The sequence below is a fragment of the Oncorhynchus gorbuscha genome, linkage group LG04 (genome assembly GCF_021184085.1).
Source record: "Oncorhynchus gorbuscha isolate QuinsamMale2020 ecotype Even-year linkage group LG04, OgorEven_v1.0, whole genome shotgun sequence".
NCBI lineage: Eukaryota > Metazoa > Chordata > Actinopteri > Salmoniformes > Salmonidae > Oncorhynchus > Oncorhynchus gorbuscha.
Genome location: NC_060176.1, coordinates 15,013,269 through 15,128,142, shown reverse-complemented (window position 1 = coordinate 15,128,142; position 114,874 = coordinate 15,013,269). Strand labels below are relative to the sequence as shown.

At 42.6% G+C, this 114,874-nt stretch overlaps 6 protein-coding genes across 7 annotated transcripts; 5 read left to right on the top strand and 1 right to left on the bottom strand.

The window, feature by feature from the left end:
• The first annotated feature begins 3,719 nt into the window (after positions 1–3,719).
• Positions 3,720–17,447, top strand: LOC124033113 (calretinin-like). Its single transcript, XM_046345051.1, has 11 exons — positions 3,720–3,916; positions 8,412–8,488; positions 8,896–8,985; positions 9,626–9,706; positions 10,483–10,539; positions 10,702–10,779; positions 10,878–10,933; positions 11,041–11,080; positions 12,279–12,332; positions 14,360–14,431; positions 16,763–17,447. The coding sequence occupies exons 1-11, from the start codon at positions 3,823–3,825 to the stop codon at positions 16,877–16,879; spliced, it is 816 nt and encodes a 271-aa protein (XP_046201007.1). The 5' UTR covers positions 3,720–3,822; the 3' UTR covers positions 16,880–17,447.
• Positions 17,448–39,088: 21,641 nt separating this feature from the next.
• Positions 39,089–47,477, top strand: LOC124033711 (aspartate aminotransferase, mitochondrial-like). The gene is made up of 10 exons (XM_046345904.1): positions 39,089–39,281; positions 42,221–42,377; positions 43,760–43,888; positions 43,984–44,043; positions 44,283–44,444; positions 44,631–44,735; positions 44,960–45,110; positions 45,226–45,391; positions 45,572–45,722; positions 45,885–47,477. The coding sequence occupies exons 1-10, from the start codon at positions 39,199–39,201 to the stop codon at positions 46,005–46,007; spliced, it is 1,287 nt and encodes a 428-aa protein (XP_046201860.1). The 5' UTR covers positions 39,089–39,198; the 3' UTR covers positions 46,008–47,477.
• A 1,988-nt stretch (positions 47,478–49,465) lies between these two features.
• Positions 49,466–57,573, top strand: LOC124033112 (putative sodium-coupled neutral amino acid transporter 7). The gene is made up of 12 exons (XM_046345050.1): positions 49,466–49,575; positions 51,294–51,792; positions 51,922–51,975; positions 52,067–52,211; positions 53,436–53,580; positions 53,748–53,846; positions 55,338–55,395; positions 55,521–55,635; positions 55,758–55,905; positions 55,996–56,195; positions 56,297–56,348; positions 56,431–57,573. The coding sequence occupies exons 2-12, from the start codon at positions 51,538–51,540 to the stop codon at positions 56,546–56,548; spliced, it is 1,389 nt and encodes a 462-aa protein (XP_046201006.1). The 5' UTR covers positions 49,466–49,575; positions 51,294–51,537; the 3' UTR covers positions 56,549–57,573.
• Positions 57,574–60,248: 2,675 nt separating this feature from the next.
• LOC124033111 (lysosomal protective protein-like) lies at positions 60,249–64,459 on the bottom strand. Its single transcript, XM_046345049.1, has 11 exons — positions 64,163–64,459; positions 63,374–63,485; positions 63,103–63,240; positions 62,736–62,894; positions 62,430–62,521; positions 62,162–62,246; positions 61,875–62,024; positions 61,557–61,711; positions 61,270–61,432; positions 61,051–61,140; positions 60,249–60,915 (listed from the first exon to the last, which is right to left on the bottom strand). Exons 1-11 carry the CDS (start codon positions 64,336–64,338, stop codon positions 60,832–60,834), a joined length of 1,404 nt encoding a protein of 467 aa, XP_046201005.1. The 5' UTR covers positions 64,339–64,459; the 3' UTR covers positions 60,249–60,831.
• Positions 64,460–76,095: 11,636 nt separating this feature from the next.
• LOC124033709 (transcription factor E2F4-like) lies at positions 76,096–88,131 on the top strand. 2 transcript variants are annotated; one of them, XM_046345903.1, is made up of 10 exons: positions 76,096–76,353; positions 77,155–77,342; positions 80,241–80,350; positions 80,432–80,593; positions 80,819–80,927; positions 81,024–81,273; positions 81,379–81,504; positions 86,326–86,373; positions 86,537–86,581; positions 86,667–88,131. In XM_046345903.1, the coding sequence occupies exons 2-10, from the start codon at positions 77,313–77,315 to the stop codon at positions 86,780–86,782; spliced, it is 996 nt and encodes a 331-aa protein (XP_046201859.1). In that variant the 5' UTR covers positions 76,096–76,353; positions 77,155–77,312; the 3' UTR covers positions 86,783–88,131. The 2 variants fall into 2 exon arrangements, with proteins under 2 accessions (XP_046201859.1, XP_046201858.1); XM_046345902.1 differs by having other exon boundaries at positions 76,097–76,353; positions 76,895–77,305.
• Positions 88,132–91,442: 3,311 nt separating this feature from the next.
• On the top strand, positions 91,443–101,224 carry LOC124033708 (vitamin D(3) 25-hydroxylase-like). The gene is made up of 9 exons (XM_046345901.1): positions 91,443–91,714; positions 92,499–92,661; positions 95,097–95,249; positions 96,933–97,093; positions 98,758–98,931; positions 99,091–99,229; positions 99,305–99,492; positions 100,452–100,593; positions 100,965–101,224. The coding sequence occupies exons 1-9, from the start codon at positions 91,556–91,558 to the stop codon at positions 101,150–101,152; spliced, it is 1,467 nt and encodes a 488-aa protein (XP_046201857.1). The 5' UTR covers positions 91,443–91,555; the 3' UTR covers positions 101,153–101,224.
• The last annotated feature ends 13,650 nt before the right edge of the window (positions 101,225–114,874 follow it).

Below are 114,874 nucleotides of genomic sequence, written 5' to 3'. Positions count from 1 at the left end.
GAGAGGGAGGGAGTTAGAAGGATAGTAAGGGATTAGAGAGAAATGATGAAGGGAGAAAAGGAGAGTTTTTCAGCTGCATAGAGGGGATGACTGGGGCAGGATCTACAGTAAGCAAAATTAACCTCTTGGTTTAGAATGAACTCCCTGAACACCCACCCTAAACACACACATGCCTAATGGACACACACACGTTATGCATACTCTCATCCCACAGGGCTCTACCTCAACTACAGTGTTTTTTGTTTGTTTATCCATTTCAGAAATGAAATTAAAATGGACTGAAAAGCCTCTTAAACACATGCCAACATATTTTATGACCCCTCCCTCCCCCATGTCCCCTATTGTGTTAAAATGTGCACATGATCTTTTATTAATATCTATCACAATCTAGCCATTTCATCCTCACTCTAATTTGCATTTAAATGCTAAATATACAGATTAAGTTTTTTTTAATGACATTGAGAAATTGAGAAATTCAAATGATCCATGGGGGGTGCAGTGAGAGTGGCATGCTAAAATACTACCCTCACATTCTTATCAGCAGATGTCCTCTTTTCAATATAATGGCCTTTCTGAAGACCGGATGGTTAAATAAAGGGAGTAGTTCTGAGGGTCACTGTACAGTATGTGTGTTTGGGTCACTGTGTCTGTTTTCCTACTCACAAAGCATGTAGAGGTCTGTAATTTTTTATCATAGGTACACTTCAACTGTGAGAGACGGAATCTAAAACAAAAATCCAGAAAATCATATTGTATGATTTTTAAGTAATTCGTTTTCATTTTATTGCATGACATAAGTGTCAGGATTTGGCCAGGGTTGTTCCGGTTTTTGGTCACTAGATGCCCCCATTGTGCCTTTTGACCTTTTGTTTTCCCTTGATCCCCATTATATGTGCCTCGTTTCCCCTGATTGTATTTAAACCCTTTGTTTTCCTCAGTCCTTTGCTCTGTGTTTGTATGTTAGCACCCAGCCCTAGTACTCTGTGAAACTCTTGTTGATCCCAGTGGACTCTCTTGTGGAATTCTGTTTTTTGTTCTTGTTTGTTTGTTTTTGAGTATTTTTTTGAGGCTTTTTGTGCTATACCTTCCACCTTGTGGATTTACCTTTTTTGTCTTGGAGGATTACCTTTGTTCTTGTGGAATTCCTTTTGAGGTTGTGGAGTTACATGTTTTCCTGAAGAACTTCACTTTTTACTTCATTAAATACACCATCTCAAGTACTGCTGTGTCTGCCTCATCTTCTGGGTTCTGCCAACTATTCGTGGCTCAGTTGGTTAAGTGACTGTTTCTCACTCCGGAGACCCGGGTTCGTAACCGGTCCTGACAATAAGTATTTGATCACCTACCAATCAGTACGAATTCTGTCTCTCACAGACCTGTTAGTTTTTCTTTAAGAAGCCCTCCTGTTCTCCACTCATTACCTGTATTAACTGCACCTGTTTGAACTTGTTACCTGTATAAAGGACACCTGTCCACACACTCAATCAGACTCCAACCTCTCCAAAATGGCCAGAGCTTTTTGGTCTAAACTCCACTCGCAGTGTTTGGAGGAAGAAGAAGGATGAGTACAACCCCAAGAACACCATCCCAACCGTGAAGCATGGAGGTGGAAACATCATTCTTTGGGGATGCTTTTCTGCAAAGGGGACAGGACAACTGCACCGTATTGAGGGGAGGATGGATAGGGCCATGTATCGCGAGATCTTGGCCAACAACCTCCTTCCCTCAGTAAGAGCATTGAAGATGGGTCGTGGCTGGGTCTTCCTGCATGACAACGACCCGAAACACACAGCCAGGGCAACTAAGGAGTGGCTCCGTAAGAAGCATCTCAAGGTCCTGGAGTGGCGTTGCCAGTCTCCAGACCTGAACCCAATAGAAAATCTTTGGAGGGAGCTGAAAGTCCGTATTGCCCAGTGACAGCCCCGAAACCTGAAGGATCTGGAGAAGATCTGTATGGAGGAGTGGGCCAAAATCCCTGCTGCAGTGTGTGCAAACCTGGTCAAGAACTACAGGAAACGTATGATCTCTGTAATTGCAAACAAAGGTTTCTGTACCAAATATTAAGTTCTGCTTTTCTGATGTATCAAATACTTATGTCATGCAATAAAATGCAAATTAGTTACTTAAAAATCATACAATGTGATTTTCTGTATTTTTGTTTTAGATTCCGTCTCTCACAGTTGAAGTGTACCTATGATAAAAATGACAGACCTCTACATGCTTTGTAAGTAGGAAAACCTGCAAAATCGGCAGTGTATCAAATACTTGTTCTCCCCACTGTACATGTGTGTGGGGACTTTTTATGTTCAGATGTATATTCATGTGAGAGCTGATCAGTGGTCCATCTACTCTAATTACTACACCCTACTCTCTCTTCTAATCTCTCTCTATCTCCTCTCCCCCTTTCTCTCCTCTCCCCCCTCTCTGTCCTTTCCCCAGAGAGATCAGAGGGAAACACTCCTATATACACTGTCTGTAATTATTATTCATACAGTATAGATTTCACAACAGGGGTCACACACACACACACACACACACACACACACACACACACACACACACTCTCTGTCTGTCTCTCTCTCTTTCATCCCCCTAGCTTGGAAAAACTCTCTTTCTACATTAGGGAGAGCACTGCCTAACCCAATCGTTCTTAAACACACACACACACACACACACACACACACACACACACACACACACACACACACACACACACACACACACACACACACACACACACACACACACACACACACACACACACACACACACACACACACCTTCAAGCTTTATCAAAGCTGCTGGAGCCGAGAAAAGTGAGAAGAAAATAGATAAAGGAGGAGTGGGGATATCCCCCATACCAGAGCCTAAAGAGGCTTTATCATACTTTAGTGGCAGTACAATATAGTTGTCCTACTGGGTGATATGATTTATGCCAGCTATGGGATTGAATGGCCAAGGAGTCTAAGGAGAAACTTAAATCTAAACAGACCCTATAGAAGTGCTGGGCTTACTGCGAGGGAGAGGAAGCAGTGAAAGAGGGATGCATGGATGGATGGGGGGAGAAAATAGGAGTAAATTAAGAAGGTGAGAGTGGGGATAGTACAGTCTTTTTTCAAAGTTATACTTTATACTTACAGTAAGATCAATAGTGAGGCAGGCATTTGGTAGAGCAGAGAGATAGATGCTGGATTGACTCTGATGCCCAAAATACTCCTTACTGGAGCATGCACACACACGCACACACACACACACACACACACACACACACACACACACACACACACACACACACACACACACACACACACACACACACACACACACACACACACACACACACACACACACACACACACACACACACACACACACTTAGTTGGATTCCTACTGTCTTCCTGAGGTGTTGGCCTGTTTGATGGAACAGACTATGTGATGGAATGCTTTGATGTAATTTTCGTCTCATGAGTGCAAGAATATGGGGCCTTTCTCTATATGATTAGATTTCCATAATTCCAATCAACACAGATAACTGCCTCCAGAGCGAGGAGCATGCATGGACAGTGCCATTGAGCATCTCTCATCCCTCTGAGAGGAGTGAATGAGAACCGATCAGCCTGTCTCATACTCCATGCAGGCTCAGAGCCGCTGCGCCCCCGTTCGGTCAGCGTGAGAAGTGCATGCGCCGCGGGTGGGTTTAAAAGCCCTGGTTGAGCGCGAGCTGCTGACAGTTTAGAGAGACTTTAGATCCGACTGGGACAAAATTAACTCGGGATTTCCACGTGCTCCAGGAAGAAGGGAAAAAGCAGTAGCGACTGAACGATGGCGACTCAAGCACAGCAGCCACCTCATCTACACCTGGCAGAGCTCACTGCAACGCAGTTTCTTGACATCTGGAAACATTTCGATGCAGACGGTCAGTACTGCGGCCAGGGGGTTAAACTTGGGCAGGACTGTACTATGGGCATATCATAGGAGTAGGCTGGTTGTAAATTCAGAATGGTTGGATAGTTGTTAAATTGATAGACTAGTGCTTGGTGGGTCATGTGTGTTGTACTGCGGAACAGAGGAAGTGAGAAGATGTGATAGATGAGGGCAGGAAGTTCTGTGTGTTGTGCTGTGGGACTCATATGGGTTGTTATTTGGACAGAGTCTTGGGACTCTTGGCAGTGATTGTCAGTCAGTGTGTCCTGTTCCGTGATCATGCACTTCTGGAAAGATTTGTAACTTTACACTTGTTTATTAACTTTAATTACACAATTAGCATATTGAAGTTGTATAAAGGGGCATTTGTGGGGTTTGCAGATATTTGTTTCAGAACTGTTGGATAAGGAAACATATTTTAAAGTAGCAAAGTAGAAAATCATTTTCAAATAGTTCAGTTTGTTCTCATTATATGAGATTTCAGTCGACACGTAGGCTACATATAATCCCCTATAACCATGTTTGTTAATCATCTTCTTTTTTTTTTTGTTTGTTCCTCAATTACGCCTCAGTAAGAACCGCGCAAAGCTATGGAACAGAAGAGCGCTGCTTTGGACCACATTTGTGCGTAAAACACAAAAGTCTAATAAAACATTTACATTCTTTGAGATTGAACATGCGTTCTTGCGTGATCATATTATGTGGTTACGTGGGTGTATTACGGAGTGGCTGTTTTTAACGCTGTTTGTTCGGTGTGAAGGCCCAGGCTCGAAGGCCCAGTCGCGGGTATGGTGTGCGTCACAGCACTCAAAGGTTATCATGAAAGGTTATTAACAGTGATTATAACAGCTATACGAATTGCTAAATCCCATGACACCCAGTACCTCTTATTTACGTCTTTGGATTTATATATATTGCATGGTATATATAGCACTGCGTTCTCTTTCTTTAATCTACCCATGCATTCATTACTGCACTGCGCAAAGCATGTTGAATCCTTCTCCCCCATCCCATGGTGGTCCCTTAGGGCCGTTGGAGACGTTCTGCTTGGCAGCAAAACGCTTAGACTTACTGAGGGCTCTACTAAACACGCCCTGTTGAAGTGTGTAAAGATGTGCCAAAAAGTCTGTGACATTGTGCAGACTTGACATGTTTCCGCCCCATAGCGCTCACTCTGAGCTCTGCAGCCTCTCACCTAGAGCGTGTAAACAGTCACACCTGAGCAAGCGCAGGGATTCTCCGAGCCGCTCAAGCACTCCACTGCCCCAGCCGAGGGTTAAATCCGCCCACCGGGTCAACTAAGCCATACGCATCCCTGGCGTGCACTGGGCTGGAATGGACCTAGAAGTAGTAGAGCCAGGGATGAGGCTGGGGTGCAATTACACACACACACACACACACACACACACACACACACACACACACACACACACACACACACACACACACACACACACACACACACACACACACACACGCACACGCACGCACACTCACACTCATCACGAATGTAAAAATAGGTCTCACTGTTCGCTGTGAATACATGAATGCATTTAAGGCTTTTCAGAGATGTCGTGCCAGTGATCCATCTGTGAGAGGCAGAGGTGGTTAACAGAAACATATTGGGCACCAAGTGGGTTTGTGTCGGTCTGTCAAGTCGAATCCGTGTGCCAATCTGTGTCCATAGTCTCATACATGATAAAGTGGGACTAGAGCTGGGGTAGTGGAGCATGCTTTTCAAGAATCATAGATTTTAATTTTGGTTCAATGTCAATGATGCGTTTCAGACTTAAAACCTTAGATTTTCCACTCTTAAGACAGGATTTGTATGGTGTGTGTGTTATGGTTTGTGCATAATGTGTCTGTATGTGGACTGGACAATAGGCCTATGATATTTGGGAAGCGCATGCATTATTCCACTCTTCACACCAAATATTATTCCATGCAAGGAAACAAGATCTATGTCTAACATAACTGGAAAATGTATGAACAGGGCCATGTCACTCCCTGACCGTAGAGATCCTTTTAATTATCTATTTGATTAGGTCAGGGTGTGACTAGGGTGGGCAATCTATGTTTTCTATTTCTTTGTTGGCCGTGTATGGTTCCCAATCAGAGGCAGCTGTCTATCGTTGTCTCTGATTCGGGATCATACTTAGGCAGCCTTTTTCCACCTGTAGTTTGTGGGATCTTGTTTTTTGGTACTGTGCTGTTTAGCCCTACTAGACGTTACGTTTAGTTTTGTATTTGTTATTTTTTCGGTGTTCATTTAATAAATTAAAATGTACACCTACCACGTTGCACCTTGGTCCAATCCTTTCTTAGATGAGCGTAACAGGCCAAGCCTTTTGGGGCCCTATACGAGATTTGGTTGGGGGGCCTGCCACCTATCTAGCAACATATTTGAGTGTCTCCCCACTTGACCACGGAGATATTTATTTATTTTTTAAAGTTAATTTCCTGTAATTCTACACATTTTACCATGGGGCAGAGAGAAAATGTTGCCGTTTTAAAGCAAGTTTTCTGCAATTCTACACATTTTTCCATAGGGCGAAAAAAAACCTATCGCAAATGTCTAACTAATTTCATGCAATTCTATTTGTACGTGAGATTGGCAAACAAAATCAATGTGGGCCCCCTAGAGGGCAGGGCCACTGCGCACGTGCCCTTCGTTCCCGTTCGGTAATTTGGTCATTATTACTACAAATTTATATAGCAGGGAAGACCAATTTACCATTCTAAAAATGCAACAACAAGAGGAAAACTGCTGATGCACAACCACATTTCGAAATTGCACTTTGTGTATTCTATTGTTCTAACTCTCAACTGAGAGTTAGAGGGAGATTAAACTAGTGACTCTCTCTACTATAGTCCCATTGATGTAGATCGGGGCATGTTCCCTCTGCTTCCTGAAATCAACAGTCAACTCATTTGTTTTGCTGACATTGAGGGAGAGGTTGTTGTCATGATGTCACCACAATGCCAGTTCACTTACCGCCTCCCTATAAGTGGACTGGTCGTTGTTGGTTATCAGGCCTAGAACCGTGGGGTCATCAGCAAACTTGCTGTACACCATGCGTAGTCAGTCACATGCCTGTCATGTTTGTGAATGTTGCTACAGAAGATCTAGTGCCCCAATAAACATTTACCTGACCCCCCACTGACCCCCAGGCACAAAGCAATTCCACTGTGAATATGTTGCTAATGCTCTCTGAGCTGCTGTTTTTAAATATCCTTCTGCAGCAGCATTACCAGAGAATTTCCACACTTCCCATTCGTAAATGCCATCCTGATCCGCCGAAAGGCTTCAGATGCGGGCAGTGCTTTGGTCATGTGACTAATGCAGAACCCCCACCTTCTCCCAACACTAAACTTAGAGCTGGTCCTTTCTTCTACTTCTACAGACCTGGGGGAAGTCACAGAGCACAGACCGTTAGAGATCTGATCAGCCAAGATAATTAGGAACTTGTTATATTCTCAATCAGCCTTAAATATCTACAGCATGTGGATTGCCCCCAGAGTGTACACACACACACACACACACACACACACACACACACACACACACACACACACACACACACACACACACACACACACACACACACACACACACACACACACACACACACACACACACACACACACACACACACACACACACACACACACACACACACACACACACACACACACTTATCAAGTTCTCTCTTTCCCCTTTCAATGATTTTCTTCCCCGTGTGGGTCAGCTATCATTTTATTCCTATGGTGCTATGACACAATAAGTCACATTAAGCCCCTGCCCTTTCAAATCCCTCCTTCCGACCTACCCTCCCTTTCTCTCCTCCTTCCTCTATCTCATCCCCATCAGATACTGGGCCTGATGGTTTTGCTGGGATATCAGACTAATCCTAGTAAGGGCCAGGGAGCTCAGCAGTGTGCATGTGTGTTAGATATACTGTATATATGTGACTCAATGTTATGTTACTGTACTCCTGTGGGAGTCGTGTTGGCCAGATGGACAATATCCTGTGACTGTAGCATTGTCAGCAGGTTTCCATATGGTTTAGAGTATGCAAACAGTCATACTCTCTGGATTCCTTGTGGACTCGTTGTTCTGGACTTTCAATGAGCTACTTGTTGAGCAAAGGGCTTTAAAAAAATGCCTCTATATTGAACCCTGTTTTTTTTACAGTAATGGAACTACATACCAGGGTTCTATTTCAATTTACATTTGGTGATATACTGAGCATCTTATCCCCTCACCTCCTTCTCAACAGTATTGGAGAAGAAGGTCCAAGGTCCCTCCCCTGACTTTTTTCTTCAATGGGATTTGCAAAGGAGGTGAGGAGAGAAGATGCGAGGAATCAAGGAAAGATTAATTAAGACATAATTAACTATTATGTTTTCCACAGGTTCAAAGGTCAATGTAATCCCAATCTCACTGATCCCAGGAATTCTCTTTAACCCTTGGGTATGTTCTACAGGAAATGGCTACATCGAGGGAAAGGAGCTGGAGAACTTCTTCCGGCAGCTAGAGACCGCGCGGAGAGGAACAGGCGTGGTGAGTGGGTTTGAATACTTTGAAAATGCACCCTTCCTTCCTGCATTAAAGTGAGTGACTGACTCCATCCTAGTCGAGGCAACCTTAAACATTGTATTGAAATGATAAAATTGTCCACTTTACTTGACTGTCATCCTCCACAGGGTATTCAGACTTCTAGATAGGCTGGATAATGACAATTTCATATAATATGCTGTAACAACTCATCATCATAGAGAGTTGTTAGGTAGGAAGTCTCTGTTTTATCTGTTTTTGATTTATTCTGTGTGTGTGTGTGTGTGTGTGTGTGTGTGTGTGTGTGTGTGTGTGTGTGTGTGTGTGTGTGTGTGTGTGTGTGTGTGTGTGTGTGTGTGTGTGTGTGTGTGTGTGTGTGTGTGTGTGTGTGTGTGTGTATTTGTCTATTCAAGGATCCCACACATGCTGCGTTTAGAGAGAAAATGAAGGAGTTTATGATGAAATTTGACAAGAATGCAGACGGAAGAATCGAGATGGCAGAAGTAAGACTCATACTGTACACAAGCACATTCAAACTCCTCTGTTGAAATGTCTGATTACTTTTTAAGTTTTCCTCTGATGCTACAGTTGAAGTCGGAAGATTGCATACACCTTAGCCAACTACATTTAAACTCAGTTTTTCACAATTCCGGACATTTAATCAGAGTAAAGATTCCCTGTCTTAGGTCAGTTAGGATCACCACTTTATTTTAAGAATGTGAAATGTCAGAATAATAGTAGAGAGAATTATTTATTTCAGCTTTTATTTCTTTCATCGCATTCCCAGTGGGTCAGAAGTTTACATACACTCAATAATTGTGATACAGTGAATTATAAGTGAAATAATCTGTCTGTAAACAATTGTTAAAAAAATTACTTGTGTCATGCACAAAGTAGATGTCCTAACCAACTTGCCAAAACTATAGTTTGTTAACAAGAAATTTGTGGAATGGTTGAAAAACAAGTTTTAATGACTCCATCCTAAGTGTATGTAAACTTCCAACTTCAACTATATATCTGCATATATGTTCTTTATTTTGTACACAGTGTTGTTGTTGAAATCCGCTTTAATATTGAGTTAGTAGCCAAGTGTACTAATCCTCTCTCTATATATTTTCTCTGTCTCTCCCTTTTTCTCTCCAGTTAGCTCAGATTCTGCCCACAGAGGAGAATTTCCTGCTTTGTTTCAGAACATTTGTGGGATCCAGTGCAGAATTCATGGTGGTAAGTTGTGTCTGTCTGTGTCTGTGTGTGTGTGTCTGTCTGTCTGTGTAAACCCACTGCACTGTACAGTATATCAATCACTAAAGATGGCTCCTACTATCATTGCTCTCTGATACAGATAACGTTTCGGTGTTTTGCTAAGTCTGATCACTTCATCCCATACACAAAAGCCAACACAAAAACACATCCATCCACTTACACAGAGAGCTTAGAAATTTCAGGGAAACAGGCATCTCCTTGTCTAAAGCATTTTATATCTAGAAATAACTAGAGAGAGAAAGAGAGATAGGGAGGGGGTTCCTTTTAACTGTTCTCTGCTGGTGGAGACATACAAAGTAAGGAGAAGGGAGGCTAGACAGAAGGAAGGAGTTTTGCAGTGGTCCAGTGTGCTGGCTGCCCCGTGTTAAAAGTGGAGGGGTGGGGGGGGGGGGGACACAGGAGCTATTCTCAGACTGCCATACATTATGGATGGATTGCAGGCTTACTGCAGGAGAGTGGGGGGAGGGGTGATGTGGTTTGGGCATACATCTTTGATAAGGTTCCGCTCTAGACATGGGACAGCTGGTAGATTAAAACACAAATTATATACTTTTCTGTCTCACTCTCATCCTCTTCTATCTCTGTCTGGCTACATTCTCTCTACCGATTATAGCATTATGACTTTTCCACTTGTTGTTAAAGTAAAGCGGGTTTTAAGGCTTTAGAGTTCTTAATCTCTGTGTTTAAATGCATGTGTACTGTGTTGTAATGAAATGTTAAAAATGCTCTGTCTACAGGCATGGAGGAGGTATGACACTGATCGCAGTGGATACATCGAAGCCAATGAACTGAAGGTAAACAAATGTGTCAAGCTTTTAAACATTCATAACCTTCATTAGTTAATTTCCAAGGACTTGTGCTTGTTGTCAGAGGAGGACCCCTGAGCACTCATCCTTAAACTTTAATGTTGGGTCATTGAGCCAGTTAGTGGGGTAACGAGGATCTGTCTTCCTCAGGGTTTCCTGTCAGATCTTCTGAAGAAGGCCAACAGACACTACGATGACAAGAAACTCAACGAATACACACAGACAATCGTGAGTGTGACACACATACTGTACATGTGTACACAAACACACAGGTTTAACACCGTGTAGTAATGTTACGCCACTCACTGTTGCATTTCATTCTCCAGCTGAGGATGTTTGATCTGAATGGTGATGGGAAACTGGGCCTGTCTGAAATGGCCAGGTGAGTGTATGTGTGTCTTGTTCACTGAGAGACTCTCTGTGTTATACTTGAATCCATTTTGAAGTAAAGAATCTGAATGTGAACGATTTAATTTAATCTCATTTAAGGCTGCTGCCCGTTCAGGAGAATTTCTTGCTCAAGTTCGAGGTGAGACCTGACCCACACACCCCACCCCACCCCCACACCCCACCCCACCCCACCTCACACACAAAATCCTTTAGGAATTGGGGCAATTTATTCATTTGTGAAAGAGTCGGTCACTATGTGAATTAAAGCAGTCTTGACAATAACCGTAAGGTAAAGGTCATACAATACGTATGTCGGGAGATCTATGGTACAATTCAGCTTTATTGTATTCACTTTAAGAGGAATGTTTATCACAGGAGAAGTTTACTGAGTCTGCACCTGTCTAGACTATCACATCGACACCCTTAAAAGTCCTTGCAACATTCTTGCACACGCACTCAAGCACGCATGTTCACACACACACACACACACACACACACACACACACACACACACACACACACACACACACACACACACACACACACACACACACACACACACACACACACACACACACACACACACACACACACACACACACACACACACACACACACACACACACACACACACACACACCTGTCTGTCTGTCTGTCTGCCTGTCCTGCAGGCTCGTTAATGAAACCAGTTAGACTCCAGTTTGTGAGGAACAGATGCAGGCATTCCCATGGTGCTGCAAGTCAATATTGGAAAGATGTTCCTAATGTTTGGTATACTCAGTGTATACAGTTGAAGTCGGAAGTTTACATACACCTTAGCCAAATACATTTTAAACTCAGTTTTTCACAATTCCTGACATTTAATCGTAGTCAAAATTCCCTGTCTTAGGTCAGTTAGGATCACCACTTTATTTTAAGAATGTGAAATGTCAGGATAATAGTAGAGAGAATGATTTATTTCAGCTTTTATTTCTTTCATCACATTCCCAGTGGGTCAGAAGTTTACATACGATCAATTAGTATTTGGTAGCATTGCCTTTAAATTGTTTAACTTGGATCCAACGTTTCGGGTAGCCTTCCACAAGCTTCCACAATAAATTGGGTGAATTTTGGCCCATTCCTCCTGACAGAGCTGGTGTAACTGAGTCAGGTTTGTAGGCCTCCTTACTCGCACACGCTTTTTCAGTTCTGCCCACGAATGTTCGTCAGGAATTGTGAAAAACTGTGTTTAAATGTATTTGGCTAGGTGCATGTTAACTTCCAACTTTGACTGTATATCATATACAATATATATTAAGATTTTTCCTTTCCCTTCCCTGTCTTTTCCATCTCTCCAGGGATGCAAGCTTTCAGCAGAGCAGTTCAATGTAATCTTCACCTTCTATGACAAGGTAAATGAGCACAGTATACATATTTGTAGGGAGGGTGTATAGCTGGAAGAGTGTGTGAGAGAGATTGCGTGTATCCCTGTCACTCAAGCTACTAGCTCCATGCAAATGGTCTCTTGCACAGGTAAGTACTCCAGAGACACACCTGCGTCTGTATCAATTATTTTGTTAGTGTTACCTTGGTAACCTTCCCAGTAGCGGTGCGTGGGTAAAATCAGGGGGGAAGCCAATCCAGAAAAAAGCCATATTACAACCTCTGTTTGCTCTATAACCTGTTTGTTCATATGCCTTGACACCGTGATATATGGGCCTAATGCCGAGACAATAAGAAGACACAGTGGCAGAATAAATTCAACCACGCATTTGTTTCATTACAAAACCGGAGAGCAACATCTGTCCAGTGAAGTCCAGAAACATATTGCATGTAACAGTTACATGACCTACAGCACGGTCAAGCAAGGTAATGTTTCCGACATTTTCGTACTACTAAACAACTATTGATTTAGAACCACAGAGAGTTACTGCAAGTCACAAAGAAAACAGGAGCTGCCTCCACTATTCCAGCACCATTTCAACTTATACGTCATCTGATAACCTATTCTTAGTCTAATACAGTGACAATTAAAAGATACTAAAAACGATTTAGTCCAATCAATGTAAGCTAAATATGTGGCTACTGATTTATGTGTGCGTGTGTGTGTGTGTTTGTGTGTGTGTGTGTGTGTGTGTGCAAGTAGAAAAAACACGTTGACTCAACCTACTTGTAGAGAAACGCCAATGCCATCCTCCTCTTTCATGTTGCCTAAACGGTCTATGACTCTGTCATACAGTACACACTTTTATTTTTTGGTGTCCTAGGCTATCTTGGTAAAATACTTGCTCGCTAGCTTTCTTTCATATGCAACGATACACCAGGCCAGCTAGTTAACATTAGCATACTACACTCTTTGAGAAAAAGGTGCTATCTAGAACCTAAAAGGGTTATTTGGCTATCCCCATAGGAGAACCCTTTGAAGAATCATTTTTGGTTCCATGTAGAACTTATTCGGTTCAAGGTAGAACCCTTTTGGGTTTCATGTAGAACCCTTTCCACAGAGGATACTACATAGAACGCAAAAGGGTTCTACCTGGAACCAAAAAGGGTTCTCCTGTGGGGACAGCCGAAGAACCCTTCTGGAACCCTTTTTTCTAAGAGCGCACATCTAGCTGTGTGTTGAAATTCCATCCTATCAGGCCAGGGGCACAATGTATGAATTTATGGTTGGATCAGAATCGCTGTTATAGTCATTGGCCAGTACAGAGAATTAAGTAAAACCACGAGTCCAAATCCCTAATTTATGAAAGGGAAGAACACAACAAGTTTCTTTCTGTCAATAATGACATTTGGCTTGTGATGTGATTGGTCTGAAGCCAAATTCAAACTGGCTTCAACTGACACTTGTATTTTTGGTGCGCCAGGACCATTCGCTGCTGAGCTCACTCAGGTTAGCTCAAAGCTGATTGACTTTTATTTTATAAATGTTTTATTAAGGGAGGTCAAATGCTCGCTGGCTTCCCTTGAATTAAATGCTATGGGTGGCAATAATGTCATACTCTTTCTGACCAGAGAGCATCAGATAGATACGCTACACATATTGAGACAGACGGGAGCTGTTTTGTTTGGTCAGATGCTTTCTCCGTTGAGATATATATTTTTCAGCCTCTTGCGAATTGAAGGAAATTTCTGAAACATAGAATGACAAAATATAATTTTTGGGGGAAGCCTGGCTTCCCTTGGCATCCATGAATACACGCCACTGAACCTTCCACAAAGAAAACAGTACAGTATGTAGACAGGTGTACAGTACAGGAGTCTCATACTAATGCCTTAGTAATGACTGAATTGGCAGTTGGTATGTGAATGATTGATCTTGCCTGTGTATCCTCTGAGTGGGAGGATATCTGAGTGTTTGATTGTTCTTTTAATGAGAATATGATATGAGATGCCCTGCCCCTGTCTGCTGTTTCACTGTTTTTCACTGTTTCACTAGGATGGAAACGGTTACATCGATGAGCAGGAGCTGGACGCACTGCTGAAGGACCTACATGACAAGAACAAAATAGTAAAGAACAAAAGACTTCACTTATTTACTGACACATCTTTTGATTAGTTGATTATGTCGTACTGCACCTGGAGTGTTTACAAGATGAGAATGATTGGCAGAACATTTTGGTCTTGTACAGGTTATCGTCTTTTGAGTTTTTGTTGGATCAGGATGTGGTGTTGCATTGACTGTTAGGGCCATACCCAGCAAACGGGACGTCCTGAGGATATTTGGCGACTTTCCCATTAGGCCCCTTAAAGGTTTCTGCGTGATGTTATCCCACTGACGTTCTGAGAATGTTTCCTGAATGTCACTGAGGACCATGTCAGGACCCTTTTAGTACATTTTCAGGACTTTCATTTTACTAGTCCTTAGGATGTTCTTGGCACGTTGTGTCTTGGTCCCCTGAAGGTCACCTGAACGTTCTTGGGACGTCGTGTCATGGTCCCCTGGAAGTTTTGTCTAGTTCCAGGTTTGTTCTGGGGATGTCCCCAAGGACGTTTTTAACATGTTCTTGGGACATTGTGTCAGGAAATAAGTAAATCCCTAGCATTGCCAAAATATAAACAGCTGTGCCTGGATCAGTGGTTCACCAATCAGGGCCTTGTGTCACGTTTGTCATATTGATGAGACCAAGGCGCAGCGTGATATGAATACATACTTCTTTTAATAAAGCAAGAACACTAAACAAACTAACAAAATGACCGTGACGCTATATCAACTGAGTACTGACAGGCAACTACACATAGACAATAACCCACGAAACCAAAATGGAAAATGGCAACCTAAATAGGGTCCCCAATCAGAGACAACGATAAACAGCTGCCTCTGATTGGGAACCAATTCAGGCCACCATAGACCTACATTTAAAACCCTAGACAAGGAAAAACACACATACCACCCTCGTCACACCCTGAACTAACCAAAATAATAAAGAAAACCAAGATAACTAAGGTCAGGGCGTGACAGTACCCCCCCCAAAGGTGCGGACTCCCGGCCGCAAACCTAAACCTATATGGGAGGGTCTGGGTGGGCATCTAACCTCTGTGGCGGCTCTGGTTCTGGACGCCGCCCCCCTTCTTTACACTGAGTCTGCTCTTGTAGCATTGACCCGTGGATCATCGTCGGAGGCTCTGGACTGCGGATCCTCGCCGTAGGCCCCGGGCTGGGGACCCTCGCTGCGTGGATCATCGCTGGGGAGGAGGAACAGGGCGTACTGGACTGCCGAGGTGCACTGTAGGCCTGGTGTGTGGTGCCGGCACTGGTGGTACCGGGCTGGGGACACGCACCTCAGGGCAAGTGCAAGGAGCAGGATCAGGGCGTACTGGACCCTGGAGGCGCACTGGAGGACTGGTGTGTGGTGCCGGCACTGGTGGTACTGGGCTGGTGACACGTGACTCAGGGCGAGTGCGGGGAGGAGGAACAGGGCGTACTGGACCCTGGAGGAAGAGTGCGAGGAGTAGGAACAGGACCGGGTTGTGAAGGTACACTGGAGACCTGGTGTGTATAGCCGGCATCAATTGTTCCGGAACTTTAACATGTTTCAGGATGAGTACGAGGAACTGACACAGGTGGCATCGGACAGCTAACACGCTCCTCAGGGCGAATGCCAGCGTGATATGAATACATACTTCTTTTAATAAAGAAAGAACACTAAACAAACTAACAAAATAACAAAACGAACGTGACGCTATATAAACCGAGTGCTGACAGGCACTAGACAACAACCCACAAAAACAAAATGGAAAATGGAAACCTAAATAGGATCCCCAATCAGAGACAATGATAAACAGCTGCCTCTGATTGGGAACCAGTTCAGGCCACCATAGACCTACATTTACCTAGACTTACCAAAAACCCCATAGATATACAAAAACCCTAGAAAAGACAAAAACACACATACCACCCTCGTCACACCCTGACCTAACCAAAATAATAAAGAAAGCAAAGATAACTAAGGTCAGGGCGTGACACCTTGATAGTCTTGGCAACAGTAATAAGAGGTGATGTGTAATGAAACTAGGGTGTGTGTGCCCAAGGTAGATTTTTTGGGGGGGAAATGTTTCTTTGCGACTGGGAACTAGGCAAAAACCTTCATGGGACCATGACCCAACATCCCAAGAAAGTCCTAAAAAAAAGTCCTTCAGAAGTCCCCAAGACCAACCGGGAACTAGACAAAACCTCCAGGGTACCATGACACAAAGTCCTGACGACTTCAGGCGACCATTTCGTGAAGTCCTGGGGACGTCCTAATGACTCATGATTGTTTACAGGGTATACACCATAGTTAATGACATCATTGGCTGAGGCACTAGCACTCACGTCTGTTTCGCCCCCGATTTGCTGTAGGAGTTGGACTCGACCGGTCTGGTGGGCTATAAAAAGAGCATCATGGCTCTGTCCGACGCGGGGAAGCTCTACCGCACCGAGCTGGAGATCGTCCTCTGCCGCGACTCCACACTGTGATCTTTCACCTATGACCCCTGACAACCCCCACTGTCCCCCTCCTGGCATAACCAGGTGCATGTATGACCCCCTCCTCCACTCCAATATCTGTAGAGTGGAAGTGAATGTCCACTTGAAGGCATAAGCAAGACCCTCAGCCCAACTGCCCGACTCTGTTTAACTACCTGTCCATTACTTTGCCCTACCCCACCTCCCCTCCACCGTGGCGCTACCTGATGATGTCATCAGTGTTTGCAGATTTTTTGTTACTTTTTTTTACATGCAATTCTATAGTGAGTTAACCATTACGTATGGAAATAATAGAAGGAATATATGATATGACTATTTATTTGAATGCATATACATTTTGCCTGAATGTCCTTTATACTGTACTCCCTAAGCCTACTCTTTGTTTTTTTTACAGTTTTCCTGTAAATCTCTCTTTCTCTGTTTCTATTTACCTCCAATCTCAATGCCCCCTCCCTCACTATTTGTTTCAGTATGTTGCCTTGTTTTTGAATTGGGTTTAGGCTCATACTGTTTTAATGGATAAATTATTGAGAGCATCAGTAAATATAGTTGATGATCACTTGTGTCTTTGCCTTACTCACAACCACAGGGCCAAACTGTCTCTATCCAAACCATGGGATCTCAGTCTATATTCTATATTAGCCTATAGATCTCTATAAAAGCCTAGTTAAATATGTTTCTATGAAGACTTTATCTTGGCCAAGCAAGGGAGGGCTATTTTTATTTGCCAGCATAATGTGTTTCCTATGAAGATAACAGTTTCAATACAGATGTTGTGAGCAGGCGCGTTATCTCCCTGAGCACTCCACTCTCGCTATTCTAATCTCCCGTTGAAAGGCAGCTTGATGGAGCCTGCACACTCTATTTTTCATAGATGAGAACTTTCAGAGGTACTCATCTGTCTCTATGGCACACTAGGAACACTGAGTGGGTCAATGAGTGAGATGAGTGACCGAGGGGAGGGATATGAGTGGAGTTAAACAGCCATTCTCCAGCACCTCCTGCCAGTAGACTAGTCCTACCATAACAGCCTAACACACCTTTGAGATCACAAATTAATTGAAAGTTTACTTACTGTATCACTACAAGAAAAACCCTTGATGTTTTTTTGCCTCAGTAGCTCCATCTGAGCCTTTGCAGACAGAGCAATTTAGGGCATATATATATATTTGGGAATGTCCAGAGTCCTAAAAGACAATGACAAATATGCACCAGGCTTGTTTTTAGTCTTTAAAGGTTTAAAAGGACAACACCACACAACACAGTAATCATTACATTGTTACACATTTATTTTAAATATATATTTTTGTGAAAACCTTCAGTTTCTTGGGTAATACATCTCATTTTATGTATAATGTTTTGGAGCTGTCCACATTTTTCACTGTATGGAGAAGTCTGGACGCCCCTGGTTTAGTACCAAATGGAATAGTCTGACTTCCATCAATTAATCATCCGCACTTTCATCTTTAATTAAACTCACTCTAGTTTTCTTTAAGCACAAAAAAACACCAAACCCCCACACACACACACACACACACACACGCACGCACGCACGCACGCACGCACGCACGCACGCACGCACGCACGCACACACACACACACACACACACACACACACACACACACACACACACACACACACACACACACACACACACACTACTTTGATCCCAAAGCAGCCAACTGCTGACAACAGTACAGGAGAAATAGAGTCCACAATGGTTCATCACTCAGAAAGAAAAAGGGAAGAGAGGGAAGCGAGAGACGGGGGAAAGACAAGCTGCTAAGATTGGGGTCCATATTTAGCTATCCTCCCCTGAGTAGATTTTCTATAGCTTCAAACAAAAAGGACAGGTACACACACACACACACACACACACACACACACACACACACACACACACACACACACACACACACACACACACACACACACACACACACACACACACACACACACACACACACACACACACACACACACACACACACACACACACACGGTGAGGTGCATGCAGCTAGAAACAATATGAGGCACAAACAAACAGATGTTAATAACAGAAAATGTTCGATGCTCCTCTGTCTCAAACACACCAAAACAGCTTCAGCTGAGTCAGAGGATGAGGCAAGGTTGCAGCCTCGGTGCACAAACACATTTAAGAGTTATCGGCACACCGAGTAGAAAAGTTGGGTCTTTTTAGAAATTAGTTTGGGTTTATAAAGTCTGCTGTCTTTTTGGTCCAGTACAGACACAGACACAGCCACGCATGCATATACACACACACACACACACACACACACACACACACACACACACACACACACACACACACACACACACACACACACACACACACACACACACACACACACACACACACACACACACACACACACACACACACACACACACACACACACACACACACACACACACACACACACACACACACACACACATCACTGAGTGTTGTTGTACGGCTCTGCGCTGGCTGGATAAGGCAAACAGTTGTAAAGCTTTTCAGGAATCTTCTCGGTGAGTCATGGACATGGCCGGAGCAGAGAGGGGAACAGATGCTGTCAAATCCCTGATGGGTTTTGGAACACCGGCCTCTCCTGCTCAGCACAGTCCCAATGTGCCACTAATCCCTGATTTCTGAAATGGTGGCAAAAGAAAAAACACTCGTTGGATTTTCCCTCCGTTGTTTCTGTCTCTAATCCATTTATTCGGCAGAAAAATTCATCTCCATCATTTCTGAAAATGAGTGAGACTAAGAGAGACAAAGATACTAACACACACACACACACGGATGCATGAATTATCACAACTGTCAGTACCAGTAGTAGTAATACGTTGTCTTCTTTTGTTGCTTTGCTAATCAATTCTTCTTTGGAGTCTTAAATGCTTGTCATTGGCTGTGCTTCCTCCGTGAATATACATGTATGTGTTTGAATCCCCCACTAGCAAGGATACACTGACAGAAACACACCCATAAAAATGTATATACTGTAGCCACAGTCTCTCAATCAACGCTCTTTGTCACACACAAGACGTCCTGCAAAAGAGTGTCCCACTCTCCCTGGCCCATTTCTGTGTTTGTGTGCTTATATATGGCTGTCCTTTGAGCGTTAATTGCGATGCAACAACTTCTTATTTCCCGCGATAACGTATTTCCACAGCAACTTATTACAGTGTTATTAAACTGGCCTGAATCTCTCCCTGGGAAACAACCTGTGGCTGTGGAGGAACATTGGGGAACTGTTTGTCTGTGTGTGGGTGTGTGTGTGTCGGATGGGGGCAAAACATGATCTGTTATTGTTCCCTATAATTACCTTTCCCCTTTTTGACAGCTGCATTCCCTGAAAAAAATTGGCTTTACATGGTTGTTTACTCAGTCATCAATGACTGACATTCAACGATGTTATAAAATATGTTGAACTCCCCATAAGTGAGTGTCACAATCTATTATAGAGCTCTAGAATTTATTCTGCACCATGATATCTGACTACTATTCTACAAAACAATGCAAGGGTCATCATCACAGAGAAAGAGAGAGGAATGAAGACATGCAGATAGAGGGTGAGACAGTGACATACACAATCTCTCCATCTTCATCTTTCAATTTTTTTAACCTTTATTTAACCAGGCAAGTCAGTTAAGAACAAATTCTTATTTTCAATGATGGCCTAGGAACAGTGGGTTAAATTCCTGTTCAAGGGGCAGAATGACAGATTTGTACCTTGTCAGCTCGGGGGTTTGAACTTGCAACCTTCCGGTTACTAATCCAACGCTCTAACCACTAGGCTACCCTGCCGCCCCGTCTCTCCTTCTCTTTATCCCCCCCAAATGTACATGCACAGCTACATACACATAGAGAGTTACACGCACGCACACACACACACACAGAGAGACACACACACACATACTGTGGGTTTTATGAATGCCTGTCTGACATGGTGCTCAAGGAAAGGGGAGGATTTCAAATGTCACTCAGCATTACAGTCAGTAACACCTCTCTCTAAACATTTCCTCCCGCTTCTATCCCCTCTCTCTGTCTCTGTCACTCCTCCTCCACTGTCTCTTCATTTATTGTTTCTTCCTCTATTCCTCTCATTTCCTCTTTCTATTTCTGTCACTCTCTGTCCCTCCCTCTTCAATCCTTATTTCTTCTCCCTCTCTCCACCCTGTCCTGTCATCAGCTTCTCCCCTGAGGAACTGCTACAGAAGACCTCCATTCCTGTAAAGACTGTGTCTTTCATCCCATAGCAAATACACACAGCCACAACATGCTTCTAAGCAGTGGTGTAGAGTACTTAAGTAAAAATTATTTAAAGTACTACTTAAGTCGTTTTTTTTGGGTTATCTGTATTTTACTTTACTATTTATATTTTTGACTACTTTTACTTTTACTTCACTACATTCCTAAAGAAAATAATGTACTTTTTACTCCATACATTTTCCCAGACACCCAAAAGTACTCGTTACAATTTGAATGCTAAGCAGGACTGGAAAATGGTCCAATTCCCACAATTATCAACAGAACATCCCTGGTCATTCCTACTGCCTCTGATCTGGTCGGACTCACATGCTTAGTTTGTAAATAATGCCTGAGTGTTGGAGCATGCCCCTGGCTATCCGTACATTTAAAAATACAAGAAAATGGTGCCGTCTGGTTTGCTTAATATAAGGAATTTGAAAATATGTATACTTTTACTTTTGATACTTAAGTATATTTACAACCAAATACTTTTGGACTTTTACTCAAGTAGAATTTTACAGGGTGTCACGACTTCCGCCGAAGTCGGTCCCTCTCCTTGTTCGGGCGGCGTTCGGCGGTCGACGTCACCGGCCTTCTAGCCATCCACTTTTCATTTTCCATTTGTTTTGTCTTTGTCTTACACACCTGGTTTCAATTCCCCAATTACTTGTTCATTATTTAACCCTCTGCTCCCCCATGTTTGTTTGTGAGTGATTGTTTTTATGTAATACGGTCCGTTTATGTGGCCTCTCTTATTTTGTATCGTATTTGTCTATTTTGAGTAAAATGTGTTTATTTACTCATATCTGCTGTCATGCGCCTGACTCCTCTACACCAGCTACACACAGACTACATTACACAGGGTGACTTTCACTTTTACGTGAGTCATTTTCTATTAAAGTATCTTTACTTTTACTCAAGTATGACAATTGGGTACTTTCCACCACTGCTTCTAAGTCTTTGATGTTACATGCATAAATACACTATGCAAAAATGAGCTTAAATCAAATCAAATTGTATTGGTTGTGTAAACATAGTAAGTAGATGTTATTGGGGGTGTAGCGAAATGCTTATGTTCCTAGTTCCAACAGTACAGTAATACCTAACAATACAAAACAATATATGCAAATCAAAATGTTTTAAATAAATTAGAATGAGCAATGCCAGAGTCCGGAATATAAATACTGTATATATGTATATGATGGTATGTATACAGTATACATTATGGAAAGTATATCAATAGAAAATCTGTTTACAGCAGTAGTTAAATAGGATGAGGCTTGACTAGAATACAATATGTACTGTACATATGAAGTGGGTAAAACAGTATGTAAACATTATTAAAATGACCAGTGTTCCATGACTAAATACATAAGGCAGCAGTCTGTAAGGTGCAGGGATGAGTACCGGGTGGTAGCCGGCTAGTAACAGTGACTAAAGTTCAAGGCAGGGTACTGGGCGGATGCCGGCTAGTTTAGCAGTCTGATGGCCTGGATATACAGTGGCTTGCAAAAGTATTCACCTCCCTTCACATTTTTACTATTTTGTTGCCTTACAACCTAGAATTCAAATTGATTTTTTTTGGGGGGGGTGTTTGTATCATTTGATTTACACAACATGCCTACCACTTTGAAGATACAAAATATATTTTTTAACCTTTATTTTACTAGGCAAGTCAGTTAAGAACAAATTCTGATTTACAATGACGGCTGAGGAACAGTGGGTTAACTGCCTGTTCAGGGGCAGAACGACAGATTTGTACCTAGTCAGCTCGGGGGTTTGAACTTGCAACCTTCCGGTTACTAGCCCAATGCTCTAACCACTAGGCTACCCTGCCACCCCATCATTTTGGGGGTGAAACAAACAAGAAATAAGAAAAAAATAACGGAAAACTTGAGCAGGCATAATTATTCACCCCCCAAAGCCAAAACTTTGTAGAGCCACCTTTTGCAATAATTGCAGCTGCAAGTTTCTTGGGGTATGTCTCTATAAGCTTGGCACATCTAGCCACTGGGATTTTTGCCCATTCTTCAAGTTAAAACTGCTCCAGCTCCTTCAAGTTTGATGGGTTCCGCTGGTTTACAGCAATCTTTAAGTCATACCACAGATTCTCAATTAGATCGAGGTCTGGGCTTTGAGTCGGCCATTCCAAGACATTTAAATGTCTCCCCGTAAACCACTCAAGTGTTGCTTTAGCAGTATACTTAGGGTCATTGTCCTGGTGGAAGGTGAACCTCCGTCCCAGTCTCAAATCTCTGGAAGACTGAAACAGGTTTCCCTCAAGAATGTCCTTGTATTTAGCACCATCCATCATTCCTTCAATTCTTGATTATTTTTTTCTTCAAGTAATGGCTTTTTTTCTGGCCACTCTTCCGTAAAGCCCAGCTCTGTGGAGTGTATAGCTTAGTGGTCCTATGGACAGACACTCCAATCTCCTCTGTGGAGCTTTGCAGCTCCTTCAGGGTTATCGTAAGTCTCTTTGTTGCCTCTCTGATTAATGCCCTGCTTGCCTGGTACGTGAGTTCACAGTCCTTGTGTCGTCCTCAAAGCGGGCGAAGAAGGTGTTTAGCTTGTCTGGGAGCAAGGCGTTGGCGACGTGGCAGGTTTTCTCTTTATAATCTGTGATTGTCTGGAGTCCCTGACACATACTTCTCATGTCTGAGCCGAGACATATGTAATGTAAACAGGACAGTAAAATTGTGCATAAATAGGAATCATGCACGTACACATGACCACATGCATGTACAAATGTAACCGATGTGAAATGTCTAGCTAGTTAGCGGTGGTGTGCGCTAATAGTGTTTCAATCGGTGACGTCACTCACTCTGAGACCTGAAGTAGTTGTTCCCCTTGCTCTGCAAGGGTCGTGGCTTTTGTGGAGCGATGGGTAACGATGCTTCGTGGGTGACTGTTGTTGATGTGTGCAGAGGAGCCCGGGTCGGGGTGAGGGATGGACGAAAGCTATACTGTTACACACACTACACACCCAACAAAACACACACACACACACACTCTATTCTTGTGCCGGTGGAAGCTGTTGTCATCTGCCAGAAGGAGGATGTTTCATGGACTTCCAAGTTCTGTCTGTGGAGGTTCCTCAGCTGGTCCTTGGGGAATAGGATGAAAGTAGAATCAGAACATGCAGAAAAGAAATGCAGAATGCGTCAATGTGTACAGAGACTTACAGAAAACACATTGAGTAAATAGGCTACAGTTTATCTACTAATATATCAATGACATGAATTAAATTTATGTCGGATTGTGAATGGATCAGAGGTTACTCATTGTGAGGGCTGCTCCAGTTAGGCCTACTCTCTTTCAGGAATTGATACAGAACCATTCTCTCCACAACCTACAAAACAACACAACAACAAGATCCAATTTCTGCTACTTTAGGGTAAAGAAGCAACTGGGACTAAGCAAATAATTCAATGGAGGAATATCCATCTACACCCTCTATCCCTTTGTAGTTTACAAGCATGGAAGAGGAAAGGGGAATAGGGCTAAATAGCTAGATTAAATAAATGCCAAAGAAGAAGAAAGAGGAATAAGGACTATATGGAGAACGCGTGCCTCTGCCATTGGCTGGAAGCCAACGCTAAGAGAACATAATAAACGCATGTACATTTTGTATACTCGTCCTATATCTTTTTACCTGGAATTTTGTCAAAGATGCAAAAAAGTGACTTGAAGTTGGAGGTTTAGCCAATATGTTTAGTCTACTCTAGCCAAAGAGAATATACATTTGAAAACTCTCACAGTTACGCCAACGAGGGAGTCTGCGCTTCTCGAGATAGCTAATGCGCAGATCAAATACACTGCAGGAACGGCAGAGTTACCAACTTTGGATGTCCCTACCCCTTTGAGATTGAACATGTAAAATGGTTTGGGTAAGGGTAGGTGTTAAGATTAGGGTTTAAAGTAGGGATGTCCCAAGGAACCCAGATTGCACAGACCCTGCAGGATCATGCGAGCAACTGTTTAACACTTGTAGGACAATTGCACCCCCTCGTGGTTATATATATATTACTGCACACACTCAAAGCACGAGATCTCGTTTGACATGAGCGCTTTCCCATGGTAATGAATACCTGTAGGCCTACACTGCAGCCTGAAATCAACAGTCTCTTTTATAAACAATGGTGATAAACGGCACTTCTCAAGTTGAAAATTAGTCACAAAATAAACATTATTGTTTCTGCAGCTGAACGATATCTGGGATTAAAATATTTCACATCTGAAGAGCTACATGTAGTACGCCTACAATCTGGAGCGGTCCCTGCCTCTCAGGCCCCAGAGCCTGCAAATTACTGAAGGTGTGGGAACATTTCTGTTGATAATTACAGTTGAAGTCGGAAGTTTACATACACCTTAGCCAAATACATTTAAACCCAGTTTTTCACAATTCCTGACATTTGATCCTCGTACAAAATCCCTGTTTTCGGTCAGTTAGGATCACCACTTTATTTTAAGAATGTGAAATGTCAGAAAAATAGTAGAGAGAATGATTAATTTCAGCTTTTATTTCTTTCATCACATTCCCAGTGGATCAGAAGTTTACATATACTCAATTAGTATTTGGTAGCATTGCCTATAATAAATTGTTTAACTTGGGTCAAACGTTTCGGGTATCCTTCCACAAGCTTCCCACAATAAGTTGGGTGAATTTTGGCCCATTCCTCCTGACAGAGCTGGTGTAACTGAATCAGATTTGTAGGCCTTCTTGCTCGCACACGCTTTTCCAGTTCTGCCCACACATTTTCCATAGTATTGAGGTCAGGGCTTTGTGATGGCCACTCCAATACCAATACGTCCTTAAGCCATTTTGCCACAACCGTGGAAGTATGCTTGGGGTCATTGTCCATTTGGAAGACCCATTTGCGACCAAGCTTTAACTTCCTGACTGATGTCTTGAGATGTTGGTTCAATATATCCACATAATTTTCCTTCCTCATGAAACCATCTATTTTGTGAAGTGCACCAGTCCCTCCTGCAGCAAAGCACCCCCACAACATGATGCTGCCACCCCGGTGCTTCACGATTGGGATGGTGTTCTTCGACTTGCAAGCCTCCCCTTTTTTCCTCCAAACATAACAATGGACATTATGGCCAAACAGTTTTGTTTTTGTTTCATCAGACCATAGAACATTTCTCCAAAATGTATGATCTTTGTCCCCATGTGCAGTTGCAAAACGTAGTCTGGATTTTTTATGGCAGTTTTGGAGCAGGGACTTGTTTTTACTGTGGATATAGATACTTTTGTACCTGTTTCCTCCAGCATCTTCACAAGGTCCTTTGCTGTTGTTCTGGGATTGATTTGCAGTTTTTGCACCAAAGTACGTTCACCTCTAGGACACAGAACGCATCTCCTGTGGTCCCATGGTGTTTATACTTGCATACTTTTGTTTGTACAGATGAACGTGGTACCTTCAGACGTTTGGAAATTGCTCCCAAGGATGAACCAGACTTGTGGACAATTGGTTTTCTGATGTCTTGGCTGATTTCCTTTGATTTTCCTATGATGTCAAGCAAAGAGGCACTGAGTTTGAAGGTAGGCCTTGAAATACATCCACAGGTACTCCTCCAATTGGCTCAAATTATGTCAATTAGTCAATGAGAAGCTTCTAAAGCAATCACGTCATTTTCTGGAATTTTCCAAGCTGTTTAAAGGCACAGTCAACTTTGTGTACAGTATGTAAACTTCTGACCCACTGGAATTGTAATTACAGTGAATTACAAGTGAAATAATCTGTCTGTAAACAATTGTTGGAAAAATTCCTTGTGTCATGCACAAAGTAGATGTCCTAACTGACTTGCCAAAACTATATTGTTAACAACAAATTTGCGGAGTGGTTGAAAAACAATTTTTAATGACTCTGACAAGTGTATGTAAACTTCCGACTTCAACTGTATATTTTTTGTAGTTTTTGTGGATTTATGTTACTTTTTCCCTTCCAGTAATGGAATTTACTTTTCTTTTGTGAATTCTTATTCAGTGAGGTTTAACAGCGGTTGGCATCCAATATGTTCCATTGTCGCCCCAAACTGAACTATAATATAGATCCATTATACTTTGTGATCCAAAGTGGGAAAGGGGAACCGGAAAAAATCAAATGTAAAAATATCATATACACTGCTCAAAAAAATAAAGGGAACACTAAAATAACACATCCTAGATCTGAATGAATGAAATATTCTTATTAAATACTTTTTCTTTACATAGTTGAATGTGCGGACAACAAAATCACACAAAAATTATCAATGGAAATCAAATTTATCAACCCATGGAGGTCTGGATTTGGAGTCACACTCAAAATTAAAGTGGAAAACCACACTACAGGCTGATCCAACTTTGATGTAATGTCCTTAAAACAAGTCTAAATGAGGCTCAGTAGTGTGTTTGGCCTCCACGTGCCTGTATGACCTCCCTACAACGCCTGGGCATGCTCCTGATGAGGTGGCGGATGGTCTCGTGAGGGATCTCCTCCCAGACCTGGAGTAAAGCATCCGCCAACTCCTGGACAGTCTGTGGTGAAACGTGGCGTTGGTGGATGGAGTGAGACATGATGTCCCAGATGTGCTCAATTGGATTCAGGTCTGGGGAACGGGCGGGCCAGTCCATAGCATCAATGCCTTCCTCTTGCAGGAACTGCAGACACACTCCAGCCACATGAGGTCTAGCATTGTCTTGCATTAGGAGGAACCCAGGGCCAACTGCACCAGCATATGGTCTCACAAGGGGCCTGAGGATCTCATCTCGGTACCTAATGGCAGTCAGGCTACCTCTGGCGAGCACATGGAGGGCTGTGCGGCCCCCCAAAGAAATGCCACCCCACACCATGACTGACGCACCGCCAAACCGGTCATGCTGGAGGATGTTGCAGGCAGCAGAACGTTCTCCACTGCGTCTCCAGACTGTCACGTCTGTCACGTGCTCAGTGTGAACCTGCTTTCATCTGTGAAGAGCCAGTGGTGAATTTGCCAATCTTGGTGTTCTCTGGCAAATGCCAAATGTCCTGCACGGTGTTGGGCTTTAAGCACAACCCCCACCTGTGGACGTCGGGCCCTCATACCACCCTCATAGAGTCTGTTTCTGACCGTTTGAGCAGACACATGCACATTTGTGGCCTTTGTGGCCTGGAGGTCATAACTGCAGAACCACTCCTTTATTGGGGGTGTCTTGCTAATTGCCTATAATTTCCACCTGTTGTCTATTCCATTTGCACAACAGCATGTGAAACGAAAACAGAGTCTTTAATCCAGTAAAGTAAATACAAACAAAAAACACAACTTTCACTCGAAATGACGAGGACAAACTGGAGACTCGATCTTGAACAGCAGGTGAACAGCAGGTTGCCTCGGGAAGGCACTTGAACCAAACAGACTCAGACACCTGCTCACCACGCAGCATCTGAGGAAAACACGACACGACAGGGCGATACACAAACACAGCACGGTGAATTCTAGACAAGGAACCGACAGGACAGAAACGGAATAAAAGGAAGAAATAGGGACTCTAATCAGGGAAAAGGATCGGGAACAGGTGTGGGAAGACTAAATGATTGATTAGGGGAATAGGAACAGCTGGGAGCAGGAACGGAACGATAGAGAGAGAGAGAGCGAGCGGGAGAGTGAGAGAGGGAGGGGAGAGAGAGGGATAGAAAGAGGGAAAGAACCTAATAAGACCAGCAGAGGAAACGAATAGAATGGGAAGCACAGGGACAAGACATGATAATAAATGACAAAACATGACAGTACCCCCCACTCACCGAGCGCCTCCTGGCGCACTCGAGGAGGAATCCTGGCGGCAACGGAGGAAATCATCAATGAGTGAACGGTCCAGCACGTCCCGAGACGGAACCCAACTCCTCTCCTCAGGACCGTAACCCTCCCAATCCACTAAGTATTGGTGACCCCGTCCCGAACGCATGTCCATGATCTTATGTACCTTGTAAATAGGTGCGCTCTCGACAAGGACGGGAGGGGGGGGGAAGACGAAGACGAACGGGAGTGCGAAGAAAGGGCTTGACACAGGAGACATGGAAGACAGGATGGACGCGACGAAGATGTCGCGGAAGAAGCAGTCGCACAGCGACAGGATTGACGACCTGGGAGACACGGAACGGACCAATGAACCGCGGAGTCAACTTACGAGAAGCTGTCGTAAGAGGAAGGTTGAGTGGAAAGCCACACTCTCTGGCCGCAACAATACCTTGGACTCTTAATCCTGCGTTTATTGGCGGCTCTCACAGTCTGTGCCCTGTAACGGCAAAGTGCAGACCTCACCCTCCTCCAGGTGCGCTCACAACGTTGGACAAACGCTTGAGCGGAGGAACGCTGGACTCGGCAAGCTGGGATGAGAACAGAGGAGGCTGGTAACCCAGACTACTCTGAAACGGAGATAACCCGGTAGCAGACGAAGGAAGCGAATTGTGAGCGTATTCTGCCCAGGGGAGCTGTTCTGCCCAAGACGCAGGGTTTCTGAAAGAAAGGCTGCGTAGTATGCGACCAATCGTCTGATTGGCCCTCTCTCTTGACCGTTAGACTGGGGATGAAACCCGGAAGAGAGACTGACGGACGCACCAATCAAACGACAGAACTCCCTCCAAAACTGTGACGTGAATTGCGGGCCTCTGTCTGAAACGGCGTCTAACGGGAGGCCATGAATTCTGAATACATTCTCGATAATGATTTGTGCCGTCTCCTTAGCGGAAGGAAGTTTAGCGAGGGGAATGAAATGTGCCGCCTTAGAGAACCTATCGACAACCGTAAGAATCACAGTCTTCCCCGCAGACAAAGGCAGACCGGTAATGAAGTCTAGGGCGATGTGAGACCATGGTCGAGAAGGAATGGGAGCGGTCTGAGACGACCGGCAGGAGGAGAGTTACCCGACTTAGTCTGCGCGCAGTCCGAACAAGCAGCCACGAAGCGGCGCGTGTCACGCTCCTGAGTCGGCCACCAAAAGCGCTGGCGAATAGACGCAAGAGTGCCTCGAACACCGGGATGACCAGCTAACTTGGCAGAGTGAGCCCACTGAAGAACAGCCAGACGAGTGGAAACAGGAACGAAAAGGAGGTTACTAGGACAAGCGCGCGGCGCAGTGTGCGTGAGTGCTTGCTTAACCTGTCTTTCAATTCCCCAGACTGTTAACCCGACAACACGCCCATAAGGAAGAATCCCCTCGGGATCAGTAGAAGCCACAGAAGAACTAAACAGACGGGATAAGGCATCAGGCTTGGTGTTCTTGCTACCCGGACGGTAAGAAATCACAAACTCGAAACGAGCGAAAAACAACGCCCAACGAGCTTGACGGGCATTAAGTCGTTTGGCAGAACGGATGTACTCAAGGTTCTTATGGTCTGTCCAAACGACAAAAGGAACGGTCGCCCCCTCCAACCACTGTCGCCATTCGCCTAGGGCTAAGCGGATGGCGAGCAGTTCACGGTTACCCACATCATAGTTGCGCTCAGATGGCGACAGGCGATGAGAAAAATAAGCGCAAGGATGAACCTTATCGTCAGACTGGAAGCGCTGGGATAGAATGGCTCCCACGCCTACCTCTGAAGCGTCAACCTCGACAATGAATTGTCTAGTGACGTCAGGAGTAACGAGGATAGGAGCGGACGTAAAACGTTCTTTTAGAAGATCAAAAGCTCCCTGGGCGGAACCGGACCACTTAAAACACGTCTTGACAGAAGTAAGAGCTGTGAGAGGGGCAGCAACTTGACCGAAATTACGAATGAAACGCCGATAGAAATTAGCGAAACCTAAAAAGCGCTGCAACTCGACACGTGACCTTGGAGCGGGCCAATCACTGACAGCTTGGACCTTAGCGGAATCCATCTGAATGCCTTCAGCGGAAATAACGGAACCGAGAAAAGTAACGGAGGAGACATGAAAAGAGCACTTCTCAGCCTTTACGTAGAGACAATTCTCTAAAAGGCGCTGTAGAACACGTCGAACGTGCTGAACATGAATCTCGAGTGACGGAGAAAAAATCAGGATATCGTCAAGATAGACAAAAACAAAGATGTTCAGCATGTCTCTCAGAACATCATTAACTAATGCCTGAAAAACAGCTGGCGCATTGGCGAGACCAAACGGCAGAACCCGGTACTCAAAATGCCCTAACGGGTGTTAAACGCCGTTTTCCACTCGTCCCCCTCTCTGATGCGCACGAGATGGTAAGCGTTACGAAGGTCCAACTTAGTAAAGCACCTGGCTCCCTGCAGAATCTCGAAGGGTGATGACATAAGGGGAAGCGGATAACGATTCTTAACCGTTATGTCATTCAGCCCTCGATAATCCACGCAGGGGCGCAGAGTACCGTCCTTCTTCTTAACAAAAAAGAACCCCGCCCCGGCCGGAGAGGAAGAAGGCACTATGGTACCGGCGTCAAGAGACACAGACAAATAATCCTCGAGAGCCTTACGTTCGGGAGCCGACAGAGAGTATAGTCTACCCCGAGGAGGAGTGGTCCCCGGAAGGAGATCAATACTACAATCATACGACCGGTGAGGAGGAAGGGAGTTGGCTCGGGACCGACTGAAGACCGTGCGCAGATCATGATATTCCTCCGGCACTCCTGTCAAATCGCCAGGTTCCTCCTGAGAAGTAGGGACAGAAGAAACGGGAGGGATGGCAGACATTAAACACTTCACATGACAAGAAACGTTCCAGGATAGGATAGAATTACTAGACCAATTAATAGAAGGATTATGACATACTAGCCAGGGATGACCCAAAACAACAGGTGTAAACGGTGAACGAAAAATCAAAAAAGAAATAGTCTCACTGTGGTTACCAGATACTGTGAGGGTTAAAGGTAGTGTCTCAAATCTGATACTGGGAAGATGACTACCATCTAAGGCGAACATGGGCGTAGGCTTCTCTAACTCTCTGAAAGGAATGTCATGTTTCCGAACCCATGCTTCGTCCATGAAACAACCCTCAGCCCCAGAGTCTATCAAGGCACTACATGTAGCACCCGAACCGGTCCAGCGTAGATGGACCGACAAAGTAGTACAGGATTTTGATGGAGAGACTTGAGTAGTTGCGCTCACCTGTAGCCCTCCGCTTACAGATGAGCTCTGGCTTTACTGGACATGAATTAACAAAATGTCCAGCAACTCCGCAATAGAGGCACAGGCGGTTGGTGATCCTCCGTTCCCTCTCCTTAGTCGAGATGCGAATCCCTCCCAGCTGCATGGGCTCAGTCTCTGAGCCAGAGGAGGAGATGGTTGCGATGCGGAGCAGGGAAACACCGTTGATGCGAGCTCTCTTCCACGAGCCCGGTGACGAAGATCTACCCGTCGTTCTATGCGGATGGCGAGAGCAATCAAAGAGTCCACATCTGAAGGAACCTCCCGGGAGAGAATCTCATCCTTAACCACTGCGTGGAGTCCCTCCAGAAAACGAGCGAGCAGCGCCGGCTCGTTCCACTCACTAGAGGCAGCAAGAGTGCGAAACTCAATAGAATAATCCGTTATGGACCGTTCACCTTGGCATAAGGAAGCCAGGGCCCTAGAAGCCTCCCTACCAAAAACTGAACGGTCAAAACCCGAATCATCTCCTCTTTAAAGTTCTGGAACTTGTTAGAGCAATCAGCCCTTGCCTCCCAGATAGCTGTGCCCCATTCTCGAGCCCGGCCAGTAAGGAGTGAAATGACGTAAGCAACCCGAGCTCTCTCTCTAGAGTATGTGTTGGGTTGGAGAGAGAACACAATCTCACACTGCGTGAGAAAGGAGCGGCACTCAGTGGGCTGCCCGGAGTAGCAAGGTGGGTTATTAACCCTAGGTTCTGGAGGCTCGGCAGGCCAGGAAGTAACAGGTGGCACGAGACGTAGACTCTGGAACTGTCCAGAGAGGTCGGAAACCTGAGCGGCCAGGTTCTCCACGGCATGGCGAGCAGCAGACAATTCCTGCTCGTGTCTGCCGAGCATGGCTCCTTGGATCTCGACGGCAGTGTAACGAGCGTCTGAAGTCGCTGGGTCCATTCCTTGGTCGGTTCCTTCTGTCATGCAGGTGAAAGAGGACCCAAAAGCGACTTGGCGAAAACAGAGTCTTTAATCCAGTAAAGTAAATACAATCAAAAAACACAACTTTCACTCGAAATGACGAGGACAAACTGGAGACTCGATCTTGAACAGCAGGTGAACAGCAGGTTGCCTCGGGAAGGCACTTGAACCAAACAGACTCAGACACCTGCTCACCACGCAGCATCTGAGGAAAACACGACACGACAGGGCGATACACAAACACAGCACGGTGAATTCTAGACAAGGAACCGACAGGGACAGGAACGAATAACAAAGGAAGAAATAGGGACTCTAATCAGGGAAAAGGATCGGGAACAGGTGTGGGAAGACTAAATGATTGATTAGGGGAATAGGAACAGCTGGGAGCAGGAACGGAACGATAGAGAGAAGAGAGAGCGGGAGAGTGAGAGAGGGAGGGGAGAGAGAGGGATAGAAAGAGGAAAGAACCTAATAAGACCAGCAGAGAAATAAATTCATTAAAAATCCTACAATGTGATTTTCTGGATTTTTTTTCTCATTTTGTCTGTCATAGTTGATGTGTACCTATGATGAAAATTACAGGCCTCTCTCATCTTTTTAAGTGGGAGAATTTGCACAATTGGTGGCTGACTAAATACTTTTTTGCCCCACTGTTCATATTTTTCCTCATCAATCTACACACAATGACAATTGAAAACAGTTTTTTTAGAAATGTTTTCAAATGTATTACAAATAAAAAACTAAAAAACCTTATTTACATAAGTTTTCTGACCCTTTGCTATGAGACTTGAAATTGAAAGTGCATCCCTTTTCCATTGATCATCCTTGAGATGTTTCTACAACTTGATTAGATTCCACCTGTGGTAAATTCAATTGATTGGACATGATTTGGAAAGGCACACAGCTGTCTATATAAGATTCCACAGTTAACAGTGCATGTCAGAGCAAAAACCAAGCCATGAGGTCGAAGGAATTGTCCGTAGAGCTCCGAGACAGGATTGTGTTGAGGCACAGATCGGAGGAAGGGTACCAAAAAATGTCTGCAGCATTGAAGGTCCCCAAGAACAAAGTGGCCTCCTTCATTCTTAAATGGAAGAAGTTTGGAATCACCAAGACTCTTCTGGCTGGTAAAAGTAAGAAATCGGTGTAGAAGGGCCTTAGTCAGAGAGGTGACCAAGAACTCGATGGTCAGTCTGCTAGAGCTCCAGAGTTCCTCTGCGATGAATGGAGAACCTTCCAGAAGACAACCATCTCTGCAGCACTCCACCAATCAGGCCTTTATGGTAGATCGGCCAGACGGAAGCCACTCCTCAGTAAAAGACACATGACACCCTGCTTGGAGTTTGCCAAAGGCACCGAAAGGACTCTCGAACCATGACAAACAAGATTATCTGGTCTGATGAAACCAAGATTGAACTTTTTGGCCTGAATGTCAAGCGTCACCTCTGGAGGAAATCTGGCACCATCCCTACAGTGAAGCATGGTGGTGGCAGAATCATGCTTGGGAATGTTTTTCAGTGACGGGGACTGAGAGTCTATTCAGGAAAGAGAGAAAGATGAACGAAGCAAAGTACAGAGGGATTCTTGATGAAAACCTGCTACAGAGCGCTCAGGACCTCAGACTGGGGCGAAGGTTCACCTTCCAACAGGACAACGACCCTAAGCACACAGCCAAGACAATGCAGGAATGGCTTCGGGACAGGTCTCAATGTCCTTGAGTGGCCCAGCCAGAGCCCACACTTGAACCCGATCGAACATCTCTGGAGAGACCTGAATATAGCTGTGCAGCGACACTCCCCATCCAACCTGACAGAGCTTGAGAAGATCTGCATAGAAGAATGGGAGAAATTTCCCAAATACAGGTGTGCCAAGCTTATAGCGTCATACTCAAGAAGACTCGAGGCTATAATTACTGCTAAAGGTGCTTCAACAATGTTCTGAAAACTTCTTGGAACTTCCAGTGAAATTGGACGGCGCGCAATTCAAATAAATAATTCTAAACATTATGGATATTAAACATCTAGGTACATACAAGTGCCTTATATCGGTTAAAAGCTTAAATTATTGTTAATCTAACTGCATTGTCCAATTTGCAATAGTATTCACAACATTAGCATGTCATGCGATTGTTTGAGGACGGCGCCCCACATCAAAATATTTTTCAACCAGCACAGGCTTCATAAAATCACAATTAGCAATTAAATATTGACTTACTTTTTGAAAATATTGCTCTGATTTGCAATCCCAAGGGTCCCAGCTACAACATGCATGGTCGTTTTGTTAGATAAAATCCTTCTTTATATTCCAAAAAGTCAGTTTAGTTGGCGTGATCGATTTGAGTAATCCACTCGTTCAACATGCCGAGAAAGGAATCCAAAAAGCTACAGCTAAACTTTGTTAAAACAAGTCAAATTACATTTCTATTTAATCCTCAGGTACCCTAAAATGTAATTAAACTATAATATTTCATACGGAAAGAAGTATGTTCAATAGAAAAGTACAAGTAGCAAGTGCGCATTGTCTTCGTCACACGAGCACAGACTGATTTCCAACACTGACTCCCAGTACCAAAACTCAACATTCTTCCTCGTTTGGGAAGAAACAAGCCCGAAACCTTTAAAAAGACTGTTGACATCTAGTGGAAGTCATGGGAATTGCAATCTGGGAGCTGGAATTGCATAGGACCTATAGCTTTCCATTGAAAGAGCATGTGCTCTCAAAAAAAAAAAATTCCCGGATGGTTTTTCTTTGGATTTTCTACTACCATATCAATTGTGTTAAAGTCTCATACATTATTTTAACATTTCCACAAACTTCAAAGTGTTTTCTGTCCAATGGTACAAATTATATGCATATCCTGGCTTCTGGGCCTGAGTAACAGGCAGTTTACTTTGGGCACATCAGTCAGACAGGAAGTGGAGAAAAATAGACCCTAGCCTACAGGTCTGAATACTTATGTAAATGTGATATTTCAGTTTTTTTTATTTGTAATACATTTGCCAAAAATAACTCTACAAACCTGTTTTTTTCTCTGTCATGATGGGGTATTGTGTGTAGATTGGTGATGGAAAAATACAAAGTAATCCATTTTAGAGTAAGGCTGTAACGTGACAAAGTGTGGAAAAAGACAAGGGGTCTGAATACTTTCCAAAGGCACTGTATCACTCATTGGTCTATTCCTCTATACTTGCACAGATCTACAATTCACAGGAATCCTCTCAGAATCCCTCAGTCTTGACCCATCGTCCTCTACTTTCTTCACTGCCTCAGCATAAGACACCTTCTGCACTACTCTGTCTCTAGCCACCTCATCCTGCCTCTCTCGAACCGCACACTTCTGATCCCCAGCAACATGTACACCCCTACAGTTGACCCACACAACTTTATCCACCGAAACTACACACTCCTACTTTCCATGCCCACCTGCACATTTCCCACATCTTGGACTCTCCCTTCTACACACTACTGTGACATGACCATAAACGTTGCCCCTGAAACAGCGTAGTGGTTTCTGCACAAACGCTTTAACAGGATAACTGATATTTCCTGACCTTTTTGCATAAACTTCTCTATTTTGCCACGCTTACCACTGGGTCTGCATCGCACCAAAAGGCGGGCATCACAAATACCAGGAATCTTCAACTTCAATTGCTCCACCTCCACACTTAACGCTACCCCAGAAATCACTCCTGTCAATGATGCCCTGTTTCTAAGAGCAAAGCAAAAAACAGGTATTTACCCAAGTTGCCTCGCACGGAGCGCTTACTCCCTCTGATGAAACACAAACAAACATCACAAGTCAACTTTGGGTTACCTTCACCGGCTCACCAGCACCCATCACCTTTTCCACCCAACCTGAAACCACCCATGTATCAGCCAAAAGGCCTGGTTCCACCCTCTTCAAATATCTCACTCCCACTGGACGAAATGTATCTTTAGCATAACCATTAATGCAGGCGCCGAGCTTCTCACAAGACCTTCTACCCCTACCATTTCACCTCCAGAGCTAGAACTGGAATCCGGCTCACTCTGTTTGAACTTTACACCAATCTTCCTCTACATACCATCCCTTGTTATTGCTAGCCTCAACAGATTCAAGCCCATCCTCTGCTCCACCCTCAGTCTTTTATACCTCCTCTCTCTTTACCTCCAATCCTCCTCCCTTAACCAATTACCCAACTCCTTCTGAAAATATTAAACTTTTTCAAGCCACAATCTATTTTTAGCCTCCTCGAGAGACATACTAAGCCATGTACTCCATCCACTTCAAACACACTAACTACTCTTCTACAGTGGTGATTTATATTTTTCACCCCCGCATAGTTGGTGGGGGCATACAACTCTAACGATTGTTTGCGGACCACCATAATACCATAGAAGAAGAAGACCTGAGCGCTTGCCCCTCACCCGGCTTTACGAATGGGATGCACCGTTGAGTGCTACATCCTGAGGAGTACGTGCTGATTGTATGGAGATTGTGACAGACGGTTAAATGGCATCACTTGACAAGGCAGTAACAAGATGAATGTCAGGAGAAGTGCAGTATTATCATAAGGGGAGTCATACCTGGAATACAGAGGAGGAAGGGCGGACAAAAGGGAGATGGTTTGTCAAATAAGAATGGTAGAAAGTGTAAGCAGGGTGGGTTGAAGACAGGAGGAGAAATGGAAGTGAATGAAGGTGAAGTATTGGAGGTGGTAGGTGTGGTGAAGTTCTTGGAGCCCGGGGGTCAGGACAAAGATGAGTCTGTGACAGCAGGAGTGAAGTTTTGGGAAAAGGTGGACCCTTGCTTTAAGGCTGATCCATTTGAGGTTTCAGGGTAGTTGAATACAGAGTTGGGTGCTGTGGAATCGGTGAGGGTAACCAGAAGTAGTATTTTAATAATTGTATGTGTTTCTGCTGGTCAGAGGGAGCAGGCGCTCCGTGTTAAACGAATTGGGGGAAGATATGTGAATTGTTTTGCTCTCAAGAAAAGGGTGCCATTGAAAGGAGTGCACTACTTCACCTTGGTAAATGTGAAAGCTGACCAACTGAAGGGGAAGATTCCCAGTGTATGTAATGCTCGTCGTTTGGTGTGACACAGACAGGGTGGCGTGAGTGAGTCATTGTCTGTACTTTTGAGTATTGATATTGAGTCTTTGCCCAACAAAGTGATGTTAGGATATATAAGTTATCCTGTACAAGCTTTTGTGCCGACTACATTACGTTGTTACAGGTGTCAAGCTTATGGGCATGTGGCAGCAGTTTGTAGGAGGGAGGTTCTAGGTGTGAGAATAGTACAGGAGGGCATGAGACAAAGGAATGTGTAACATTGGGGAAAGTAGTGGTATGTGTTAGTTGGTAGGGTGCCCATGGGGCTGTGGATCAAAATTGTCCCATGTGAGAGAGGCAGGTTGAGGTTTCCAGGGTTAGAGTAGTGCAGAAGTTGTCATATGCTGAGGCAGTAAAGAAAGTAAATGAAGATGGGTCAAGGGGGAGGGATCCTGAGGGGAGTGGTGTGAGTAGTAGATGTGTACCAGTACAGGGGGATAAACCATCAATGATATATGTTTCAGTAAGATTGGATTTTTGGCATTTATAGTAATGGTTCTCAACTGTACTGCAGGGATAGAACGTAAGTTGCAAAAAATAGAGGGTGTGGTGGCACCTGTAGAGAGGTATTTGACATCAGAAGAATATGACATCAGAAGAATTACAGGGTGTGTTAAGTGGTGGTGTCCCATCCTTTCAGGCTGTTGGCCTGAAGTAGGACTAAATATATTTAAATAGTGGAGTGTGGTATTTATTTATACTTTTTGTGAGTGTAGTGTTAGATGGTAAGGTATTTGTTGAATATTTGTATTTATTTTTAAGCAAGTATACGGGAGTTATACTCCAGTCTAGTAGGTGGCGGTAATTCAACATTTATTAGATGCCAACCACCGTTAAACCTCATCGAAGAAGAAAGAAGCTTGAGCGCATCTGTTGTCCCTCCGATTTATATCCTCACTCTTTGCTTTTTATTGTCATTCTGCGCCCCGGCCACCTGCTCGACCATGGCTCTGTTGAAGTCCAGCAAGGTCATCTCCAGTATTGGGACTTTCTCCCCATCCCTGGGAGTTTTGTCTACCCGTAACAGGTAATACAAGACATGCAATCTCTGCACGGTCATATTTGACTTTGAATGAATAGCTAGCTAGCCATGTCCGCAATGACTCAAGTTGCCTAACTTCAAGTTTACTGAGTGGGGGTCCGAAGTGGTCATGCATTTACGTCTCTCATTGTGGTTTAGCTAGCTATCTACCTACCTAATATTTAAATTACATTAGATTTGCTAGCTGATTGAAACTCGAAATCATCCATCTGCCGCCCGTCGTGACTGAAATTTCCCGTTCGTATCTTTGGCTTTAGTCAAGTCATACTTGTAGACTTCAAGGCTCAACCAGTTCACTTACAATCTGACTTGGCAAGGTTATTTTCCAGCTATGGATACTGATACTGTTATTTGGTGGCTCTGTGAAAATATTATTCAGATGTCAGTGGCATGTGGTATGTTGTCATAGTGATCATTCAGTTCATCCTGTGAAAGGTCAATTATTCAAAAAATATATATATTTTAGGGTCGCAGAGGCATTTAGCCTTTTGAGATTCGACGTATTTTCTCGGTTTGATCTCCCTCGCATACCGTAGCTCCCTAATTCTAGCGTGATCATTGGTTATCGTGTGCAGGCCCCTGGTCGCTGATTGGCCAAGGGATGTCCCGGTTTCTGTGACGACAGTAACCGGTGTCCTTTCTCTTTTCTTTTGGAGGACAAACTCTGCTCGCTTATAAGATACCGCTCCACATTTGTATGTGTGAGAGCATATGTTTGCAGTGCCTGACTTTTCCATGAGCTGTGAATCTGTGCGTGTGTGGCTGTGGAAAGGGAAGTATTGGATGGATAATCAGCTTGGTGGGGTCAGTGTGGAAAAAAGACCAGGCTGTAATGACCAGATCCAAAGATATGATGAATGAATTTGTTCTGAATTTCAAAGAACCAATCGTTGCCTTTGTTTCAACCATTCTCTCCCTGCCCCTTAGATCCGTCATTCTGGTAGTGTAGTTGCGATGGAGAGAGATTTATTTAGTGCAGTACATCTCCTTCCTTTTAGTGACTCCCCCTAATGCCATCCAACCTGGGCCCTTCACCTCGACAGACTTTAAATGTGTGTAGTGGTGATTCTGTAGTGTGTGTGTGTGTGTGTGTGTGTGTGTGTCTTTTTGCTGTGCAGGAACTGGGGGATGACCAGGCATTCACCAGGTCATAGTCCAGAGTGTTGGTCTACTGTGCGTGGTTGGTGCTACTCTCCTCTGGTTGTGTGAGGGAAACCGTTTCTTGAGTAGAGCATAGTACTGTTTACCGTTGAGTTTTTAAAATTTTAAATCCGTTTCCTGGAGAAATATGAGCCTACACTGAGTGATTTTTAAGAATAGGGACCCATCCATTGGTGTCCACTGTGAAACAAATCAAATTTTATTTGTCACATACACATGGTTAGCAGATGTTAATGCGAGTGTGCTTCTAATTCCAACAATGCAGTAATAACCAACGAGTAATCTAACCTAACAATTCCACAACTACTACCTTATACACACAAGTACAAAGGGATAAAGAATATGTACATAAAGATATATGAATGAGTGATGGTACAGAACGGCATAGGCAAGATTCAGTAGATGGTATAGAATAGAGTATATACATATGAGATGAGTAATGTAGGGTATATAAACATAAAGTGGCATAGTTTAAAGTGGCTAGTGATACATGTATTACATAAAGATGGCAAGATGCAGTAAATGCATCGGTTTAAATGAGTACAGTATATACATGAGATGAGTAATGTATGTAAACATTATATTAAGTGGCATTGTTTAAAGTGGCAAGTGATACATTTTTACATCAATTTCCATTATTAAAGTGGCTGGAGTTGAGTCAGTGTGTTGGCAGCAGCCACTCAATGTTAGTGGTGGCTGTTTTTCAGTCTCTCGGTCCCTGCTTTGATGCACCTGTACTGACCTCGCCTTCTGGATGATAGCGGGGTGAACAGCCAGTAGCTCGGTGGCTGTTGTCCTTGATGATCTTTATGGCCTTCCTGTGACATCGGGTGGTGTAGGTGTCCTGGAGGGCAGGTAGTTTGCCCCTGGTGATGCGTTGTGCAGACCTCACTACCCTCTGGAGAGCCTTGCGGTTGTGGGCGGAGCAGTTGCCGTACCAGGCGGTGATACAACCCGACCGGATGCTCGCGATTGTGCATCTGTAGAAGTTTGTGAGTGCTTTTGGTGACAAGCCAAATTTCTTCAGCCTCCTGAGGTTGAAGAGGCGCTGCTGCACCTTCTTCACAATGCTGTCTGTGTGGGTGGACCAATTCCGTTTGTCTGTCATGTGTATGCCGAGGAACTTAAAACTTACTACCTTCTCCACTACTGTCCCGTCGATGTGGATAGGAGGGTGTTCCCTCTGCTGTTTCCTTAAGTCCACAATCATCTCCTTTGTTTTGTTGACGTTGAGTGTGAGGTTATTGTCCTGACACCACACTCCGAGGGACCTCACCTCCCTGTAGGCCGTCTCGTCGTTGTTGGTAATCAAGCCTACCACTGTAGTGTCGTCCGCAAACATGATGATTTGAGTTGGAGGCGTGCATGGCCACGCAGTCATGGGTGAACAGGGAGTACAGGAGAGGGCTCAGAGCACACCCTTGTGGGGCCCCAGTGTTGAGGATTGCGTCGTCTGTGGACCTATTGGGGCGGTAAGCAAATTGGAGTGGGTCTAGGGTGTCAGGGAGGGTGGAAGTGATATGGTCATTGACTAGTCTCTCAAAGCCCTTCATGATGACGGAAGTGAGTGCTACGGGGCAGTAGTCGTTTAGCTCAGTTACCTTACTTTCTTGGGAACAGGAACAATGGTGGCCCTCTTGAAGCATGTGGGAACAGCAGACTGAGATAAGGATTGATTGAATATGTCCGTAAACACACAAGTCTGCAAAATGATGTTAAATTAAGCTGCTTCTGTTTGTTTCTCCCTCTCCCCTGTGTTGCAGCTCATGGTGGGGTGGAGTGCAGATGGGTCCCCCTGACCCCATCCTGGGGGTGTCTGAGGCCTTCAAGAGGGATACCAGCCCGAAGAAGATGAACCTGGGGGTGGGAGCCTACAGGGACGACCATGGCAAACCCTTTGTGCTCGATTGTGTCCGCAAGGTAGGAATACCATGACAACCAGTGTAACACACACACACAGACACGGACTAGATAACTATCCCCAGTTTCACCCTGCCATTCATATTTTGAGGTTCACTCCACACAGGAAAGGTGAGTAGCTACACAGGCTCTTATTGTTTTGTAATCCCGAGTTTAGCATTGGTGAAAGGCCAATCCCGTCACACTGCTATTAGCCTTTCAGCTCATACAAGGAGAAGACTGATCAGAGATGCAGCCAAGAGGCCCATGATCACTCTTGATGAACTGCAGAGATCTACAGCTGAGGTGGGAGACTCTGTCCATAGGACAACAATCAGTCATATATTGCACAAATCTGGCCTTTATGGAAGAGTGGCAAGAAGAAAGCCATTTCTTAAAGATATCCATAAAAAGTGTTTTTTAAAGTTTGCCACAAGCCACCTGGGAGACACACCAAACATGTGGAAGATGATGCTCTGGTCAGATGAAACCAAAATTGAACTTTTTAGCAAAAATGCAAAACGTTATGTTTGGTGTAAAAGCAACACAGCTCATCACCCTGAACACACCATCCCCACTGTCAAACATGGTGGTGGCAGCATCATGGTTTGGGCCTGCTTTTCTTCAGCAGGGACAGGGAAGATGGTTAAAATTGATGGGAAGATGGATGGAGCCAAATACAGGACCATTCAGGAATAAAACCTGATGGAGTCTGCAAAAGACCTGAGACTTGTCTTCCAACAAGACAATGATCCAAAAAACAATGCAAAATCCACAATGGAATGGTTCAAAAATAAACATATCCAGGTGTTAGAATGGCCAAGTCAAAGTCCAGACCTGAATCCAATCGAGAATCTGTGGAAAGAACTGAAAATTGCTGTTCACAAATGCTCTCCATCCAATCTCACTGAGCTCGAGCTGTTTTGCAAGGAGGAATGGGAAAAAATTTCAGTCTCTCGATGTTTAAAACTGATAGAGATATACCCCAAGCGACTTACAGCTGTAATCGCAGCATAAGGTGGCGCTACAAAGTATTAACTTAAGGGAGCTGAATAATTTTGCACGCCCAATTTTTCAGTTTTTGATTTGTTAAAAAAGTTTGAAATATCCAATAAATTTCATTCCACTTCATGATTGTGTCCCACTTGTTGTTGATCCTTCACAAAAAAATACAGTTTTATATCTTTGTTTGAAGCCTGAAATGTGGCAAAAGGTTTCAAAGTTCAAGGGGGCCGAATACTTTCGCAAGGCACTGTATATATACAGTGTTTTAACAATGTACAAATAGTAAAGGACACAATAGAAAATAAATATGGGTTGTATTTACAATGGTGTGTGTTCTTCACTGGTTGCCCTTTTCTCGTGGCAACAGGTCACAAATCTTGCTGTCTCTCTCTCTCTAGGCAGAGGCTCTGATTGCTTCCAAGCAGTTGGATAAAGAGTATCTGGCCATCGGTGGTCTGGCGGACTTCACAAAGTCCTGCGCTCAGCTAGCCTTGGGGGCTGACAGTGAGGTCCTCAAGAGTGGCAGGGTGAGTGGATGCGTGGGTGGTAGCTTGGAAGCACATTTGCTCTCGGTGTGTTAAGTGAATGATAGAAATGCTATTAACATCTCTCTCCTCTCCAGAACATCACTGTCCAGACCATCTCAGGAACCGGCTCTCTGTGCATTGGAGCCAACTTCCTGGTAAAGACCTGCCTCTTAACAGCTAAACAGGAAGAGAATGAATGCACCTACACAACCACGGTTCCATTTGGGCCCATGGCCCCCTAGAACAGTGCACCAGCCTATACATGCCTGAAATGACTGCCTTCTCTATAATATATATGCATTACAAATGATTGTGTTCTATAAAACAATATCTTCATACCGGTAGTACTGCGGATTGTGTATGGTGTCAGTTAATTCATTATATTTTTCTCTAGTCTCGTTTCCACAGTGCGTCCCGTGACGTGTACCTGCCCAAGCCCTCCTGGGGGAACCACACACCCATCTTCAGAGATGCTGGCATGCAGCTGAAAGCCTACCGCTACTACGACCCCTCCACCTGCGGCTTCGACTTCAACGGGGCGCTCGACGACATCTCTGTGAGAGAGGGATGGGAAAGGGGGGGTTGTATGATTCCACACTGACATGGAGGACCATTACCACATCTTGTGATCTGTTTTTATATTGTTATGTTTACTTTTTATAAGGTTAAGGTGTGGGGGTCTATTTCCATCATGAGAATCTGATTTGATTGTTAGTGTAACACTATTTTCCCTCTGATACAGAAAATGCCAGAGAAGAGTGTGATCATGCTGCATGCCTGTGCCCATAACCCCACCGGTGTGGACCCCAAGCCTGAGCAGTGGAAAGAGATCGCTAACCTGGTGAAGGTGAGTGTGCTTACCATAGATATGAAATACCTCAATGGTGATTTCTCTGTAAATGCCCTAACTAGCTAAAGTCTCTGTCACTATTGGGACTCTATTGCTGAAGAGCTTTACTGCCCAGTGCCTACAGGTGTTTTGTGTGAAGACTGACATCTTTACTGTGCCAGACAACTATTTACACACACGGTCCTAATAATAACTCCTCCCCTGTTCTGCTGTTCCTTCAGAAAAGGGACCTGTTGGTGTTCTTTGACATGGCCTACCAGGGTTTTGCCAGTGGAGATATTGATCGTGATGCCTGGGCTGTTCGTCACTTCATCGAGCAGGGCCACAAAATTGTCCTGTCTCAGTCCTTCGCTAAGAACATGGGCCTCTATGGTCGGTCTCATTATACACACACGCACAAAATCTCACTCACAAACTATGGTATTGACATAGGAGAATGGTAGAAACTCCCACCGGTGTGGTATCTTACCTGTCTGTGTGTTGACAGGTGAGCGAGTGGGAGGGTTCACTGTGGTGTGTAACGATGCAGAGGAAGCTAAGAGGGTAGAGTCTCAGCTGAAGATTCTGATCCGGCCAATGTACTCCAACCCTCCAATGAATGGAGCCAGAATCGCTGCCACTATTCTCAACACACCAGACCTTTATAAAATCTGGTAAGTGTACATACACACACACCTAAAAATGTTGTTTGCCCATTTCCCTGATCCTGTGATTTCATAATCTAGCTGACTGCCTAGGAAGGTATCGGAGTTCTCTTTGGAGTGGTCTCCTGTCTCTACACACGACTTCCATTCTGTTTCCTCATCACCCCCCCGATTAACCTCTCTACACAGGTTGGAGGAGGTCCACGGCATGGCCAACCGCATCATCAAGATGAGGGAGCAGCTGGCGGCCAACCTCAAAAACGAGGGCTCCACTCTCGACTGGCAGCATGTCATCGACCAAATCGGCATGTTCTGCTTCACAGGCCTCAAGCCTGAACAGGTACAGACAAATGACCACACCCACTCTTTATATTCACACCTGTACCTTACAACCTTATAAGACATTATTATATTCATATTGGTCATATTCATCAGTTGGAATTAAGTTCTAGTATAATGATAAATTGCGTTGACTCCAGGTGTTTGTGTGTGTCTACCCCAGGTTGAGCGTCTGACTAAGGAGTTTTCAGTGTACATGACCAAGGATGGTAGAATCTCCATGGCAGGCGTCACTTCCAGCAACGTGGGATACCTAGCGCATGGAATCCACGCCGTCACTAAGTAAAAAGGAGAATGCTGGGAGAAACGGCGGGGCACGATGGTGCTGGACACAATCCAAATTAAAATAACTGAAAAATAGCATTTTGTGTCATTTTACTCTCCCTGCCCTCTCCACCCAGACTGTCAATTGTTCAACTTTGACCTCAACCCTCCTCACGGCAGGGATGTTGTTTAAATGGTTAGTTCCCTGTGACCTCCCCAATGAGGCCACCATGTCAAAGGTTGTTTAGTGATAGTCCAATGATCTGCCCTACATTTGACTAATGAGCTGATGTCTCTCTTCTACGCTTATTTATTGTATGTCAAAGGTTAATATGAATTAACTTAATAAATGGCTTAATAATGACAGGTTAACATTATATTTTAAACTTACTCTGCCTGCTGTGGTCCAAATTACTGTAAGGCTACAGATGAGTTTACCAACACTTAGGCTCTGTTGTGTGAGAATTGTGAACTCTTGTCTGTCATTGCATATTTCTGTAGGATGTGAAAGTTCAACGTTTCCTCAACACCAGTAGAGTAGCAGAAAACAATTAGTTATAAGATGGTGCCAGACAATCTTTAGATGAGATACAGTCATTGATATTTTAATATGCTTTAGAAATGGACAATAATGTATGATCATTCAGTCCTTTCACTCAGCCTCTTGCATTATCTTGTCTTCGATACTCACTATAAATAATTATATTACTGTAAACGTTTTGTGCTTTTTGCGCTAAGAGCAGGGTCTACTGTGTTTATTCTAAGTGTTGATGAGTGAGCAGTCAGCCAGCCAGTCTTAAATGCCCACTGAATGTTCCTCTCACCCCCCCAAGCAATGGTTTTAAATGTGCAATATACAGAAGTCGCTCTGCCATTTCCTGGTTGCTAAAATTCTAATGGTTTGCCTACTCTCAGTTGACAAGTAATGTGTAGAATCATTGTACCATCTAAACCGCTGTGGAATATATCTTCAATAACCGAAAGTGTTGCATTTTCAGCTGTTGGTGTACAAAACTGAAAGTAAGATGCTAAAAATGAAAGTTAATGGTAAGCAGAGACAGCGCACAGAACAGATGTACTGCTTCTTAGACTTGCTTACAATGACAATGTCTGATCTAACAAAACAATTCCATTAATTTGGTCCAAAAAGTTAAATTGCAGCTTTAAAAGGATAGACTGTCCTATGATGGTGCTCTTGTATTTCCACAAGAAAATGCATTTTACAAGTGTTATTTGGATCACTGGGCGACTCCTATCCCCTCCGTTTCAGAACCAAGAGGTTATAGGACTTCTATTTATATATATATATATATATATAGACAGTGTTTTGCTCCAATGATCAATCAGCCTTTGAACATTTTCTCTGTTGTGTGTCTTCCTGATTGTAACAAGACAGATTGTGCAAGGAAATTCACCTTTCTGCTGTCTACTCATGAAGATTAAGCTGCGCTGTCACTGTTTTCGGGTTAAAAATAAAAAATAATAAAACATGGAGCATCGGTCAAGTCTTTCTCTGAACAATTAAAAAAATATCTATCATTGAAATAACTGGGTTTATTTTGTATTTCTTTCTAACAAGAATATTGTCAAACCACATGTAAGAAACTGAACTGATACCGTTGGACTATGGCAATGGTCCTAGTACCCCTGGTTGGGACCAGTGTAGGACATGATTTTACTACATAAATCATTGGTTTTATTAGACACAAAATACTCTCCTTTTATGAAGATGTATCTGCAGTACACGGGAGGTTGGTGGCAAATTAATTGGGGAGGACAGGCTTGTGATAATGGCTGGAGCGGAATAGGTGGAATGGTATCAAATACATCAAACATACAGTTGAAGTTGGAAGTTTACATGCACTTAGATTGGAGTCATTAGAACTTGTTTTTCAACCACTCTACAAATTTCTTGTTAACAAACTATAGTTTTGGCAAGTCAGTTAGGAAATCTACTTTGTGCATGACACAATTGTTCAAATCAAATCAACAATTGTTTACAGACAGATTATTTCACTTATAATTCACAATTCCAGTGGGTCAGAAGTTTACATACACGAAGTTGACTGTGCCTTTAAACAGCTTGGAAAAGTCCAGAAAATGATGTCATGGCTTTAGAAGCATCTGATAGGCTAATTGACATTATTTGAATCAATTGGAGGTGTACTTGTGGATGTATTTCAAGGCCTACCTTCAAACCCCGTGCGTGCCTCTTTGCTTGACATCATGGGAAAATCAAAATAAATCAGCCAAGACCTCAGAAAAACAATTGTAGACCTCCACAAGTCTGGTTCATCCTTGGGAGCAATTTCCAAATGCTTGAAGGTACCACGTTCATCTGTACAAACAATAGTACGCAAGTATAAACAGCATGGGACCATGCAGCCGTCATACCCCTCAGGAAGGAGACGCGTTCTGTGTCCTAGAGATGAACGTACTTTGGTGCGCAAAAGTGCAAATCAATCCCAGAACAACAGCAAAGGAACTTGTGAAGATGCTGGAGGAAACAGAAGTATCTATATCCACAGTCAAACAAGTCCTACATTGACATTGACATAACCTGAATGGCCGCTCAGTAAGGAAGAAGCCACTGCTCCAAAACCACCATAAAAAAGCCAGACTACGGTTTGCAACTGCAGATGGGAACAAAGATTGTACTTTTTGGAGAAATGTTCTATGGTCTGATGAAACAAAAGTCAAACTGTTTGGCCATAATGACCATCATTATGTTTTGAGGAAAAAGGGGGAGGCTTGCAAGCCGAAGAACACCATCCCAACCGTGAAGCACGGGGTGGCAGCATCATGTTATGGGGGTGCTTTGTTGCAGGAGGGACTGGTGCACTTCACAAAATAGATGGCATCATGAGGCAATCCTATAGCAATTTTGTGGGCAGAACTGAAAAAGCGTGTGCGAGCAAGGAGGCCTACAAATCTGATTCAGCTCTGACAGGAGGAATGGGCCAAAATTCACCCAACTTATTGTGGGAAACTTGTGGAAGGATACCCGAAACGTTTGACCCAAGTTAAACAATTTAAAGGCAATGCTACCAAATACTAATTGATTGTATGTAAACTTCTGACCCACTGGGAATGTGATAAAGAAATAAAAGCTGAAATAAATCATTCTCTCTACTATTATTTTGACATTTTACATTCTTAAAATAAAGTGGTGATCCTAACTGACCTAAGACAGGGCATTTTTACTATGATTAAATGTTATGAATTGTGAAACTGTGTTTAAATGTATTTGGCTAAGGTGTATCTAAGCTTCCGACTTCAACTGTATGGTTTCCATATGTTTAAAGCCAGTCTAGTCGCGCTGTTCCGGACATTATTATGAACCGTCCTCCCCTTAGCATCCTCCTGTGCTGCACTATCTACCCCGATTAAACCCTTTCTGGTATGATTTTGTGTTCTCTTGGCAGTAAACTACAATTCCCACCATGCACTTTGTTTTTAAAGACGTATTTTACATTGTCACATGATCATATCCCAACCAAGTCACATGCCACGGTTGCTTGTTCAGAAGGAATTTCATTCCACGTGCGGTTGTTGCAGAAAAACACAAGCATCGGAGAGACAATAGCGAGGTATTTATTGAGTATTTTATATGCATTTTCATATTTTCAACTGAATAGGTTCAAGGATATGTAGATGAAGAGGTCGGTATCAGCTTTCGAAGGCTATCAGCCAGCTAGCAACAGCTGACTATGATGCGGTGTCCAGTTTGCTGTAAAGACATCAGCAATTAGGTTAATTGTCGTGATTTGTGTTTTTCTAGACCTGTAGCTAGATCTGAATCTAAGATTCAGCTGCTTTATATGCAAAGTTGCCTATTAGTAAAGCTACAAAATGTCTGTATTTTATGAATGTTTCTAGTCGTTATTGTTTAGGTAGCTCCAGTGGCGTTTCTATGATTTAATGACATTGTGTGTGTTATTAATGTGCGTTATTTAATAGTTTTTAATGTCTTCGGTGTTATTCTATAATGTAGAAAATAGTCAAAATAAAGAAACCCTTGAATGAGTAGGTGTTATAAACCTTCTAAGACCGGTAGTCTATTTCACAGTGGTTTAGATGGTAGAGTGATTCTCTACACTGAGGGCTTGTTTTGAGACACAAACTGAAGTTAGGCAAACTATTTTGAATTTTTGCGGGAAAAGAAATGGCGGAGCGATTTCTGCATATTGCACCTTTTTAAGAATTTGGTAAAAAATTATAATAAATGTAGGTAAGGGAATATATTTCCCTTTCAGGGGATTTGAAAATGTTAATGGTATGATAATTAATTTCTCCAAGTCACCTCAACTTAAAGAAAAATCTAAAGGTGGTTGAGGATGACTAGTTGCAGACACGTGTCATCTTTTTATTTTGTGTTTATGGCCTATTGACAGGCCCCTTACAATCTCTGCCTAGCAGCTTGTGAACACAAACAAAATGACAAAATAATTGAGGTAAGAGAATTATGTAGTTTCCCTTTGACTAAATTAAGTGAGATGAAGTTGTTATCCACCTTGTATTTCAATATAGCCTATTCTCATTTATGACTTAAAATCAACATGTACATGACATAGCTTAGCTACATTAATGCCTACAAAAATGCATAGCCCCTGACAAGCACAATAATTAGTCTGTAGGTCACATGCCTGACAGTGAGGTTTACAACAGATATCTACTGTGACACACTGTGTCATCATGAGAACAGTGACCCTTATCACTGAAGTCCACTTTACTGTGATCCTTCTCAGGGATATGAAGTGAAAATCTCTTGGGATCAGATCTATCTAAAACTAATGATTACATGTCTCTTTAGAATGTGTTTCAAATGGATGCTGTAAAGCAGGGGTAGGCAACTAGATTCAGCCTAGGGGCGATTTTTGTCGGAGCGAATGGTCGGGGTGCTGGAACATAATAATTTTGAACACTGAAATTGACCACAACTAGGCCCAAAAAGAGATTCTATTTGAAAATAACAATTTCATACCTTGATTACTTTGAGAAATGATCATGTGTCTCTTTTATTTTATTTGTGGGAATACTTTGGGAACAGATTTCTTAAATTAAACTAATTTTTAGGTGAGTCACCAGTCTTTTTATTTATTTAAGATTTTTTATTTTTGGTCATATCCTGGTGTTGGTGAGTAAAGCAAGGTCAGCCACAGCACAAGGCATGGGACCGGGGGGAGAACGCACTGACAAGAACGTGTAGGCTACTGGGGAAAGCAGGTTGTGGCTTTAAGCACATAGAGAGTGCTGAGATAAGGTGTCGAGAAGGCCAAAGATGTAATGTGTGTTTGTCTTGTTGCAGATTGATGAAAGGGTTGACTGCTGGGTGACACTACATCCACTTTGAGGATAAACTGACAAGCAGTCATCTGTGTCCTAAATGTCACAAGAGCCACAACAAACTTTCAACCTTCAGACTTACCCCTCAACCCAAACTCTGAATACCCGCAACTCAGCTGCGTTGAAGTCTGCATCGAACAGAGTAGGGTGAATTTGAAGGTGTTTTATATCGTGTTTTTGGGACTGTGCCAGCTGGGTTGTGTCCCATGGCGATAAACAGTGAGGTGCGGGACTGGGCCGAGGCTGGGAGTGAAGATGCTGGTGAGAGGGCGTGGCTACTGCAGAGCCCCAGTATGGAGTCCGTTCACCCCCCTTCATCAGACAGGGAGAAGAGGGGAGGAGTGTCTGCCACAGCCGCTGTCTTCATTGTGGTGAACGCTGCGCTGGGGGCAGGACTACTCAACTTCCCCGCCGCCTTCAACATGGCCGGAGGTGTGATTGCAGGGGTGGTGCTACAGATGGTGAGAGCTACACACACACTTTTGAGACCGAATCCTGCACACGGTGGCACTCCAGGAGCAGAAGTGATAAATACTGCATATATATACAGGGATGTATTTGGTAAAACTTCCTGTTTTTGTGTGTTGTAGTCTATGCTGAGTTTCATCATCAGTGGTCTGGTGATTCTGGCATACTGCTCCCAGGTTAGTAAGTTAATACACCCCCCCCCCCTACAATTTTAAGACATTCTTATCCAGCAGTACTCATCCTAGTGACCCTGTGCTGTTTGTCTAGGTCAGTAATGAGAGCACCTACCAGGAGGTGGTGCGGGCCTCGTGTGGGAAAGTCACTGGGGTAATCTGTGAGGTGGCCATCGCTGTCTACACCTTCGGCACCTGCATCGCCTTCTTTATCGTCATTGGAGACCAGCTGGAACGCTGTGAGTGTTTCTCACACATAGATAATGAACATGTGCACACACCTTTTTAAATACTTTATTTTAATCCACAAATAACATTACAGTCGAGAAGAATTCAAGAAACTCGAAATGACATGGATATCTGGACAATTATGGATGCATTTACTTGAAGACAGTGCAGATGTAAAGTTTGACGGCACTCGGTTACTAAACTTGGCATCTGTGCTGTTCTTCAGGTGAATGTGTTTTTGGTAATAGTTAAAAGTAGTCATTCTGCATAGAGTTGTCTGGGTGGTTTAACTTTGCAAGCATTATTTTTTGTTTGACATACATTTTAAAGTGAAAAATTGAAGTCTCCGCATCACTCTTGTTACCATAGAATTGCCCACCTTCTTCTCCAAACCACTAAGCTGCCCATGACCGCTGACACACAAGGGACTGGTATTTCAGCAACCTGTCAGCAAAGGTCTGCTCCATGTAGGAGTCAAAAGAGCAACCCACTTCTAAAATTAGCTCCTCCCCCACAACAACAATATCTGGCATGTTCTGTATACAAGAAAACACATCAACGTCAAACCAGCCTCCTCTGACAAGAGACTGTTAGTGAATGGTGTTACTGTCTGTCTCACATCACTAGCTATCTGGTCAATGAGGCGGTCATGTCTAGCTATGTATAAGTCTTTGTATGAACGTAACTATTAACAACGTGCCACAGACTCCATTACGTTTGACTTGTGTAAAATACAATACAGATCATAGTTTGTAGGGTACCAGAGTACTAGGTTACACACACACACACACACAGTTGACGAAACAGAAGGTCATTTCACTCAAAGTTGCAGATTGTAGCATTGGCTAGCCTTTTTCACCAGTTTTCCATTTCCTTTGTACCTTCAAAAAAGGTCATCCTCAGCTGTTATTGCACCATCACACTAGATGTGTGTTAGTTGATGTGTTGTATTAGTGTCGTCAGTAAATTAAGAGTTGTTATCGCTGTGGATAAGAACCAAGGGAGTCTGTGATGAGATCCTCTCTAGCTCAGCTATTTTACATGTGCCGTCACACTGAAAAGGCCTTTGAGTGCTGACCAGTTGGAAAGCCACCTTCGGTCAGCCTCAGATAGACTATGACCCTGCTATCAGATAGCCAGCACTACAACAATTCCACTTTAAATAAGACGTTAGTCAATGGAATGTTTTGTTTGCTCTGCTGCCTTTCTCTCTTACTATCTCTGTCTTTCTGTAGTGATAGCTGCAATAGCTCATTTGCCAGACGGTGTGGTCGGTGGTCACTGGTATATTGACCGTAAGTTCACCATTTGTGTGACCGCCATCCTGGTCATTCTGCCTCTCTCCATCCCCAAAGAGATTGGCTTCCAGAAATACGCCAGGTATGCCTTCCTGCATCCAATGAATACACTTTACACATTGACCAAGTATCTTTCCACACCACCCTGTAGTCTACAACTGATGATTGAATTAGAATTTGAAGCCTGCTTTGTATCACTAGGCTACAGGAACACAGGTCCATCTGATAAGGCTGTTCTCCTGTTTGTAGTGCGCTGAGTGTTGTTGGCACCTGGTATGTCACCATTGTGATAATACTGAAATACATCTGGCCTGATAAAGAGATGACCCCTGGCTACATTCCAACCAGGTAAGCTAATTGAACTACTGTACCAGTCAAAAGTTTGGACACACCTACTCATTCCAGTTTTTTTTTATTTTTCTACATTGTAGAATAATAGTGAAGACATCAAAACTATGAAATAACACATATGGAATCATGTAGTAACCAGAAAGGTGTTAAACAAATCAACATATATTTGAGATTCTTCAAATAGCCTCCCTTTGCCTTGACAGCTTTGCACACTTTTGGCATTCTCTCAACATAGCTTCATCCCCTCAAATGCATTTCAATTAACAGGTGTGCCTTGTTAAAGGTTAATTTGTGGAATTTATTTCCTTAAATGCGTTTGAGCTAATCCATTTTGTTTTGACATGGTAGGGTTGGTAAACAGAAGGTATCCCTATTTGGTAGAAGACCAAATCCATATTATGGCAAGAACAGCTAAAAAAACAGAGAAATGACAGTCCATCATTACTTTAAGACATGAAGGTCAGTCAAACCAGAACATTTCAAGAACGTTGAAAGTTTCTTCAAATGCAGATGTAAAAACCATCTAGCGCTATGATGAAACTGACTCTTATGAGGACCGCCACAGAAAAGGAAGACCCAGAGTTGCTTCTGCTGCAGAGGATAAGTTCATTAGAGTTAACTGAACCTCAGATTGCAGCCCAAATAAATGCTTCAGAGTTCAAGTAACAGACGTATCTCAACATCAACTGTTCAGAGGAGACTGTGTGAATCAGGCCTTCATGGTCGAATTGCTGCAAAGAAACCAGTACATAAGGACATCAATAAGAAGAGACTTGCTTGGGCAAGAAAGAAACATGAGCAATTGACATTAGACCTGTGGAAATCTATCCTTTGGTCTGATGAGTCCAAATTTGAGATTTTTGGTTCCAAGCACAATGTCTTTGATATGCAGAGTAGGTGAACGGATGATATCCGCATGTGTGGTTCCCACCGTGAAGCATGGAGGAGGAGGTGTGGGGAGCTTTGCTGGTGACACTGTCTGTGATTTATTTAGAATTCAAGGCATACTTACCCAGCATGGCTACCACAGCATTCTGCAGCGATACGTCATTCCATTTGGTTTGCGCTTAGTGGGACTATAATTTAGTTTTTCAACAGGGCAATGACCCAAAACACACATCCAGGCTGTGTTAGGGCTATTTGACCAAGGAGAGTGATGGAGTGCTGCAGCAGATGACCTGTCCTCCACAATCACCCAACCTCAACCCAATTGAGATGGTTTGGGATGAGTTGGACCGCAGAGTGAAGAAAAAGCAGCCAACAAGTGCACAGCATATGTGGGAACTCCTTCAAGACTGTTGGAAAAGCATTCATCGTGAAGCTGGTTGAGTGAATGCCAAGAGTTTACAAGCACCCATGGTGCCAGATGGGAGAGAGAGTCCAGAAACTGCATTTCAGCCCACTCGCCTTTCATTAAAGCACAGTCTACATCAAATTACGTTCCCATCATGCTTTGTTTGTGTTGATCAGCCAGTGTGTCTGTTACAGCCCGTCCTCCTGGAGTGCAGTGTTGAACGCCATGCCTACCATATGCTTTAGCTTCCAGGTATCTGTCTGTGTTTGTGTGTGCAGGGGTGTGTGTATGGCTATTTCTAATCCTTGATTGAAAATGCTTGAAGTTATTTACATCCTCACACAATCTCTCTCTTTCTCACTTTCTCTATCTCTCAGTGTCATGTGAGCAGTGTGCCAGTGTTTAACAGCATGAGAAGGAGTGAACTCAGGCCCTGGGGAGGTGTGGTCACCGTCGGCATGATCATCTGCCTCTTTGTCTACACTGGCACAGGTGTGTGTTTGTCCACTGTGTGGCTCTATAGTCAGCTTTGAAAGCATCAGAGTTTTTTTTATGACATGGCCCATTTCTTGTGTGATTCGTTGATGTGTAATGGTGCATACCCCATGTCTCAGGTGTCTGTGGCTTTCTGTCATTTGGGTCTAACGTCAGTCAGGATGTGCTGATGTCATATCCTCCTAATGACATCGCCGTGGCGATCGCAAGGGCCTTCGTCGTCATCTGTGTTATCACCTCCTATCCCATTCTTCACTTCTGTGGCCGGTGAGACACTAACCTTAACCTACAAAGTACTGTGTGCCTCCAATGCCATTTCAGTACTACATTGTTGTGTTGTGAAACTTATTTCTTCAGGGCGGTGCTGGAGGGGCTATGGCTCCGTTTCCACGGCGATCAGGTGGAATTGTGTGTGAGGCGTGAGCGGAGACGCAGAGTGTTGCAGACGCTTGTGTGGTTCGCGGTCACACTCGTCCTCGCACTCTTCATCCCCGACATTGGCCGAGTCATCTCCCTCATCGGAGGACTGGCAGCCTGCTTCATCTTTGTCTTCCCAGGTACGACCAGTGTGTCTGATTCTGTGTGTGTGTGTGTTTACAATGTGTTTATATCAGCAATAAGCATAATGCCTGTATATAATGTCTGCTCTTCCCTGCAGGTCTGTGTCTGATTCAGGCAAAGCTCTCAGAAACAGAGGTTCGATCTGCTAGGTAAGACTAGACTCACTACCTGTACGTACTACCTGTATCTCCTCGTGACTGTTTACTGAACGCTGATCTTCTCTCTCCATAGCTGGCATGGGATGGTGGTCTACGGTGTCATCATGGTAACCATCGGCACTTTCATCTTTGGCCAGACCACCACCAATGCCATCTATCAAGACGCCATCCACTATTCGGACAGCCAATAGAATTCTGACCAGGAAGATTCTTTGCTGGAGGAGGATGCAGGTCTATGCTGCTATTCTGAACTTTATTGACTTGTATCAGGATGTCGAGGATCCAACACATACATGCAAACACACTCCCTCTTGTGACCTCTCCTGCACATCTCGTCTCCCTGATGATGAAACCGCTCCATAGCAAGGACTCGTGTCACCTATGGAGCGATGCTCTAGGATTGGATGAGAGTCCTGAGAGCAACCTCTGACAAGGGACCTACCTTTTCAAAAAGATTATGCAAATGTTATGTTTTTGATTTAAATTCATTTTCACCCCGTTGTGGGCTGCAGTACCAAATCCGTCTTGACAATCTCAACCCCTCCCTATGCCTTTCCCTGCTGGCCCAGCATGCACCACTGCACTACAGGTGGCATCCCATCCTTCAAGAAACTGGGCAGTGGGAGAGGGTACCTCTCTCTAATTGGTGTTGTTACTGATGAGTAATGAACATACTGTTTTAAGAATGTGGCCAAACATTTACATCCATTTTTATAAGAATTATACAATTCCAATGATCAAGTGGTTTGAAGACGTATGCTGCAACTGCAGTTCTGAAATCTATGTAATGTGGCAAGTGTATTATAATTTTAAGCGCCTTTGAGATTTCAGAAGTCTGGGGTCTCAGGCTGATTCCTGTGGTTAAATGATTGTATATGGCCTAGCTTTAAACAAACAGATATTTTAAATGTGCTTTACTGATAGAGAGATTAGCTATAGACTACAGACAGAGAGGTAAGGGACAAATATCTATCATGTTCAAAGGGATTGTTCCTCAGGGCAGCAATGACTGTTTTACAATGACTTGAATGAGATTGGAAATGCTTGAAATTCAATTACTTTATATTGTTTTATTCCATAATTGGAGCCAAGGGAAATCGTTTTTCTGAACTGAACCAATTTAGTAATCAGGTTTAACAATATACAGTCTTATATTGTCATGAATTATCCTGTTATCAATCTACAATGTAATAAACATGCCGGTTTTGTCATTGAATTCAGATTGTCATAGTTTTGTCCTATACCTATACCCTCATGTTAGTGAAAACATCTTATCAGGTGAATGACTATGGCAGGTAAAAATAAACATTTAAAAATGAATAGATTTGGTAGACACACACACACCCACACACACACAGCTCATTGGAAGACACACACACCCACACACACACAGCTCATTGGAAGAGAAAGTGTAAACTCTGACAGTCTATTAGCTAGAAAGGTATCTTGGTGTACAGTGGTGATTTTAGCAGGTAAATCTTGGTGGGGCAAAAATATAAATTGTGGGATGAGTGCCAGAAAATCCACAACACTAAACAATACATTAATTGCACTATAACGGTGACAAACGGTGCCCACACACTGTTAGGGCCTACATAAAGCTGTCCCAACATTCTTACCACTGCTACACCTGGCTAACAGCGGCGGAGCCTTGTTTGACAGCGAAACAGTTAATTTAGCCTCATTAACTGCCTTTAAAAAAAGATGAGCTAATGTGGCTGACTTGCTTAAACAAATGTGGTTTCTAATGACAATTGAGATGAACAAACTATGTCATAAGGGGACGGCAAGCGGATAATAGGCAATCCATAATTTCGAATAAGACATGAGCGAGCTAGGACGGATGTAACAGTCATAACTATTTGTTTAGCACTTTTGAAATGTACAGCGACAGAATTCAGAACATGGGTCGTTCTTAGTGTTCTCCCTGTACACCAAGTCAGAACCGTATGATAAAGGGGGCATGTTAGCATACAATGAAAGCTCTTACAATATTCAATGATTACATTTCTCTATAACAGGTTATAGGCTACATGTGCACCACAAAGTTAGAACAGTAGGTGAAATTAAGGGGTAAATAGACCAAATTATTAGGGTGAAGCACATGGGCTACTAACATCTTCATAACATACACTTAGTACTACTTTCTTAGCTACAGCACACATATCTCCCTGGCATATTACATTTATGCTGCAGTAATACATTTTTGGACTCACCTTGTGCTGTGCTCACTTGAACAGGAAGGTGGCGTGGCAGTCCTTTGTGAGAAAATTTTGTCATCAAAGTCTGGCATTCTCTCAATTTATGGTGCTTTCAAAACAACTGGGAATTCGGAAAAAGGTCCAATCGTAATGACCTCACTCACCTCATAGCTCGAGAAAGAGGCCGGATATACAATTCAGAGTTGGATGACCATTCAAAACAGACTTTCCCAATCGGAGCTCGTTTTATTCCCAACTTCCCAGTTGTCTTGAGCTCACAGAAGTCAAGTTTTTGCAGTTCCCTAGATAATGGTTGTTTTGAGCGTGGCACAAATCATGCGTCATTGACAGCATTGCCAATGTTGAATGTTTATCATTTTAAACTTGGAAAAGAGCCCCTTAATCCCAGAAGTGGGACCACACAGCCACTGTCACTGATTCCTTTCAAACCACTCATTGTTGAATTTGCAATTTCCAACTTGTGTAATGTTTATGTCCAATGGCTGATGAGCACTGATACATTTTATCTAATCATTTCTCTTCGTTATTTATTTTCATATTACAAGGATAAAAAAGGATTTGCCAGTAGATTGTCGACTTGATTCATGATCAGTCCAATCAAAGCTACTGTAAATATGTGTTTTGACGTCATTTTTATCTGTGGCCAATGACCTTGAGCCTTCTTGGATTGGCACTTATGGAACTCTATGGCAGCACCGAAGGGGCTAGAATTTTCAGGGTCTACCCTTAGATTTGGTGGCGACGTAGTGTCCCCATGAGTGACAGAACACTGAGCCAATCACAGCGCAACACTCCGTATTTTCTGCTGGCTTGCCCCTCCACCACAGAAAGCACTGAGCTAGGCTGAAACACCTGCATTTTGGAGCTGACTTACTCAAGAAAACAAAAAAAGATACCATGTTTGTATGTGGCTTTATTAACTATATTTTTTTGCAAAAAATGTGGGGCACAAATGACAAGTCACCACTGGTGGTGGAGAGAAAATGTAAAATAATTTTGCAATTCTACACATTTTTCCATTGAGCTCAGCGAAAATGTAGCAGTTGAAGCTAATTCCCAGCAATTCTACACAGTGAGACAATATATCCATGACTAATGCTATGCTCCTCTGCTCAAACAAAATCAATAAGTATGCTGCCGAATGCCTGTTTTTTTTTTGTCTGGCTTTTGTTAGTTCTCAAACATGGCATTAAATCTATATTAAAAATACAAAATATTTCTCTCCAATTGTTTATTGCGGACCCCTGCAGTACCCAAGTTGGAAAACGCCTGGACTCGTCAAATGTATTTATAATCAGCAGATGTCAAAGTGCTATACTGAAACTCAGCTCAAAACAATGCAGATTTAGGAAGCACTAGTGACATTTATGTATAATACCTTTTGCAACAAGTCCTACCTGTATATCTTGAAGCAACTAAAAATAGCTTAATTTCCATTAACACAGGAATCACTAGTCCTGTCCAGTTAAACTGCTACACTGATTGGCCTGTGTACTGAATCTTCAGCATGGTGGCTGAGAAGGAGATTTCGGGTGCTCAATCACCATCCCTGGAATTTACATGTTTATGGAACAGTCATTTAAGATTACGTGGATGTTTTAACACATTCTGTTATTAATCAATCATGTTCAATAAAAAATGCTATTAAAATTAATTGAGATACAAATGGTTTCATAAAAAGCATTTATTAGAAAGACAAAGAATGTTCGATTATTTTAAAGTGCTGATTGGCCTTTTGGCCATTTGAGCTCCATGGCATTTCAGCTCCCCCAAGTGGTGACAATTGAAACCCCCTGATTCAGAAACTGCATGAGGAAATTCAAAAGGCAAATGACAGTTCTGATGCGACTAATAAGCTGCTAATCAGTTCGAAAGCCAACCAGAGCGATTGCACAGCATCACCAAAGGAAGATTGTTTAGGTGCATCACATGTCAAAACATTTCTAAGGCTATTGATATGTAGTTCGCTTCAAGGAAAGTTAAATTATACATTTACTGAAATTAAGAAATGGCATAGTCCGATTACACTCCTGTCACCCCAACACTGATAAGTGTGTACACATGCGTTCCTCCAGAGTTTAACTTTGATCTACTGAGCTTACTTGGAGAGCAACAGAAACATTTAATTTGATCACAAAAACAAAACATTTGTTTCCCCTTTTCCATCCAACTCTCCCTGAGAAAAACGGGCCATCATCCTTGCCCACTAACAAGTTCAATTACAGACACTGGAAGCAGCCCCAGGAGCATGCTCAGTAGGGTTTGTTTGACAGGAAGGACTGGAACATGTCTAAGGCGGGGCCTGGAGCCCACTGCGGCACCATGTGACCAGCGCCCTGAAACAGAGGATGGGATTAGAACGCAGCAGCCTCACCCCCGTTGCATCCACTAATCTTTATGAACATGTCTAGTGTGTTAATTAGTCTGAAGACAGTGAATCAATGCCAATATGCTAACTAAGTAGTGCTTACCTTCACAGTCAGGAGGGTGATGTTTCCATACTGCTCGTAGAAGCCGGCAATCTGATCATCAGATATCCAGCTCTGGTACTTGGTGGTTGTCTGGAAATGAAAGATAAAAAAAAGTCTTCACATTGCATGCCTTGTGAGTTACAAACATGCCAAATACCCTGCAACCCAGCTTTCAAATCTCTGTCACCTGACTCAAATACCAGTCTTCAAGAGCTTTACCTTCTGGTTGAGCTGCTCCACAAACCACTTGTCTCCCAGGAAGTTGCAGGCCATGTCAGTGTCTCCGTTATAGACTAGTGCCCGGACACCCAGAGACAGCAGCTTCAGATATACATCCTTCACTGTCGGGTAGATGTTGGTGTACTGTCCTCCCACCACATCACTACATAGAAAGTTATGGTAAAGATTACCTTTTGTAGGTAGTTTACTATTGTCATGTTTTAGATGTCCCTTTGCTGAATTTAGACTTACTGACTATTAGGGATATGTGGGTACTAGTGTAATACCTGCAGATGTCCCAGGCTGGAAGTGTATCAGGGATGTGTAGAGCTTTCCGCACATCACCCCGGTTGAGCCAGTTCATCTGAGCTGTGCTGTTAATGCAGGGAGGGACCTCACCCACAGAAGGAGTTTGGCCAGTGACGGACGGCACCTTCAGCAGCTACAGCGAGACAAAGTACTTACATAACACACCAATTTCTTCCATCATAACCACTTCAAACAATTTGAGAATAACCAGAACAACCCTTCGGAACACAAGACTACCAATATCTAATGCCAGGATGGACTTGAACACTGTTTTCCTCCATAGGAAGGGCACTTACCTGGAAGGTGTCCCAGTGCTTTCTGTAGTTCCTGAAGAGCTGGCTCATGCTCCGCTCATAGGCTCTGGCCCTGACTCCACCCTCACAGTCCATGTAAAGAGCATACTCATTCAGCCCAGAATCATACACAATACTAAAGGCCTGGCTCAACTGAGGGCAAGAATGAATGAGAGGGAGAAACAAAGGTACAAGTACACATTTCTATGTTAAAACTGTGCATATCATAGCCCAATTTTTGTATTTGATGTATAATACTTATCCAATTGTAAAAGTGTTTCCATGTGTACCAGTGTCTTGCAGGCCTCCTTGCTGTTGTTGAAGAAGTTACATGTTCCCTTATTGCAGCAGTTTGTGTTCAGATCTGTCCACAGTCTGCAAGAGGATAGTTTACTTAAACACATTGCTTCTGTTACAAGACATTGCATCAGACAAGCTTGAATTCATATTGTGGGCCTATACATATGTTGTGGGGCTTTCGAAAGGAGTTATCCCTAGTCATGTAAACATAACAAAACAGTCTGGGCCCACATGAGTGAATGTGTTGCGCGTTCTTACTGTTCTCCGAAGAGGCCGTGGTAGTAACCAAAGTAGATCAGAGACTGGTCATTCAGGGCATAGCTACTGAGGCCATTACCCACTGCAAAGGCCTGAGAAACACATTAAAGGAGTTCTTTATAACCATCATTCATATTGGATTCACATCATCCTCTCCTTGCCTTTTCTACATAATCATTGACAGGTGGTTGGATAGGCTGGAATTCCATTACATTGCTTTTAACTTATGCTTAGTCTTTAGATTTTCTGAGAGGGTAAGTGTGGAATCCACTCAAAACAATTAAGTCGGTGTGTGAATCAACTCACCTTGAAGTTAATCTTTGCGGTCCCTGTGGCCACGCGCTGGCTGAGTGTCGGGGCATAGATCCCACCATAACTCTCACCGATGATAAAGAACTCATTCTGTGTGAAGTTTGGAAACTTGGCAAAGAAACTCTGCAGAGCTAGGTAGTTGTCATCAGCCACCTAATAGTAAGGGGGAGATAAATCAGTTACTATTACTTTAGTATTCAGTAGGGAAGAGTGAACGGCATGATTTCTGAGCCACTGTCAGTGGAACGTTCAGATAGGAATACAGTGTGTATAACAGACATGCCTATGACAAGAGGTAAATAATTGTGTCAGATTTATTCAATGCATTTCACTCTCCCGAATGAGACCCTGATGATCTCACCTCGTCGTCGTCGGTTTTGTACTTCTGGTCGTCAGAGTAGGAGTATCCCACACCTGCAGGGGACTCTAGATACAGAACGTTGGCAATCCTGTTCCAGCTGAACTTATTCTCATACAGAGTGGCCCCATCATCCTTCACCTGAGGGAGACATAATTATGTTATTCTGTGGGAATCACTGCATACAATAAGGTTACACTGGGACACACAGGCACACTGAAATCACAGGTCCTGCTAAGTTCATGCTGAAAAGGTAACGTGTGGGAGAACTCACATGGAAGGGGCCGTTCTCTGACAGAAGGCCATCCAGCGAGCTGCAGCCAGGCCCTCCATTCAGCCACAGCACAACAGGGTCCTTCAGTGGGTCCCTCTGTGAGGTCACAAACCTGGGGAAGCAGGGAGGTAGAGGGCCAGGTTAACAGGAGATAGAGAGCACCCAAAGACATGCTTGGTACATTCCACACTTAATTTTAGACCCCAGGTACAATAGTGTCTGCTGACTATGTTTGTGTGTGTGTGCATACGTGTGGCCTATAGAACACTAGAATACAAGTTTGTTGTGTGTTATTTTGTCAATCATTAACTTCTAATAGCGTATGGCAAAGGATGTTCTAGCTCTTAAACTTCTCAATGAAAGGTACATACTACACCATGCATGACCAATGCTGGAGGAAGTAGCAAAAGAGCAAGTATAAACAATCATCTAGTCCAGCTTCAGAAGAGTTTCCTCTTTTGCCTGTGACTTTCTATTTGAAGTTGTCTATTGTTTAAACATGCTTCATTTGTCTCTGTAATAACTACTGTATGTATTAATTTACTATTGAGCAATAGCCACTCTTGTAAGTTTATTTAATGACTTCTTTAAAATATAATACGGTTATTTAAGCCATGCGTTGATTAATTTATTATTTCACCCATTTGGAGTAAACCGATTCCCACCGATACATATTGTAGTAAACTAATGTTGTGCACGAGCTGGAGTTTCTGAAAAAAATCCCCAACCAGAAAAACACTAAGTTGTTAGTTAGTCAAGGCAGCGACGTATGGCATTACTGATACTCACCAGTAATGGAGAAACTTTCCAGGGCTGGCTTTCAAATAGCCCGACCATTGTCGGTAGTTTGGTTTAAACGACATTCCCGGTAGTTCGGTCACCTCGTCAGGGGCATAGTCAGCCCATGTAAGACACGAAACAGCAAGGAAATACACCACCAAACTAACAAAATACATGCTAGTCATGTCGAGGACGAAAATATCCTAATACGCCAACAATGTTGGCCTCAAACGCTTGACTCGAAGTCCTGTGAGCGCAACAACTGCGGTGTCTATGACCTGCATATCGAAACACTGCAGGTCATATGACTATTAACTGAGCTCTCTGGTCACGTGGTCGATCTTTTGTTTTGACGTTCATCATCGGATTGCGTTTCATTTGATAGGCTACATTTGTGCATTAATAATTACTGCCGGTGTCTCGGTTATATCAAGGACGGGCATTTCGATGTATTAATTATATGTTAATCAATCGAAATGCCAGCGGGTAGCAAAACAACTATGGCGAGCTCTGAATCATCGAGAAAAGTATAACGCTGAAAATATGACTAGGTCTACCAAGAATTGGCTACATTTGGCTACATTTGCCAACATTGTTCCATCGTGGCGTAACATTTAACATATCAACGTTTGATGTAACATGACAGTGAAGAATGTGAGGGTGGTATAATTAAGTGGCAATGTGCTTCTGGTCAGCGGGGTGGTGGCACCTGGATCCTCATCTCTCCCAAGTGGTCATTCTCTCTTTCTCCCCTTACCCATCTGTCTATCGCCTCCTTTGAATTCCATGCTGTCACAGTTACCAGCCCTTTCAAGCTTAACATCCTTATCATTTATCGCCCTCCAGGTTCCCTCGGAGAGTTCATCAATGAGCTTGATGCCTTGATAAGCTCCTTTCCTGAGGACGGCTCACCTCTCACAGTTCTGGGCGACTTTAACCTCCCCACGTCTACCTTTGACTCATTCCTCTCTGCCTCCTTCTTTCCACTCCTCTCCTCTTTTGACCTCACCCTCTCACCTTCCCCCCCTACTCACAAGGCAGGCAATACGCTCGACCTCATCTTTACTAGATGCTGTTCTTCCACTAACCTCATTGCAACTCCCCTCCAAGTCTCCGACCACTACCTTGTATCCTTTTCCCTCTCGCTCTCATCCAACACCTCCCACACTGCCCCTACTCGGATGGTATCGCGCCGTCCCAACCTTCGCTCTCTCTCCCCCTCTACTCTCTCCTCTTCCATCCTATCACCTCTTCCCTCTGCTCAAACCTTCTCCAACCTATCTCCTGATTCTGCCTCCTCAACCCTCCTCTCCTCCCTTTCTGCATCCTTTGACTCTATGTCCCCTATCCTCCAGGCCGGCTCGGTCCTCCCCTCCCGCTCCGTGGCTCGACGACTCATTGCGAGCTCACAGAACAGGGCTCCGGGCAGCCGAGCGGAAATGGAGGAAAACTCGCCTCCCTGCGGACCTGGCATCCTTTCACTCCCTCCTCTCTACATTTGCCTCCTCTGTCTCTGCTGCTAAAGCCACTTTCTACCACTCTAAATTCCAAGCATCTGCCTCTAACCCTAGGAAGCTCTTTGCCACCTTCTCCTCCCTCCTGAATCCCCCCCCCCCTCCTCCCTCTATGCAGATGACTTCGTCAACCATTTTGAAAAGAAGGTCGACGACATCCGATCCTCGTTTGCTAAGTCAAATGACACCGCTGGTTCTGCTCACACTGCCCTACCCTGTGCTCTGACCTCTTTCTCCCCCCTCTCTCCAGATGAAATCTCGCGTCTTGTGACGGCCGGCCGCCCAACAACCTGCCCGCTTGACCCTATCCCCTCCTCTCTTCTCCAGACCATTTCCGGAGACCTTCTCCCTTACCTCACCTCGCTCATCAACTCATCCCTGACCGCTGGCTACGTCCCTTCCGTCTTCAAGAGAGCGAGAGTTGCACCCCTTCTGAAAAAACCTACACTCGATCCCTCCGATGTCAACAACTACAGACCAGTATCCCTTCTTTCTTTTCTCTCCAAAACTCTTGAACGTGCCGTCCTTGGCCAGCTCTCCCGCTATCTCTCTCTGAATGACCTTCTTGATCCAAATCAGTCAGGTTTCAAGACTAGTCATTCAACTGAGACTGCTCTTCTCTGTATCACAGAGGCGCTCCGCACTGCTAAAGCTAACTCTCTCTCCTCTGCTCTCATCCTTCTAGACCTATCGGCTGCCTTCGATACTGTGAAACATCAGATCCTCCTCTCCACCCTCTCCGTGTTGGGCATCTCCGGCGCGGCCCACGCTTGGATTGCGTCCTACCTGACAGGTCGCTCCTACCAGGTGGCGTGGCGAGAATCTGTCTCCTCACCACGCGCTCTCACCACCGGTGTCCCCCAGGGCTCTGTTCTAGGCCCTCTCCTATTCTCGCTATACACCAAGTCACTTGGCTCTGTCATAACCTCACATGGTCTCTCCTATCATTGCTATGCAGACGACACACAATTAATCTTCTCCTTTCCCCCTTCTGATGACCAGGTGGTGAATCGCATCTCTGCATGTCTGGCAGACATATCAGTGTGGATGACGGATCACCACCTCAAGCTGAACCTCGGCAAGACGGAGCTGCTCTTCCTCCCGGGGAAGGACTGCCGGTTCCATGATCTCGCCATCACGGTTGACAACTCCATTGTGTCCTCCTCCCAGAGCGCTAAGAACCTTGGCGTGATCCTGGACAACACCCTGTCGTTCTCAACTAACATCAAGGCGGTGGCCCGTTCCTGTAGGTTCATGCTCTACAACATCCGCAGAGTACGACCCTGCCTCACACAGGAAGCGGTACAGGTCCTAATCCAGGCACTTGTCATCTCCCGTCTGGATTACTGCAACTCGCTGTTGGCTGGGCTCCCTGCCTGTGCCATTAAACCCCTACAACTCATCCAGAACGCCGCAGCCCGTCTGGTGTTCAACCTTCCCAAGTTCTCTCACGTCACCCCACTCCTCCGCTCTCTCCACTGGCTTCCAGTTGAAGCTCGCATCCGCTACAAGACCATGGTGCTTGCCTACGGAGCTGTGAGGGGAACGGCACCTCAGTACCTCCAGGCTCTGATCAGGCCCTACACCCAAACAAGGGCACTGCGTTCATCCACCTCTGGCCTGCTCGCCTCCCTACCACTGAGGAAGTACAGTTCCCGCTCAGCCCAGTCAAAACTGTTCGCTGCTCTGGCCCCCCAATGGTGGAACAAACTCCCTCACGACGCCAGGACAGCGGAGTCAATCACCACCTTCCGGAGACACCTGAAACCCCACCTCTTTAAGGAATACCTAGGATAGGATAAGTAATCCTTCTCACCCCCCCCCTTTAAGATTTAGATGCACTATTGTAAAGTGACTGTTCCACTGGATGTCATAAGGTGAATGCACCAATTTGTAAGTCGCTCTGGATAAGAGCGTCTGCTAAATGACTTAAATGTAAATGTAAATGTAAGTGGATGAGTGTCAGAGAAAATGGTATCCTGTAGTCGACCTGCGTTTTGAATAGGTCAGTAAAAGGGTAAAAACCAAAAACACAAGTGAGTATCGGGTCATGCGTTTTTATAAGGGTCCCTGGCAAAAGACCCCTGAAAATGCATGATCAAGGTGACGTTATGCCTGTACACTAAGCATATGTATGCATGGTAGGCTATCAACAGTTAGACAATACAAAGGCTAGGCCCAAGGCTATGTATTGGCCCATTGACTATTGAATGTTATACCTTTTACATCAACAGTTAAACAATACAGTCAGTTATCTATGCATAGTCACTTTAACAACTCCACCTACATGTACATATTACCTCAATTACCTCGACACCGGTGCCCTCGCACATTGACTGTACTGGTACCCCCTGTATATATCCCCGCTATTGTTATTTACTGCTGCTCTTTAATCATTTGTTTTTCTTATCTCTTTTTTGTGTGTATTTTCTTATTAACAGCATTGTTGGTTAAGGGCTTGTAAGTAAGCGTTTCACTGTAAGGTGAAACCTGTTGTATTCTGCACATGTGTCAAATAAAATTGGATTTGATATGAATACACAGTGCTTGACTTGGGCAGGAGCTCACTGGAGCTGAATACTGGCACCTCAACGTTTCACTGCTTGAGCTTCTGCACATCTTATTTTATTTAACCTGGCAAGTCAGTTAAGAACAAATTCTTATTTAAAATGACAGCCTACTGCGGAACAGTAGGATAATTGCCTTGTTCAGGGGTAGAACTAGAGATTTTTTACTTATCAGCCCAGGGATTTGATCCAGCAACCTTTCGGGTTACAGCTCTAACCACTAGGCTACCTGCTGCCCCGAAATATAATATTTTAGAATATCTTATAGAATATTTGCTCAAAAGTATTGTGGAGCTCTTGCACCTAAATATAAACAGTACCGGTACCCAAAATGATTACCAGCACCTATTTCAGTCCAAGTCAAGCACTAACAATACATAGCCTAAGCCCTTGTGCCAAATTGAACAAGTTTAAATATGGTCCATTCACTATTGAGGTGGCAGGGTAGCCTAGTTGTTAGACTGTTAGACTAGTAACCAAAAGGTTGCAAGTTCATATCCCCAAGCTGACAAGGTACATATCTGTCGTTCTTCCCCTGAACAGGCAGTTAACCCACTGTTCCTAGCCTGTCATTGAAAATAAGAATATGTTCATAACTGACTTGCCTAGTTAAATAAATATATAATAAATAAATTGAATTTTATACATTGGTGTGTTTTCTGGTCTTATTAAAGTGAGCGTGTGCACTATTATTACACCCCTGGGTCTGTGTGTGACCTCTGGGGATACGCTGTAGTGCTATAGAATCTCTCTCTCCCAGGCTGTGCTTGTTCTGTAGCCTGCGAAGAACTGAGACACAGTGACTGACCCCCATCCCACCATCTGTGTGTTACTGTGTCCATATTTGAGTATGTATCTGTATCTGACAGAATAGTAACACAGATAATGTACTTATATGTGATTGAATAGTGCCCTGCATCTCTCTCTTTTCCCTCTCAGGTGACTCCGATCAGTGTCTCAATGATACAAAGGGCAAAAGTGTAAAGGGGTGTGTCTTTGCCACTAGGATTTCACAGTCCTTTTCTACACACCCTTTAATAATAGTAAAATCATCACAGTCAGAAGAGGAAAAGCCAACTGATGCCTCCTAGCCAGCTGCTTAGACAGGGCCTCCTCTAGCTTTCATTACCCCTTGTGGTTAGCCTTTCCTGCTGGCTGGGACTGAAATCCAGAAAAGATCCAGACATGATTACTGCTGCTTATGTCAGAGGACAAGTCACTCTTCTCTGATAAGGACACAAAGTTTTAGTGGAGATGTTTATGAGTTTCTTGGTAAATTGCCTTTCAATCCATTCTCTTAAATGTTTGAATTCCACCTGTGTGTGCATCTGATGTTTCTCTATTTGTTAAATAGAGGCCATACATATATTGAATGTAATAAATGTAGATACTAAGTAAGAACAAACTTGGATTTTTTTGTATGTGCACCCTATCTCTACGCTGAATGTCAGGCAAGACTTTTGAGTAAACTCATATGGAGGTTTATATACATGTTTTGTCTGGTGCAGGGACTCCTTTCCTCAAACAAGAGTTATAGATGCTAAGGGATCAGAGGAAATAAAATCAATGGTCACATTTAAAAAAAATCTAAATCACGTTTTTAACCATTGTTATTTTCCTTACACACACTTTGAAATAATATAGAATGATTTATCTGTGATAGAAATACCAATTGACTGTCCCCTGAAATCAATGTTGGAAATCATTCTAAGACGTCACATTGAAGGACATAAAGACAAAATACAACGACGAGACGGCCTACAGGGAGGAGGTGAGGGCCCTCGGAGTGTGGTGTCAGGAAAATAACCTCACACTCAACGTCAACAAAACTAAGGAGATGATTGTGGACTTCAGGAAACAGCAGAGGGAACACCCCCCTATCCACATCGATGGAACAGTAGTGGAGAGGGTAGCAAGTTTTAAGTTCCTCGGCATACACATCACAGACAAACTGAATTGGTCCACTCACACTGACAGCGTCGTGAAGAAGGCGCAGCAGCGCCTCTTCAACCTCAGGAGGCTGAAGAAATTTGGCTTGTCACCAAAAGCACTCACAAACTTCTACAGATGCACAATCGAGAGCATCCTGACGGGCTGTATCACCGCCTGGTACGGCAACTGCTCCGCCCTCAACCGTAAGGCTCTCCAGAGGGTAGTAAGGACTGCACAACGTATCACCGGGGGCAAACTACCTGCCCTCCAGGACACCTACACCACCCGATGTTACAGGAAGGCCATAAAGATCATCAAGGACATCAACCACCCGAACCACTGCCTGTTCACCCCGCTATCATCCAGAAGGCGAGGTCAGTACAGGTGCATCAAAGCTGGGACCGAGAGACTGAAAAACAGCTTCTATCTCAAGGCCATCAGACTGTTAAACAGCCACCACTAACATTGAGTGGCTGCTGCCAACACACTGTCATTGACACTGACCCAACTCCAGCCACTTTAATAATGGGAATTGATGGGAAATGATGTAAATATATCACTAGCCACTTTAAACAATGCTACCTTATATAATATTACTTACCTACATTATTCATCTCATATGCATATGTATATACTGTACTCTACATCATCGACTGCATCCTTATGTAATACATGTATCACTAGCCACTTTAACTATGCCACTTTGTTTACTTTGTTTACACACTCATCTCATATGTATATACTGTACTCGATACCATCTACTGTATGCTGCTCTGTACCATCACTCATTCATATATCCTTATGTACATATTCCTTATCCCCTTACACTGTGTATAAGACAGTAGTTTTGGAATTGTTAGTTAGATTACTTGTTGGTTATCACTGCATTGTCGGAACTAGAAGCACAAGCATTTCGCTACACTCGCATTAACATCTGCTAACCATGTGTATGTGACAAATAAAATTTGATTTGATTTGATTTGACATGGTAAAGCATACTGAATCATCTACTTCTTGAATGATCATTCCCATATCTGGTCTTTACAGAAGGTACCACAGATGATAAGGCATTAAATGGTGGGTAAAACATTGTTAAACTACTGCTGTAGTTATATTTTTCATGACCTAGTAAATGCTGAAGGTGAATGAATTACAGAATAAGATCTCCCTAGCTCTGGCAGAACTAGTGCTCCCTTGTGGAGACTATGGGTAGTTCACCCTCACTCGCTCCTCATGCCAAATGCCAAGTGGTATGGCTTTTGAGACTGTCCTGCCAAAGAAGAGGCTGAAATCTGGGACAACTCCATCCTCAGGCCAGCACAAACTGCTTTACAGAAACCCAGCCTAAAACCCAACAGAGCAAACAATCCAGGTGCAGAAGAACAGTGGTTAGGAAAGGCAAAATCAAATCAAAGTTTATAGGTCGTGAACACAGATTTGCAGATGTTATCGCAGCTGCAGTGAAATACTTATGTTTCTAGCTACAACAGTGCAGTAATATCTACAAACAATACAGTAACCCCAAAAAGTAGAATGCTTGTTTTGGAATATTTGTATTCTTTAATTTATGTTAGTATTGTGGAGTAACTACAATGTTGTTGATCCATCCTCAGTTTTCTCCTATCACAACCATTAAACTCTGTAACTGTTTTAAAATAACCATTGGCCTCTTGGTGAAATCCCTGAGCAGTTTCCTTCCTCTCCAGCGACTGAGTTAGGAATCTTTGTAGTGACTGGGTATATTGATACACCATCCAAGGAGTATTTCTGTCTGTAATAAAGCCCTTTTGTGGGAAAATATAATTGTGATTGACTGGGCCTGGCTCCTCAGTGGGTGGGCCTGACTGCCAAGTGGCCTAATGTATTTATTTAAATTGACTGATGTCCTTATATGAACTGTAACTCAGTAAAATCTTTGAAATTGTTGCATGTTGCATTTATATTTTTGTTCAATATACTTACCCATGAATGTGCACTGTTGAAAATAAATCTCCACTCAATGTTATTGCTAGCACTTGCCACCAAAATAAAGTGTACCTTCTGGGTTAACTTGGTCATCCCAGATGAGGAGATGAGGAGAAACACACTATTTCAAATGTAATGTTTGCCTAAGTACAATGTAATTATTAGTTGTTACACAGGATTTAGCTAGTTCAAATTAAGTGTATTGTTTGGGGTGTGTGCAGTGCAATGGCAAAGGCATCATCTGTGGATCTGTTGGGGCTCTATGCAAATTGTAGTGGGCCTAGGGTGTCGGATAAGGTGGAGGTCATATGATCCTTCACTAATTGCACTCCTAAGGCCTGATTCTGACCTGAGTTAATCCATAAATTGAATGTTATTTATTTTTATGCACTTTTCTCTCTATGCATATTCTGACCTTGAATTTAAACATGAAAATAGCATGCTATTCACCCCACTTTTCTTTCAAGGTGGAGATCTAAGAAATTAAGTTGTGACGGAGCGGGGTGTCTACAGTGACTTATTTCCCTCATAATTCCACTACCTTTATGCATGAGGAAACCATGAATAGGGTCGAGCAAACTGGCTAACTGGCTATACAAAGTGATGGACAAGAGCGCACCACACAGACAGGCAATCCCATGCTGTTGCTTCATCAAAAAGTTTCTAGAAATACCAATCACTGATGCATTATTTTCATATCTTGTGAAAAACTTGTATAGATCAATAGATTTTCTAAAAAGTTCAATTCATTTAATTCATCTTCTAAATTCAACACATTTTGAACATTGTTGAATTCCGTATTAATGTTGGGACCTACTTGGTAGTCTGGTAAAGTGCCAGCCTGATTCACCTCCTTGCACAGTTATCACAAGTTGTTGCTTGGGAAACTATTCCACTCAAAAAGTTTTGTTCAAACACAAGTCTGTATAGACTATCAAGGCTGTGGAGGGAGACCGGGACCGGGGTTTCAGTTGTCACGCTTTTTACTCTTGTGTGTATTTTCAAGCACCAATATCTCTTACAATAATCTTTTCAACATTAATAGAAAAACTGAAGTCCTGGGTTGAAATGGGGACCATTTTTATTCTCCCTACTCAAACATGGGGTTATTATCAGGGTTGAATGTCACACAGAATGGGGTTGGTTGTCACAATGTTCGCTAGTAGCTTATTCCTTTTTTAACAAGAAATTAAAGGAATCTACACAAAATAAAATCTACATTTCTTACTTTCTTTCTTTTCCTTTTGATTTGATTGATGCATTGACATGGACTCAGAACATTCAATGTTGATGTTTTTCTAAAAATAATTGGAAGTTTGAGAGTAAATAACTGAATCTGAAACCAGGAACCCCCCCCCATAGAAACTCAATTTGGGAAAAATCTAAACAGATTTGGGAAGAGGGTATGACATATTTAGTATGACAATTGGTGTGTTGTGTTCTTCTGTCTTGGAATATTAGTCACCCACCATCAGCTCCTACAAGATCATAGAAATCACATTCAGTCCTTTACCCCACTCCCTCATACTCACATTCTTATTTTATTGTGAGGAAGAGGCCCTCTCATTGTGCTGTTGTCTCTTTAGGATTGGGATTTGAGGTGGGAAATTCTAGTTTTGGAAGGAGATGGGGGGGCATCTGGTTGGGTGTACTCTCCATATACACTTGTTCCCCCCTAGTCTCTCATCCTCTGTCCCATGGGGGCCAAATGCTCTGTGGGGTGTCCTGGGCACCGTTAGTCTTTTGTCTGTCAAACAATGCCCCCCCCAACAGTGCAGGGACAACACCGGCCTGGACTTTCATGTTGTTCATTGTGTGCACGGCTGTCCCTGGCCCCCCCCCCAACAGTGCAGGGACAACACAGCAGCCTGGACTTTCATGTTGTTCATTGTGCATTCATAGCATACGGCTGTCCATAATGCACCCGTTTCCACACACAAAACCAATGCATCAGGGGTTGTCTCTCCAATGTGACCCTCAGACCAGGGTTTAAATACATTTGACCTTGGCTTGATCCAATACTCTGACCATAACTGGTTTATATTATGTGAACAACTTGGGTTCAATTCCCACATAGAACACATACAAAAAAATAATAAATAATGCACTCTGTCATGCATGTCGCTCTGGATAAAAAATAATCTGTTAAGTGGCATATATTAAACTGAACTAAATAGTACTATAGTATTTTATTTGCTGCCCCTGCATCTTGAAGCATTTCCACATTTTGGCCTCCATGCTGAATGTGGGTGAGGGGGATGCTACCCCAATTGGCTGTCCCAATCCAGTCTTCTCTGTCTGGGCTGGGCCGCCTGGGAAGGCTTCTTTGTGGGTTCATAACCACGGTAGACAGAAATAGGTCAGGTTGTCATTTTGGTAGGGAGATGCCCCCTCTTGGCACTTCCCCACCCTGTGCCCCTTTGTGTTTGACCATCACACCTCTAGCCTCTGATCCAGTGGTAGAATGTAGAGGTATAGCACACACATGCACACGCACACTCACACACACACACAAAAACACACACATTTGAAATACTTTATTTGAATCCACAAAATACATTGCAATCCAAAGGCCACACTGTCAATTAAAGTACAAGGCCAAGACTGCCACACACACACACACACACACACACACACACACACACACACACACACACACACACACACACACACACACACACACACACACACACACACACACACACACACACACACACACACACACACACACACACACACACCTAATTCTGATCCTAACCCTAATTGCAACCCCGATCCTAAAGCTAACCTCTATGCCTGCTCTATGCGTGGTCCTTCTGTAGCACGTGGTCCTTCTGTAGCACAGTTGGTAGAGCATGGCGCTTGTAACGCCAGGGTAGTGGGTTCGATTCCCGGGACCACCCATACGTAGAATGTATGCACACATGACTGTAAGTTGCTTTGGATAAAAGCGTCTGCTATATGCCTAAAATAGGCTTTGAGAATTTTCCTTGTTTTTACTGTCCTTGTGGGGACTTTTGGAGATTTCTGGTAACAATGATTTCTGGTCATTTCAATCATACACATGGGTACTCTCTAAAAACAAGGCACTTCAGTACAAGTGACATTTTGTAGAATGTTAGGAGAGCATTTTTGCTAACCCGAACCCTTTTCCTAACCTTAACCTAATTCTCCTAAACTGCTACGTTAATTCTCCTAACCTGTTACGGAAAGTTGTATCTGTATTGAAGTGACATGTTTTTAGGCTAATCTCCTTACACATGAGTGACTCATAGAGGGTAGGGGCTTTGCAAAGTTGTGGAAAAGAGTCCTTGACTTGTCAAAATTATTTCTGCTTTTAAACTTGTCTGTGGGTGTATGGTTTATTGTTCATTCTCTACATTGTTCCAAAAAAATTGAATGTCATCTTGACATAGTTCTGAAAGACATTCTTATACCATATTTTATTCAAGACACTGGGTCAATATACGCTGAATGTACAAAACTCCCCCCTCTGCCCGGTGTCAAAAGCGTTCCACAAGGATGCTGGCCCATGTTGACGCCAAATGCTTACCACAGTTGTGTCAAGTTGGCTGTATGTGTTTTTGGGTGATGGACAATTCTTGATACACACGGGAAACTGTTGAGCGTGAAAAACCCAGCAGGGTTGCCGTTTTTGACACAAACCGGTGTGCCTGACACCTACTACCATAACCTGTTCAAAGGCACTTAATTATTTTGTCATGCCCATTCACCCTTTGAATGGCACACATACACAATTCATGTCTCAATTGTATCCAGGCTTTAAAAAAACATATTTAACCAGTCTCCTTCACTTCATCTACACTGATTGAAGTGAATTTAACCTTCGTGTTTTGTACACTCAGTGTACATTACAATATCGTTTCATTTTGCACAGTATCACTACACTCTATTATGTGTGACGCTCCCTAGCACTAACGTGATTTCATTGGCTAAAATGAAAATCTGATGTGCAGCTCCATGCTTCGTTCGGTGTTAAGTTCGCAGTACGCGAGACATTAGTTAACAGGAAGAAAAATGCATTGGTTCTGTTGTATGAAAGATGTAGTAGGAGGGAGTTTTTAAACTGCCTTTCGAATATTAGTTAAGTAAATGCCCTGAGTGATAGCTTGCTTACAATAATATATCGATGAAACAAACTCACCTTGAATAGCGTTCCAGTGTTGGAATGTTGCTTTGAGGACAACTCACGAACTCATTGGTAAGTACATCCGACCATTCATCAGGACGCTCGTGACAGGAGATTGCTAGGTACTTTCCTGTACTGTAGCTAGCTAACGTTAGCTAGTCTGCTGATAATCGGATGAGTTAACTAACTAGTTGGCTAGCTAGATATCCTGCCACCTAACGTTTAGTTAACGAGAGCCAGTAAGCCACTAGCCATCGTTGTTTTGGTTATATGCATGTACCTAATGTACTTGAACCTAATGTACATTACTTAGCTAGCGACCTTGTTGTGCTAACTAACGTTATACTGTAGCTAGCTAACGTAACTATGGGTGGTTGGCCAAAGTTGCCAAGCCAATCCAGTGGCAGAGGTCTAATCGAAACCGGCATTTACTGTTCATTTGTTATTTTGCACCCACACACAATCTGATCGAATTGGAGTCGGAACTATAAGATATATAGCTAGCCACCCTACTGTAGCTTCGTCTCCGTATGCAATGCTTACAACAGGTTATGGTACAGTGAGTAGTTATGTATTTTTCGTTTCACTTTCCCGTGGTGTCCTCACTTTACAGACGCTCCCTACGCTTGAAACCATCCCAGCTTTCAGCCCGCTTCCAACGGCTCGAGCCCATTGCTTGGTGGCTGCTTACTGTGTTCTGGCTCACGGGGAGACGAACTGTACTGACCACACTGATCCCGTAGTTGACACATCCTTCTCAGGGTTGCAACTATCCCCGCGGTTGCACTGGAGTAGGACGGTCGAGGGCATAGGCCCGGTGCTTTACAGCATTTAGGGAAACCTCCCATTCACTATATCATCCAACCGATTCAGACAGGTTATGGAGCTGGAGGTGAGCCGAACGGAGCTGGAAGGTTCCGACGCTCCCCAGTCTCAGAGACATGAGAGGAGCCTCGGACTTCTCACCACGAAGTTCGTTACTTTGCTGCAGGAAGCGAAGGACGGGGTGCTCGATCTCAAAGTAGTGAGTGATGGGCTGCATCCCTTTTGACTGTCTGACTGTAAGAATTGTTATCTATTGTTTGTTATTTTTTTTTGTCCCCAATCATCCATATAAGTCTAAGCACTGCCTGATTTGGTTGATATTGCTGCATTGTGTTGTAACAGATGTGCAACATACTCAGAGGAGATGCATGTGGAATATGAAATGCATACAGACAACCACACCAGGGTTCCCGTTAATTAAAATCTTCACGGACCCATTTTTCTAACATCAAATAGGTGTAAACTAACAATGTAATGCTTAGAGGGATACTTCGGGATTTTGACAATGAGACCCATATCTACTTCCTCAGAGTCAGATGAACTCGTGGATGACATTTGTATGTCTCTGTGTCCAGTATGAAGGAAGTTGGAGGTAGTTTTGCGAGCCAATGCTAACGTTAACTAGTGTTAGCGCAATGACTGGAAGTCTATGTGCTAGCAGACACTAGTTAGCAAATGTGCTAGCACTAGTTATCAACTTCCTTCAAACTGCAAGCAGATACATTAAAATGGTATTCACGAGTTCATCAGACTCTGGGGCAGTAGATTAAGGGCCTCATTGCCAAAATCCCGAAGTATCTAAATAAATGGTTAATGCATGGCATGCTTCAATTACCAGTTGAGAAATAAAGCAATAGTAGCTATTTTTAATCAAAACTGTTTTTAACATGTGATTGCGTTTAGAATTGTTGCGCAATGGCACTCCAGAAGCAACTAGCTGTGGCTCTGCAGCAGCAGGTCTAGCGCTGTCTAACAAGTGGTATTATGTAAAAAGAAATGGTCTCTGTATGCTGTGCACGTGTAATTAACAAGATGCATGACGACTAACGAAAATACACACATCCCAATGTAATTCCACAAAATGTTGTACATTGAAGCTGTACTATGCAGAAATCACCCCCCCCCCCCCATTTCCTGGTTGCAAAAATTCAAATGGTTTGCCTTATTTCAGTTTGTTACAAAACAAGCAAGTATCTGGTGGAGAATAATTTTACCATCTAAACCGCTATGATATATGTTTTCCATAATCAAAATTATTGTATTTTCAGCTGTTTGAAGCTGGTGTACAAAACTGAAAGTAAAATAACGCAAAAATGAAACATAGAAGCATAGAAATAGTGACATATAGTTACCGCTTCTTAAACTTGCTTTTGATAATGACATCTGTAGCTTACATTTCTATGTGAATTTGGTCTGTTCCAAAAGTTACATATTGCAGCTTTAGCCTATAGACTGATAAGCATGACAGTCAAATGTATTTTCATCAACTGATATTTCCATCAATTAATAAAAAGTATTATTTGTAATGGGATTGTTTTTTCTCCCAGTCAATTTGACCAGCAACAATATAATCTGATTTTCATTTTTTTATCTGTCAAAATCCAGCAATTACACATGCACTGTGATCGTGATAATTTATACTCAAAAATCAAATATAAACTTAAACTCTAATATAAAACTTATTGTAAAACTGTTACATTATCTAGGTTACTGTCAGTAATGAGTTCAAGGAATAAAAGAGGGTAAAACACAGAAAGAGTGTGTGCGTAAGAGACAATCCGTGTCTCATCATTCAGTGGGTGGCTGTGTCACGGTCTGTCATTATTGTCCGCATTGTTTAGTACCCCCTCCGATAGGCTCATAGGGTTGTGACCTCTACTATTATTGGCTACCAGGGCTATACATTTACATTACACTTAAGTCATTTAGCAGACGCTCTTATCCAGAGCGACTTACAAATTGGTGCATTCACCTTATGACATCCAGTAGAACAGTCACTTTACAATAGTGCATCTAAATCTTAAAGGGGGGGTGAGAAGGATTACTTATCCTATCCTAGGTATTCCTTAAAGAGGTGGGGTTTCAGGTGTCTCCGGAAGGTGGTGATTGACTCCGCTGTCCTGGCGTCGTGAGGGAGTTTGTTCCACCATTGGGGGGCCAGAGCAGCGAACAGTTTTGACTGGGCTGAGCGGGAACTGTACTTCCTCAGTGGTAGGGAGGCGAGCAGGCTAGAGGTGGATGAACGCAGTGCCCATGTTTGGGTGTAGGGCCTGATCAGAGCCTGGAGGTACTGAGGTGCCGTTCCCCTCACAACTCCGTAGGCAAGCACCATGGTCTTGTAGCGGATGCGAGCTTCAACTGGAAGCCAGTGGAGAGAGATCTCAGAGGACCAATACCACCACACTACAGGGGGAAAGCTTTGCAGTTTTCTTCATAGCAAGGTGTAGACTAATTATTGTATAGTAACTTTTTTTTTTTTTTTTACCTACCTAAACACATTAGGTTTAAAGACTTCCAATGATCCAACAATTTGTAAGAATCTATTATTTGCTTAGCCTTTTCTAATAGGAGAATTTGGCTAAGCAACTGCAATTTCTAACAGGCCATTTACATTGTAACTTTCCAAATGCACTCTCATTCTAAAATTGATTTTTAAAATTTAAAATTTAACATTCCTCAATCTACACACAATAATCCATAATGACAAAGCGAAAACAGGTTTGGAATTCCTTAAAAATAAACAGAAATACCTTGTTTACATAAGTACCCAGCCTCAAAATTGAGCTGATATGCATCCTGTTTCCATTGACCATCCTTGAGATGTTTCTACACCTGTGGTAAATTCAATTGATTGGACATGATTTGGAAAGGCACACACCTGTCTATATAAGGTCCCACAGTTGACTATGACCCATCCAGTGATTGGTTGACATGCCCCTGTCTCACAGGCTCTGACCTTTGTGATTTGCTATTAACCCCACAATAGATATGCATCCCCCTAAGGAAAAAACCTTGGTAGGGACATTTGGGTGCTTGCATTTTAAAATCATTCATTAAGTTATTTTGCTTCTGATCAGAGAGGGTGACCTTTGACAATTGTGTTGTGAGTAATGTCGTTTTTCCTGCTCTTGTAGGCAGCAGACACCCTGGCCGTCAGACAGAAGAGGCGCATCTATGACATCACCAATGTACTGGAGGGCATTGGCCTGATCGAGAAGAAGTCAAAGAACAGTATTCAGTGGAAGTGAGTATGTGATCGCATACTTGTATGTTTGTAGGTATGCACACAGTATGTGCTTACATTTCATTGCACTATCTGTCTAAGGGGAGTTGGGCCAGGCTGTAACACAAGGGAGATTGGTGACAGGCTGATTGACCTGAAGTCGGAGCTTGAAGATCTGGATATGAGGGAAAGTGAGCTGGACCAGCAGAAGGTGTGGGTCCAACAAAGCATCAAGAATGTGACCGAGGACACACACAATAGTCCATATCCTTACTATGTACTCACATACTCATACCTACACCAACATCTAAATTGTTACCCCCAACCTAACCGTACGTAGGTATCCATGTCAGTCCACACCAGTAGAAATGTATAGAAAAAGAGCTGCAGCTCTGTCTTGTCTGTACAATAGCAGAGGATACACTTGCCAGCATTAACAATGTTATAATACTCTGTTAAGCTGTGTGTCTGACCTTAACTCTGACCAACTCTGGCCTATGTTAATCATGAGGACATCTGCAGCTGCTTCAAAAGTGATACCCTCCTGGCGGTGCGTGCTCCCTCTGGTACGCAGCTGGAGGTGCCCATACCTGAAGCTGTAAGTTCGATTTGTTTCTGCCACCCCCTCCCCCTAGTCAGTCTGTCAGTCTTCTCAGGGTGAAAAGTAAGTGTGTATGTTTGTCTCCACTTTTAGGTTCAAACCGGTCAGAGGAAGTATCATATCCATCTGATGAGCGCTGCTGGGCCCATTGATGTTCTGCTCATCAACAAGGACCCAGTTAACTCAACACCTGTGGTGCTGCCAGTCCCGCCCCCTGAGGAAATGCTGCAGAACACCAAGTCTGCTGCAGCCTCTGTAGACACAACCACTCACACATTTGTCAAGACCACCGGGAGTCTGACCACTGGCAAGCCTAAAGCACATACAGCAGCTAAGCCATCAGGTGACTTCACTGTTATATCTCTCATTATCTATGAAAATGTTTTGTCTGCTAAACTCTCAATACAATATCATTGAAATGTCCCATCTCGCTCTCGCTCTCTACCAGACAACTCCAGCACTGAAAAATCTGTTCCGCAACCACCATCATTGGACACCCGGTCCCTCCAGTCTTCTGCTTCGTTGGACAACAACTTCACTGTCTTTGAACCAATCAAATCCGATTCATCTGACTGTGAGTTAGAATTGAATTCTATCTCTGTGCATGTTGTGTGGTAGCATCAATAGGGTTGGGTGATATTACGATAGTATCGGATATCGAAGATTATTGACAGCCAGCGTCGATGGTGATGACATTGTGATGTGAAAGATGCTGTATAAAGCCAAACGCCTATTTTATTTTTCATAGAGGACACAGACTAGGACTGGACGATTATAAAATTAATTAGATAACTTAGAATTTGTGTTTTTGCGCGATATTCCAAATGCCTGTATTGCAGAATTTTTTTTTTTATGAGTGTTTGTGCGCTTGTCTTTTTGGTCCCTGCTCCTTCTGTCCTGTGTACCTACACACTCATAGACACATACATACAGTGGGGCAAAAAAAGTATTTTGTCAGCCACCAATTGTGCAAGTTCTCCCACTTAAAAAGATGAGGCCAGTAATTTTCATCATAGGTACACTTCAACTATGACAGACAAAATGACAGAAATAAAATCCAGAAAATCACTTTGTAGGGTTTTTAATTAATTTATTTGCAAATTATGGTGGAAAATAAGTATTTGGTCACCTACAAACAAGCAAGATTTCTGGCTCTCACAGACCTGTAACTTCTTCTTTAAGAGGCTCCTCTGTCCTTCACTCGTTACCTGTATTAATGGCACCTGTTTGAACTTGTTATCAGTATAAAAGACACCTGTCCACAACCCCAATTATTAAAAAAATAAAACAAAATCGGTGTCCAAAATACCGATTTCCGATTGTTTTGAAAACTTGAAATCAGCCCTATTAAATCGGTCGACCTCTAATAGAAACGCATTTGTCAAACCTCTCACTCCGCCTCTTCCTCTCTATTTACTCACACACACCAAGCCCCTCCCCCTGCCACTCAGATTAACAAAGATGAGGGATCACTTCTTCCTCTCTGACAAACAGGTCTGCTTTTATTTGAATTTTGGTCCAACAGAATGGGTCATATGGACACTGAAACACATTGAGACATTATTTTACTGTATTAGAGGAAGTCAACCTTTCAAACGATATCCTTTTTCTGTCACCTCAAGTTGCTCGCAGAGCGGACACTACTAAAACAGGAGTATCAATGAACATTGGTTCTGGAAAATGAATGTTCAGTTTGTCACGCACGCATTGTGGTAGCACATACAGCTAGCAGCATTTTAGTCAAAGATTGTTCTGCTAGCGGTCTAATTTGTTTGAGACCTGTGTAAATGTTCTTTAATGCCTGCTACAAGAAGTTAGTCATTATTAGTGAATGTACATTATGCATGGTCCTGGTAAAATTTGTAACAAAAAGGCAATTTTCATAGACTGTCTTGAAAGCCAGATCAGTGATTATTGCAAAACAGCAGGTTCAATTATTTAGATTAAGTTAATATTGGGTTTTATGGTTGTGGAAGGTGTGTTTTAAAAAAAAAATTTTTTTTTTTTTTTTTTTTTTTGCCTTGGTATAATTTCATAAGACCTGAATCCATTTGATTATTGCTGACTGGTTGAATACAGTGTATTTGCTCTTTAATTCTACAAAAACCTTATTTAGTGAAAACATTTTATTTTTAAATCAAGATATATATTGTAAATTGCCCATAGGTTTGAAAGAATCGAGAGATGATTTTTAGGCCATGTTGCCCAGACCAAATAGCGGCACACACCTCTTTCGTGCCACAGCTTCAACCGAGAGGAATACACTACGAAAAAAGGGTTGGCTCCAAGATATATTTTGTCATGATTCCTCTCGCTCGTGGTCCTTTTTTAGCAGTCTTTTATTTAAATGATTTTTTTTAACTGTAAAAAGAAAAATACAATTGTGGGGTTGGCCAATAGGGGGCGATACCATCGTACATTACAATGTTTTATGGGTACTTAATCACAATAGGACAAAGGTTGACTGCCCAACCATAAGCAGCAATGTGATGGAGGCAGATAAACCTTGGCACTGGGCTAGCATTCCAATGGTCTCTCTCTTACACACACACACACACACACACGTAAAGTACCAGTCAATTTGGACACACCTCTTCATTCAAGTGTTTTTCTTTATTTTTACTATTTTCTAGTGAAGACATCAAAACTATGAAATAACACATGGAATCATGTAATAACCAAAAAACTGTTAAACAAATCAAAATATATTTGAGATTCTTCAAAGGAGCCACGCTTTGCCTTGACAGCTTTGCACACACTTGGCATTCTCTCAATCAGCTTCATGAGGCAGTCACCTGGAATGTGTTTCAATTAACAGGTGTGCCTTGTTAATTTGTGGAATTTCTTTCCTTAATGCGTTTAAGCCAATCAATTGTGTTGCAACAAGGTAGGGGGGTATACAGAAGATAGCCCTATTTGGTAAAATACCAAGCCCATATTATAGCAAGAACAGCTCAAATAAGCAAAGAGAAATGACAGTCCATCATTACTTTAAGACATGAAGGTCAGTCAATCTGGAAAATGTCAAGAACTTTTAAAGTTTATTCAAGTGCAGTTGCCTAAACCATCAAGCACTATGATGAAACTGGCTCTCATGAGGACCGTCACAGGAAAGGAAGACCCAGAGTTACCTCTGCTGCAAGATGGGCTTCCGAGTGGCGCAGAGGTCTAAAGCACTGCATCTCAGTGCTAGAGGTGTCTCTACAGACACCCTGGTTTGAATCCAGGCTGTATCACAACCGGTCGTGATTGGGAGTCCCATAGGGCGGCGCACAATTGGCCGAGCGTCGTCCGGGTTTGGCCGGTGTAGGCCGTCATTGTAAATAAGAATTTGTTCTTTACTAAATTGCTTAGTTAAATAAAATAAAAGATAAGGTCATTAGAGCTAACTGCACCTCAGATTTCGTCCCAAATAAATACTCCAGAGTTCAAGTAACAGACACATCTCTACATCAACTGTTCAGAGGAGACTCAGGCATTCTTGGTCGAATTTCTGCAAAGAAACCACTACTGAAGGACACCATTAAGAAGAAACTTACTTTGGCAAAGAAACACGAGCAGGCCAAATTAGACCTGTGGAAATCTGTCCTTTGGTCTGGTAAGTCCAAATGTGAGATTTGTAGATTCCTGCCTCCGTGTCTTGATGAGACGCAGAGTAGATGAACGGCTGATCTCCGCATGTGTGGTTCCCGAAGCATGGTGGAGGTTGTGTGATGGTGTGGGGGTGCTTTGCTGGTGACACTGTCTGTGATTTATTTAGAATTCAAGCCAAACTTAACCAGCATGGCTACCACAGGATTCTGCAGCGAAACGCCATCCCATCTGTTTTTCCCTTCGTGGGGACTTTTTATTTGTTTTTCAACAGGGAAATGACCCAACACACCTTCAGGCTGTGTAAGGGCTATTTGACCAAGAAGGAGAGTGATGGAGTGCTGCTTCAGATGACCTGTTTTGGGACAGCATTCCAGGTGAATCTGGTTGAGAGAATGCCAAGACTGTGCAATGCTGTCATCAAGTCAAAGGGTGGCTACTTTGAAGATTCTAAAATATATTTTGATTGAACTTTTTTGGTTACTACATGATTTCATATGTGTCATTTCATAGTTTATATCTTCACTAGTCTACAATGTAGAACATAGTCAAAATAATAATAATTAATGAGTAGGTGTGTCCAAACTTTTGACTGGTACTGTACATCGGAATGGCCGATTTAATTAGGGCCGATTTTCAAGTTTTCATAACAATCGTAAATCGATAATTTTGGACACCGATTATTAATATATATTTTTAATTAAAATTTTGTGGGGAAAAAATGTACACCTTTTTATTGAATCCTTATTTAACTAGGCAAGTCAGTTAAAAACACATTTGGTAGGCACCAGCAGGCTCATAAGCATTCATTCAAACAGCACTTTCATGCATTTTGCCAGCAGCTCTGCTGTTTATGACTTCAAGCCTATCAACTCCCGAGATTAGGCTGGTGTAACGATGTGATGTGAAATGGCTAGCTAGTTAGCGGGGTGCGCGCTACTAGGGTTTCAAACGTCAGTAGTTATTCCCCTTGCTCTGCATGGGTAACGCTGCTTTGAGGGTGGCTGTTGTCGTTGTGTTCCTGGTTCGAGCCCAGGTAGGAGCGAGGAGAGGTACGGAAGCTATACTGTTACACTGGCAATACTAAAGTGCCTATAAGAACATCCAATGGTCAAAGGTATATGAAATACAAATGGTATAGAGAGAAATAGTCCAATAATAACTACAACCTAAAACTTCTTACCAGGGAATATTGAAGACTCCTGTTAAAAGGAACCACCAGCTTTCATATGTTCTCATGTTCTGAGCAAGGAACTTAAACATTAGCTTTCTTACATGGCACATATTGCACTTTTACTTCTCCAACACTTTGTTTTTGCATTATTTAAACCAAATTGAACATGTTTCATTATTTATTTGAGGCTATATTGATTTTATTGATGTATTATATAAGTTAAAATAAGTGTTCATTCAGTATTGTTGTAATTGTCATTATTACAAATACATTTTAAACGTTGTCTGATTAATCGGTATCGGCTTTTTTTTGGGTCCTCCAATAATCTGTATCGCCGTTCAAAAATCACAATCTGTCGACCTCTATACTGTACGTACGTTGTTTATCTGTTTTTGTGAGCACACACTTCCGACCAGCTTTTCTTCTTTTTTTTTGCTATGTCCAATGCACTGTAACACAGGAAGCATCTGTGTGGCACCAAATGATGTATAAAGCCTGCCTGCTATAGAAATATGTGTGTGCGCAAGCTGTTTTCATTTTAGGACGTTTAATGAACGTACACAGGAAAACAGTGTAAATTGGCTCTACCTCTAATGACTTGTATGGTGTCTTGTGCCTTGTGTTTTTCAGTGCTGGATTTCCACAAATACTTTTCTGACATGTTTGACCCCGCTAAAGGTACTGTGTGTGACTCTGTGTGTGCATGTGTATCATGTCTTAAACTTGATTTAAATGTATCCAAACAGACACTTGCGTTGTATTTCAGGAAATTAAGTTAATGATAAATTGTGACTTTGTGTATAGCAGACACTCTCTCACCTCTTTGTGTGTGTGTGTATAGAGATGGTGAGTGCAGATCTACTAGAGGAACTTATGCCTTCAGAAGGTAAGTCTAATACGGATTGCTTTATAAACCCCTTTACTTTGACTTGATGATTCCAGTTATGTTTTTATCCCTCTCTCTCTACCAGTGTTTTCTCCACTCCTCCGCCTCTCCCCCCCCCCGGGTGACCATGACTACATCTATAACCTGGATGAGAGCGAGGGCCTCTGCGACCTCTTTGACATCCCCGTCCTCAACCTTTGACCTATGAACCTTGCCAGAAGGCTCGCATGAAGTGGCCTTTTTATTTTTTTATAAAGACAAGAACAGTTTTTAAACAATTCTTTGAGTACTAACAAACTGATGAAGTGGTCTATTTTTGGAGTCTTGTAATATAAGCTGAATTGATAAACAAACCGTTTTGGATCATTTTCATACTCTTTATTTTTGTCACGTCCCCTTCGTTGATGTCTGAACAGGGAGAGCAGCCATCCCCTACTGGCTTATAAGCTTTAATGATCTCATGGAATATATGTTTTGATCTGTGCTGCTGAAGTAGCAGTGGATGAGTTTTAAAAGTTGAGTTGTGCTCCATTTGGAGTGAGTAAAGATGGCTTGGGTTGAGGGAAGGATAGGAAATGAATGGGATGCTCAAGGCAAAATCATATACGACACCTAGGCACTTATGTACATCTGAAACTGTTGGATAGTAAGCAATAAGACAATTCCAGTTAGTCTTTTAGATGGAAAGGTAGAGCTATTGCCATATTGCAGACCTATTTGATCCTTTCAGATCTACATGGTGACTAAGGGTAGGTAGGGATCGGTGCATGTGAGGAGCTTCATTGTTTGTCTACGGTCAATGAGCTGTGCATGTGAAGAGTGCAGCTACTCCATTGCCCACATAGTGGTCTTAGAGTCACAGCGGGAAGAGAAGATCAGCTCCCTCACCTGCCACAACCTAGTCTCTCCTATGAGTCAGGCACACAAGACCAGCCACAATATACTGACAACATGTAAAACCATTAAGCCTTTACCAGTCCTAATCTAGTGATACTATTGATGAGGCCTACAGTTCTCTTCATTTGCTGTTGTATTTGATATCTTGTCTGTTTCTCCCTCAAAGTCCATGTGGAGCACATTTTTGTTGTAATTTTCACGTCTCAACACTGATTTCTATTATAAAATGCTTTTTATTTTTGGTGTATTTTTCTAGTGAACTGATACTGTCAAGGAACAGTACAGTACATACATTTTTTTTGTCTCTGTTATTTTACATCCGAATCCAGATTCAACTATGATGATTATGTGTTCGTTCAGGAAGTTCAGAAGTGAAATCTTTTCAAGTTTAGTGTAAAATCTGCTGTATCATTTGTATAGTTTGGTTGTATTGCATTTTTCTGTTTCTAACCTGCTCATGTTCTGATGAGTAAATTCATGAGATCACACCCGGAACTGGAACCAGAAATCGGTCCTGGGAATTTTTGTCACCCCGGCCTATCTGTTCGGTGCCATATATTTTTGGTCAGTGTCTGTGAAATGGGACGGCAGCAAATAGGCTAAATTATTGTGAGAGAAATTGAAATAAAGATGCTAAACTTTTCTACAGGGGATATATTGGTTCTATACATAAATGTGTTATTTTTTCTATATTATAGGGGGTTACAATTTGTATGTCCCTTATCTCTTTCAGTTCTGCAATGTATAAGTTGCAGATTGACACTCACACACCCGTCTTTGTTATCCTATGTGCAAACAAACTCCGCATGAAGCCACATCTACTGAGTAAACCTGCCTATATGTTTCTATATATTCTAAATGAGGCTCAGAAGATATTAGTTTTAAGAATGGGCAGTCACTCCTGATTACCGGTATGAATGAAAAATAATTTATGAAAACTTTTTGGAATTTTGTCTTTTATTGTATCACACAACATACACACTTTTTGTCTACGTGGTTGACACCATGAGGAGCATGTTATGTGGAAGGAATGGCTGTATGTGGCTGTTAAGTGGTCCGTAGCTTTCAAACAGGCTGAGGCAATTTAGATTTAGTCAAGGATACAATTTTGGAGTTTTACAGTGGTGTAAAAATGATTTATAGTAAAATTGAAGTAGTTTTTTTGGACAACATTCTTAAAGAAAATAATGTCCCTGACACCCAAAAGTACTCGTTACATTGTGAGTGGTTAGCAGGACAGAAATTGTCAAATTCACGTACTTATCAAGAGACCATCCTGGTCATCCCTACTGCATCTGATCTGGCGGACTCACTCAACTTGATGTCTATGTTGTAGTGTGCCCCTGGCTATTTGTAAAAAAATATATTCAAAAAATAAAACCAAGAATATTGTGCCTTCTGGTTTCCTTAATATAAGCAATTGTAAATTATTTATACTTTTAATTTTTATACTTAAGCATATTTTTGCAATTACATTTACTTTTGATACTTAAGTATATTTAAAACTAAATACTTTTACACATACTCAAGTAGTATTTTACTGGATCATTCACTTTTACTTGAGGCATTTTATATTAAGGTATCTTTACTTTTACTCAAGAATGACAATTGGGTAGTTTTTCCACCACTGTTGGAGTTCAATCTTTCAATTAATTCATGACCCGCTCAATTCTCAGAGTTGTAAGTGACTGCTTGCTAAATTCTTTAGGGCTATCTAACTGAAGGTGACAGACTGACATTTGAGCTTGGCTGAAGCAGTGTAACTAAAGTAGCGGAGCAGTTTCACAATTGAAGAAATTAAACAAGTGTTTTTGGCCACCTGCCAATCATGACGTAGTGGTGGTACAGAGGGTAGTGTATATGACCCAGTACATCACTGGGGCCGAGCTCCCTGCCACCCATGACCTCTATACCAGGCAGTGTCAGAGGAAGGCCCTAGAAATTGTCAAAGACTCCAGCCACCCAGTCATAGACTGATCTCTCTGTTACCGCATGGCAAGCAGTACCCGGATCACAAAGTCTGAGACCAAAAGGCTCCTACCCCCAAGCCATGAGACCGCTGAACAGTTAATAAAATGGCTACCCAGATTATTTACATTGACCCCCTGTTTTTTGCACGGACTATCTTTCACTGACTCTGCACATTCAGACTCTACCCACACATTCACAAATACTACACTGACATTCCAACACACACACATGCATATTGACTCCACACACATGCTCACACAGACAAACCTTCACACCCTTTCATACTTTTCACATACCCTGCTGCGACTCTGTTTATTATCTATCCTGATTGCCTCGTCACTTTAAGCCCCACCCACATGTACATAATACATAAATTACCTCAACAACCTCGTACCCCTGCACATTGAATCGGTACCGGTACTCCTTGCATAGTATTTAACCTCGTTATTATTTTATTGCGAACATATTAACTATTTTAATTTAGCAAATGTTTCTTCCTTTTTAACTCTGCATTGTTGGGAAAGGGCTCGTAATTAAGAGTTTCACAGTAAAGTCTACACCTGTTGTATTCGGCGCATGTGACAAATAACATTTCATTTGATTTGTATGAAAGATAAGAGTCACTCTGCACGCTGTTCAGTCCGCTCTACAAGTAGGTTCAGCTGGAGAAATGGTTGAACTCAAACGTAACTCAACTTTCCCTGATCGGAACCCCACTCTACTTGTTTGTGGTTCTTTTTTTATTTTCAATTCTTAGAGTTGTGACTGCTTGCCACATTCTTTAAGGCTATCTGACTGAAGGTGATAGAAGCACATTGGAGCTTTGTTGAAGCAGTGTAACTGAAGCAGCTGAGGACTTTCACAATTGAAGAAATTAAACGAAAGTGTTTTTGGCCCCCTGTCAAACACGATGTAGCGTTGGTATGAAAGATAAGAGTCACCCTGCACACTACTCAATTGGCTCCACAAATACGTTGAGCTGGGGAAATGGTTACACTCAAACTCAACTCTCCCTGATCGGATCTCCTCTCTACTTGTTTGTGGTTCTGTTAAGTTTAATTTAATAACAACTGCAGTCTCAACAGATGTAGCCTATAGGCGATTGTTCACAAAAGTGTCCATATATTTAATAGAAATGCTACATATTGTACACCCATAACACATATCGCCTAGCCTCTATGAAGTCAATATGAACTACTTACTAGAACTTCTACCTTTACTTTAGTCATATCTGTCTCTTAGATCGCAAATGTCACAGACACATACTTCATGTTGACTAATAGCAATTTTTGTGACAATTTAAAACCGATTAGCCCCATATGAAATATTTTTAACCGTTTTAAAGCATAGCCCAATCCATATAAACACATTGCCTGAACTCATATCTATTCGTATGACTGATGCAGAAATGATTTTATTGAAGTACCTGACATATTTATGTTTTTTATTTCAAATATGTAATCAGTGGAAATGAGCTGTTCCGAGTGCTGGCTGGCGACTTCAAATGGGTGCTGGCCAGTCAAATAATGGCGCAGACTGCTGTCCTATCTGTGTTACTGCATGTTACAGATTCCTCCCTTCAGTGAGTTGAACAGGAGTCAGGTTTGGGCACCCAGTCTTCAATTACTTCCCTTCAAACTGGTATAGATACCAAAGAAAAATCCAACTATAACTTTGTTTAAAGTGCTGTGGTTTATGGCCTGATCTAGGTCATATAATATTGCATATTAAAATATAAATATTATGATAATATTAGAAAAATGATAATACATAATCAAATGGAATGGCAGCATAAACAGATCATGTGTGTATATGTGTAGATGGCTTCTCTTTAAATCGTGAACAACTCGATTCAAACATTTGAATGAACTCCATTTGAGTGCAATTATTAGTGGTGAACACTGTGTTCAACCACATGTTCATAATCCCTTAATAGGCTGTAAACTCAGAGTAAGCAAATATCCCTCCTCATAAACACTATCTGACTGCTAGTGTTCAAAGCAGTCCAATGTGTGTGGGTGGTGTCTAAGAGTCAGAAAATATCCCTGGGTGGTGTAGTTGGTAACTTTAAATGGTGAAGAACACATTTCTTGCAGCCCAGTCACCATGATAGGTTCGGTGGTGTTGTTGCTAGTTTTCCTCCTTCTGTTCTTCTTCATCAGGGTCCGCAGACCTAAAAACTTCCCCCCAGGACCCTGTCCCCTGCCCATCCTCGGCAATCTGCTACAGCTGGACCATGTCAACCCCCTCAAAGACCTGGAAAGGGTAAGAACTTTACAAAAAATCCACAAACCGGGAAAAATTTGGTTTACACTGGGGTTATTTTTGTGTCATATACTGTATGTTGTCAGTGTTGTCACTGTATGTTGTTTGTGTCATATACTGCATGTTGAATAGTTACCAGTAATTTGGTTTTGTTTGAAGTTGCCCAAACTGTGTGCAGGATATATGGTTTTGTAACGTCCTTACAAACAACATAATGTTTTTAGAAGTCTTTCAACTAAAGCATCTTAGATACTAAATAAAATGCTATTGTGATTAATGTCAGATCAGCAACAGCCACTAAACTGTGACTGATCCAAAATAGGTCAAGTTCCAAAGGTTTTATCAGGCCTAAATCAGCAGTGTCTCTGCTTTTGAAACAAAGTCCACTTAGTTCACTATGTGTTTAGAGATACAGTATCCTTCATTGACAACCCTCAAAAAGGTTATTTATTTGTTTTGTTACAGATGTTTGTTCATCCATATTAATTTAACCCATATAGTGAGGATTGTCAATGATACAATACAATAACTTTTCAGAGGAGGTTGGTGGCACCTTAGTTGGGGAGGACGGGCTCGTGGTAAATGGCTGGAGCAGAATAGGTGGTATGGTATCAAATAAATCATTCCATTTGCTCCGTTCCAGCCATTATTATGTGCTGTCCTCCGCTGGAACTGTCAGTAGTTGCTATGGTTTAGTTTCATCTTCAGGTGTGTCTGACTTGTCACACAACTTACAGTTCAGCTTGGGAACTCTCTCTCCATCTCTCTACCTCTCTGTTTTCAGCTGAAGAGGCGCTATGGTAACGTGTTCAGTCTGTACATCGGATCACAGCCTGTCGTGGTTCTGAATGGCCTTGAGGCGGTTCGTGAGGCACTGGTGACACGCACAGCGGAATTTTCAGGGCGACCAAACCATCTCATGATCAGCGACATCACAGAAGGCAAAGGTACTGTGTTCTTGACCCCTAGTGTCCCCTAGGCTGGTCCTGGAATAGTTTTATCATTTGTGATATAATTGTATTGGTGTAGGTAGAGGTGACCTTAAATCAGTACAGATAATGCAGAGCACAAACACACACCGCCTTGTCAGTACTGTGTGAACTGCATATGTATCAGTGGAGGCTGTTGAGGGGAGGATGGCTAATAGTAATGGCTGGAATGGAGTCAATGGAATGGTATCAACCACATGGAAACCACATCTTTGATACCATTCCATTGACTCTATTCCAGCCATTATTATGAGCCGTCCTCCCCTCAGCAGCCTCCACTGGTACGTATGTACTGTATGTCTGTGTGTGTGTGTCTAACAGATAGTGATCATACTTCGTAACTCTCTTGAGTTGTGTTCTTAAAGAAATTCCCAGCCAGTGGTCCCAGTTGATTGGTGTTTACTCACTTGCATATATACTGTATATCAGACTGGGCATTTTGTAATCAAACATCATAACAATGTCAAAAATAGCACAAAATACAATAAATGTAAGTACCTGATGATAGACAAAAAGAAGCACATAAGATCTGCTGGATAGCAGTATGTTGACAACTGTAGATTTGTGATTTGTCTGTTAGCATGGAAATAACTGTGAATTAGCAGTGAGCTAACATGACCACTACATTTAGAGCATGCTAGCTAACTCACTTATAGAGCAGTCATGCATACAAAACCACATCACAGGAAGCCCCCCACAGGAAGCCCCCCAATATCTAATATACTGTTCACAGTACTGTACACAGTACCGGTGAAAAGTTTGGACACACCTACTCATTCAAAGGTTTTCTTTATTTTTTAAAACTATTTTCTACATTGTAGAACAAAAGTGAAGACATCAAAACTAGGAAATAACACATGGAATCATTTAGTAATCAAAAAACAAATTAAACAAATTAAAATATATATTTTTAAAGTAGCCACCCTTTGCCTTGATGACAGCTTTGCACACTCTTGGCATTCTCTCAACCAGCTTCACCTGGAATGCTTTTCCAACAGTCTTGAAGGAGTTCCCACATATGCTGAGCACTTCTTGGCTGCTTTCTCTTTACTCTGTGGTCCAACTCATCCCAAACCATCTCAATTGGGTTTAGGTTGGGTGATTGTGGAGGCAAGGTCATCTGATGAAGCAGTCCATCATTCTCCTTCTTGGTCAAAATGCCCTTACACAGCCTGGAGGTGTGTTGGGTCATTGTTCTGTTGAAAAACAAATCATAGTCCCCCTAAGTGAAAACCAGATGGGATGGCGTATTGCTGCAGAATACTGTCGCAGCCATGCTGGTTAAGTGTGCCTTGAATTCTAAATAAATCACAGACAGTGTCACCAGAAGTCTCTTCTTCTTATTGGTGTCCTTAAGTAGTGGTTTCTTTGCAGAAATCCGACCATGAAGGCCTGATTCACGCAATCTTCTCTGAACAGTTGATGTAGAGATGTGTCTGTTCCTTGAACTCTGTGAAACATTTATTTGGGCTGCAATCTGAGGTCCAGTGAACTCTAATGAACTTATCCTCTGCAGCAGAGGTAACTCTGGGTCTTCCTTTCCTGTGGTGGTCCTCATGAGAGCCAGTTTCATCATAGAGCTTGATGGTTTTGGCGACTGCACTTGAAGAAACTTTCAAAGTTCTTGAAATTTGCCAGAATTACTGACCTTCATGTCTTAAAGTAATGATGGACTGTCATTTCTCTTTGATTATTTGAGCTGTTCTTGCCATAATATGGACTTGGTATTTTACCAATTAGGGCTATCTTCTGTATACCCCCCTACCTTGTCACAACACAACTGATTAGCTCAAATGCATTATGATAGAAAGAAATTCCACAAATAAAATTTTAACAAGGGACACCTGTTAATGTAAATGCATTATAGGTGACTACCTCATGAAGCTGGTTGAGAGATTGCCAAGTGTGTGCAAAGCTGTCATTAAGGCAATGAGTGGTTACTTTGAAGAATCTCAAATATAAAATATATTTTAATTCGTTTAACAGTCTTTTGGTTACGACATGTTTCCATATGTGTTATTTCATAGTTTTCATGTCTTCACTATTTTTCTAGAATGTAGGAAATCGTAAAAATAAAGAAAAACCCTTGAATGAGTAGGTGTGTCCAAACTTTTGGCTGGAATTGTATATACATATATATCAAGTACATTTAGACGTCAGGAAATGTACATAGTGAACTCTTACACATTGTAATAGTATTTCAGAATGTGACCTACTGCTTGCATGTCAACATCAGACTGGGAAGAATCTTCCCGTATTTGCTAGCATAGCCAATGACAATAAACCTTATTGGCATCTAACTTGAACGAATCAATAGAAATACATAAACATTGAATACATATTTCTGCAGTGGCAAGTGGAAACATAACCAACCCTGTTTCATGTGTCATCAGGGGTCATCATGGCAGATTTTGGCTCCAGCTGGAGGGACCACCGACGCTTTGCTCTGACCACGCTGAGAAACTTTGGTCTGGGCAAACGCTCCATGGAAGAGCGCATCCTCGAGGAGGTCTCCCACATCTGCTCTGCGCTGGAGCGCAATGCTGGTACAGCCACACACAACGTACACACAACGTACCACATAGTCATCACCATTCCTATTCATGTCATTATCACCACATACTTAGTATCCGGACTAAAGTTCCCCTGATGCCTTGAGATGGATGAAATCATACCTTGAAGGCAGAACTCAGTGTGTCAGAGTGAGCAATGAGCTGTCGCCCACTCGTAGCTATGATGTGGGCGTGCCCCAAGGGTCAATACTGGGGCCCCTCCTGTTCAGCCTGTACATTAATGATCTGCCTTCTGTCTGTACTGGGTCTGAAGTTCAAATGTATGCAGACGATACAGTGATATATGTGCATGCAAAGAGCAAACAACAAGCTGCACAAGAACTCACTACTGTAATGGTCCAGGTTACAAAGTGGCTCAGTGACTCGTGTTTGCATCTCAATGTGAAAAAAACTATTTGCATGTTCTTCACAAAGAGGGCAACAGATGCTACTGAGTCAGATGTCTATGTGTCAGGGGAGAAGCTCCAGGTGGTATCCGATTTTAAGTACCTTGGCATCATACTTGATTCCAACCTCTCTTTTAAAAAGCATGTGAAAAAGGTAATTCAAATAACTAAATTCAATCTAGCTAATTTCCGATTTATACGAAAGTGTTTGACTACAGAGGTAGCAAAACTGTACTTCAAATCTATGATACTCCCCCACTTAACATACTGCTTGACTAGTTGGGCACAAGCTTGCTGTACAACATTAAAACCTATTCAGTCTGTCTACAAACAGGCTCTCAAAGTGCTTGACAGGAAGCCCAATAGCCATCATCATTGTCACATCCTTAGAAAGCATGAGCTCTTGAGTTGGGAAAATCTTGTGCAATACACCGACGCATGTCTTGTATTCAAGATCCTTAATGGCCTGGATCCCCCTCCACTCAATATTTTTGTTAAACAGAAAACCCTGACATATGGCAGCAGATCCACAAGGTCTGACATGAGAGGTGACTGTATAGTTCCCCTAAGGAAAAGCACCTTTAGTAAATTTGCATTCTCTGTGAGAGCTTCCCATGTCTGGAATACACTGCCATCAGACACACATAACTGCACCACATATCACACTTTCACAAAATGCTTGAAGACATGGCTAAAGGTCAATCAGATTTGTGAACATGGTCCCTAGCTGTGTGTTGCCACTTTCCATGTTGTCTGTTGTCTGTAGCTTGTGAGGTGTGGAAACACTTTGTTGCTTTTATGAATTTTGTCTTGCTGCTTTTTGTTCTATGTTGCTCTGTCTGTATGCTACGTCTTGCTTGTCCTATGTTGCTCTGTCTGTATGCTATGTCTTGCTTGTCCTATGTTTCTATGTCTTGCTTGTTCTATGGTGCTATTGTCTATATTGTAATTGTTTTTAATAACCTGCCCAGGGACTGCGGTTGAAAATTAGCCGGCTGGCTAAAACCGGCACTTTTACTGAAACGTTGATTAATGTGCACTGTCCCTGTAAAAATAAAATAAACTAAACTAAACTAAACTAAATATCAACCAATTACATTTACAATATTTACAGTGTTGTATTAACATTGGGTATACAGTAAAGAATGTTGTCATTTTTACTCTACCTATCCTATCAGTGTGTTCAATTTTGGAAGCTCTGTGATCGGTGCTCTTATCTTGTCTGTGTGTATTGCCTGGTGCGGTGATGATCGTTGCTGTGTCCTGGCAGGCAGTTCGATGGACCCTCAGCACCTGTTCCATCTAGCAGCATCTAACATCATCTGCTCACTGATTTACGGGGAAAGGTTTGAATACGACAACCCAGTCTTCCTCACCCTCATCAGTAGGATACAGGATTTAACCAAAATTGCTATCGGACCTTGGGCCATGGTACAGAACACTATTATCACTACTACTGCTGCTACTCCACTACTTTTAATTGAAATAATGATAATATAATAATATAATAATAATATATATAAATCATAATAGAAAACCAGTGTCGTTCCACCGATAGAGTGCCTTTTATGTCCCTCAGCCATTACATGTGTACATTTTTATGAAACACTCAATTGAACATTTCGATCACATACATCTATGCTCCAACTAAACTAATCCACGTAAAAACAATCCAATAGTGTCGAGGAAATATTGAATTAAATATTTCTCAGATACCGGAACTTGTAAATTCAAATAGACTTTATTAAAAAAGTAACAGAAGCCGAGCATGGAACAACTGAAAATCTCTTGTTTTAGACCTCAGGTTTTATAGATTTCCACCTTCAGATAACACACACAATCACTCCTCTCTGTGTAAATGATTAACACCCCTTGGCCTCTTTCGACACCTTTATCTTCCCATTTCAATTCTTGCTTGTTAATGCCCACATCTGACTTATCTTTGTTTATCACAGTTTAGATTATATTGGTGGCGACACCCCAGTTTGAACACAAAAAATAAAACATTTATTGCATATATACAGTGGGGAGAACAAGTATTTGATACACTGACGATTTTGCAGGTTTTCCTACTTACAAAGCATGTAGACGTCTGTATTTTTTTTAATCATAGGTACACTTCAACTGTGAGAGATGGAATCTAAAACAAAAATCCAGAAAATCACATTGTATGATTTTGGAGTAATTAATTAGCATTTTGCCCATTATTTATTTAAAAATTCTACAATCTCTGTCAAATTGGTTGTTTATCATTGCTAGACAACCATTTTTACGTATTGTCATAGACTTCAAGTAGATTTAAGTCAAAACTGTAACTCGGTCTCTCAGGAACATTCACTGTTTGGTACGTCAACTGCTTGGCGTCCGACCGCAAGGCGCTACAGAGGTCAGTGCGTATGGACCAGTTCATCATAGGGGCCAAGCTTCCTGCCATTCAGGACCTCTATACCAGTTGGTGTCAGAGGAAGGCCCTAAAAATGGTCTAAGACTCCAGCTAGTCGTAACCTGTTCTCTCGGCTACCACACGGCAATCAGTACGGGAGTGCCAAGTATAGGTCCAAATGGCACCTTAACAGCTTCTACCACTAAGCCATTAGACTGCTAAACAGTTAACCAAATGGCTATCCAGACTATTTGCATTGAGCCCTTTTTTATGCTACTCGCTGTTTATTATCTATGCATAGTCACTTTATCCTTGCCTACATGTACATATTACCTAAATATATCTCGACTAACCTGTACCACCGCACATTGACTCGGTACTGGTAACCCGTGTACAGTTGAAGTCGGAAGATTACATACACTTAGGTTGGAGTCATTAAAACTCGTTTTTCAACCACTCCATGATTTTCTTGTTAACAAACTATAGTTTTGGCAAGTCGATTAGGACATCTACTTTGTGCATGACACAAGTAATTACTTTTTTACAAAATTACACTATCCCAAAGACACTCTATTTGTTGAATGACACATATTGTTTTTTGTTGTAATCCGCCTGAGATCAAAAGAAGGCTGCAAGACACTAATTTATTTTGCTAAACATTTATAGATATATTGCTCTATGTCTCTTTGACCTGCTGATCTATCTCTTGTAGCTCTATGATATCATACCTGCCCTGAGGGTCCTACCCTTGCCCTTCAAGAAAGCTTTCCACATCTATGATGAAATCAAAGAACATGCACAGAAGGCTGTGACCAGCCACAAAAGTTCAAGGGTCTCAGGAGAGCCCAGGGACCTCATTGACTGCTACCTTGACCAGATTGACATGGTAATGAATCAGGAGAGAAATATAACTATGCAAGTTCAGTAAATAGAGACATTTTCAAAGTAGGTCAAACTTAGTAGTTGTGTTGTGCTGGCGCTCTAACCAAACATTGGGTTCTAAGTCCTAGGAATGTGTCTGTGTCTGTGTTTGTGTATGTCTCAGACTGGTGATGGAGGCTCCACATTTAATGACGTTCAGATGGTGTTTCTACTAATTGATCTTTTCATTGCTGGGACAGACACCACTTCCAACACCCTCCGCTGTGCCATGCTACACCTGATGACCAACCAACACATACAGGGTGAGTAAATACACATACAACACATATACTGGGACACATTTTGTATATGGTACACAAAGAGTGTGTGTGTTCCAGAACGCTGTCACCGTGAAATTGAGGACGTTCTTGAGGGACGTTCATATGCCTTGTTTGAGGACCGACACGCCATGCCGTATGTTCAAGCGATGATCCACGAGTCACAGCGGATGGCTGACACTGTTCCTCTTAGCGTGTTCCATATGACCTCCTGCAACACACAACTACAAGGCTACCAGCTGCCCCAGGTGAGCATGGACATGACAACTGATACTCTTACGTAACCATTTAACTAGCATACTGATTTTGCTACACTCGTTTTGTCTTGGTGTCCTAGGCCTTGCTAAATGGTCTGTAACCTGATTTAATGTGTGCATTACTGTAAGAAGTAAACGTATGCGGACCAGGTGTTGAATGCATGTGCCCCAGGAGACAGCCGAGTTCTGAGTTCAGGGCCAGCTCCTTCTTGACCTCTTGAGTCTGCCAGCCCAAGAGTATTATCAGTTGTTGTTCAAAGTGGTGACCAAATTACATATAAGCAAAAAGAAGCCTCTAAAATATGTCCAAAAATAAAGACTAGCAGGCGGAGAAGCTCCGTAAACACCTCTCTCACGGATTGACTATCCCCTTGAATGCCTGCACTGTTGTGCTTAAGGACCCGGTTGCTGCTGCCCCCAAAGTGTGGAAGTGGTAGTGTGTAGTGTCTATGTACTACCACTAAACTACTCCCCATATCATAACAATATGCTGCCACTGGTGACCTTAGAACCCTAACATAAAGACGACACCGCTCACATCGCGCGCGTTGCAAAATAAATGTACACATACATGTTATTCAATCATTGCACCCACACTGCTCGCGCGCGTCAACAAGAGTCTGCGTAGCCAGGCGCTAAAATAGAACTTGGTTCTATTTGTGATGCTTGACGTGCTGCAAGTTCCGCCTCTCCCATCTCCTAATTGTTTTTTAGGAGCATATACCCACATGGGTGATTGAAAGATGAACTGAGGATCACACTCCAGTCCAGTTGGTGGTGATAATGCACCTTAAAGCTGGTTGCCAACCTCCATATAAAGTCCAAAGAAGAAGAAGAAGCCTGAAGGAGGAGCGATTACTAGAAACAAACTCAGTTTACCCTTTTATCTGTGGGTTAATTCTCTCTTTCTCCAGTTCTCACCCTAACTACACTTTCCTCTTTGGTTCCAGGGCACGATGGTGATTCCTAACTTGTCCTCTGTGCTCCATGAAGAGGGCCAGTGGAAGTTCCCTCAGGAGTTCAACCCTGACAACTTCCTCAATGAGGATGGCGAATTTGTGAAACCAGAGGCCTTTCTGCCATTCTCAGCAGGTACAGAGAGAGAGGTAGAGCTAGAGGGAGATAGAGAGAGAGGATGCATAGAGATTGAACAAGAGAGATTATGTTGATATAAGTCATATAAGAGTGTGTATATTGCATTCGGAAAGTATTCAGACCCCTTGACTTTTTCCACATTTTGTTACGTTACAGCCTTATTCTAAAATAGTTTTTTTTTTACAGAAATCTATACACAATACCTAATAGTGACAAAGCGAAAATAGGCTTTTCAAAATGTTTGCAAATGTTGTAAAAAAAAAAGAAAAGTTTTTTGTAGAAATGGCTGGTCCACTATGTTTATTAGAGCATGTGTAGGAGTGTGTTGTCAACATAAATAACTGTGTTTGTGTGTTTGTGTTCCCCAGGCTCTCGTGTATGCCTGGGAGAAGGGTTAGCGCGCACAGAGCTCTTTCTGATACTGGTGACCTTACTTCGACGTTTCCAATTTGTCTGGCCTGAACAAGAAGGTGCGCCTGACTTCCGCAAGGTTTTTGGCCTTGCACAGGCGCAAAAACCCTACCGCCTAGGAGTGCGCCTGAGGAGCAGCCAGTGATGGTGAACTACCGACAGTTTTTACTGAGAAGCTATATCACTAAAGCAGCACATTAAACAATGCTGTACCCTCCATTGAGTGCCTTGTAGTTTTTGCTAACCAATTTTGTGACCTGTGATGGACAGTCGAAATCAAATGACCTCTTTTCATGCATAACATATGAACCTCCTCAACAGGTAAACATCATGTAACATGTAAAATTATAAATGGGATAGTGATTTTTGTGTATCATTTTCTCCCACCCATGATTCTTCAAACCACATTCCATACAGAGACACAGTAAACAGACCCAGACATATATAAGATGCAAACATTTCTAATGAAACTAGAGAATAGAATGAAATGTAAGTCCTAAAAACAATGCTCAAACAAAACAACCATCTAAGTATTTTTATTTCTTTATAATTTATTAATTTTAAAAGAAAATGCTCATAGCCCTCTGAACATACAGAACACTACTGGACTGTAGAAACGGTATATGCAAAGGTGTGTAAAAGTAATCTTTAAGGCCTAGATCAAACTATATGAACAAATTGTTCGTTTTTTCAAAGCACAAGTTAATCCTCTTTTATTTTTGATATTAAATGGAGTCACATTGAGATAAAACTCTTCTACAAATTAAATACATTTTAATTAGTCACGTGCGCCGAATACAACAGGTGTAGGTAGACCTTACAGTGAAATGCTTACTTACGAGCCCCTAACCAACAATGCAGTTTTAAAAAATATGGATAAGACTAAGAAATAAAAGTAACAAGTAATTAAAGAGCAGCAGTAAAATAACAATAGCGAGACTATATACAGGGGGGTACTGGTACAGAGTAACCGGGCACTTGAGGTAATATGTGCCAATATCTCCCAAAGGAGATGTGGGTGTGGAGTCAGACGCAGGAGAAAGCAAGTTACGAAAAGGGTGTTTAATAAACAAGTCCAAATAACAGGAAACAGGACTACAACAGTAGCCTCAAACCACCCAGACACCGTCTGGGGGAGGAAAAACACACCTGTTAAACAGAACCCAAACAAACGCAACCCAATGACAGCAAACGAAACAATCCCAAACAAAACCCAGAGGAAATGGCGAGATTTAAATACCCCCCCCCCCCTAATTACCCAAATAGAACACAGGTGAAACACAAGACAGACATACCCAAATGAAAAGGAAAAAGGATCGGTGGCAGCTAGTAGACCGGTGACGACGACCGCCGAGCGCAGGGAGAGGAGCCACCTTCGGTGGAAGTCGTGACAATATGTACAAGAGAGCCCTGTATAAGTTCCAAATACAACCCAAAACACAAATAAAACCCAACAGCCCTACAAAACACACTATAATAAAACATAATACACAACACTACATATATTTAAGAAAAGCAATTGCATTCTGTAACATAAACGTCTCCAATCAATCATTTAAAATGCCTGAAAGGCACCAGAATATCGAATTGCAAGGAATTTTGTGTATTGTTCCATACATATGGGCAAAAAAATAAAAGCATATTTTCCCAATTCTTTGGAGACCATAGGGATCTCCAGAGTTAAACATCACTGAGAACGGGTTTGGTCATTTGTACATCTAAAATTAATCAATGAAGTAATGTACAGAGCAAGTTTCTACAAGCCTAAATAAATAAAAGAGAGTGCAGTTCTCTTCTTACAGACAGATAGGTCCATCCTACATGTTTGTACAGAATACAATGAGTCCTAAAACCGTCCCCAGTGTATAAATAATGACACCATAGTATATTACAGGGAGAACTGTTGTTTGAACAATCTTACTTCTATTTTCAAAACTGAGGTAGGATTTATTTCCATATAAAAAACAATCGTAGTTCTCAGCTTCTTTGTCAAGTTTTCAATTTGTGTTTCAAAAGACAAATTGACATCAAGCCAGATACCCAAGTACTTATAGTGAGAAACTTTCTCAATTTGGGCTCCATTTGGAGTACGCAAGTCCTCATGGTCAACATTATGAGACCTAGAGAACAGCATAAACTTGGTTTTATTTGCATTTAACACTCATTTAAGATCAGTAAGTGATTTTTGGATTTTTGGAAGAGGCACATGAATAAATTACTGTGTCATCTGCATAGAGAGGAATGCTACAGGTGTTACCACTATTTTCCAAGGTCATTTATAAACAACATGAACAATAATGGCCCCAAAATCTAACCCTGGGGTACCACTTCAAGTTGTTCAAGAAATTCGGATTTAACCCCGTCTATCACTAAGATCATTCTGAAACCACAAACAGGCATCAGGGCCAAGGCCTAACACAGACAAATAACTCAATAAGATAGAATGATCAAGGATTCAAGAATCTTAGCTAGACAAGAAACTTGATATGGGACGATAGTTGTCAAGACCATAACAATCACCTCCCTTGTTTAGTGGCAGCACATAAGCTGATCTCCACACTTTAGGAATATTTCCAGTGAACATGTTAAACTAATGCTGTGGGTTATTGAAACAACAATGAGGGATGCAGCACACTTGAACAGACCTGGATCCAAATGGTCGGGCCCTGTAGATGTATTCATATCTAATGCCAACAACACATCAAGGACTTCATTGTCTGTGAATTTCCAAAAGGAAAAAAACCTTGACCGACATTTTCAAAATTATTCAGTAAAATTCTCCCATCAACATCCAGTACATTGTCACAGCGAGTAGGTTTTTGAATTATATCAAAGAGAGAGCCTGCAGAAATAAAATGTTGATTAAATGAATTATTATTATTATAATTACTAATATTATAATTATTCCAATGTTATCAGTAATCGGGCCAGACTCTACATTAATTTGTGAGGGAAGAGTAGAGGAAGTACAACCCTTTAATGATTTTGCAGTTTTCCAGAATTTATATGGATTTCCAGTACAGTCAGCTAGTGTTAATATAGTAATCAGATGTTGCTTTTCGAAGTTTTACACATAGATTTCTCAATTTTCGAAAGGATTGCCAGTCCCGGCCGGAGTCAGTACTTCTAGCCATGGCCCAGGCAGCATCTCATTTGCGTATGAACTCAGATAATTCTGGTGTGAACCAAGGGTTCAATCTATTTTGAACTCTCCGTTTTTTAAACGGGGCATGCTTATCTGCAATGTTGTTAAAAACAGTAATAAAGTGATTTAGAGCCGATTCAGAATCTGGTATAGCTTAGATACTATTAAGATCACCATTGAGATCATGTAAAAATGCTTGTTCACTACATTTTTTAAATTTCTCCTTGTAATAAATCATTGTTTTGCACTATGAGTCCTAACATCTCTAATGCAAAAAAATAGGACAGTGATCACTACTATCCAAGGAGGAAACATCACTAGCCACATATTTCTCTGGAGTATTTGTAAACATAAGATCAATTAATGTTGATTTCGTAGAATCTCTCAGATTTGGACATGTGGGTTTGGTAATCAACTGTGTGAGGTTTAGGTTATTACAAAAATCCTTTAAATAGTTGGAGTCTTGGGTTCCCCAGGACAGGTTAAAGTCACCTATGACAAACTATTCAGAAGTAGACAAATAAGCTATTAAGTCAGTGAGACTAATTAACAAACATTTCTTAGCAGGGGTGGGCGGTAGACTCCCAGAACAGTTACTTTAGAATTACAACTTAGTTGAAGACTTAAATTCAAATAGTTTAGGACTCGCCTTTAAAAGAGACATAGAAAGTATATTTTTGTATAGATAGCAACACCACCACTTTTGCCCATCCTATTGTCACGGTTTTCATGTGGTGAAGGAGAGTCGGACCAAAATGCAGCGTGTATATTGCGATCCATGTTTAATCACACAAGTAACACGAATCCAAAATACAAACTCTACAAAACAATAAACGTAGTGAAAACCGAAACAGCCTTAACTGGTGCAAACTAACACAGACTAAGGCCATCAAGACACTCAGGACAATCACCCACAATACAACCAAAGAATATGGCTGCCTAAATATGGTTCCCAATCAGAGACAACGATAAACACCTGCCTCTGATTGAGAACCACTTCAGACAGCCATAGACTAACCTAGAACACCCCACTAAGCTACAATCCCACTATCTACACACCACATACAAAAACCCATGTCACACCCTGGCCTGACCAAATACATGAAGAAAAACACAAAATACTACGACCAGGGCGTGACACCTATCAGCCCTGAAAACTTGAAAACCATCAATAGTAACCTCAGAATCCACAATTTTCTCAGATAACCATGTTTCTGATGAACAAAAAATATCTGGATCTGTCTGCGAAGCCCAGATCTTGATGTAGTCCATTTTTTTTGTAAAAGGCTGCGAACATTTGGGTGCATAAATTTAAAACCTTTTTGTGCTTTGAAATCACTGGGAGAGTGTCAAAATAAAAGCCGGATCATTACCTGCCAACCTATTATTCATAACCAAAGGCTGCAACGCAATGGAAATGAAATTGACCCCAATCCGCCCTGCATATTGTTAATCTATCACTGTTTGCTGGGGGCGTAATAATAGTAGAGATTACCTGAGACAGTAGCGGCTTCACTTTACAGTACAAATTTGTAAAAGTGCTAATGGCAGTACCCTCCTTTCTAGACATAGCAAGGATAGTAAAAGAGTATAACAATCCATTTCTTAGAGCTGTCTTGTAGTGATTAGATAGTGTCCACGGGCCAAGGTGATTTGAGTGAATTCCATCATCCCTGAAAAGTATTTTCGGTTGCCAAAAGGTATCAAAATTGTCAATAAAAGTAATTCCTAAGGTTTGACAGTAGACTTTCAGCCAGTCATGGAGTGCTAGCAGTCTCCTGAATCTGCCATTTCTATGACCCAATGGAGGAAGAGGGACAGAGATGAACGGACACTTATTTAAGTCTTTCAGCTTGTTAACAAGGTCGATAAAATGTGTTTTAAGCTGCTCCGATCTGGCCAACTTATCTCTTCTATATATCCTATATGGATCTGACCCTTTTTTCAATTTTCGCCTAAAATGACATACCCAAATCTAACTGCCTGTAGCTCAGGACCTAAAACAAGGATATGCATATTCTTGATACCATTTGAAAGGAAACACTTTGAAGTTTGTGGAAATGTAAGATGAATGTAGGAGAATATAACATATTAGATCTGGTAAAAGATAATACAAAGAAAAAAACAGTTTTTTTTTTTATTACCATCATCTTTGAAATGCAAGAGAAAGGCCATAATGTATTATTCCAGCCCAGGCACAATTTAAATTTTGGCCACTAGACGGCAGCAGTGTATGTGCAAAGTTTTAGACTGATCTTTTGAAAATGTTGTATCAAGACTGCCCAAAAGTGCCTATTGGTTTATTAATACATTTTCAAGTTCCTAATTGTGCACTCTCCTCAAACAATAGCATGGTATTATTTCACTGTAAAAGCTAATGTAAATTGGACAGTGCAGTTAGATTAATAGGAATTCAAGCTTTCTGCCCATGTCAGATATGTCTATGTCCTGGGAAATGTTCATGTTACTTACAACCTCATGCTAATCACATTAGCCTACGTTAGATTATCCATCCAGTGGGGGGACACCGATTCTGTAGAGGTTAATGTAATTTGATCTTGACATACACTACCGTTCAAAAGTTTGGGGTCACTTAGAAATGTCCTTGTTTATGAAATAAAAGCACATTTTTTGTCCATTAAAATAACATAACATTGATCAGAAATACAGTGTAGACATTGTTAATGTTGTAAATGACTATTGTTGCTAGAAACAGAGAGAAGCACGAGATTGAACTTCACTGAACTTTCTAGAGTTTTCCTTGTTAGTTAACAATATCAACATTTCCCTATACTGTGGCAATTGTGATTGAATCAATGCAATTTTAGTCACTTTCAATGCAACATACAGAAACAAAACAAACAATGCAAAACTAACTATGTGAAACTGGCTACGCAAGAGACTTTGTTGTAGGCAGAACGCAAGCAGTACTCAGCACATTCTTTCTACACATGCCAGTGCGGCATAACCAATCAAATCAAATCAAAGTTTATTTGTCACGTGTGCTGAATTCAACAGGTGTAAACCTTACAGTGAAATGCTTACTTTCAGGCTCTAACCAGTGGTGCGAAAAAAAAGTATGTGTGTGTGTGTGTGTGTGTGTGGTAGGTAAGCAAAGAAATAAAACAACAGTAAAAAGACATTTGAAAAAAAGAGTAGCAAGGCTATATACAGACACCTGTTAGTCAGGCTTATTGAGGTAGTATGTACATGTAGGTATTGTTAAAGTGACTATGCACATATGATGAACAGAGAGTAGCAGAAGCGTAAAAAGAGGGGTTGGCGGGTGGTGGGACACAATGCAGATAGCCCGGATAGCCAATGTACTGGAGCACTGGTTGTTCGGGCCAATTTAGGTAGTATGTACATGAATGTATAGGACCAATGCCAAATCTTTTTAGTTTCCTAAGGGGAAATAGGCTTTGTCGTGCCCTCTTCACGACTGTTTTGGTGTGTTTGGACCAATCTAAATTGTTGTTGATTTGGACACCAAGGAATTTGAACCTCTTAACATTACATTTAAGTCATTTAGCAGACGCTCTTATACATTAACGTGATCGGCGCTCCTTTTCCTGTAGTCCACAATCATCTCCTTAGTCTTGGTTACGTTGAGGGAGAGGTTGTTATTCTGGCACCACCCGGCCAGGTCTCTGACCTCCTCCCTATAGGCTGTCTCGTCGTTGTCGGTGATCAGGCCTACCACTGTTGTGTCGTTGTAACGGCGTTCTTCGTTTGTAGAAAGAGAGTCGGACCAAAATGCAGCGTGGTGGTTACTCATGACTTTAATGAAAAAAGTGACACATGAAATAACTATACAAATACAAAAACAACAAACGGAACGTGAAACCTAATTACAGCCTATCTGGTGAAACTACACAGAGACAGGAACAATCACCCACGAAATACACAGTGAAACCCAGGCTACCTAAATACGGTTCCCCATCAGAGACAACAAGAATCACCTGACTCTGATTGAGAACCGCCTCAGGCAGCCAAGCCTATACTAGACACACCCCTAATCAACCACAATCCCAATGCCTACAAAAACCCCAATAAGACAATACAATAACCCCATGTCACACCCTGGCCTGAACAAATAATTAAAGAAGACACAAAATACTAAGACAAAGGCGTTCTTTCTCCCACACTTGTTTCACCCTCTGTGTGTTGACGGCAGAAAAGGACCTTAAAGTATAAAAAACAGACTTACAGACATTTTCCTTTGTGGGAAAAATTCATTCTTTCAATGACAGACACATCAGGGTTCAGAATATTTTACATTTTAATTTTACCTTTATTTAACCAGGCAAGTCATTTAAGAACATATTCTTAGTTTCAATGACGGCCTGGGAACAGTGGGTTAACTGCCTGTTCAGGGGCAGAACGACAGATTTGTACCTTGTCAGCTCGGGGGTTTGAACTCGCAACCTTCCGGTTACTAGTCCAACCAATAGGCTACGCTGCCGTCCCATATAATGTCTTACTTGTAGGAAGGGGAAAAAGTCCTGCTTTGGGAGTTCATATTTCTCGACCATCTGCTCAAATGACAATAAAACACTATCAGCAAATAAGTCTTTTAGTCTGCGTATGCCCTTATTAAGCCAAAAGTTAAAGCCAGCATCCAGCAATCATGGACTAAAATCTGCGTTGTTAAGAATTGGGGTAAGAGCAGAGGTTAGTTTGGACCTTCCCAGGAAGCGTTGAACTGACCTCCATACTTTGAGTGTGTTAAGTGTAACGGGATTATTGCAGTGATTTTCTACAGACTTGAAACTTCTGAAAAATAAAATATCCTGTAAGGTGTATTTTGAAAGAGAAGTCTCAATGTCTAACCAAATAGAGGAGTCATCATTTGTGATCCAGTCAGAAATATAACAAAGGTGGGCACACCATTGATATAACCTGATATTGGGCAGGTCCAAGCCGCCCATAGAACATGGCAGCTGCAATATTGCCATCTTAAGTCTTGGCTTGCGTTTACTCCATATAAAGGAACTTAGCCATCCATTTACATCCTTTTTACCTTATTGGAGAGTAATACTGGGATCATTTGGATTGGGTAAAGTAGTCTAGGTAAAATGTTCATTTTCAAGAGGGATATTCTACCCAACCAAGAAATCAGGAGAGAGTTCCAGTGCTCCAGATCCTGTCTTATTGTATCAAACAAGGGAACAAAATTGGCTCTGTACATTTGCTGGAATTTAGGAGTTACAAATATACCCAGATACATGAAACCTGAGGGAGACCATTTAAAAGGGAAGGGGGGAGAAGTATTAGGTACAGAGTGTAGGCTACCAAGTGGAATAGCCTCTGACTTAGTTAGGTTAATCTTGTAGCCTGAGAATTCGCTGAATAATTCAATAATATTAATAAGAGATGTAATTGAAGTCTTGGGACTAGAGATGAATATCAGGACATCATCCGCATACAAGCTTATTTTATGGTGAACATCACCAATGAGCAGCCCCTGTATAGCAGGCGTTACCCTGATGGCCTCGGCCAGTGGTTCCATAACGAGTGCAAAGAGGAGAGGGGACAAAGGACAGCCCTGTCTGGTACCTCTGTGTATAGAGAAGCTATTTTACCTTAGCCCAATAGTAAGGACAGCAGCCTGAGGATCATCATATAAAACTTTCACCCATTTTATAAAGTTGTCCCCTAGACCAAATTTATTTAGAGCAAATAATAGATAAGGCCACTCCACACGATCAAATGCTTTCTCAGCACCTAGGGAGAGCACAAGACCATCCATAGCACTTTGTTGGTAGGCTTGAATTACATTAAGAAGCCGTCTGACATTGTTGCATGACTTACGGCCCTTAATGAAGCCAGTTTGGTCTCCTTTCACAATTAGTGGCAGTGAAGCCTCTAATCTTGTGGCTAGAATTTTAGAAAGCAATTTTCTATCCACATTCAGATGGAAAATTGGTCTGTACGAGGAACAAGACTCTGGACATTTTCCCATTTTGAGAATAAGTGATATGTTGGCTTCTCTCAGCGTTTGAGGGAGCTGGTCATTTGAAAATGAGTGGTTAAACATATCACGCAATGGCTCAAGGATCAGGCCATGGAACTCTTTATAGAACTCACTACAAAACCTGTCTGGTCCTGGGGCCTTACCATTTTGCAGATTCTTATTAATTGCGAACATTATCTCTTCCTCGGTAATAGGGGCATTAAGGAGAGACCTCTGTTCTTCGGAGATAGTAGGGAGCTCAATCTTACAAAAGAAGTTCTCCATTAATTTGGGTGCATCCTTTGGCAGTTCTGAGGCATAAAGGTTTGTAGAAAATTTCTTAAATGACTCATTTATCAATTTATTTTCATATAAATGATTCCCATCAGAATCTGTAATAGTTGCAATGGACTGAGAGTCAGATCTCTTTTTAGCTAGGTATGCCAAGTACTTTCCTGGCTTATCGCCATGTTCATATAGCTTTTGCCTGACAAATCTCATTTTCTTTTCAACGTCCTGTGTTAGGAGAGAGTCCAACATTGATCTAATGACTGATATTTCCTTTAATAGGGCAGGAGTGGGAGTTTTAATGTAGTCCTTCTCTTTAGTTCCTAATTCACCCTCTAACGTTTTTTGCTTTTCACGCTTTTTCCGTCTCTTAGTAGCTGTGTATGACATAATCAGACCCCTGGCATACACTTTACAGGTCTCTTAGTGGCTGTGTATGACATAATCAGACCCCTGGCATACACTTTACAGGTCTCTTAGTGGCTGTGTATGACATAATCAGACCCTTGGCTTACGCTTTACAGGTTTCCCAAAGGAGCGAGGGGTTATCTGTTGATTGAGAGTTAATAGAGAAGAATGCTTTAAACTCTGTAATAAAATATGATGTGAATGTATGGTCTTTACGAATGGTTGTATTCAACCTCCAATGTCTTGACTGATTGAATGCCCCGTTGAGTTTTATGTCCAGGATCACCTCAGCATGATCGGATATGACTATGCTTCCTATCCTAGTGGATAAAACAGACTGCAACGACGTCCTGGGCATAAAAAAGTAATCAATTCTAGTCTGACATCCATGAGGTGCAGAGAAAAAAGTGAACTCTCTGTTGGAGGGATGAAAAGTTCTCCAGACATCCGCATACCCCAGATCATCACAAATAGCTTTAATTGACTTAGCTTGAGGAGAGAGTGAAGCTATGGAAATGATCTGACCTTGTAAAGTACCATTAATTATAACAAAGCGACCAAATTTATCTTTCACAAGAACTTAAGTGGTAAGTTCTTTTTCACCAGAATTGCTACACCTCTACTTCTGGATGTAAATGATGAGAAAAACACTTGACCAAACCTCCCTTGTTGTAATTTCAGATGCTCCTTATCATCCAAATGAGTTTCTTGCAACAGGGCAATATCAATATTTTCTTTTTTCAAAAAAGACAGTACCTTCTTCCTTTTAATGAGGTTATGGCTCCCTCGAATGTTCTATGTACATACACGCAGTCTGTTACCTGCCATTGTGCCTTGACCATTCAATATCCAGACTGGATCCTACTGTAAAAGTGGGGTGGTACCTTTTTCCATGTGTTGAACTCTCTTCTATCTCACCGAGCATAAACAAACGATATGAACCCTGAACTCGACCTATACTAAACCCAAAAATTAAACATGTAAAGATCCAAAAGGGGGTTTTCCCACTAGCTAACTTGCAGGGGATTTCAACTTTCCAATGTAGACTCTTAAGTCCGCATAGTTACTCAATAGCCTCATCCTTTATATATATGGAAATTAAAATCAATAGAAGAAGATTGAGGCTCTTCCACCTAAAACCAAGCCTGGGCACCAATATGGATTCACAAATATCTCAGCCTGTGCTATAGTGGCTATTACTTTAGCAAGGATACGAATATTACTGAACTGGAGTACGTGAGAACTCACACCACTGTTTCATGATCAGATTCAACTAGAAATAAACAAAGTTATCCAATGCTGCGGAGGTGCAGCTTAAAGTTATTTACCCGAGGGCGTCAATAAACGCAGCAGCCTCTTCAGGTGTGTAAAGTTTTTTAGGCGATCCGTTGACCATAATCTTCAATGTGGCCAGGTACAGCAGTGCGTAGTCCATCTTCATTCTCTTGAGTCGAGCTTTCGCCTCATCAAACACTTTGCGTCTTCGTACAACCGCTGTAGAATAATCATTGAAGAATGAGACCTTTGGACCTTTACGTTGACTACCATCAGTGCCGATGTTTCTAGCCGTATCCATGACGCGCTGCTTGTCGGTGAAGTTGTGGAACTTTATAACCACCGGCCGTGGGCGCTGTTTGGGACCGGGTATCGGTGCTTGAGAGCGATGGGCTCTGTCCAGCTTCACACGACCAGCCTTAGTGTCATGTTTTGTCTTATATTGTCTTGTCATTTTGCTTTCCCTTCTGTTCGTTTCCCTCTGCTGGTCTTATTAGGTTCGTTCCCTTTTTCTCTCTCCCTCCCTCTCTCTCCTCTCTCTATCGTTCCATTCCTGCTCCCAGCTGTTCCTATTCTCCTACTCAATCATCTAGTCTTTTCACACCTGTTCCCTATCTTGCCTTCTGATTTGAGTCCCTATTTCTCCCCTTGTTTTCCGTTTCTGTCCTGTCGGATCCTTGTATTATGTTCGCCGTGCTGTGTCTTTGTCTCGCCCTGTCGTGTCTTGTTTCCCTCAGATGCTGCGTGTGAGCAGGTGTCTGAGTCTGCTACGGTCGGTGCCTTCCCGAGGCAACCTACAGTTAATGGTCGAGTCTCCAGTCTGTCCTCGCCACTACGAGTGGAATTAAGTTTTTTATGTTTTGTTTTCTGCTCTGACTGTCCAGGAGTATTGCCTATATCCTTTACTGGAATAAAGACTCTGTTTTCGCCAAGTCGCTTTTGGGTCCTCATTCACCTGCATAACAGAAGGATCCGACCAAGAATGGACCCAGCGACTACTGATTCTCGTAACACTGCCGTCGAGATCCAAGGAGCCATGCTCGGCAGACACGAGCAGGAATTGTCTGCTGCTCGTCATGCCGTTGAGAACCTGGCCGCTCAGGTTTCCGACCTCTCTGGACAGTTCCAGAGTCTTCGTCTCGTGCCACCTGCTACTTCCTGGTCTGCCGAGCCTCCGGAACCTAGGGTTAATAACCCACCTTGTTACTCCGGGCAGCCCACGGAGTGCCGCTCCTTTCTCACCCAGTGTGATATTGTGTTCTCTCTCCAACCCAACACATACTCTAGAGAGAGAGCTCGGGTTGCTTACGTCATATCACTCCTTACTGGCTGGGCTCGAGAGTGGGGCACAGCTATCTGGGAGGCAAGGGCTGATTGTTCTAACAATTACCTGAACTTTAAAAAGGAGATGATTCGGGTTTTTGATCGTTCAGTTTTTGGTAGGGAGGCTTCTAGGGCCCTGGCTTCCCTATGTCAAGGTGATCGATCCATAACGGATTACTCTATAGAGTTTCGCACTCTTGCTGCCTCTAGTGACTGGAACGAGCCGGCGCTGCTCGCTCGTTTTCTGGAGGGACTCCACGCAGAGGTTAAAGATGAGATTCTCTCCCGGGAGGTTCCTTCCAGTGTGGACTCTTTGATTGCACTCGCCATCCGCATAGAACGACGGGTAGATCTTCGTCACCAAGCTCGTGGAAGAGAGCTCGCGTTAACGGTGTTTCCCCTCTCCGCATCGCAACCATCTCCCTCCTCCGGCTCAGAGACTGAGCCCATGCCCCTCGCTAAGCTTCCTTCCGCTAAGGAGACGGCACAAATCATCATCGAGAATGTGTTCAGAATTCATGGCCTCCCGTTAGACGCCGTTTCAGACAGAGGTCCGCAATTCACATCACAGTTTTGGAGGGAGTTCTGTCGTTTGATTGGTGCGTCCGTCAGTCTCTCTTCCGGGTTTCATCCCCAGTCTAACGGTCAAGCAGAAAGGGCCAATCAGACGATTGGTCGCATACTACGCAGCCTTTCTTTTAGAAACCCTGCGTCTTGGGCAGAACAGCTCCCCTGGGCAGAATACGCTCACAACTCGCTTCCTTCGTCTGCTACCGGGTTATCTCCGTTTCAGAGTAGTCTGGGTTACCAGCCTCCTCTGTTCTCGTCCCAGCTTGCCGAGTCCAGCGTTCCCTCCGCTCAAGCGTTTGTCCAACGTTGTGAGCGCACCTGGAGGAGGGTCTGTGCCGTTACAGGGCACAGACTGTGAGAGCCGCCAATAAACGTAGGATTAAGAGTCCTAGGTATTGTTGCGGCCAGAGAGTGTGGCTTTCCACTCGTAACCTTCCCCTTACGACAGCTTCTCGTAAGTTGACTCCGCGGTTCATTGGTCCGTTCCGTGTCTCCCAGGTCGTCAATCCTGTCGCTGTGCGACTGCTTCTTCCGCGACATCTTCGTCGCGTCCATCCTGTCTTCCATGTCTCCTGTGTCAAGCCCTTTCTTCGCACCCCCGTTCGTCTTCCCTCCCCCCCCCGTCCTTGTCGAGGGCGCACCTATTTACAAGGTACGTAGGATCATGGACATGCGTTCTCGGGGACGGGGTCACCAATACTTAGTGGATTGGGAGGGTTACGGTCCTGAGGAGAGGAGTTGGGTTCCATCTCGGGACGTGCTGGACCGTTCGCTGATTGATGATTTCCTCCGTTGCCGCCAGGATTCCTCCTCGAGTGCGCCAGGAGGCGCTCGGTGAGTGGGGGGGTACTGTCATGTTTTGTCTTATATTGTCTTGTCATTTTGCTTTCCCTTCTGTTCGT

Bases quoted from the DNA above. Each gene is read 5' to 3' on its own strand.
- LOC124033113 (XM_046345051.1), top strand. From the start codon at position 3,823: ATGGCGACTCAAGCACAGCAGCCACCTCATCTACACCTGGCAGAGCTC. The intron at 8,489-8,895 runs GTGAGTGGGTTT...TGTCTATTCAAG, and splicing joins CGCGGAGAGGAACAGGCGTG to GATCCCACACATGCTGCGTT. The intron at 10,540-10,701 runs GTAAACAAATGT...TGTCTTCCTCAG, and splicing joins TCGAAGCCAATGAACTGAAG to GGTTTCCTGTCAGATCTTCT.
- LOC124033711 (XM_046345904.1), top strand. From the start codon at position 39,199: ATGGCTCTGTTGAAGTCCAGCAAGGTCATCTCCAGTATTGGGACTTTC. The intron at 45,111-45,225 runs GTCGGTCTCATT...GTGTGTTGACAG, and splicing joins TAAGAACATGGGCCTCTATG to GTGAGCGAGTGGGAGGGTTC. The intron at 45,723-45,884 runs GTACAGACAAAT...TGTCTACCCCAG, and splicing joins CAGGCCTCAAGCCTGAACAG to GTTGAGCGTCTGACTAAGGA.
- LOC124033112 (XM_046345050.1), top strand. From the start codon at position 51,538: ATGGCGATAAACAGTGAGGTGCGGGACTGGGCCGAGGCTGGGAGTGAA. The intron at 51,793-51,921 runs GTGAGAGCTACA...TGTGTGTTGTAG, and splicing joins CAGGGGTGGTGCTACAGATG to TCTATGCTGAGTTTCATCAT. The intron at 51,976-52,066 runs GTTAGTAAGTTA...CTGTTTGTCTAG, and splicing joins TTCTGGCATACTGCTCCCAG to GTCAGTAATGAGAGCACCTA.
- LOC124033111 (XM_046345049.1), bottom strand. From the start codon at position 64,338: ATGACTAGCATGTATTTTGTTAGTTTGGTGGTGTATTTCCTTGCTGTT. The intron at 63,241-63,373 runs GTGAGTTCTCCC...TGTCTCCCTCAG, and splicing joins CAGAGAACGGCCCCTTCCAT to GTGAAGGATGATGGGGCCAC. The intron at 62,247-62,429 runs GTAAGAACGCGC...ATCCTCTTGCAG, and splicing joins CACGGCCTCTTCGGAGAACA to ACTGTGGACAGATCTGAACA.
- LOC124033709 (XM_046345902.1), top strand. From the start codon at position 77,162: ATGGAGCTGGAGGTGAGCCGAACGGAGCTGGAAGGTTCCGACGCTCCC. The intron at 77,306-80,240 runs GTGAGTGATGGG...CTGCTCTTGTAG, and splicing joins GGGTGCTCGATCTCAAAGTA to GCAGCAGACACCCTGGCCGT. The intron at 86,582-86,666 runs GTAAGTCTAATA...TCTCTCTACCAG, and splicing joins GGAACTTATGCCTTCAGAAG to TGTTTTCTCCACTCCTCCGC.
- LOC124033708 (XM_046345901.1), top strand. From the start codon at position 91,556: ATGATAGGTTCGGTGGTGTTGTTGCTAGTTTTCCTCCTTCTGTTCTTC. The intron at 99,493-100,451 runs GTGAGCATGGAC...CTTTGGTTCCAG, and splicing joins AAGGCTACCAGCTGCCCCAG to GGCACGATGGTGATTCCTAA. The intron at 100,594-100,964 runs GTACAGAGAGAG...TGTGTTCCCCAG, and splicing joins CTTTCTGCCATTCTCAGCAG to GCTCTCGTGTATGCCTGGGA.